Here is a 142,950-nt window from a genome sequence, read left to right on the forward strand (position 1 = left end):
GCTCCCGCAGCTCCCTCCATCCCTCTGGCGGGTGCCATGACCGCGGCTGCAGCGGCTCCCGGGGCCACCCTCATGGCCGGGCCGGGCATCGCGGCTCCATCCTGCCTGTGTGGGGCAGGAGCGGCTCCGGGGAGCCAGCTCTGTCCCCACGACGTGGAAAGGGAAAGAAGGGAGAAGGAAAGGGCAGGAAAAAGGAGAGGAAGTGGAGCTGGAAGAGGAAGTGGAGCTGGAAGAGGAGCGCCGCCTCAGCGCGGCCTCCCGCCCTCCCGGGGCCACCCTCAGGGCTGGGCCGGGCATCGCGGCTCCATCCTGCCCGTGTGGGGCGGGAGCGGCTCCGGGGAGCCAGCTCTGTCCCCACGACGTGGAAAGGGAAAGAAGAGGCAGGAAAAAGGAGAGGAAAAGAAGCGGGAAGAGGAAGCGCCACCTCAGCGCGCCCTCCCGCCCTCAGCGCGGCCCCTTCCGGCCGCCCCCGCGCGCCGCGATGACGCACTTCCTCCCGCCAGCCCCGCTCCCCCGCCCCCGGGCCGGAGGTGCCGCCGCCATTTTGCCGCTCTCTCGCTGCCGCTCTCCGGGCGCGGCGGCTGCGGCCGGACGAGCGATTTTTAAGGAGCTTTAACCCGCTCGGGGCCCTGCGCCCCAGCCCGCTTTGAACGCGCCATGTCCGGAGAGGGAGCCGCCGGCGACCAGGTGAGGCGGGGCCGGGTGAGCGCAGGCCGCGCCCTGAGGGAGCGGGGTGGTGTGGGCTCGGCCAGGGCGGCCGTGCGGCGGGGCCCAGCGGAGCGCGGCCCTGAGGCCGGCCGGGGCTCCCCTGCCCCGCTGTCGGTCGGAAGGAGCTCTGTGTGCCCCGTAGGCAGGCGGGGAGCGGAGCTGGCCCGGCCCGGGCGGTGACACGCCCGGAGCTCCGGTTATCGGGCCGAGCCGGACAATGGGCGGCCCGGTCACCGTCTCGCTCGGTTGTGGTCGCTGAACGCAGCGCACTTGGGGAGGAAATTGCAGCTCGGACAGGCTGTTTACAGAGGCAGCTTGCGGTGTTATGTAAAGCGAGCGTTGGCCGAACTCAGGCGTTTAATGGAGAAGGCCTCTAACGACACCTCCGGAATAAAGTATTGCTAAAGTCCTTAAACTAGAAACGATAAACACGCGTTTGTTTGATAAAGGGTCTTCTTCGTAGTACAGCGCTCGTTCCGTTTTGTAAGGAGCTAAACTAAACCCCCAGAAGTGCCACCTCAGCATGAGGAAGAACTTCTTTAGGTTCAGCGTTGCAGAGCACTGGATCGGCTGCCCAGGGAGGGCGCGGAGTCTCCCTCTCTGGACGCATCCAAAACCCACCTGGACGCATTCCTGTGTAACCTACTCCAGCAGGTGACCTTGCCTGGGCAGCAGAGTTGGATTAGGGGATCTCCAGATGTCCCTTCCAAACCTCATCTTTCTGGGATTCTGTGAAACAGCTGCAGTTTCAGTGGAGTTTGTTTGTTTTTTGTTGTTGTTTTTTGTTTTTGTTTTTGGTGTTTTTTTTTTTTGATAAGCTAAAGTCTGTATTTCTAATCTCTTAGTTTATAGAGAGCCACCAGAGTGTTGTATTGTTGTATGTCACCTTTTTAAATCTAGTGTTACTATGAACGATTTCTGACTTACTGGCAGAGTTTCTCCAAAATGGCTTTTTTTAGTAGTTGGGATTATGTTTAAAACCTGTATTAATTGGAGGGGTGGGGATGAAAATTCCTGATCGAGGGAAGAGTTATTGATAACAGCCACATGTCTTAGCCTTTAGAAATACTTAAAATTAAGTTGATGCCTTAGCGCTTCTTGAAGTGGCTTTTTCTTTGTAGAATGTTAGCTTCTTACAAAACTGGTGAATTTCTGTATGCCTGTGCCTGTACCCCTAAAGGGTGGAGTGTAACTTTTACAAGATCACTATTTTGGTGGATGGGGTGGGTATAGGAAATGTAATGCTCAGAGTGTAAAATACTCAGGTTCTCCCTCGTTAGGGTAATGTCCCAAAATTCCCCGTGTGTTCCAAGCTGCTCAGGCTGGTCAGTGTGCTTGGAATATGTTTGGGTATTCTTCAGAATGGTTGCCCTCATCATGAGATGCATGGCTGCAGAGAAGTAAGAATGTGCCACAGCAAAATTTTGTTAATGCTGGTGTGTGGCATGTTGCAGATTTCATCTCCCCACTCCAGAATGTTTTCAAGAATACATTGATGTTTCATGGCTTAATCAAGCTGTTTGTTAAAAGGGCATGTGTGTTTCTATAGCTTGTTAAATGTCACTGTTTAACTTCAACCCTGCTGACTTCAGGCTTTATATTCTTTTGCAAGGGAGAATTTGATAAGCAAGGGGTTGAGTTACCGTCTGTATACTGCATAAAAGTGGCAGCTGTAATACTGTTATGCCACATCTCGGAGGGGTTTAGCATTCCCAGACCTGTAAATTGTTATTTGCAGCCTGTGTAAAGCACATAGTCCAACCTGTGACTTGGCCTTTGGGCCTTAATAAGGTTCCTTTTTTTGCCCATTATTATTTCTGTGTTCGTGATGGGTGCACTTAGATTAAAAAACCTGCTCATATAAGTTGGGTTAATTTTTATTTTTTATTTATACTGCCCCATCCTCCTGATGAAGGCTTCTGGATTCTGATTTCCTTGAGGGAGGAGCAGCAGAGCCTGGTGGCTGGGGCACCCACACAGCAGCTGTTCTGGGCCAGCCTAGTGCTGCCTGCCAGGCCTGGAGCTTACCTGCACAGCGTTCTGAATGTGCCTGGCTGTGGGAACTGAGGCTGGGATTGCAGCTGCCTGCCCTGTTTCAGGTTTCTGCTGCTGCTCCCAGCTCTGAGGTTTGGCATCAGTGTGAAACGGGCACTGCACAGTTAATTTGCATCTGTGCTATGCATTAGATGTAAAAATGTGAGAGTGAGAAAACTTTGACAAGGCAGAGCCCACTCTCAGGCAGGGGGTTCTGCATCCTGATTCCCAGATCCCAGCTTTTGGAAGGCACTGCCAAAAAGCAGCCAGGTTAATAATAAATTGCCATGCTGTCTGCAGCAAGTACAGAGCTGTGGTGGTGTAGGAAGGAAGAACAGAGTGGAATTGTAGGAAGAGAGGGAGGGAAAGGGAATGTGAGGTTTAAGACACAGGTGGGCCTTAGGAGGCTTTGTTGTACCAGATGCAGTGCACTTGAAATGTGGCTTTACCACCTTTGGGCCAGGCTTAGGTCCAGGAGTTGTTGGGCAGCTTACTGTGTGGATCAGGAGCCTAACCTGTGTTATGTAGATTGTCTCCTCATTATGTCACTGTAGAGCAAACTGGAGCAGGAGGACAAAGAAATACAATGCAGCCACAACTCTTGGAGTATATTTAAATTCTGGCTCTGTGTTAACTGTGCTGGGCCCGAATTAGTCCTGAAGAACCAGTTGAATCATGTGAGGACTTAAAATCTGTCAGGCCCCTGCCAGATTTCTGCCAAGGCCTCCATGATGTTGAACAAACGAGAATTCCCAGGGTCAGTTCCTGGAATACCAACCACTCAGGCCTGTCTGTATCACAGCAATGCACTTTGGTAGACTGAAAGGCTGCTGCATCTGCCACTGTTTGCCAGAAAATTCCAGGGTCAGGGTTACAAAGAGCCCATGCTTGCACCCATGGATGGATGTCTTGACATGTTTGTGGTTCTCCATGTACATATCTAGTTTCATTTCAGTCATGGTGCTTGTTTCATGTGCTTGGTAACAAAACCTCAATGCCCCACTTCACAAATAGTTGCCAGGTATCACCTTCATCTGAAGACCACATAACATTTACTTTGCCCCTGCATTAGTTGCCTTCCAGTCTTTTAAGGTTAGAACATGCATTTCACACTCCCAGTTAGTGTTTCTAAGACACTACGCCAGTCTGAGATGGATTTTTTTATGTTGCATGAATATGGATCTGTGGGGAAAAAAAAGATGTCTGTATTGTCTCTGTGACTATACCAAGTACCTCAGAACCAGTTTGTTCTGGTTTCTTGAGGTACTTTTGTCCCTTTTGATTCCTTCCTTGCTTTGTCTTGTGTCTGTTTGATGTGGTACATCATGAAAGTTTCTGCATGCTAAAGACAGTAGTAAATGTTGTAAAGTTGTAGTTAACTTCAGTTTAATATTTTAAAAATAGATGTCACTGAATGCAGTGCTGAAAGAAGACTTTTCTTGCAGGATTGTGTGGGTTTAACATCACTGGGGGAGCCACTTTAGAGAAACCTCTTTAAGAGTAGACAAAATAAGTACAAGTATTGCTGAAGGAAAGCTTCTGAGTTTGTAATGCAGTGATTTAATGACAGTTTTTGCATAGTTGTAAATAAATTATCATTTAGGTGTATTTCCAGAGTCAGTAAGTTCCAGGTATGCAAATAAGAAGTTCAAGGGAAAAATGTGTCAGTCCAACATTTGGGAAATAGTTCTATGAGGAAAGAATGGTAATCATTACTAATCTAAAATTTTCAGTTTATCTGGAGTTTTGGGCCCAGATTATGTTGGGATGGGGCAGTACTTACAGAAGTACCTTTTTGTGGTCAAGATGAATATGCTGGGCTATGTCTGCTCCAGTCTTCAAGGACACACTTCTTCCAAGGCTGTTGACAGTTGAAGTGGCTTGGTGTAGAATAGAAGAAGTCAAGGCATTAAAAACATTTAAGAAAGTGCAAATTTTGCTAAGCTGAAACTACAGTTCCCCCAGTGAAGGGATGTGTTACTCAGGAAAGGGTTTTAAAACGTGTTCTTCTCTGTACATGCAGCTTTAAATAAACTTAAGGGGAAAAAAAGCCTTAGACTAAACCAACCTGTAAATGTAGCAAACTGAACAACTAACAATGCTTGTCAAGTTGCATGTTGATATATTTGAAATTCCATTCACTGGGTCTGTTACAGGCCAGGCTGTGCTAAAGTGTGCAATACCCAGGCACAACCAGCAAACTGGCTGCTGCCTTAATGGCCAGAAACCTCCTTTTGGATAGTAGAGCAATTTGACTACAGTAGCCATTACAATTCCTGCCTTTTTGTATACAACAGCTCCTCCTGTGATGTTAAACCCACACAATCCTGCAAGAAGAATCTTCTTTGGTTTGTAGAAATTCTTACTTCATAATTAGTGGTAGTTTTTAAAGCATCTTGAGCTGGCCACTTCCTGGATGTGACAGGTGTTGTAAACACATTTATTTACTTCCCACTGCAGAGGATCCTTTTGTGGAAACAGGAGGATGCCTTAAACAACTGGATGTATTTAGTCTTGCAAATAATTTGAAGGTATTTAGGTATTTTCTTAGACACTTTGGTTGGCATTATGAAGATTTATTTGAGAGGCCTGAGGAAACTGTTGATTTTAGGTATATGTATAAACCAAGAATATTCCCTTGGAGGTGATTGATAAATAAGCAAATACTAAAAGTGAACTTTATTTCCTCTGGTTTTTTTCCCTCAGACATTCTTTATGAATTCAAAATTGGATTTTGTGCAGTTGATGTATTTTGTGGGAAGGAGCTACAAGAACCCTTCCTAGAAAATGTGGGTTTAGGTCTCTTGAGATTTTGGAAAGATCTTTTTCTACTTCTAGTATCTATGAAACTTCAATTCTCTTGCTGTTTGTCAGTGTATAGATAATAAAAGCGTAGTTGTGAAGTGGACTAGGTGGTGGTAATCTGTAGAAAACCCTAAGTGCTAAAATAATTCCATGACCTTCAAAGAGCTGTTCATGGGATAGGATCCTGATGACGTAGAGATCTACTGCACATAGTTAACAAAAGCAGAGGAAAAAGTGTTTTTACAGTCTGTGTGCAGTATTTTTTTTTCAGGTAGTGAAGAAAAGTTAAAAGCCAGTATCTGATTAGTTTCAGTTGGATGGTATTTAAGCTGGTCTAAGTTGGGGCTGCTAGAGTCCTTTTTGCTGCATCTTATCCTGAAACCTGGAGGTTGAACCATTAGGAAGTTCATCCCTTTTCCAACAGGATTCTTTTTCTGCCAATTTAACTCCCTGAAGTGACTTGCTACAATATGAGCTTACCTGGAAATGCTTATCTAGGGGCAGGATAATGGCAGTGAACACCCAAGAATTACATGTTCCCAGTTTTGGATATTGGCTGTTGTGGAAGCACTACAATGAGAAATAGATAATCACAAGCTGTATGGCCTTGAACTGTGGTAGCAGCAGCTGTAAGCACAAACTGCAGTTAACATCAAGTCCTCAAAACTAGGATCACATTTTTCCTGCCTGTGGTTGAGTTAGGTTAAAAGTCAAGCTCATGGTTCCATTTTGCTGTGTGCTTGCTGTAGGTGTTAGCCCTCACAATAGGTGTTTGTTCACACACCCTGTTCTGGCAAAATGGTCCAGAAAATCCCAAGTATTGATTCCTGCAGGGTACTAGGAATGATTATTTGGGAAGATGCAATGAGGCCTTATTGGTGCTCAGGTAGAACCAGGCCGTGGATTTGCCTGCAGTGCAGTGTGTCCCTGAGATGTGGGTGGCTTTGATCAGTGCTGGAGGTGGACGGGGCAGGAGAGGGACTTCTCACTTATGTCACCTAAGGTAGTCCAGTTCCAAACTGATCATCATAGAGTTATTTTCCATTCTGGAGGGTGCCTATAGCTGGTCTTGTATAACTGAATGGAGAACTTTATCTGCTGCTGAACAATTATTTGCCAACTTAAAAAGTCAGTCCTTTTTATTTTCCAGTAAAATAATTGTGCTTCTTGCACAGTTTGATTCGTGTATCAAATAAAATTAATTTAGGATTGCTGTGGTTGTGCATCTTATCCCCATTTATTTTTTCCTGAGCTGTTTCTGCCTTTCTGAGTTTTAGTTTATGATCCTGTATCTGCATAGGTGAATGAAATTCCTGGAAGTCTTAACTCAGCTGCCACTGCAGTGAAATGCATATTTTTGTGTCACCTGGAAAGATTTGAGGAAATACAACTTAACTACTGATATAATAGTTGAAAGGTGCTTCAGTGGCCCATTCTATTTAATATTTTTAAAAGTCAGTACTTAGAGGGCAGGACCTTGTGCTTTTGTAGGGTGGGGTCCTTTTTGTTGTAGCAGATGTTAATGGGACATCTGCCAGACCCTTGTGTCTCATGAATCCAGAATAATTTATTTGAGACAAGTAAATTCCACTGGCTTGGTTGGTTATAGTCAGAAGCAGTGCTTCCCTCTGATGTTGATGTATTTGAATTAATGCTTTATTGAATAAGCAGCATTTCAGTTTTGGGTGATCTGTGGGGGTAGCTTACAGAAATAGTTTTAAAATTCAGAGATTTCAGCTTCAGTGCTGCTTCTGGAAGCTGAATAATGTTTATGCATGTCAGTTGGGAAGAAATAAAGCCACTAGATCATTTTATACTGTTTCATGTCGTAAGCCTGTATCAGTTGAACTACTACAGAATCAAAATTTTGATGGACTTAGGGATGTAAAGCTATTCATATGGTAGTTTATAAATTTACTACTTCAGAGTTGACAGCTTAGTACTACTTTGATTTTTTAAATCAAATTAATTTTATAATAGTTTAATGTGGGGTTTGATATTTGCCCTCCAAGCTCTGCTGCTTTGCATTAGTGTTAAGAATTGCTTGAATTGCTTGAGAAGTGAATCAAAAGGAGTAAAAGTCTTTAGACTCCTATAAAGCCCAGCCTACTGATTCTTTTTCCTTTATTGCATATCTGCAATATCAGATATGTCCATTTAATGGTTCTGCAATATTTTTGAACCTTTTCCCATTTTATAAGTAGTTTTATTAAGTAATATATTCAAAGGGATATGCTTTGAATTATATCCTGTTATATGACTGACACAAAAACTGGTAATGCTGATAAATATTCAGAACTAGTGTAGTTACCTTCTGCTTCTCATTCTAAAGAGTGATGAGACCATTGAAAGAGAGGAGTGTTGGTTCTCTCTGTGCTGTTTGTCTTTTTCAGCTTCAGGAGGATGCACTGACCTGCTGGCACAGGGAGCTTGAACCAGGTGACCCAGTGTGATCCCTTCCAGCCTGCCCCATGCTGGGATTCTGCGACCTAGACCCAATATTAAGAATTAAAACAAATTCCCTGAAATAGTCTTTTAGCAGATGACAGGATTTGGGAGTTTTTTTAGAATTTTCTGCAAGTTTTAGACTTTTTTTTTTTTTAATATAAATCAGTCACACTACATGGTACATGAGAGATGAATATTCTTAGTTATGTAATGAAATGATAAAATTTCACCAGCAAGGTCTTACAGTAATAATTTCAGCATTACTATTGTTACATCTCACAAAGGCAAGCATTTAGTTGGTGTGGTTTTTCTATTGCTGTTACCTGCCTAAAAATGAGCCAGGTTTTCAAAGTTAGTAGTTTGGAGTACAGGTCAGGACAATATTTCAGGCTTAACAAATAAACTTCATTTAGGGTTGTAACAAGCATGTATTTTAAGGGTGTCTGTATGTGATCTTCACGCTGTAATTTCTTATTCTACTTGTGTTAACAATGATAGATCTAGAAAAAAAAACCCTGAAAATCATAAAGCAAGTTATTTCCAAAAGTGTTTGAAAGTAACTGTGTTAAAAAGTTTGCAGTCAATTTGGTACAGCTTGTAGCCTGAAAAAAAAACTTTTAAACTTCAATAGGAATGTCTGAGTGTTTTTAAAAAAAGGTGATGTTAGTGCCAAAACTACAGGAAGGCATCTGTAGGCTTGAGAGATGAGAAAGTGAGCAAAGAAATTGTGCTTGGATAGTGTGTATCTGTTTCTGCTAAATACCATCTCCTGGTTTTTTGTTAAACCTGTGATACCAAATACCTTCTGTTCTCCAAGTCCAGAATGACTCCTGGATAAACTGGATTTGTTTGCCTGAGCTCTGTAATAGAAATACTGGGCTGAATTTACTTTTTACATCTTAAAGTTTCAGGTTGGTAAAAATGTTTAAAATTCATAGTGCAGTAAATATTCCAGCAAACTCAAATTTGTTTTCATGTTTTAGAGACTTTGAGTTGGTTTAGTGTAACATCTTGGTTGATGTCCATAACATGTAGAACTTGTGCTAAGTGTGCATTATCTTCTGGGGACAACTTGTTTTCCAGCTGAATTCCATTTTAGAAACTGCATTTTAAAAGCTGACCTGTGGATTGTTACACTGTTGAAATGTTATCTTTTGCTTGACTGTGTAGGTGGGACAGAACTTTTCAAACTCTGCTTGTGATCTCTTATGTCTTCTTTTTAATTTTTCTAGACTGCTGAATATGTCCCAGAAAAAGTGAAGAAAGCTGAAAAGAAACTAGAAGAAAATCCATATGACCTTGACGCTTGGAGCATTCTCATTCGAGAGGCACAGGTTTAGTGATATAGGATTACATTTCCTTATCTATGGTCCACTCACACTATTTCGTTCTGGAGTAAAATCAGCATATTCATTTACATAAATCATAATACTGTAAATGCTGTTTTGATTTTCGATTTTTAGAATCAGCCTATAGACAAAGCACGGAAGACCTATGAACGCCTTGTTGCCCAGTTCCCCAGTTCTGGCAGATTCTGGAAACTGTACATTGAAGCAGAGGTTAATATTTTTACATTTTTTCTTACATAACATTTCATAGGATTTTAAGTTTCTATTTTTATAAGCATGAATAAGATAGGCACATAATATCTAGGGGAAAGGGGATTTTAAATATGCCTTGCCTTTATTTTGTAAAATAGGTACAAAGGAAATTATTAAAATGAATTCTAAAGTATTGGGTCTTTCATGAGTTGATGATTGTTGCATTATGGAATTGCAACAACATTAAAACTGTTTCAATGGTATTGGAGTGCTTTAGCCTTTTATTTGCTTGTCGTGTCAATTTATTGCCTCCCGTGTCATTTACTTAGAGGATTTTTTTTTATTTACACATACAAACTTATTTAAGTGACTTTCTCTGAATATTTGGTTTGGTTTTTTTTGTTTTTTTTTTTTTTTGCTTTCATAGGGAATTGAATGTTTCTGTGAACAGTGTTTGCAGGGAGGGTGTGGGGATGGAAGCTAATTTCTGGAATGAAAATGCATTAGCCCAACTCATTAGCTTTTAAAAATCCCAACAAATTGTGATTGTTTCCATAACTGGGTAAGACTTATCACTAAATGGATTATTGGTCAGTGAACTGTCTCTAATGACATGCCATGAAATTCCCTGTATAATCATGGAGGAGGGTGGTGGTGTTCATTTTGGTTTGATTCCTTTCTGTAGCTGGTATTTAATACTAATACACATGGTTTCTGTGGGCATCTTCTGGCTGCACATTTTCCTTGAGACAGATTTTATATATGCTAAACTTCAGGGGTGGGGACCTGTATTCTGTAGATGAGAAATGAGCTCTCTTTTTCTTCCATTTGCTGTGAAATTTCATTTCAAGTTATCATATCTTATTTTACATTAATTTTCTTATCCAGAAATGTCTGGCAGTAAATTTTGAAGATAAGGAAAATTGGGATCATGGGAATTGAGCAGAAATTTTTATATTGTAGTTTATAGTAAGATGCTACAGTGCCATCTAAATTGAATGCTACCAAATTAAATATATAGAGTTTTCACTATCTTGTTTGTAGCAGTAGTTAGAATGTTTGTTTATTCATGTTTGGGAGATTGCAAATGGACTAACATACAAATACATCTTTTTCCTTTTTGGACCCTGCAGCCAAATCCATTAGCCTCTTGTACCCTGAACTTTTTGCTGCAGGTTCTAGATTTTAGAATCTAATCTTATTTCATAATTTCATTAAATTGCCTGATTTCTGTGCTTTTTTAAAACCTTTACCTTTCTCATGCCTCAAATTTAAGGGTTGAGTAAGGCCATTTCAGAAAGCCAGTACTACACTGTGCATCCTTCAGCAGAAAGTCCTGTTGTCAGTGTAAAGCTCCCTGTCTTAAACCACGTTCAGAGATGAACTGACAGACATCACCTCCCCTAATTTATCATCTAAGAGTATTTAGAAACCTTAACAGTGGCCAACTTGGAACAGTCTAGGGCAGAATTTTTTGCCTGTTCCTTCAAGGAGAGCAGATCAGCACCTCAGCAGTTACGGGTACTAGGGAACACGAGGTAAATCTGGGAGGGAAAGAATTGTCATAACCATCACTCGTTCTTGTGTGTCTGCTTATTAATACACTTCAAATATTAGAGAAATAGAATATATAGTTCTGTTGTTCAAAACGATGGAAAAATAGGAGCTGCAGATTTCCAGTAGAGGCTACACCTGAAGAGGGTTATATTTGAAAGGAATGTAAGAAGGTAATTTTCGGAAATTTATCTTTTATCATAACAGCCAAATTTTTAAAATCCCAGTTATGACTTAATTTTCAACTTTCCTGGTTACAGTGATATGTTACAACTGATAGTAATTTACAAACGAAGCAATATGCTTTTCTCTGGTTTTTTAAAGAATATGTAAGCATACATAGCTATAAGTTGAAATAACTTATTTCCAAATTCCTCTGTAAAAAAAGATATGCTCACACAATTGGACACCGTTGTCAGTGTTGTTTTCAGTTGCATATCATTTGTGCAGTCCATCTGGGTGAGTTCAAGTCAAAATGCTTTATCAAATGTTCTTTAAACCCTGTGGTTAAATTAAAGACTTCAGTTAATTTTTGAAGGCTGAGTAGAGGAATTCTGTTCAGGCTTCTTTTTACTGCAGCCTTTAGACGTGCAAGGAATATAAGGAAAGTATTTTCCAAAAGCTTTTTTTTCCTTGGCAATTTTAGTAGTCTCCTCCTGCTAGAAAATTTTTCTTGGACTGTTTAGAAGTATATAACTTTCTAGTCATGACTTAGTAAAATAAACCCGTGGTAGATCTCCAGCACAGCTTTCAATTCACTTTTGCTGCCTCATTATTGAAATCTGAAAATTGTAAAATCTTTAGTTGTCTGTTACCTGCATTTCCTCTGATGTCAAAAAAGTATTTTACTCTTTAACATGACAACGTTTTCTCTTTGCATCCCAGAAAGACAGAAACGGGGAGGGAAATGGGGGTTCTTTTCTGGCAGGTTGTCTTTCACTAGAGAATTTTGCCCTCTGCAAGACATAAATCAGAGCTGAAAAATGTTCCTTAGTTGTGGTGTATTGGAAGATGAGCCAGGGTGAGGGTTATGAAAAGGGCCTTATGGAAAAGAAATTAGCCCTTTAACAGCTGTACTCTCAAAGTTGTTAGAAGTCTTTAAATTCCCCTTTGTCTGACTTAACAAATATGTTCTCTTTAGTCACTTCCAGTCTTCAGTAGAAATTGTTGATAAACTATCTAAACAAAAACTGCATGTGCCAGTTCTTTCTGTAATGTATAACTTGTAAGTGCAGGCTTTGCTGCTGTGATTACCTCTTGGGTTTATGACTGTGTTTGTTCAGCTTGCTGACTGTTGTGCCTTTTGTGTATGACTGTGTTCCCCTAGTGGAATATAGTGGAGAGCAGTGCTCAGCACTCAGTGTATCATCCAGCTCACCACAACTGGTACACAGAGCATGCTGAAGTAACCAAATACTTCACATTTAGCAGTTTGTGTGCCAAGCACTGATTTATATGCTCTGCTCTCTGCATTGTGACTGGTTAAGTAGTCAGTAGAACATGAAGATTAGTTAGGAAGAGTATGCTTTGACAGTTTGTTAATGGGAATTACACGATTAAAGTTGAAATTGATGAAAAAAGTTTGGATTCTTGCACTGGTTCTTATTTCTTCTGACCTTCAAAGAAGAATTGCAGGACTTAGAAATGATATAAGTGGATGAAACAACTCCCAGCACACAGCTGGTTTTGGGTCATAATATTTGAACATCTAAGTAGAGTTTTGGATTTGATAAGTATTTAAGCAAGTAAAATAGGTAACTTGCTATTCTGCATCTCTTAAAATTTAGGAAGTGGAACAGTAGTGCTATTCTTCCCAAACTCTTACTTTCTCTAGTTACTTAAAGTACACTTTTCTTCTGATACCTTTCTCATAAAAACCTCCTGTCAGAAACTTGACTCTGTTGACCTGGCAGTTGTATAAAGGAGGGTCTAAGTCTCAGCCCCACTGTGCCATAATATTAAATCCATAGATCACACGGTCTGGACTCTAGCCTGCTCTGCTGATGTGCTGTGTCTCCCTGGGTAAGTTATTTAACCTGTTATTTAACAGATACCTACCTACCTACCTCACAGGGTTGTTGTGAGGCTGCTTTAGTGATTAAAGTGCTTTTGGCACCTGCCTAAAAGGTGCTACAGAAATGTGAAAATAAATCCAGTTTAATACCCTATGATCCCATAGGCCCAGCTGTCTGTTGCTATTTTCTTTGTCACTTTGACTGATTGAACCATCTTTTAGATTCAAAAAGACCTGATCATGCTTTTCATGCTCATGAAAGAACATTTACTTTACCAGTCTTGTAAATACTTCAGTAGTTCTGAAGCAAGCTTTTGAAGTTGCCTTTTTTTTTCTCTGCTAGTTTCCTTTGAGAAATCACCAGGTTGAAAACCCTCTTAGGCACATTTATTAAACTGTATTCACATACTTTCAACATTTTTTTTAACGATCTAAGGAAATTTTAGTTCCAGTTACTCTGAATGGAAACTTTCCTCTGTAATTGTCTTGAATGCTTCAGGCCAGTTCACACCACAGCTTTTACCTTTTTTATTGAGTGGTACAGCATTATATCCTGGTCACTTTGAACATTGTTAATAGGGGTTGAAAGGTTGCTATAATTAAAGACATAAAAATCATATCCAGAAAACAGTTGTGACAAGTAGCCCAAGTCTAGAAACAATAAATACAAAGCTGGTAACATACATGTAAAAGGTTTGGCTGTTAATATGTATTTTTTGTCTTGAGAATTTTGCAAGACTCCTGTGTTATTGCTTGTCCTAAAGAAATGCAACCAGATACATTTGTTTAGATAACTTTTATTTCATATGGACATTTTGAATTTTAAATGTCTTGGTAACAAACAGATGCTGTGTGAGGCATCTAACATGCAGGGGGTGGGACCACAGCTTAGGGTTGATTGTTTTGCATTTCATCATATGCAATACATCAGTATCTTTAATCCATGTAATTCACACTGGTGTGGATACTAGTCAGAATGTATCATTTAACGTACTTGTATATGAAAAATGTAAATAAAACCATTTAGAAAAATGATTGTTTTTGTTTAAAATGTCTGTGTTTCTTCAAAGCATTTTCTTCCCCTGTTTTACTTTAGTCTGGGTATGAATTCAGAAAGGAGAATGTTGTACCTATCACCAGAATTATTCTGCTTGGGGAAAAATGGGAACTGACTTCTGTCAGGATGAAGTTGGAGTGATCAGAAGTCAAAGTAGAATAGGTTTCTTGCCTGAGATTCTGTTTAGTGGTACTTTCAACTGGATATATTGTGTGTATCACCAGCTGATCTTAGTAAACTTCCTAATGGAAGGCATCCCCATGATAATCCATGCCCACCCCACTAGCCAGCCACATTTCTCATGGTAAGCTCCTGCTTTGAGAAACTGCTGTACAGGTGCTCTGTACAAATACCCATACTGCACAGTCTTGACTGCCTCAGTCTGAGATTTTCAATCTTTTTTACAACTGTATTATTTATGATCTTTTCTTATTCATGTGTGGACTTGTTCCATTCCTGTTAATAAATGTTGTTCTGTCTGTGTGATTATTGTAGACTTGCACTAGAAAGTGAATGCACCTTTTTCCTGTCTCTTCTGCTCCAAGTGTCAATACAGGTGTGTCTACATCTTGCATAGTTCCCCTGGTCCTACAAGCTGTGTAATATCAGAAAATTGCCCACATACTGACATTTGTAGTTTGGGAAGATGCATGCAGTACAACACTAGTGGGTTTCCTCATAATTCTATTTGCTGTATTTGATCATTAAAACATACTACGGGGAAGTTTTAGGACATTTTTGAAGTGGAAGTGCTCCCTAACGAAGAGATTACTCTGAACCCTCTTCTGTAGTGTGTTGTTATTTACACATGAATAAACACAAACTACTTCCTGTTCTGTTGTATTCTTTCCATGTGGGGCAACAGAAATATCTCCCTGTTAGTCACGTTAGCTATGTGCTCTTGTTCACAACACTTCTGAAGTCTCACTTGCAAATGTAATGGACAGTGAAAACTTTTTGTGTGCTTTCTTCTGTTGAAGTCGTTTGTTGATTCTTTGATATTTTGAGGGGGGAATCTGAGTGTCAGGTCAGGCACAAACTTGGGCTTCTAATGTCAGAACCTGAAAGAACCAGAAGTAAAAACAGGTTTCTTGTGTATGCTGTATTTGTTATGGATTAGTTCTCCATCTGCCTGGGAGAGGGAAACTGTAATTGTAATTTTTTGATTCTTTTCTATATCTCTTCCAGCTGCCAACTGGAAGAGTTTCCTGATCTCTATTCAGATTTTGAGAAACATGATGGTTGAGAGAACACTTGCTGTTAAACCTTCTCTGCTAGTGCTACTATGTAAAATAATGTGTGACTTCTGATTGCTGCAGAATGTCTTTACAGACTGTGGGAAGGCTTTGAGTCATAGCTGGGATGAAATCCAGTGACTTTTCTTAGCTGGAAGCTCTGTGGAAGCAAGTCCTTCCCCATGGCATTCCTGTGTCCTCTTGGTACCAGTGGTCTTCATTTACAAGAGTGCATTGGGTTTCCTCCTTGTTTTATTCTTGATTTTTCTCACCAGTGGCTTCAGAAAGATGGGTGCTCCATATCCAGTGACAGTTTTGGATTTCTCCAAAGACATGTGTACCTAACATCCTGTGACTTTGTTTGTTTGTTTCTTACATAAAGCAATTCAAAAGCGAGAAGAAATCCATTGGTCCCTAACTGTATAACGTTGCACAGGTAGCATTTGCTTTGTGCACATTATGTACGTGTAGTTAACTACACGTGAGGAAATCTTAATTTTTAATTAAATAATCTAATTTCTAATTAGAAATTATTCTATTATTTCTAATAAGTGATTTGAATCTCATATGTGGTGGGGTTTAGCTGGTTTGGTAATGACAAATATAATACAAAAGCATGGGAGCATTTCCAGGGTTCATTGGAACATCATAAATGTTACATTTTGAGAATAGGCAGATAAGTAGAAAGGTGTTCTTTTTTAATTGAGTTTGTGCACAGTTTTCAGTAATAACTTTTCTAGAGTGGGGTCCTGTTGCATGTTGAGACAAGACCTCACTGTTAATCTGAAGTGCAAACAGCTGGGCTGTCTCTGTTCCCTTAAAAGCAGATTGGACAAGCCGTGTGACAGGGGCTGTGCATTAATCTTAAATTGCACCAGTTCCAGTGAGCACTCAGTGCTGATCTGTTGGCAGGTGCTGTACCCAGTGCTCTTGTAGATTGCTGGGCTCAAGGCTTTCAGAGCTTTAACATCTCTGACATACTCCAAAAGGAGAAGAGTTAGTATGCTGAGGATGTGTGCTAATTTTACTCATCTTTCACCCTGGCTCTGAGTTTCAGCAAAGGGGCTTGTACATATGTTTAAATTACATCATTTTTATCCTTAATTCAAACTGTTCCTCTAAATCAGCTAATTTGGAAAGTTTAATATTGTGATGGAGGATCAAGTATCTTACCTCCTTCGATTCCTGTAATATATCTGGATGAAACTTTGAGGTTCTAATGAGGACAAGATACTCAGTCCAGCTCTTTATGGTTTGCATTAGTGCTTGAAATAGAGAGTCAGAAATAACCAGTGCGTGAAACTAGAACAAGAGATGACTGTACATTCTTGCTATAAACAATCTGATACTTCTGTATTGGTTTTTGTGAGAATGAATACATTGCTTAAAATACATTTCAGGTCTTGCATTTGGACTAAAATACTGCCTAGTTCAATTTATAGTATTTTCTATGTCCAGACTGCAACAAAGTCAATTTCCTTTAGCTGTTGTTCACCCTCAAAGTATGGGTTTTCAAACACAGTTTTTACTGTTTAAACAAAATGAAAATGAACTCTCAGTTTGAAATTTAGATTTGCAAAAATGGGGTGGCAGGTGTGTAGTTGTATATGTGCTGTCCTGCAGATAAAACAGATATGAAGTTAGCATGTTAGCTAACTTCATTGTGTTCAGTGGAGCTGCATTTAAACATCAAACTCTTAATTTAGGATTTTGATTATTTTAATTTTTATGGTTAAATGCAGACTTACTATAGGTTCTATGCCTGTGGATTCCTGAGGAATCTCTCAGACTATGCATAGCATCTGTGTTCATGTGTGTGTATATATGTTTAGATTATAAGGTCACACAGCATAATGTTCTTTTTAAATCATAGAGTAGGAATAGCAGTGGGTGAGCTTATCAGTGCAAATTGTCTACAGGTAATTTACTCAGGCTACCTAAAAGTGTATGGGTACTTAGAAAAATAATGTCTGTAAAATATATTTAGAATTTCAGTGAAATGGATTTTATTATCTGCAGCTTCAGTCTGAGTGCAAAAACATGCCTTGGTGCTGTGTGTAGAGGAGTGGGAAGATAGAGCTGGATTTCCTCTTCATTTTTGTTGTCTTGATCCCAGTACTGGCCTGCCTTTTCTCCATGCCTACCTACCCATCACAGTACTGTCTTTGTGTGTTTTTATGGGCAAATGCAGGAGTATATTCAGTGTAAGAATTGTGAATCTCAGGTATTGGTGGATGCTGTATCTTGCAATGTGTGCTTGCGGTTCATCTTTCAGATGATGAGGAGGTCCCAGGAGGCCTTGGCAAGAAGCTGTCACTGCACAGTTCAGAGGTGTTCTTTCAGTGCCATAGTTGTACTGACCTTTTTAGATGGGGTAGCAAGGGGACTGGGGGGGAGATTCCCTAGTAAGGAAATGTAACTGATTTGATCTAAAAAATAAATCTCAAATTAATCCCCTGACAGACTTTTTAATATTGTAGTTACTGCAGAAGAAATCTGGTATTCTTGCTATCTCTAAATTATGCTTATGCAGTTGAATAGCTACTGGTTTGTAATGGCATTGCATTTGTAAAGTGTGCAAGCACATTTAACAGCCTGTGGTGAGCACTATATTGTAGGAACAGTTCTGAATTAATTTCTTTTAAACTCCCTGAGACATGGTTTAGTTAGTCTCTGTAGGAACTCTTTCATATTGTATCACAGGTACTTAGAAAATTGCATTACAGCATGCAGGAGCTTGAGGTACAAGCAGCCTTGCTATTGATGTTAATGCAGCGGGGGCTAGAATGATGGGAATTTTACATATATATAGGCTTGCAGCTACTTAAAGGTGTTAAGTATTTCTAATATACAATTAATACAAGCTGAAGATGAGTGACAGTGAATAAGTTCACAGAAAATTGCTTTTGTAACACATTTGCTTTTGGAAGCTTAGCTTACGGTTTTCCTTCCACCAGCTTTGTCAATTGAGCTCTTCCCAAGATTTTTCCATGGTGCTGCAGTAATGAATAATTTTAGTTCCCAGCAGTGTGCTTTGGAAGTGTCCCTGCACAGCCTGACAGTGCAGCCAGGTTCCTCCATGAGGAAACATTTCCTTCATACCAGATCAGAGCAGCAGGCCCTACACTGAGAGCCTTAGTCTGGCAGTGTTCATTTCACTGGGGGAATTTTGTCATTCTGGTCCTGACTGACTGTGCCTTTGGGAATTTGAAGTTCTGCCTAGTTGAAGGATTGTGCTCAATATTCTTACTGCATGTGATAATGGCCAATAGTTGGATAAAAAGTGACTAGGAGAAAGTGCAGTTCATTTATAATAAAGAATGTAAAGTTCAAGTGGACTGGTTGTAGATAGACAGGGATAAATGTTTAAAAGCACACATAGATGCCCTGGAAAGCCCTACTAGCTACTTAAGGGTTTTGTTTTTTTTTTTTGTAAAAATGCACTCTTAAAATAGTCCCAAATGCATGACTTAATGGTCCAAGTCACCCAAAGAAGTGCAGTGGGTGCAAGCTAAATGCAGAGCAGGGTCTCCATCCCCACTCCACCCCCTAAGAAAGAAATTGCTGCCCTGGTACCTTACTTGCCCATGATTGTTGTCCACCAGTTACCATTCCCCAGGGTAATGTTATCAGTAATGGTAGCTCAACTGAAATTCTGCACAGAAGTCCTTGAGCACGATGGGCAGGCACCTCAGAATATTCCAGAGTATTTCCTCCTGATAAAATATCTGTACTTGTAAGCCTGAGCAGGAAACAGACTGTATGATTTATTGTTACAGGATAAAAATTTAAGTTTTCCCAGACAAGATGTGACTAAACTTAATTCAGGCCTCACTTCTTTTTGGCAGGGGAGAGGGGGAATTCAATTTCAGATTGATACACAAAAGCACGTGCTTTTTTGTATGTGTACAGGATGAGTATTGAAAGGGAAATACTGTAGAACCTTAAAAATAGCTGACAGGCTTGAATTCAGGAATATTTTTTCTGGCGCTAAGCAAATGGAGGTAAGTTTCATGCTAGTGGTCTTAGCTGTTAAAAAAAATTACTGTTGCATTATCAGCTATTTACAAAAGAAAAAAGGCATGAAGTTAGAGATGACATACTTATTTGTCATTTTACTGATGCTCCCAAAGTTTGGGTTTACCCCTAGAAAAGTTGTGAATAAGGTCAGCTGTGGGTTTTGTTTTTTTTTTAATTTGCCAGTGAGAAAAGCACTGGTGTTTTGAAATAATTAAGTTTGATAATTCTGGTTGATCTTCTGTCTGAGTCATATGAAGACCCTGCATTGTGGAGATGTCCTTAGACTTCTAGTAGTCTGTCATTTCTGCACAAGCTTCACAGTCAAACATTTTTCACTGCTCTTGGAGTGTGCCTTTGTGCCTCTAATGCACAGAAATGTTGAGCACCTGCTGAGTTGCTGCAGCTGCTTGAACCCTTGCTGGTGGCTGTGTTTGCCTCCCAGGCTGGCAGAGTTGCTGTAACTGTCTAGAAAGTGCTGGTTCTCACCTGTGAGCAGAGATTTCTGCTGCAGTCAGTACTGGAAGTCAGTTCTCAGGTGCTGCCTGACTCAGTCCATGACAGAGGTTTTGTGGTGATGCTTCACTGTGTTGCTGAGCCTTCAGAGTGGATTTTTAAGGCTGCTGCCTCACCATGATGACACGTGCCCAAACCAAGCACCATTGCCAAACCTGTTCTCTTCCAGAACTGGCCTCAAGTTTGGACCTGGGCAGATCCACATCTTTTTTTGGGAACCTTGGCTGCCTTGCTGGGAGCTGCACCTTCTCAATTTTGAGGGCTTACATTATGTTTTGTAGCAGGTCTCTGTTTTGTACTTAGCAAAATATTTTCTTCCAGTTTAGCTCTTGTGTTAGTTACGTGTCCCTTTTACAGAATGCTTTGCTATTGATGTGTGCTTGGTGGTTTTATATCCAACCTGCTCTTGGCATCCTAGCCTAAAGCAGCAAAATAGAAGAAAAAAGAGCTATCTTGGGATTCCTGAGATCCCTTATGTGCTTCTATGCAAATTAAATTAGCTAGGAGCCTACATACCCTTTTTAACACTATGCTTTAATTTTCTCTTTGCAGGCATTTTCAGCATTCTGTAATGCAAGTGCTGTCTGAATGTATTCTGTATTTACATAACAATGCACCTAATGTAGGAGTCAAAGTCAAGTCCTGAATCAAATAATTGCTTGGTGTTCATCTACTGAAGAGGCTCTTTTCTGTAGAAAGTTTAAGAACACTACCATGGGCTTCTGGATGATCAGTTATAGCAGAAAAGCCCCAAAATGCTTGGTTAGAGGGGTAGGATAGAGAAGTATCAAACTGAACAGATGTTCTGCTCTCTCAAAACAGCAGTTCCCTACTATGCATCTCATTCTGCATGGCCAGCACTTGGTGGTGGTGGGGTGCAGAAGAAAATACGCTTTATTCTGTGAAAAGCAACAAAAAAATGAGATTATTAGTACTAAACAGGGCCTCACTGCAAAGAAGCTGTAATTGTTCTGAGTGTTCTCTAGTGGGGGGGCAGAACTGCCAGCAGTATTTATTTGTTGTGCACAGGTGTCTGTAAAAGTAGCACATTTCTGGTCAGTAAGCAGGTGTTCTTTCTAGCATATGGGTCAAGGCTGACCTTTGGCAAGGCTAGGGGTTTACCTGTGCCAGTTTCTCTTCATGACCCCAAAATCAGAATCTTTAGCTTAAATACATGACCTGGTATTTCTTCTCAGTATACTGAGAGTGGGATAGGTGGGAGGAAACTGGGAGGTCAGTGATGTTCCATCTCTCTTGTTTAGGCTACAAGTGAGTTTCTGTACTGCTTTTATGATGGGTTTCTGCATTTCATCTTCCTCCTAAGAGGTGAAATAAGCTGCAAATGCACCTCCTTAGGCCGCATGGGAAATGAATGTTAGCACCACTGTGATACTGAAGTCTGTCATCTGAGCAGCTCTTCTCTCTGCTAACCCAACACCAGTGAATTTCAGATAGGAACAACATAATGAATTGTCTTTGCAAGTCTTTTGTCTTAGAATGCAGCTGACTTTAAATGGGTTTTAATCCTATCATTCTGATAGCACAGAGTGTATAGGAAAACGCCCACAAGCAAACAGGAACTCACATAAAGTGTCAGTCATTTGGAGTTGACCTGTAAGATTAAAGGACTGTAGAGCTATCCACTCTCACCTTTCAGTGGCAGTGTCACCTAAGCATGGGAACGTGTGATCTGTGGTTTTATTTTCCAACTTCAGTGCATCTCTGCATAGCCAGTTATTCAAGTGTGAAGTCATTTATTAAATTATCTTAAGCACTAACATCAACTCATAGATTTAAAAGTAGCTATACAAATATTTTTGTCTTGATCCTGGTTCTTTAATAAGTTCCCATGAAGGGAAGTTGAGCAGGCTTAGCTTTAACCTTTGAGGGCATGAAGCTGAAATTTAGGGAAGGGGAAGAGGAACCCACTTAAGAAACTCAACTTATACAGTGTTTAAGGGGAAAAGCAGTATAGCATTTAAATATTCTAGAAACTTGAGGGGTTTGTAATACAAGCAGTCTCATCAGCTAGGACAGTAATTACACTCAAATTCAACTATTCTGGAAAGGGGATCCAGAATAGTTATGCAGAGCCTATCCATGGAAAGTTTTTGGATCAAGTTTTTACCAAAAAGATTTGCATTGTTCATGTGGTTTTGGATGAGGTTGTTGGTGATCAGTCCAGATATGGTCGCTAGATATTGAGACCCTGCAGTAAAACTCCTGTCTTGAAGGAAACTGTTTTACCACTGAATGCTGTTTTTATAGTGAAGTCTGTTTTCTCTTCATGGCCAAAAGACAGAAAGCTGGGTGTTTAATTCTGTGACTGACTCTTCAGATATAGTCTTCTTTCCTTTTCCAATATAAACTTAATATTGTGGACGAGATTTCCCAGTAATTATGATTAAGAATGTGCATTTTCAAAAAAGACATGTGGGAATTTCCTTGATTTCTGAGAGACATGTGAAAGATTTTTGATGAGGGCAGCTGCCTATATTAGAAAAATAACTTCCCTGAACTTCAGCAGGAAGAAGTTCATGAATGGAGTACTTCATTCATGTAAAACAAAAGCAGCTCAGTCATCATCTGAGGCAGATTATTATCCTACTTTAATAAATGATTGACCTAATCCTGTTAATGATTTCATAGGAAATCCATGTCAAAGCCAGGAACCACATCCCTTCCTTTAAAGATTCATTTCATGGCACTGCAGTTGAAGTGTGCTTGGTTTGGGATTAGTGGGTTACCTTTGCTAGGGTTTATTTTGTAATGCAATGTACAGCATACAACATCTTGTCAGCTGCAAATCGATGCTGGGATGCAGTTGCAGAGAATTGCTTGTGCCTGAGCATTATTCTGCACTATTAACTCTACAATTTCTGATTTATGGTTTCCTGTGATGAGACAGTGGCTTCTGTGGTCAGACAGGAAAGCCCTCAGGCACTTTTAGAGGCTGAGGATCAGTCTAATGGTTTTGAGAACCATTCTCTGGGCCATTTCTGCTACAAATTACTGGAAAATTGTTCTTTATATTCTAAGAACAGAGGCAAAATATTTAGAACAATTTGTTCTCTGCTAACAGGCCAAGCTGGTCTTGCGCTAATATTACAAGAATAAGAAGATTATGCTGTATGACATAATTACATCATCTATTTTTAACTCCTTGAATAACCTGTATTCCTTTTCCTTAGGAGAATTGCTTGTTTGGCTGGATTTACTGGGGAGAGCCTTTCTGAGACCAGTTCCATGCTAGAAAATGTGAGCCATGAATGCATGGCCACTGAATGGATTTGACCACTCAAAAGGGCAGCAGTTCTTTCTGATCTTAAGATATCTTCATTTGGGTTATCAGCCCTTTTTGCTAAGTCCCTGTGGAGGCTGCCTTACAGATGTGTAGCTTTTAAAAAATTTTATATTCTAGGCTCTCTTAAAGAAGTAAGATCTCTTTAAAATTGTAAATTGCTCAGGTGTACTTTTAACATATGCTTGGTGAATGAACAGAGATTTCTTCCATAAAAATTATTATTATTTGACAGCCTTATTTTACTAAAAAAAAAATTGTCTGAAATACTATAATTGACAATTTGCTTATCAAACTTACTCTTTTCTGCCCTTTTATGCAAACCCTTTTCATCTGAAAAAAATGTATCAAAACTGTAGGCATGTGATGAGTATAGTGAGAAATTATAAAGCTATAAACCTAATGGGTAACTCTGTGCCCCTTAAAACACCTCATTTTCCTCAGCTATGACCTCAAATGACATAGTAAACTGCCACTTTCTTAAAGAATTTGAGGATAGCAAAATGAAAGCAGGAATGATTTTTTAAAATAGCTGTTCGTTACTGTAATGGACACTGATAGACATGAGAAAGCATGATGATTTCAAATTAAGAGTCTTAATAAATTACATCTTAGGTCACAGCCTTATAGGGTATGAGAGGAACAATTGGCTTTTTTTCCCTAGGTAGTGATGCCTCACATACCCTTTATTCCATGTAATCTGTTGCAGTGGTCTGATCCCTGCCTTGTTTCTAGGTCTGAGTGTAGCAAGGAATTTCCAGCTTGGATTATTATCCAGCTTGGATTATATTATTAATGAAAATTGACTTTTTGTTAAAATGAGATTGAGAATCTGGATATGAAGTAGAATCTGGCTAGAATGTAGTGGGTTGTTATTATTATTATTATTATTATTAGTCCAGCTCTGTTGGGCTAGAGCCTGTCTGGTGGCACTGGCAGACTGCAGTGGGTCTGTGCTCCTCAGACAATAGGCACTGGTGCCTATAATCTTATTAAATCAGCTGAGAAAAGCATTAGAGGAGTGCCTGTGTTCAATTGCAATGGGCCCTGCTGAGGGACTGTTCTCTTTTGAAAAGCAATTGAAGTAGACAAATGATGTAATTTTCTGATTTTACAAATTAGGGATCTCTAGCCCAATGAGATGGACCAAATACCTTGGCTTTAGGCTTCCCTCTTAATGAAACTTTTAAGCTTCAGTGATCTGGCCAACAGCTAAGACTGCAAATCTTTAATTTATCTCATTGCATTTTATCATGTTAGATAGAGATCATTGTGCAATCCATGGGTGCTAGATGTGCTTTTGAGTCCTATAATTTGAGAGTTAAATGATAAAAAGTAAATTCTAGGAGGAAAATCACTGCTGCTTTGCATACTTCCTAAGAACTGCAAAGGATCCAAGTAGATCTGGGGATGTCACCTATCCAAATATCCAAAACCACATCCTAGAACATCCCACTGCTTCTGTAAGGTACAAGAGACCTTGAGAAAGGGAAGAGCAGCAGAAGTGAACCAAAGCACACAGGAAAAACCAAAATGCCTAAGTTGGGAAGGAAGCAAGTTTGCAGGGCTGTGAATGTGGGGTGGTGTTTTTTGCTGTGCCTTAAAGGGAGTGTGAAATTGAAGAGGAAATTACAAGCCACGGGGCATGTTGAAGATTGACTTTTCATTAAAATGAGATTGCGAATCTGGGTATGAAGTAGAATCTGGCTAGAACATAGTGGGTGCTTAGCATTTGTAAATTACTTCATACAGCTAATATTACATTCCATTTCATAATGGAGAGATTGCCCAAATAAAAAAAAAGGTAATGGTTTTCCTGAGTTGGAGAATATATTAAAGAGTGGGTAGAAACAGAGCAAGGGAAAAAAGCTGGCAGTGCTGATGTGAGCTGTAGATCTGGGAGCTTCATCAAAGAACAGCCAGTGCAGTAGACTCACAGGAAAAGAAAACTTAGACATGGAGCAGTTCTCTTCTTCACCCCCAGTTTCTGGGCAGAAATGTCAGAGCTGTAGAGTGCTAAAGTAAAAGAGAAGTGACACTGTCTGTTTGTTTTGAAGAGCATAGAGTATGCTTTTCATCATGATTTAAAAGGGCTGGTTTTGCAGCTTCACATCACTCCTAATCTGTGAGAGATGTTTGCAGTTCTAGGGCTCAGTTAGTCAGGAAGAACAGCAGTGCAAGTAATAACAGATGGGTTTGGTGTTTAAACATAACTCCCAATTGAGGTGGGGGGGTGTGTTTGGGGTTTTTTTAATGAAAGTGTGTTCTGGAAAGAAAGTAAACCTCCAAAATGAGAAGAGATAACAGTAGGATGCTGTAGATAGGAAGAAAGAGAAAAGACACATGAGAAATTGCTTCTTTTTTAATATGAGATTAAAAACAAAAGAGATGTATTTGATGTCTGAAATAAATGAAGTAGGGAGTGAATCAGTGATAGCAATTCAGAGTCATTCTCCAACCAGAAAAATCACTGAAGAGTTCTGTCACTGCAGGGTTTTTTTTTTAAGGCAGCCTATAAATAAATATTTCTCTGTACACCTTCTGTCTGGTCTCTTGAGAGTGGTGCCTGAAAATTATGCATTCTTTTCAAAATACTAATATGAAGAAAGGCCCTCCCTGCAGGACCAAGAGCCAGCAGTTTTTGTAAGGGGATGGGGGCAGATGCTACTCCTGCAGATTTGTCTATTTCATAGAAGATAGAAGTAAGCAAATTTCTATTTCTAATGTTCTATTTAATATAAAATTAATCAAATTGCACTAAGGTGTAAACCAAAGCACAATTGCTAGTTTTAGTAGCTCTGTCTCTGAGCTCTTACTTATTAGCAAAGCATTTGCCCTTGACACTAGAGTAGGTATTTAGGAATTAGGATACGTAGGTAGTTCTTTTATATTCCAAAATATATTATCAGTGGCAAAACTTATTTACTGCAGTGCATTAATCCTTCATCACTTCTAGATCAATGTTTGCTGTAAGTAACAAATAGGCTGTCAATATCCTCAGGCCTTGTATTCCTGCACTTCTGGAATGCAGTTTGCTCATACCTAAGCACTTTCTATTCAAGTATTTGTATGGATTAATTCCTTTCCTGATGCATCTGAGAATTAAAGGTACCGGCTCTTTCAGTCTAATAGATTAAACAAAAAGACATCTTCCACTTGCAGTCTTTTTCAGTTGGTTATTATTTGTTTACATAGTTTTTCTAATTAAGAATGACAACACTTTAACCGGGGAATGTTACTCTATCTGCAGAGGGGCATTTCACAAGTTCTTCTTTTGCACCCTTTTCCAAAGCTTTCTATTCTGAGCTGCTCCCTCACCACCCTCAGGCTCCCTGGGTTCCTTTCCTTCCCAGACTTCCAGATAAATGTAGTTTTATGTTTGCAGTTTCAAAAATAGCCTTTTCAAGTCTTTAGTGTAATTTTTGCAGTTAGTCAGTGAGGGAGATGTTCAGGCAGAGATTCTCCAGGCTGCTGCCCCTCAGAGGAGAGATGTTGGTAGAGTGTGTTACCTTGATATGCTGTGGTTAATTGTTTCTCAAGGTTGTTGCAGGTTTTATTAAAGGCTTGGGGTGATGAAGTTGTAATGAGAATTTTCAAGAAGTTAAGAGAATGAGGAGCAGTTTTGCATATTGCTGCCCCATTCATGCAGTGGCTCTGTCTCTGCCACTGCCCTGTCCCCATTTCCTGCTGCCACTTAGCTCCCTATGAAAATTCCTGCCCTTCATTTTCTAATTATCATTTTTCCTGTAGACATGACCACTTTTTTCTGTTGAAAATGGTAATGTGGCTCAGCATTTTGCTATTAAAAGTCAGTTTTCTCACTATCTGTTCAGTGAGTGCCTGTTCAACTATTTTTATGTGCAGGATATGAACTGATAATTGGATTTATAGAACTGCAGCTTTGCTTCATTAACAGAGCCAATATTCTCCGTTACTGTACAGCTTTTTATACTGTGAGCAAATTGAAAGTGTACCTAACTTATAAATACAGTGTATGTGACACCTCAGGGATGATGGTGGAACACTGGAACAGGCTTCCCAGAGAGGTGGCCCAGAGCCTGCTGGGGCTTAAGTGTCATTTGGACATGTAAATTACATTTAAGTGTCATTTAGCCCTTAAGAACATCCTTGAGCCTCTTGTCAGCCCTGAAGTTGGACTGGGTAATCAGGGTAGGTTCCTTCCCACTGAAATATTCTGTTCTTAGGTTTCCTCAGAAGCAGATTGCAAAATAGTGGGGATTTTCCCCCCTCTGCATTACAGATGGGGTTTTCTGGCAGCTGTGAGTGAATCCTGTTTTTCATGTGATATATCTAGTGGAAACAACATGACTTTTAAATTTTGATGCCATGGTTCTGGAAACTCTAGAAATAGTCCTTCTAAATAGTAGTTGGAGGCATTTAATTTAGAATAATTTTAAGGAACTTTTATGGCAGACTTTGAAATTGAAACATATAACCAGGTGAATGTGAAAAATTACAGTTCTGAATGAAAATATGTAGAATCTCATCTTGCTGTCTTTTGAGAAAATGAGTTTTCCCATAGTCAGTGTACTCTATCTCTTCCTTGCAGGCTTTACTAATAGCAAGATAAAAGCTGTATTTTCACAGGGAATATTAAAACTCTGAATGAAGACAGCAGAAATACCTAGTAATTCAAGCCTTATCTGGTACAAATTGTAGCAAAACAATATATTACAGAAATTGAATCTGCAATCACATACTAATGCTTTTAAAGAAAGGATTTGGAATATCTGGCACAAATGAAGTACATGCTTTGTTCAGCATACATAAAAGAAGTTTTGCATCCAGTCCTTTACTGATAGTCCAGCCTCCTTGGATTAATGACCACAGGGAAGTGCAGTGCTAGCCCTGCCTTTTTTCTTCATTTCATGTGTCTGGGCAGAGCTTGAGTTGCTGTTTGCAAAGGCCATTGCTGTTCCCTGAGCTGGAGCAATAGGAGTTTGCCATGTTAAGTGCTCACACAATTAGTCACTGACTGGGAGCCTCAGCAAACAGCAAAAGCCTGCATGTGCTGAAGGTAGAACAGAGAATTGGCATCTCCATCCTTTCCAGTGCCACTCCTTTGAGGTGGTCTGAACAGTTTGAGCTGCTGTGGTCCCTAGCCTGTACTTTGGAAACAGAGAAATGTGAATGGATTTTGTTACCCACAGTTCTGTACTGCTGGAGACCCAAACTGCACCCCACTGTGCTTGACAGTGGGGAGTTGATTATTTCACCCTAACAATCAAGATGTTAAAAAAAAAAAAAAAGGCAAATGATCAATACAAATGGATTCGGTGGTCATAAATTTTGTGTAGTCTGATCTTATTTTAAAAATGTTAATTTTATTTATCTAATACCCAGTCGTGTAACTGTCAGTGAATATAGGTCCTTCACAATGAGTTCCCTTCAGTTAACAAACAAAAGCAATGTTTCCAAATACTTGTATTTAGACTCTGGTTGTAATTTTGTATACTGTGAAACAGATTTTGTGTATTTTTTTAAAAAAACCCAAACAATAAGGATGGTGCGTGCCTTTTAGTGTTTGTAACAAAACCAGATTTTAGGAAAATCCTCAAAAAGGTCACACCTGTGTAGCTGTGGTGTTTCTTCTCTCCCAGTTTGTCTCTCATCAGCTGCTGCAGTCTCAGGGCTGCAGAGTGTTTCTCTTCAGGTCCAAAAGAACTCTAAAAATCCTTGGAGAGTAGTGCAGGGGCAGTGGAAGCAGTAAGGAAAGCAAGAGGATGTACCTCACCAAGGGAAGAGCTTCAGGGAGTGAATAAGGGAGCATCAAATTTTCTGCTGGAGAAAATATTTTTTTCCCCTGGGAAATAACAATTGCTAGAAAGAAAATGGAGTTGGGATATAGAAATAAATGAAATCATGCTGGTCCTTAATTATCATATACTAACTGTGCTTCCTTAGGAGCTTGATGGAAAGCTGAAGAGCTTAAAATAAAACAGAGATGCTTTTTAGGCTTGTGATGCATGTTGCCAGACAACTAGAACTAGTATTAAGTCTCTAGATTAGTAAAATCACTTGCCTTGCATAATCATAAATGATTCATGTGGCTTGTAAAAGTGTGTTTAAAGGATGAAGTGCTGTGTAATTTATGGATTAAGTTTTGCCCTTCAATGCTTGTGAAGCTCATTATAGGGAATTACCTTGTGTATTCTGGGAAGAAATTTGATTTCTATTACAAACTCACCTTGTACAAAGGTGATACAGGAGTGACTTAAATTTCTTTTTGGAACATCAAATCTAAAGTTACTCTTTTAGCAAAGCAGGTGGAATTTCTCCTTGTCACAGGCAGAGGAGGGTAGGTTCAGGTGTGTTTTGCTACAGGAATGTCCAAGCATAGCTGGTCAGACTGGGTGGTGTTGTGTAGTCCTCAGGGATGAAGGGGAGATATTCATTACATGGATTTTACCTTGGAATGAAGATATCCCTCATCTCATTGAGTAGGAGATGGATTTGTGGTGGAGCCACTCCTTGGTGTCAGCTTGTGAGGGTTAGAGCTGCCCCTTGAATTAAAGCAGTCAGAATGGGAATCCTGGCAGCCTTAGAAACTGGAGGATAAGCTGCTGTAAATATCTTTACAGTTGACTTTATGTTTGTTTTTTAAGGACAAAATTACAGTATTAATGTCAGTTCTTTAATGCTTTCCCACATCTCATCAGTGCCTGTTGCAGTGTCTGTCATAGGAAAACCAAGAAATGTGTGATGGGTCCCTGCTGGGGGTGGTGCTGGGCTTTCCCTGAGCCAGGGCTGCAGGGCTGTTGGCATGGGAGTGGTGAGCCAAGAAATGCAGATTCCTGCAGGAGAGATGCTTTTCTGTCATAGTTGAGACAGTCACAATACAAAGCAACACATTCCATTTTCAGAAGGCTTCAAACCTGTTTTTATTCTGGCATGAATGGTCTTTACACATTCTTACAAAACTGAGTTTACACTTCACTCACAGGTCAGAAAGACAACGTGCTCATTGGAATGGGCAATTGCAAGTTTCTCTTATTTATCCTTCTTTCTTTCTTGGTTTCTATGTCAATGACCTTGGTAGGAAATTCTTTCAGGGGTAAACATGGATCCTCTTATCAAACTTCTCTCTGGCTCACAGAAGTCACTGTAAAACCTCTTCCACACTTTTCCATTGAGAGATCCAGTAAGCTTTGGCCAATATTGCTTTGCTTTTCTTCTTAAATCCTGTTTGCCAGCCTCCTAACTTCACTGGTACCATGGTTTCTGAATTTTTAGATACCAAACCACTTGTTGTGCATTTAACAAATATAGAATGCTGACTTGAAGTCCAGATGTGGTCAGCAGCTTTTCATATATATGATAATCACATAGCAAATATTTTGCTTTGAGTCATAACCCATGCAAATGAAGAATATACCTCCTTTTCTTAGCAAAGTAGTTTTCTTTTCAAGGTCTTTGGTCCTGGGAAGTGCAAGCAGTCTAATTGATACGTATTCCTTGCGCTCCATCCTTTGATGCTGCCTGGTGACAGTGCTGCCAGGAGCTACTAAACTTGCTGACAGTGCTTTCCTGGCTGCACCTGGCAGGCAGAATCATTTTTTGCCCTGTCTGCTTACAGCTTTTCCTTCTGAGCTCTTAAAAATTATTTTTCATCTTGTTACTGAATAACCAGACAGTGATGCCTTTTTCATCAGTGGCAGAGCCATGAATTAATTATTTAATTTTCACAAAAGAATTCATACTATCTCCTATCTCACTCTCTTTAAAAAAAAAGATAATTAATCCTGCATATCTTGTTGAAGGTTTCACTTAAATAAAAGGGAAAGAAGGTGCAGGCAGCTGTCCTGTGTGCTGAGGCATAGAAGCCAAGATTCTTAGATTCTTTTGTTCTTTTTCACTCAGCCAAGGATAGCAGGAGATTTTAGGGAGTGGGAGAAGAAGGATGAAGTAAAAATGTCTTTTTCTTTGCAAGACACAATTAGGTTTACCTTCCTGCCATCCTGGATTGTGCGGAATTCTTTCAGCCTGGGTGGGATACTGCTCCAGTTCAAGTATGGTACAGACACAAGGGTCCAGTCTGCCTTGTGTGCCAATAACGTTTTTTTTCAATATTTTTTCAGTTCTTTCATTTTTCACTGATCTTTTTTTGGGAGTGAGAGAGATGGGGATGGCTCTTTGAAGCCTCTCAGTCCTGGGGTGTTGCAGAATAGAGACACTCAGGGAAGAGGAGGCGTGGTGTTCTTATTTTAGATCTCCTGCAGTCCCTGGCTCCTGATGCATCCATTACAAATGCTGCTGTGCTCTGGAGTGGGAATGCTGTAAACTGAAATCATGAATCCCTGGTGCCAAGGGTGCTGTTTGCTACACTGTGCTCTTCAGGGAAATGGAGAGGTGCTTGTGTTTCACACCACAATAAAGCTGGGAATCCTCCAAGTGAACAAAGAGCAGTGAGATCTAAAAGGGGAGTTTAATGCTTTACAAAAATGCAACACAGCATAACAAATCCTTATTTTTTTTTATTTCAAGGCCTCTTTTAAGGGTATTGTTGATTTTCCTTGTGTCATCAGGGTGTGTCTGTAGAGATTGCCTAGCCTGCTACCCTAGCTGGAGCTAACAAATCCATGCAGCATGCCACAAAGTCTCGTGCTTTCCTTTGTCCTGGCTGAAAGGCAAACTGTGAGCTGGGGTCTGAATTTCACCCCCTGCCCTTGTGGTGTGTGTCTGAATAAATGGAAGTGCTGCTGGCATGTGAGAGTGCTTTGCTTCCTCCTCCCAGGGAGCACGGGGGCTGGGAAAAACAGGTTCTCCATGGGTATTATTCCCTTATTCAGCATCAGCAGATTGGAGCAAAGTGCACTTTGAGAAATGAATATTCAAGTATAATACATTTATTAGCCTAGTAGTTTTGTAAATAAGTATTTTACCCTTTACTAAATCTTGGTGTAGAAGCTCTACATCTATATCTGCTCTGAATGCATCAGGTTCCTTGAAATAAAAGGCTAAGTCTGGGGGTTCAAACCAGAAAGGAAATTTGCCTACTGGTACCTACATTTTGGAATTGAAGAATTAAAAATAAAAATTAAAAATCTGCTAATTTTGCAGCAAAGTACATGACTTCTATATGTTTAATTATGTTTTTGCAATGTTATGGGGTGTTTTGGTGTAATTAGTTTAGGCAGTACAAACTGGAATGCTATAGTACTGTATGAAGAATATATTCCTACTATTCTAAAATAGTTTCTTAAGTGATTTGTTTTTTTTCTGCTTCCCTGTAGATTAAAGCAAAAAATTATGACAAGGTGGAAAAGGTGAGTCATATTAATATATGTAATATATCTCTATAGCAAGAACAAGTACCTTGTGATTGGGCTAAATCAGATTGAAAAAACTCTGTAGCTGTCATTGAATGTGAAACACAGATTAAAAAGTAGCACTAAAGTTGACTTGTTGCTGCCAAGCTCTAATCAGTGAAATCTACAGGGGGATTTGTCTGCTTAATTCTCTCCAGTTCCCTTGCATAGCATGGAGATGCTTTAAACAAAAGAATGAGTAGTTTAACTTCTTCTTCCTTATAAATCTCAGTAGTAATTAGAAGGGCTATTTAAATTCATTTTGTATAGCTTTAAAAGTAGAAACCTAATTTCTGTGTCTGGAATCCTGATCACGTCTTCTTGATGTATTGCACAGTTATTTCAGCGCTGCCTTATGAAGGTTTTACACATTGATTTATGGAAATGTTACCTTTCCTATGTACGAGAAACCAAGGGGAAGCTACCTAGTTACAAGTAAGTTCCCAGAGTTGCTCTGAATTATTCTAGTTTTACGGTGGATCTCTTCTTGATTTTTGGCCAGGGGATGGGGAAGAGCCTGGGTGACAAATCTGTCTGGGGATTTTCTGTTGGGGAGGTTAATATATAATCTGCATTTAGAAAACATTCAAGTCTCTTTAATTGGAGCTTGCTGGGTAAAATTGGTTCCTTAGTCTGGATTCCTCTTACAGGATGGGATAAGAGCAGTGGAGGAGCTGGTGTAGCAATGCCAGTTCTCTGCAGATGGGATTGGTGCTTAAACCAAAAACCTGAAACACCTGAAACACATTTCTTCTTCTTTGTCCTTGCCCTCCATATCCTGTTTAGTCTCCACAAACTTAGCACTGGTTCCAGCTGAGACCAGTAGCAGTAGAGTTCAGGAATTGGAGGAAGTTTTGGAAGGCATAAAAAAAGTCATAAAATTCAGGGTGTCAGAATTTTGGGGTATGTTAATCTTTATCCCTTTTCAGTTATTACATTTTGCTTGTTTATATTCCTGTGGGTTGAGTTTCAAAAAATATCAGTGACTTCCAGCATCTATAAACTGTTTCTTCCCCAGCCCACCATAATTTCTTTGCACTATAATTGGCAAAATGAGTAATGCATTAACAAAGAAAATAAGCAAGAGGTTTTAATTTATTTTTACATGACTGTTTTGAAACAGTTTTAGAAGATTCAGCTTGCCTTTCCTCTGTTTCTCCTGTAAATGTAGTCAAGGAGGCAATAAGGTACTGAAGTGTGTTTGAGTAAAGGAAGCTAGAAGAAAAGTTGAGGAGAAAAAAAAAAAGCTTTCACTGAAACTTAACCAAGGAAATTCTGTAAACACTTTAAATTTGAAGGAAAATACTTGGAATTTGGGGAAAATAAATAGTGTGAAGTATTCTGGGCAGTTTCCACACAAGGGAGCTACTCCTAATTGTCCCAGCCTTCTGGGGCTCCTGGAGAATTACAAAAAGGTTTGGGGAACTCTGAGGGGAAAAACTAAGAAACCATGGGTGCTTCTGTCAGCTGCGAAGATGTGGAGAGCAGTTGGTTTCTTCTCAGCTTCATATCATATTTGTGGATTTCCACTGACTTGGGGTGGGCCAGGAGCTATTAAAATGCTGGATTGCCACCAATGAATTTGTAATTCTTGAATAAAACAAACAACCAAAACCCCAATGGAATCTGAATAAGGAATTTAAAGCCATTTGAATACCAATTTTTGCTGTCACCTGTTGAATATTTCTGATTCCTTGATGTTTGGTTAGAATTTGCTGCACAAAAGAATACTCTTAAATAAAGAATTTTTAAAATACTAAACACTTGCTTTATGGTCTTTGTGGTTCTTTCCCTCAGAGAAAAAATGGCTCAGGCCTATGATTTTGCTCTGGATAAGATTGGCATGGAAATCATGTCATACCAGGTATGTTTTCTTAATCAAAACACATTTTATTTCTAACTTTATGACAAGTACAGCTAACCATTGGTTTCACCATATGTAATATTTTTTCTCACCTAGATCTGGGTGGATTACATCAATTTTTTGAAAGGCGTGTAAGTACCTGAAAATTCACTTTTTTTTAAGCTCAGTTGATGCAATGCTGATGTTCTGCCAGTTGTGACCTGTCATAGCTGACGTTGCTCTCTCTCCCCACTGTTTAGAGAAGCAGTAGGATCTTATGCAGAAAACCAGAGGATCACAGCTGTCCGTAGGGTTTACCAGCGTGGTTGTGTCAACCCCATGATAAACATAGAGCAGCTCTGGAGAGATTATAACAAATATGAAGAGGTAACCAATAACTGATTCTTTGTGACATTCAGAAAGAAGTAATTATCCTGTAATCAAATATAGTGCCCAAGCCACATCCACTAAACACATATGTATAAAAGAGGTGACCAGCAGTATAAACACGTTTTTGTGTGCAGTGTGTACCAACTCCTGTGGCAAAAAATCACTCCTGAGTGATTTTTAAATTTCTTTCAAAGACCCTCCATGAGATTCATTTGGCTGTCCCATTTCCCAGCTGGCTCAGTGGAATTGCTGGTAAATGAGTGAGTGAGGCATCACTGGAGCAGCTCAGCTGGCAGTGAGGACTTGTGTCCCCAAGGAGGCACTCCCCTCCTTTCACTCAGAGTCAAATGGCATTCAGCTGGGATGGTTTGGACTTCCTCCACGGCATTAAGTTACATGCTCTCAGTGCTTAAAAATGCTCCTCACCATCCTCCACCTGAAGCCATTCCAGCACCCCTTCAGGTGAGTCTGCTCCCACACTGCTTTCAGCTCTCTGCCCTTTCAGGCCAGTTTGTAGCTGCACCTTTAGAGTGTGTTTTTAAATGCATCTGGTGGCCAAGCAGCCCCAGCCAGCAGCAGTGTGAGTGGTGAGTGCAGAGCTGATGTGGATGCCCTGGTGCTCAGCACTGCCCAGCAGGGATGCTCATACAGCGCTGCTCTTGCTGCTTGTGCACAGGTGTGGCTGCTGTGGCTCCCTGTGCCCTGAGCAGCAGAGAAGGGCCAGTTCCTCTTTCCTTGTTGCTAATTGTGCAAGTTGTGAGCTTGGTGCCCTCTCATGTTAATAAGGCCATGGTGCTTAGCTGCTGGGAGAGCCTCTGGGTGGGAGAGCCTCTGGGTGGGAGAACTCCAGGCATTCCCAGCCACGAGCGTGTACCATGGCAGCTCAATGTCCCATAGGTGTTTGGGGACGCCACTGCTGTCCCCAGGGAGGATGCCCAGGACACACCTTCTCCAGTGTAGGAAAACCCCCACCACAACTTCCCCATAAACCACCCCTTCCCCTCCCACACAGGCTCTCACTGCTGGTTCCTCCTGCTTTCATTGTACATGGGGAGGCTGCCAAAGCCATGGCTCAGAGCTGTCCCAGCTGAGGCAGCTCTGGCTAACACCTGGAGCTCCAGCAGCCCCTCAGGCTGTTTGAGCTGCTGGGAGCTGAGGGTCAGTGCTCTGCTGGGGCACAGGGATCTGTCTGTCCTGTTGTGGCTGCTCTGACCTCAGGGGCAGGGCTGCTGCTCACGGGTGTCCTGGCACAGGGAAAGGAATGCTCCTCACCAGAAGGGCTCTTTGAGGGGGAGGGATTGCCCATGTCAGCAGCCCAACAGCACAGAGGCTTCATGCAGGTCTCAGTATGGAAAGGTGATGGCCATTTGCTGTAATTTGAGCTTTCCTTCAGCTCAGCTGTAGCCACCAGGTGACAACACCAGCCTGTCAGTCACCAGTCTTTAATTAACTAAATGGTCAAAAGTGGTAGAATTTTTAGGGAGATGTGGCTCAGTGACAAAGTGACAATCTGGCTCACGAACCTGCACAGCTGCTGAGCTGGGAGTGTATCCTGGGAGAGTCCTGCTGTACCCTCAGCCTGGTCCTGGCTTAGCTGGAGCATTGTGGAGTTTGTGTGCCCCATGGCCCAGCTTGCCATCCCAGACAGTGCCTTGGCTTGCAGTGAGGGCAAAGCTCCCTTTGCTTCCCAGCTCAGGTGCCTCTTTGCACTTGGACTGAAAGCTGTGCACATCTTCTGCACAGTCCTGGCAACCAGCAAAATCCACCCAGACACAGGCATAGCCAAGGGGTGGCTGCTTTTCCTGCCCAAGAGCGGTTCTTCAAGCTTTTGTTCTTGCCAGGACCCTGTGCCCAGGGCCTGGCTGCCCCCAGCCCCTGTTGCTCTTGCAGAGCAGCACAGCAGAGCCCTCTGCACGTGTGTGACATGTGTGCAGTCCTGGAGGCTGTCGGGCAGTGCTGACACATCTCAGGCCCCTGCTGACAAAGGCAGGAGCCTTTGCATGGAACCATGTTCCATGTGTTGCATGGAACCTCTTCTAAGAGCTGTCAGTTCCTTCAGGAACAGAGGAGAAGGCAGAGCTCTGAGCCTGGAGGTCAATCCCTGGTACTCCTTGTACCAGAAAATCAAATTGCTCATGTGCTCTCAGTCAGGCAGCTGTCACTGACCATCATTTAAGAGAAAAATTGTAAATCACAAATTTTCCCACTTTCACCCACAACACTTCTTGTGAAGCTCATTGTATGTTCGAGAGTGATTAAACATAAGCTGAGGTGCTTCAGGTCACTTGGATTTTAGTAGTGAGTTCATCCTCTGTATAAGTTCTTACCCATATATTTATTAGGTGAAATAAATATTTTGAGATTGGTATCTTAAAATAACTTTGTCTTTGCTCACTTTTGCATCCCCTTTCGAGCTCTTTCTTGTATAAAATAAGATTCATTATGTCCAAAGGGAAGTTGCACATTGCCAATTCCTTTTTTCACCCTTCTCCAGGGCATCAATATTCACTTAGCCAAGAAGATGATTGAGGACAGGAGTAGAGATTACATGAATGCACGACGTGTGGCAAAGGTACAACCTTCCGTTGACTTTTCTTTGTCCTATTAAACTCCACAAACCAGCATTAAACTTAGTTCTTACATCAAATAAAAGTGTGCACAGACTAGTTAGGCTGGCATACTAAAATATTTCCATTTGTTTTAGGAAGCATAACCTGAAGGAAGTGTTCAATGTGTTTAAATTCAAAGCCTTGCTTCTGTTTCAGGAATATGAGACAGTGATGAAGGGCCTGGACCGCAACGCTCCCTCCGTGCCCCCACAAAACACCCCCCAGGAGGCTCAGCAGGTGGACATGTGGAAGAAGTACATCCAGTGGGAAAAGAGCAACCCTCTACGAACAGAAGATCAAACTCTGATAACAAAAAGAGGTAATGAGATGTCTCTAGGGCGTAGAGAATTGTATTTCTTGGCTCCAGTAGAAGCCACACGTGATTCGGTGTTCAGGGATCGTGCTGGAGTAGATGTTGATGGAGTTTCTTGAATTGTGTGGGTAGTTTTTTATAAAAAAACAATCTAGATTTTGCTAAAGCCAAGCTGGAAGTAAGAAATGGATTTTGGGAGACAGTGCTATAGTTGTGTACCACTGAACCTCTGGTGCAGGTCAGGGAACAGTAGATTGCAGCCTGATTTTATGGCTCATTTTGAGTCAGCTGTGCTTGTTCCTCTGTGGACAATGCAGGTTTTAGCTGCTGGTTGTGGTTCGTGAAGTTCCTGGCAGTATAAAAGAACTGCAGCAGTGACCATTGTATTCAAAGCCAATTAGTGTTGATGTTGTCTGATTTATTTGATGAATTTTGCATTCCACACTTGGGTTGTACAATGGTGGCGCCATTTCCAAGGAGTGTTCCTGTCGTGTTTTGCCCACAGTGATGTTTGCCTATGAGCAGTGTCTCCTGGTGCTGGGCCATCACCCAGACATCTGGTATGAAGCAGCTCAGTACCTTGAGCAGTCCAGCAAGCTGCTAGCTGAGAAAGGGGTAAGCAGCTTGCACTGGCTTTCTCTTCTTTCCTTGCTCTGACATGGTGTACTCTCAGTTTTTCCTCAGAATCAGGGAGGGGGGTATAAAAAAATACTTGTGACATGTTCAGAATTTTCAAACGGGGAAACTAAAAATTTTAAGAAATAAAAATGTATGCACTTTAGACAAAAATTGTGAAAAATTGTTTCAATCTTGGCCAGCTTTAGGCTTGGGGGATTTTTTGGGCCTGATTTTGTGATTCCTTAAGTACTGGGGAGATGATTATCCCTTTGTTGGAGCACTGAATGGAAATTCACTGGGGCTTGTCACAAACAAGAGATATTCCATAAATTGGCCTTCATTGTCACAGATGCTGAACAATTATATTATTATACTTATTTTATAACAGGACATGAACAATGCTAAACTTTTCAGTGATGAGGCTGCTAATATTTATGAAAGAGCGATCAGCACTTTATTAAAGAAGAATATGCTTCTTTATTTTGCATATGCAGATTATGAAGAGGTGAGCAAAAATAGTGATGTACTGACATTAAAATCCAAATACATCTCCCTTTAATACTGTCATTTATTTGAAACATACTGAGTACACAAAATTCTGTAGAATTAATTTACTGATTCTTCTAGCCTTATTCAGCGTTTCTGAGATGGAGCTGACAAAATGAAGAGGAAAAGCTATGAAAATCCACTCTCTTTCCGTTTCAATATTGACTATATTTCTGAAGTTATCATAAGGGTGAAATGCTTAAAAATTTCCATTTCCCAGAGCATCAGCTTCTTCACTTTTAAAGTGGGCATCAAGGGCACCTTTCCTGTCTGATTCTTGGGGAGGTGATGTTGTTGTTGGCACGGCTGTGACAGAAGATGGGGGCCACCTTTGCTGCAGCTCTCTGGAGAAATCTCTTTCCCCAGACCACAGTGAGCCTCCACAAGGAGCAGTGTCCCAGTGGTGTTTATTCCAGCAGGAATAAAGGCTGTTTCCCACTGGGCACATGAGGACTGTGGAGTCCTGTGTGGGGTATAGTTTGCCCACTTATTTTATCGTGAAAGAATCTTTCCAGGGAGAACTTCAAGACAACAGAGGGAGGGAAAGAAGCCTTTGCCTTTAAAAGAAAAATCCTTCCTTGGTTTTCAGTGCAGCCTCCTGTATGCTGTGTTCTGGTTTTTCAAGGCTGCACAATACAGCCTGCAGGGCTGCAGCTGGCAGGGAGCAGAAATGGACTATTGGAAATGTGTAGGTTGGAGAGTTAAGGAGATGGTGTTCCCACCTATCTGCACATTGCTTTTAGACAGATGTAAAGGATACAGTCTGTATGCCAAACACCTCCAATGGCAGTTCTGTGCAGCATTACTACATTAGAAAAAGACTTCAAGGACTTCTGAAAAGCATCTAGGTGGCCATTAGTGGGAAATTGGTGTGGGAAGTAAAAAATGTCTGCACAAGACAGAATATGCATCTGGGTAAAGGGACTGACATACACAGTGTTCAGGAAGGGAAAAATGGGAACAGGAGAATTCTAGTTTTGTCTTCAGCTTGAGTTTTGCATTCTGGGAGGTGATCTGAAGGGAGTGAGTGAGCAGTGTGTGTTTGCCTTCCCCCAGAGCCGGATGAAGTACGAGAAAGTGCACAGCATCTACAACCGGCTCCTGGCCATCGAGGACATCGACCCCACGCTGGTAAGATCATCCTAGTGCCTCCACATCCCCATGGATTGGCACCCAGTGCATGCACAGAGTGGGGAAGCTCTCACAGCATTCCTTGGGTCACAGGCATGGAGAACTGAGGTGGCAGAATTACAATCTTTAACCCATTGAAATACGCTAAGATGTGCACTTTCCTCCTCTGTCTCTTTTACAACAAGTAATGAAGATAAAAGATATAAAATAATTCACAAGCACCCTGTGGCCATGTAGTTTGCAAATTGCAATGCACCATGTAGGTAGCAGAGTGTTGCTGTGCCTCTGCTGCAGTGACACAGTGAACACTGTCCATGTGCCAGCTGTGGTGGTGCTGAGCACATGGTGTCAGCAGTAACCTGCCCTCAAAAGGTTGTTTAGTTTATTATAACACAACAACCTCAAAAGGTTATTTAGTTTATTATAAACAGACACAACAAAGCATGAGGGGGCAAAAGAAGGTGTGAAGCCTAACACTAAACAACAGGTCAGTGTCAGAGGAGAGGTATCCATTCACTGACACTTGCCATTCTTTAGAGACACATCTAATGCTTCCCAAAGGCACATCTTATGGGAAACCATGGGCCAGTTCCTCCTGCTAAGGAATGCTGCTATTCGTGATCTAACTCAGAGTGAAGGAGAGTTGAATCCCAAAGAAATGCAAATCACAAATTGGCTGCTGAATTAAGTAGCACGTTCATTATTTCCTTGATCACGTATAAATACTTGCAGGCAGGAGGATTTGAATCTTGGGTTGTTTCATGTACAGTAAAATGCTTCATCAGGCCTTTTGGCTGTTCCTTGGCTTTATGGATGTCTTAACTTTATTGGAAAGTTATCATTTTTACAATAAGCCTTGAGTTCTCTGAAGGCACCAGCTAATGTAAATGACATTCATCTCCTTACCTCCCCTTCCTTGAAAAATCTCTGTATTAACTACTGTCTTTTCATGGGATCAGTCTTAGGCATATTCCATTTTTTATTAAAAAAAAAAATCTATAAAATGTTTGCCTCAGTATTATAAAGCAAAACAACACAGAGGCACAAGACAGCTTGTTTCTGTTTGGATTCATCTGCTGTATTTTGTGAGTCATGATTACTTCAGACATAGTAAAAACCTTAATGATACCCTGGTGTTCTTTGTTAGCACTGATGCTATTTAAATATTAATGTGCACCTTAGGTTTATATCCAGTACATGAAATTTGCAAGGCGAGCAGAAGGCATTAAATCCGGAAGGACGATATTTAAGAAAGCGAGAGAGGATGCCCGGACCCGCCACCATGTCTATGTTACTGCAGCTTTAATGGAGTATTATTGTAGTAAGGTAACCACAGGTGCTCACCCTGATCCTAAACAAGTGCCAGGAGGCTGCACAGCTCACTGAAGCTAATGACTTTTTTTTTTTTCCCCCCAATGTTTGCAGGATAAGTCTGTGGCCTTTAAGATTTTTGAGCTAGGGCTGAAAAAATATGGGGACATTCCAGAATATGTACTGGCATATATCGACTACCTTTCCCACCTTAATGGTAAGCTTTGAGCTTTGAGAGGTCTAATGAAGCATTACTCAGGCCAGGTTCTTGGTGTTTAAATTCTTCATGAAGCTCAGCAGTTAATCTGAACACAAAACCTGCTGCTGGTTTGTCTGAACCGAAGCTCCAGAAGTCTGGTGACATTAAATCTTGATTCTGCTGAAGGGAGGAGAGTGAACTTTCCAAATTGTAACTCACTGGCAGTGCAGGAGTTTTACAGCATCTGCTGTGAACAGTGGGAAGTACACTGAGGAATTTAAATCCCGAGGAAAAAGATTTAAAGGAGTTTACAGTCAGCATGAGAGGAGTGAGGGATTAGCTGGTCCTGCCTAGGATGAATTTAAACTCATTCTCCCCAAGTAGATGAGATGAGCAAGATGTAAAATCAGTACTGGGCATGTCAGTCATGCTTGGAGGGTGCTGGGGAGCTGCAATGGAAAGAGCAGGGCACAGGAGCTGGGAAAACCCGGGCAGGAGGTGGAGGTGGTGGTGGAAGGGCTCTGGGTGGGATTCCCTGGGGCAGGGGCTGAATGGACTCCTTAAAAAGGAAACCCAAGCTGCTGTGTGGATTATGCAGCACCAGGCACCATTCATTCATCTGTCAGGCTGCAGTTCCTGGGGTTTTCAGGCACTGGGAGTTTAAAGATTTTTGAGGGCTTTTTCTCCTGTGAGCTGTAAAATGGGAGATTTTATCTAAGTTAAAGTATATTTAATTTTGCTCTAAGTTAAGCTAAGGGTTTACATAAATATTGACAATACCTTTCTGTAAGTTGCCATGAGAAAAAATTATCTTAGAACTCCCTAGTTTATTGGTCTCTTTTAATAACCCAGCAGAACTCCTGAAACCCAGGAGAGCTGATCTCTGAGCTGTAAGTGTAGGAGGTGGTGCAGTGCACAGGGCAGGAGTTGGCAGTTTTAGGAGCAAACCCACCAACCTCTCCATCCCCCCAGCTGGCAATGTGCAAAGACTGACTGCTTGCTGGGAGCCAGGTCTAATAATTCTGGGAGGATTCTGAGGACTATACAAACATATTAATATTGCCCTGATTTAAAAGGGAAATAATGAATCGAAAGGCCAAATTTAAATTTGCCAACATATGCTACTGAGATAATTCTAGAAAATTGATAAAACCCCCAGACATCCCGAAGAGATGCCAAGCAATAGCTGTGCTCTTATAAAAGAACCTGTAGTAAGATAAGTTTGTCACTATCAATAAAAACAGACTCCCAAAGAACAAATTCACATTGGAATTTAACATCAGTGAAGTTTTATGTGGGTACTCGGATCTCTTTATACTTACTGAAATTCAAATCCATGAAAGTCAGCCTTATGCTTAATTCAATGTGCACATCTCTTTGAATGGACATATTTTAATTTGTCTTTAATATATTTTACTCAGTGTGATTTTTTTTTTCTTTCTATTTTTAAAGAGGACAACAATACAAGAGTTTTGTTTGAACGTGTTTTAACTTCAGGGAGCCTTCCACCTGAGAAATCTGGGTATGTCTGCAAAAGCAGTTTCACTGCTCTGGAAAAGATACATAACCCCTTTCAACCATAAATATCCTGAAGAAATTAGAAACATGAACAGCAGGACAAAATTAGGTACAGATGTTCCTTCCCCTCTTCATGCTGTCCAAAATAGCAACAGCTGTGACAGATTTGGGAAAGTCCCTATCCCACCTCTAGTGAAATTCATTGATTTATTGACTTTAAAACCTCACTGATGCAGGATTGTTGAGGATAGAGTGCAAAATCCTCCTGTACAGTAAGGATTCAGTGGTCTGAGCTGAGAAGGTGAGTCAGGAATTTGTTGAGGAGGGTGCTGAGTATCTCCCAGCCATGAAAATAAAATAGGAAAAGAACCAGAAAGGACTTGGATTAACCACTCACTGCCATATTTGCATTACTACTTTTTAAGTTTCTTTCTCAAAAAAAATGCTCACCAAGGCCTTGCAGTCTGAGGGTTCACTTCACCATTATTACTCTGGTAGACAAAAGCATCAAAACTAAGGAATCAAATATGGCACTGCTGTGCATATTTGTTCTGCACTTCAGTTCTAATCTTTTGTGAAGAAATATTTTTATACCCAATTTAAAAGTGACAAAACACAAGAGCTTAAAAGCTGAACCTTCTTCAAAGGTGAACTCCAAAGCTAAAATGAAAGTTGAATCAAGTCCAGAAATATGGTCAGATGTTGCTTAAGTTATATATGAGATTTTCCATGGAGAAATCAGCAGTAACTATATCTATTTTGGGCTGTATAAAATTCTGAAGCGCTGCCTGTTGTGTTCTTGCCAGTTAGAATGTGCTGCTCTGTGCAGAGGAACTAGATCATAATGCATGGTAAAGAGTCCTTCCCATGTCAGCATCAGAGTGAAGCTGTGTGTACAGGTTGAGCAGAGTGTTTGATAAAAGCTCACCTCAAATGCTGGAGTCCTTGACACCAGAATTCCTTTCCTTTCTGTAACAAATTCCTTTGCAGCCCACCAGACTGAGAGCTCTTACAGAGATACAGAAGGCACTGGGAGGGCAATGCCTGTTTTAGATGCACCTAAAGCAAATAACAGAAATGGCCATGCACTCCCAGATGGGCTCCTCTGGCTCTGTCCTCTTGTGGGTTTTTAACTGGATTGTGCTCAGTAATCCTTCCTCCTTCAGTAACTCTCAGTGTCCTGTTCTGTTCCAGGGAGATCTGGGCTCGGTTTTTAGCCTTTGAAAGTAACATTGGGGATCTGGCCAGCATCCTGAAGGTGGAAAAACGGAGGTTTACAGCCTTCAAGGAAGAATATGAAGGCAAAGAAACAGCTCTGCTGGTGGACAGGTACAAGTTCATGGATCTGTACCCTTGCTCTGCCAGCGAGCTGAAGGCCCTTGGTTATAAGGTGAGTGGGTAAGAACACTTCAGTTCACTGTTGTTCTTCTCAGTCCTAAGAATCTTGGACAATTCCTTGTTTAGGACTTGTCTTATAGTCCTTCCCCTTGCTAGAAAAGCAGGTAAAATAGGCTTCCTCCTCCTCCTCCTCCTCCTGGTCTCATTGGGCAGTAAAGTGCCAGAGGCCAAGGGCAGAAAGGAGCCAGGACCATCAGTACCAGCTGCAATTTTGGGTATTCCTGGTAATGTCCCATCTTCCCATGGAAAGGTCAGTGTGTTAATGCCATCACCTTGCAGCTACAGGCCTCCACATCTGAGCTCCTTCAAAAACCAGAGTTCTGTGGGAATTTTGTAGGATCAGGTCACCTGTATGAAATATGGCTGGCTGTCCTTCTGCTCTGAGGTGGCAGAGCTCCCCTGACTTCACTGGGAACTGCATGAAAGCCCACATGCTGCAGTGCCAATGTTTGTTGGGAATGGCTGAGGAAAGCTCTTGGCAGGGAGCAGTGGTGCCTCTTTTTTCAGTTTTTGCTGCCATGTGGAGTTCAAAGTCTAGGCCAGACCCCTGTATCTGGTGGTCTCCTGTTTGGTTTCTAACCATATGTATTATTTCTGTCATTTAACACTTTGGGGAATCATAAGAACAGAACAGGATGTTGGTTTACAATTTTTCAAGGCTGCCAGAGAAGTAGAAACAGCTGATTGCCATTTGCATGGACAGGAAGAGAGCCCTCAATCCATGCTTCTAAAACAGCTTCCACTTTCTTCTTACACAGAAAAATAATATATGAAAAATACAGATGCCATCAAAGTTAACAAAGCAGCTGCATTGTTGACCATCACAGAGCTCTAAAATAATCTGATAGGTGGAAATCAGATTCACATTGAGCCACTGAATACTTTTCTTTGAATACAGTGGGGGCAAAGTTATTTTGAGGTTAGATGTGAGCTTACAAACAAGTACATTTTGCTAAGTGCATGCAGGGCAGTGTGTACCTAAGATGGTGCAGTCCTGCTGCTTGGAACATGCCAAAACATAATCCTGTTTGAACTGATGCTTTGCATGCCTGCTGACTGCCTTATGCTTTACTTCTTTTCCAGCTAAAGCAATCTAGGAATGAAATGAGGGAGAAATGATAGTTGTGAAGGCCTAGTGGTCTGCACCTGTTCACCTAAATCCTCTTAACCTAAAAAAGGAGCCACTCCAAAATGACAAACACACGTTCAGGAACAGAAACAAGTGTTTCCATTCCAATCCATTCCATTGGGTCACTGTAGGATTAAAATCTTTAATGGAATCATGCAAGTTTTGCCCAGATGGTCTTGTGAGAGGCCATCTGAGATGATAATGAAGACAAAGTGAGAAAAAGCAACTGGTGCAGAGCGAGGTTTTGTTCTGTAATTGAAGCTAGCAATGTGATGCTGCCAAGTTCACACTCTCTAATTGGCTTTCACAGGATGTCTCCCGTGCCAAGCTAGCAGCAATAATTCCAGACCCTGTGGTTGCACCTTCCATCGTGCCTGTCCTCAAGGATGAAGTAGACAGGAAACCTGAATATCCCAAACCAGACACCCAGCAGATGATTCCATTTCAGCCAAGACACTTAGCACGTAAGTCAGGCTTTGGGGAGTGGTTGTGTTTCACCTGTGGTGAGTTAGGAACCTGGCTCTTCAGCCTAATCAGAGGCTTTCCTACTCCTCAGCCATCTAAACCTGTACTTAACTCTCAGGCTGTCATTTCACTGGCTTGCCAAAGGCACATGTGTTTTAATTAATGCCAAGGTCACATGGAAATAAGTACAAGGAGTTTGGGGTCTGGTAAATGGTAATAAGCTGTTACACACATCACAGAGCAGATGGCTGAGTGAACAGTGTGGAATTAGTAGAGGCAAAAGGGACAAGGTACTAATTATTTGTATCAAATAGCAATGCAGTGCAAAAACAGCTCTGGCCCAGCTGTCCTGCTCTGGATTCACCCAGCTTTTCTCCCCACAGCTCCAGGTTTACATCCTGTCCCAGGAGGGGTATTTCCTGTTCCACCAGCAGCTGTAGTTCTCATGAAGCTCCTGCCACCTCCTATTTGTTTTCAGGTTTGTTTTAAAGAACTCTGAACATTTCAGAAAGCTGTGGAAGACATTCTGTCATGACAGAACCACAGTGTGTATCACTCTATTGAAAATAACCTTCTAAACTTTTTTTTTTCCCTTTGGTAACAAATCAGGGTCCCTTTGTTCAAGTGGATGAGCTCATGGAGATATTCAGAAGATGCAAACTGCCAGACAGTAAGTTACTTGTCCTCTCTGGAGGCTGTGCTAGTGCTGCATGAGACTTGGGTTTACATGTGGATATTTCTGTCTAAAACCCAGACCTCATTTACAGATTGTAATTAGTGTTTGAGAGCAGGGGAGATTGCACTGGAATCTGCATAGAGATGTTTGCACTTTTACCTGGAGGGAGGCAACAAAAAGTCAAAAAACTGCACATCACCAGCTGCTCTTTAATATGTTGGTGGTATCAACTGAAATAAATAAATTAAGATTTTGAGAATAGTCTTTAAAGGCAGCATTTCCAGCAACATTGCAGCTGCAACATGAAATTACAAATCTGCAGCATGGTGAGGGATAACTCTGAGTGCACGTTGCTGCAGTGCCTGGGCACAAGCTGCAGGCAGCTTTCTCAGCTCCTGCAAAGAAGGGAAGGAGGGTTCTGGAACGGAGAAACAGCACAGATCCTACAGCAGATGATAATATGCTACTCTTCACCCTCCTTGTTAGTTTAAGGAAAAAAATTATCATTGAGAAAGAAATGTAGGATTTAATTTCTTTAAGTGAAACTAAAATATCTATTTAAATTAGACAGGGTAATTTTGAGGCTTCCTCTGTTGAGAAGCAGAAACTGACTTGCTCTGCAGCCTCTCTGGTGAATCATGAACTAGTTACCCTGATTCCCAAAAGGCCTTCCTGTTTTATTGCAGCTCTCAAATGACCTCAATTCCTGTGTAAAGGGAGGGCTCGAGCTGGAGCAGCAGCATTTCCTTTGTAACTGGTGCTCACCACAGCTCAGAGTTTCAGACAGCCAAGGCTTAATATTTGTAAAACAGGGCAGGAAAAGTGTCTCATGCTGCAGAAGTGTCCCCAGGGTGTCTGTGGGTGTCCCTGCTGGGGTGCTGGGTGCTGGGCAGGGTCTGAGTTCCCCCCCTGAGTGGCTCTGTGTGTCTCTCCCTGAAGCTGTTGACGAAGCCGTACGGATAATCACGGGCGGCCTGCCTGAGATAGCTGTGGAAGGCAATGGACCTGTGGAAAACAACACCATTCTCAACAAGGCTGTGAAGAGATCACATGAGGATTCTGATGATGATGAGGAGAAAGGATCTGTAGTTCCCCCTGTACATGACATTTACAGAGCACGACAGCAAAAGAGAATCCGGTGAAACAAGTTTGGAGTTCTGCTGTGACAGACAAAGACTTGCATTGAATCAGTCTCTTAAAAGTCAAGCATTTAAAAGGGACAGCTGCAAACAAAAAATCCTTGAACATGGTTTTGTTACTGTGGTGCCTCTTCTCCCATATGGTTCTTGATCTGAAAACAGCCCGAACAACCTTAGAATGTGCTCTGAACAAAACTCGGTTTTCAAAACCAAAAGTGCAAAATGTCAAAACTGTATTTTGTTCTTCGAGGGTGTACACATCTACCACTTGAACTCTTGTGGGTTTTCAACAGTTTTATTTTAAAAACTGGATGGCTTATACTTGTGAAGCATTTTTAATTCACATTTTCTGGAAAACAGTTGTTCTCAGTTTGTTCATGTAGTGTCCTGCCTTATTGTTCGTTTTATTTATGGCAGAATGTAAGGAATCTGTTTTGTAGTTGAAAATTTAAAAATAAAATGACAACAAAAGACCATTCCTTTAAAATAAAAGGATATCCATAACATCATGCCTCATTCTGATTTTATTCAAACACAACAAGGTACTTCTTAAATATTACTCAGCCACTTCAAAAGCAATGCTAATTATACCATCACAGGAAATTGATCAGAGCATACATATTAGAATGGAGCTTGGTTTCCATTTTCTAGAGGATACAGCACACTTTGGCTTGTAATTCCAGGACTGTTTGAAGAAGACAGCATTGTAAGACTAACTCAGTTCAGTGGGGGTAGTCCAGGAGCACTGGCTCACACAGCCTGGTCCTGGATACCTGCGCTGCTCTTCCATGTAATGTACAAAGCTAAATGTTAATAATCAGCTACATTGTTGCACTTGTTATCTTCAAACAAGCTAAAGAAACACTATGTGAGCTTTCCAAGCAGTTTCTATGCCTACTTCAGCTTTTAATTTGGAATTGGCTGTGATAAGATTGATAAGATCCTAAGAACCCCTTGGACTAGAGGGCAGTCGGAGCCTGGGGCAGATGAGAGCCATTCCCAGCACAGCTGCCCCAGGGCCCCTCTCTGCCAGGGCAAGGGGGAAGCAGCACCTGCCCCTAGAGATGGGGCTGGCTTTGGCCATCCTGGAATGCCCTCCTTGCTTTGCCACTCAATTGCAATTCCCTGTTTCTTTTAGAGAGGATGTAGAGATCCTTAAATAGAACAACCTGGGAGAATCATTACCTTGCACTTGTGGGAAGTTATTGCAGTTCCTTTAGGTCTTTCCTGTTGGAAGGCCCCCAGCACCTGTGCCAGGGGCATTTGTTCCTTCTGTGTGGGCCCTGGAGGTGAGAGTGGAGCCAGGTGAGTACTGCACTGTTCCCTTATTCTAGGATCTTCCTGCTACACAAAGGCTTAGGATCAAAGCCATCCTGTGAGGACCCTGACCCCTGAATCCCAGCCCTGGGAGCAGCCACCTCCTCAGTGAGGGTTTTATCCACTGCTAGAGCAGTGTCCTGCACCCTGCCATCAGTCACACACCTCTCAAGGGCTTTTCTTTGTCCCACCAAGATGCTCCTCCCCACACCCTCGAGCTGGTCCTGTACCTCACCTAACCCTGTGCCTCTAAAGGCAGCTCCTAGGCAGGACTAATGATAAAACAACAGCAGCAATTTCTAACCTGTGCAGCTCTCATTTAGGAAAATGGAAACAGCTGTGCCTTGGTTCTCTATCCTGGTGCTAACTCCAGCAGTGATGGCTCTGGTAGCTCACTGAGGGAGTTGGTGCAGCTGCAGAGCTTTAGGCTGTGATGTGAGCAGAGCCTGCTCTAATAGCAAAGCCCATCAAGCTGAGGCAGCAGCCTTGAAGGCCTCTGTAGAATCCTTTGCTGATCCAAACAGTGAAATAGACCCTGCTCAGAACCCTTTTTTTTCTGGCTAACCAACCTCATTTTTGAGTTCTCAAAGAAGGATTCAAAGATAGACATTCATTTGGCCAAGAGAAAAATCCCTTGTCTGAGCTGATGAACTCTCACAGGGTTTTGCTGGGTTTTTCCCTTGGGGAAGGGGCTTTGTAATGAATGACAAAAGATTTGGTTTAGAGTTGCATAGGCTAATATAGAAAAAAAGGTCTTATTTCTTCCATCCCCCTCCAAACACAAAGTTGGTGCAGCTTTATCCACACTGGCATTCAAAGGAAACTGGAAAGGGAAGCATCAACAGTGGATCATAATCAAGTGCTTCTGCAAGCTCTGTTTGGCTGATTCCTACATAAACCTGCCTGTTGGCAATACAAGGGCCCTTCACTCATTTATTTCACCTACCTTGTTGTTTATTTTCAAGACAGCATGTTCTGCCTTGGACAACCTCATACTTGGGCCACTTACTGTGAGTAACTACAAACTTTGCTTTCACAAAACCATCAAATATTGATTACTGTAATACACAGTTGTGCTCAACCAGAGGAAAATTTCACTTACCTCCCAGCTGAGCCTGAGATTGCAATGTAAGATCACTGGGCTCTTCTCCTCTATACAACATGTAGCTTATTAAATTCGAGACCTACAAATATTCTAAGTTTCAAGAACACATCTAGAAAGTGAAAAAAATCTACTAAAATATTCCCTGTATATTCAAACTAACATCAAACCATTCACCTCTCACGGTACATTAAAATCACTTATACTGCCCACAGTGCTCTGCACATGATATTTTTGAAGACATGATTGAATATGCAACCATCCCCTGTTGTAGTTTTTAAAAAAGCCCCAAATTTTCAACCTAAAGTTTCACACACTTTAAATCTGCCTTCTGCAAATGAGAATATACTTTAAAATTAGTATTTCACCTAAAAAGGAGTAAATTACTAGCAAAAAAAAAAAAAAGGTAAGAAATGCCACTTTTATCAAAATGTTTTAGCTCTGCCCTTTCTGAAATCTTTACAAGATATAAATACAGCTGCAATCTATAAGATTGCCACCTCTGGGAGTACTGTACATAGCAGAGGACAGTTACCCAATAACCAGAAAATTTGCTACAAAAATATATTATGTTTTGTAACATCTGCAGGTAAACAGCAAAAAAATGCTATTAAAATGCAGTAAAATACAGAAAAAACTAGTAAGCCTACCATACTCACCATAATGTTACAGTAAAGTGCTGCTTGGCTTGGTATTTTGTCTGGTAAAGTTCATCTTTAGAATTTTAGCTTAATTAATTCTTTAAAGTAAGATTTTTTTAAAAAAACCAAATCACCCCTTCTGGGAAGAACCATTGCTAATCAGCTCTGGATAAATTAAACTAAGTTCACTGTAAATTAAGAGTTAAATGCCCTAAAATGAGCCACTTAAATAAAAAGTTTGGTTCTTAAACTCACCCTACCTATCACCAGCTCAAAAAAATCTAAAAATTGCAGCCAGAAAACTCCTATGATATCCCCTTCCCCAGGTTGCATAATTATATTAGAAATGCATCTCTCATCTTTTACCTCAGAACCCTTTTGGCATCTCCTCTGTTTCCCTCACCAGTCAGCACTCGTGGGTTAAAAGGAACCAGTATTTACACGGAAAGCTGTTTTCCTAGACAAATATTGGTACAAGTTTTATTTAATAGCTGACAATACTGTAGTGATAGCACACAGACTGGTTTTATGATTCTTCTGACTTCCCTACAATTTGGGATTCTTCCTTAGTCAGTATTTTGCCAAGGACTGCATCATAGTAAGGGCTGAAGACCATTCTGTTGTAGTTGACAAGACGAATGTACTTGGCAGCAATCTCCTCCAGCTCCCTCTGAATAGGGCCTAATCCTCCAGGAATGGCAGGCAATGATTTCTGGTGACTGGATGCAAGATAATTCTCCAGAAACTTTTGAATTCGAGAATCTGGAAAAAAAGGGGTTTGGTTTGTTTGCAGAAGAGATGGTGAATTAGAAACAGCATCATCTCATGCGAAATGCAACAAGCCTGAACGTGGTCAGCAAGTTGGAAAGACAACATGGAAACAACGTGGAAACAGCAGGGAAAGAGGAGCCCTGCACATCCCCAGCCCCAGCTCCACAGAGAGGCAGAGCAGAGCACTCTCCAGACCTACCTATGAGCTTGGAGATGGAGTTATCTGGGCTGGCCACTGCCTGGATCTGCCCCTTCAGCACAGCCTCTCTCTCAGCTGAGAACGGGGTAAAGCCATGCTGGGAAAGGCAGCTGTTCACCTCAGCACACACCTTCTCACCCACAGTGGCCAGGGATTCCTTCAGGTTAAAGGAGCTAGAAAACACGAGGTACAGCACAACTGTATTAGTTACGCACTGTTTTCCCACTTTTTAAAAATAAATCATTCAATTAGAGTTGCCTTACTTATCAAATGTAGCGGGAAAAGCACAATGCAGATAAAGCCAATTATAAAGATTAATCCAATTATATATATATGAAAAATAAAGCTGAGATCTAAAGCAAGGAAGTAGGAGAACATTCAAGACTTCGAGCCTGAACAATCCATACACATAAGAGCTGACTTTCTGCCTGAGGACAGCTCTGACTAAAGCAAAACCTGGAGGTGTAATCACTGACTCTGCAGGCAGCTCACTGTGCCACAGTCAAGTGCCTCTTCCAAGTGGGAAACAAATCCTGCTCTCCTGTAAAAAAGCTTCCATGGAATGAACTTCACTAGCTCCATAGATTTTTATCTCCCAGTTTTTTGGGGAGCCTGGCCCAAACTCTGAGCAGGGGCAGCTGCTGGCACTCTCCTGTGCCAGCCTGGCACCATGAAAAACACAAAGTTTGTACAAACCATGAAAGAGCAGATTAAGAAAAGAAAGCTCTGTGTGAGTTAGCTGAAGAAAAACTGGACTCATAGAAAAACTGCATTTCCTGCAGTCCCCAGCCAGAAAGTGGCTTAAGCTGACCATTTCCCAGGGTGCCAGGAGAGCTGCAGCTGCCCTGAGAGCAGGATGTGCTGTACTCACGGGAGATGCATTCCTGTCAGCAGCACCTTGACGATGGTTTTGATCCTCTCTGCAAACCCAGGCACGTCGATGAGCGCTGGGCCTGCTGCACTGAACGTGACCAGCAGCACAGTCCCCACCACCAGCAGCTGCTCCAGCTCCAGCTGCATCTCCAGGAAACGCGTCTGGTCCATCAGCAGCGTCTGCAGGGAGGGAGGGAGGGAGCCAGCAGAGCAGGGAGTCAGTCTGCAGGGCTGGAAAGGGTCAGCAAAGGGCCAGGGAACAGCAGGCCAGCAACAGGAGCACAGTGAGAGGCACTGGCTCCTCTCCCCCAGCTAAGCAGGTTTCAGCACTGGGGGACAAGTTAGAGCTGCCCCATGTCCCAGTCAGACATCAATGGTTTAGCACTGTATGTGTTGCCAGGCTACAAATCCCAACAGCTTCTGCTGTGTGCTGGGAACAGAGGAGTGGAACAAGCACAGAACCAATGTCTCTGTTAAATACCTACTTCTGGAAAAGGCCTGTTCACGTGATCCCACTTCAGAAGCTTCAGATAGGCCTGATTTTGTACAGCAGTGAAGCACAAGGCAGAAGCTCCACCAGTGGCACCATCATTACAGTGGGGAGGCAACATTTCATGTCCCAGCTTTGCAAGATCATCTGCTGCTTCTTGCAACCACTTTGTGACAAGGTCTAAAGAATCTGGAAGAGCAGGGGAAAAAAACATTTGTTGAGAAAATTCCTTTTCACAGTTAGGTTCTTCCACCAATAATTTCCAAACAATCCCATCAGTTACTATGACTAATGCCCATGATATCAGGTATGACATGCATTTCATTTATTGCATCAAGCAGAACATCTAAAACAAAACCACACAGCTACAGGAAATCAGAGGTGAGATGATGCTGGGTAATCATGCCCTACACTGTACTGAAATTAAACTGAATGTACCAAGGGCACAACTATTGTTCTGGCAGGCTTTTTCTAACCACAGTTTTGGGGCACAAGCCCAAAAATGTCATTTACCATACAAATTCTAGAACTTATAAAAATATCTGAGTTCTTTTCATGATCTACAAGCAAAGACACGCAGTTTACTGGGAGGTCAGGGGGGAAGAAAGAAAGGAACAAAGTCATACTTGGCTGTTTCTCAAGAAACTCCTGAAACTTCTTTCTTTCATATTCAGCAGACTGCTGCATTAATTTTGGCCTAATACTACTGACAGCGAAGTTTGCCATATCCATTTTCATTAGGTCTAATACAGAGAAAATTGCTCTAAACAAACAAACAGAAAAAGTTATTCAAGGCTGCAGATGTTTCAGAGGTGCTGTTTACAAGATTTATTACAGGTTGTCTAAAGAAAGAGCAAAAACATGCATGGGAAACAGTAACAGCTTAACAATTTCAGAGCATGAGACAGAGAAAGCTGGAGCAAGCATGTACATGCATGCAAGTGCCTCTTCCAAGTGGGAAACAAATCCTGCTCTCCTGTAAAAAAGCTTCCATGGAATGAACTTCACTAGCTCCACAGATTTTTATCTCCCAGGATATGCAGTATTGTATATGAAAAGATATCTGGGTTTCCAAAAGATATCTGGTTTTCCTTGCATGCCATGGCTGTTGGCAGCCTGGAAAGCCAACCTCAGTGGGAAGTGAATAATCAGATCCAAGGGGCAAAAAAAGAAAAAAACAAACAAACAAACACCAAAGAAAAACACCTTCATTTCAAAGCAACCTAGTTCCTGTTGGCAATATTTCTGCTAAGTCAATCCTGAACTCCTGGAAGCTTTTCAGATTAGAAAACAGCAAGGTTAATGAAGCTTCTCCCAACTGCTGAGACCTTGAGCTGTTCCACTGGGAACATGGTGGCAAAGCAGAAGTCTGGATGCTCCCAGATGTGGAACACACACTCCCTTTAGAACTGACAGGGAATTCCACAGGGACTGGGGTAAAGAGAGCTCCAACTGGGAGGAAAGGACAAACTGGAAACCAGTAATGCTTTTCCCCTAAGCCCCTGTGTGCTTTTTTCACCTTCTGCTGTTGACATTCAATTCTGATACAAAGTGATTATTCATCTGCTACCTTACAGCTTATTTGCATTTGACATTTAAGCAAATGTCCTTCAGTGACATGCAGGAGCCAGACAAATACTCCAACTCACCAGATCAGAGATGGCCCTTGTTTAAGACTTCTAGAGCATCTCTCCCCTTCACACCCACAGCTACATCCTTTTCCCTATTACTCTTTTCTTTCTAGGAGTTTAAGTTGCCCCCTCCACTTCTAAAATTATTGAAGGGACTCTGAACAGGACTAATAAATACATTTCAGTACCTGAAAAGAGGAACTATTTCATTAATATCTTTCAGTTTCTTAATGTCTTCATCTCGAGCTGGTGCACAGAGAGTCCCCATCATCCCAATAACAAATTTGACCAACTTAGAAATGTCAAGGGCCCCATTCTCTGCCTCCTGTTTTATCAAATCCAGGTCAAGAACTTCAGTAATCTGGCTTCTCAGTCTAGTATGACCAGGCAACAAGAAGGACAGAAGACTCTGAAATGGAAAGTTAACAGTGCATTAGTTCTACATCAAAGACTACAAGGATCCAAACAGTTACTGAACCACCTCTCACAGAATTATAGAATCATAAAATGGTTTGGGTCAGGAGAGACCTTAAAGACCACCTAGTTCCAAAAGCCTGCCAGGGGCAGGGTCACCCCCCACTAAACCAGTTTGCTTAATGCCCCATCCAGCCTGGCCTTGAACACTACCAGGATTCTTATCTAAACAATAAATAATTGATTTTTTTGTTTTTAAACCAACCACTCACCAACTCCAAGTGTTTCACCTCACACTGTGTGATACTGAAGTTAGTAAGTGGCAAACCCTCTGTGGCTCAGATCACACTTCAGACTGTTGTGCTTGGTTTTATCAGCCCAGTGTTGGAGCATCTCACTGACTCCATAACTAATTCCAGTGCCATAACATGAAGGAAGCTTGCAATTATGGAACTGGTATTGTTTACCTGTTAATCACCTTACATGGTTTTGCATTTGGTTTTATATTCAAATTTCTCCTCAGGGATTATGCAGCTTGTATATGTTCACAGTGATACAGTAATGAAAAAGAAGAAGAGGGTTTTTTATGAAAAGCTAGACTCCAACCACTTTTGCTCATTCCTATCAGTGCAGCTACTCAAATTCAATCATTTCCCTTCATACCACATCATCTTACCTCTTTAATTTCTCCCAATAACTTAATTGCATGATCATACGTTGGGGGATCTTCCTTCAGCTGAGCTTCCAGACAATCCCAGAAAGCTTTATGCACAATATCTCTGACTTTCTTCTCTAAGCTGTGAATAAACATGTTAAAAAGAATGATACTGGTCTCTGCACCACCTTACAAAGATAACCTGCAGCTCCTGAAGCACAGCATGTAATAAAATCAATATAATGTAGTAGTAATGATATGATGACTAACAGAGATCCATCATTTAAAGTTACTCAGAAAAGCAAGAAAAACTGGACACAGGATTTGGAATGGTTTATGTCTTAATACAAGGTTACACACCAGCAAAGGTGGCTACAAAGTAAAACCCTTCAAAGTATTTATCACATGTTACATCTAGAAAACTGGACCAAAACAAAAATAGCAAAAATTACATTTTGTCTTCAAAAGACCAGTATTCATGTTCCTTTTAAAGGCCCCACTAATTAAATCAATTCCACTACTCAAAATTCAGTAGTAAACCTAACAGAAATTAAGTAATTTCCCTGACACAAAATCTTGGGTTTCACTACAAAAGTATTGCACCTGCTCTGAGATAAGGGCTCAGATCAGTTTGTATACAAAAAATAAATGAATTCCACTGCTTCAGTACCAATTCCTAATTCAAAATAGTGACAGTTCCTGTTCACACCAGGTGTACCTTCAACACTGGCCCCAGTGGAGACCAAGTTCCCTCCATGAAATATGCACCCCCTGTCCCAAATCAAGCCAGGAGGCTGTCAGCCACACCTCACTGTGTGTGTGTGAGAGAAAAACAGAATATGAAGCTTCCTCTGCTCTCCCTCTCCCCTCTCAGCAGGGCACACAATTACTGCAGACTCACACAGGGAAGGAACGGCTTCCAACTTGAAAGGAGCAACCTAATAAAACACAGGAATCTCTTCCCAAAATATCCCTGAAGAAACAGACAGGAAAAGCTAAAATAACCAGTTTCCTCTTACTCCCACAAGCAATGAAAGCTTAAAACTTGCTAAAAGCACTACCTACATCTGCAGCCAGCCTGGGGTACTGGGAAGGCTGCAGCCTCTGAGTCCTGGGACAAGGGGACACAACAGAAACCACAGCACTCTGGGGTTTGCACCACACATCTCCAATTAATCCAAGAGGTTCTCCTTTCACACACACACATCTGGGGAAGCAGAACTGCATAGTTACCACCTTCTTCTTATATTCTTTCCTACTTCCTCCCAGGCAAGCCACCAGCCAGAGCCTTTACCTGAACCCCCAGAGCTGCTCTGCAGTTCTACAAACACAATTTTATTTAGTATTTGGTACCAACCTTACCTGTGTTCTGGCAATTCAGCTGGCTTTATCTGGAAGTCTCCATTCACCACAATTTCATGTGCCAGTGCCATGTTGGTGACTCCCTTTGCTGTCTCCATGAGCTCTTCTATGGACACAGGCCGAGAGGGACTGGCTGCAAATCAATTACACTGTCAGACAGCTCTCAACAAAAGCCTGCAGAAAGAGTCTTTTGGACCCTTTCCACCTTATTGACAGTACACAGGGTCAAATGACAGCATCAGCTGAAGATTTTTTTCCTTTTCTTCCCTTCCTTTCCCCTCTGGTGGATGACACAGGTTTGGAGTATTTCAGAAAACCAAGGAGAGGATCCAGGTTGATATTCTGGGCACAGTATGTCAATTGCTTCTATCAAGCTCTTTAAAAACCACCTCCAAACAAAACCCCCCACACAAACCAATATTTCTTTAGGATGGCTTAATAGCATCTTGGAATCTTTCTCCACGTTGTAGGAAGAAATAATTACAAACAGAAGCGTTTTCACCATACTACTTCCACAAGCATTGTGCAGATATTGCCATTTCAGTTTTACATTTTCCAAGGAAGTGATTTCATCATTAAAGCAGTCAACAAACAATCACCATCACTGTTAAGCAGCAGCACACCAGTAGCTAATTATTCTCACTACTTCCAATGCAAATGGCACTCCTCCAAACACTTTTTTTTCCCCCCAGAGGCCATTACTCAAACAACAGAGAACAGCAGCAGTGGCAGCACCAATGCTTAAGAGCTGTTCCCCTGGCAGGCATTTGGGAGTGAGCAGGATGGGCCAGCAGCCTCAGACTGGGCCCTGGGTTAGTGACAGGGTTGGTGCCCTGATGGATCCATTCCATTCTGTAGTTCATTCACTTCAGCTACAGTCCAGGCATAGGAGCAACATGCTAATCCCAAAAGGAAAAGAAACCAAGCAGGGATCTCCATTTCTCCCTGAGAAATGTTTCAGGCAAGCTATGATCATCTCATTTGATAGTCCATGTTGATTGGACTTAAGTAATTACATAGAAAAGATCTTTCAAAAGGAAGTGTCCATCACTTGTCTGCCATGCAGAGCATTTCTGAGTTCATACAGCTGGGTTCCAGTGTGCTTGTTTTTCATCAGTATCTTGCTCTTTTCATGCTGCCCTCCTAAATCCTTATTTTCTTCTGCTTGGAGCTCAACCTGGCATAGTGACTCTGGGAACACAGCAAGGATTGATATTCTGAGAAGAACCAGCAGACAGCAAAGTTCACAGTGCTCTTGTACAAGTGCCAAATGACTTCACTCCAGCACTGGGGGCTCTAAGAGCTAAGACAATTTCATTGGCCAAAGACTGCCCCTAAATCACATCACTTCATTGGCATACCTGCTCCCTTACAGGAGGGAAGGGTTTGAGATCAAACCACCTCTTTGTGCTACAGTGCAGTGCTAGACTGTGCCATGCTTTGTCCTTCCTCATGTTCAGAGCCTCTCTCCATACACACACCCCATTTCCCACCAGGCAACCAGCAAGGCATGGGAACAGAAACTCCCTCAGAACATCTCCTCTGAGTAACACCACACTGAACACAACCAAAAATTAAAAAGAATGCAACAAACAAAATGTTACTCCCTACAGAAATACAGAAGCCTGAGCACTTCTGTTTCTTTGAATTGAATCCCTGGAGCCAAAAAACTTCCCCTTGGTTTTATCTACAGATATGCCAGAAATATTGGCTCCCATATTGCATCCAGGCCTTCATGTTAAAAGCAGAATGGCAAAGAAAAATATGCCTTAGGAAAAATACGCAATCCTGCTTATATGGAAGTAGTATTAGGATTAAATATACAACTTTCCATCTATCTTGTGAGGGGGCTGACAGGACATCCCTTTGTTGATAACAGCCTTTTCTGCCCTGCAGTGGGAACAGGGGCTGCAGCAATGCAGAAGGTTCAGCTGATAAGGCAAACAGCAGAGTCAGTTTAGCTGGAACACACTGGGGTGGTGTTCATCCATTCCAAGAGCACAAACACACCAGGATATTTAGGATATATCACCAGGATATTTAGGATACATGTGGCTCAGAGCAACGTGGTCATTGTGTACAATTAAGAAAATGTACACGCTGTGTGTACAATTAGGGAAATAAAAAGAAAACCTGGATGAAAGTGTTACAGTTTCAAGGCATAACATCAAGAGTCCCACTGTATTTAATTGCAAGACAGCCCAACTTGCACAGAATGCTATAAAACACTAGGACTGCCCCCAACAACAATGACAGAATTCAGGGATTTTTGGGGTACTTCATAAAGCAGTTTTGCTTACACTTGGGTGTATCATCTCTGTGGGACCCTGGAGCACTCTGTCGTATTCTTTTCCGGACAGACTGATCCAAGTTGTCCAAGCTCTCCTCCTCATCCTCCTCCAAAGCATTCAACTTTTCTTCACTTGAATTTAGTTTGTCAGGATTCTGAGACATTTTCAGTTGGTTCTTTACAAAAAGAAAAAATATGAAAAAGGGAATGAATAAGCATTTTCTGACATGGCTGAGAGGGTAAACATAACCAAGAGTCCTCTTGATTAAGAAAAAGAATTAAGAATGAAAGAATTCTTATGAGGAGTTATATGATGTCATCCCCATAATGACAGGGGACCTGGACTCAGTGACTCACTTCCCATCTTCCACAAAATGGGATGCTTTCAACACAGCTACCATTTATTTAATCTGCAGTCCCAGTCAGTTCTCAAAAATCTCAAACTGTTCCCTTGCCATAATGATACAGATGAGAGAAAAATATACTGTTTTCTTTCCTAGCACTGCTTTTGAGAGAACAACAAAAAACACCTTCAGAACAACGCCACAAACGTGTTTTACAAAATATTATGAGGCAACATTTCCTTACTACACAGCAATAAATCTTCCTGAACATAACATATCCCTGAACTATGGTCTGCCTCAACTGCTCACAGCTTAAAAACTTCCCTCTGAGCCATCCAAAAGCATTAAGAAGCAGCAAAAGAACTAGAAAGAAATTAATATAAAATTCTATTCCCATATTTTCATTACATTTAAGAGTCCTGATTTATGCATAAAATATCACAGTTGTTTGGGTTTTTTAATTAAGACAGTAAAGAATAGCTTTTGTAATTAAAATCTTGGTTTATTAGACATTACATATTAAAGGATATTTATATCACATTGCAGACACCTGCAGGGTGCCCAAAGTTACACTGAAAAAATTACCATAGAAAACCAAGTCTCACCTGGTTCCTTATCTTCACTTATTTCATTCTCAGATTTCCCTAGAATGTCATTTCTACATTCACCATTGAAAACTATCACACAGGAAGCTGCTGCTCAGGCTTTAATTTAACAGAAATCTCTCAGAGAGCATATGATGTCTCTAAATTAAATAACTTAGATGTTCTGTGAAGTGGGAGTCTGGAAGAGCCTGCTTTCAAAATAAAAGAAAGCTCCTGGAAAAATAACAACTTCCTCTTTCTCCTAGTACATCACCATCCCCACTTTCACATTTTGAAATAAACCAAGTTCTCAGCAAGAGAAAGTCTCCAGAGGCACCTCACAGCCACTGAGACAAAATATAGCATCAAAAACTACCCTGAAGAGGATGCAGCAGAAGCAAGCAACAGTGTAGAAATATAAAATGCAGCACTGAGATTTATTTTCATACAACAGCTGTAATAACCAACCCCGCTCCACCAGTGCTTGAATTGATTGCACAATGTGATTCCTCAGGACAGCTGGAAAGCTCAGGGCATGTAAGGAACAGCTTTGCTCTACAGCAATGACTCAGGATCATCATCTTGCTCGATGCATGAGAGACAACAGCATGCAACACATTGCCCACAGCACTGTGTCATTTCTATTTTAGAAGAGAAAACAGCATGAGAAGCTTGGGATGAATAACACAGGAGAGCACCCTTGGCACACAGGCATCAGTACAGGTACTGTTAGACTCACTCCACCTCTAGATGGAGGATGAGGAGGTCTGTTAATACAAGGGCTGTTCACAGAAAAGAGCAGAGCAACCACTGCAATATCAAATATAAAATAGCACTGGTTAAAGAGAGAGAGAGAGAGAGAAACCTGTTGTTGAATTTGACTAGGATAAAAGCATTATCAAAAGGCTTCCACACTCATTCCAGACGAGATGGTTGTTCTTCCCATCCATTTCTTCCACAAAGCATCCTCCTGAAGTCAAATCTGAACCACAAAGATGACTCAACCGAGCCCCACTTAAGTCTTTAATGTACACAACTCCTAGTGCCTTGCAATCTCTCACTGCACTTTATCCTCACTACTCTGAGAAAAGCATAGAAAACCATAAATCTCATAGAGGGGAAGCTGAGGTTTGACTTCAGCTGCTTGAGGACTCACAGAAGATAAATGACAGGGACAAGATCATCAGTCTGATGATTCCTAGCCCCAGCTTTGCCCAGTAGGCCATCATTCCTACCATGCACACTACACCCTGAAGTGTTGCCTTCCAGAAAATGGCAGCTCAAGAGCCACAGTTTCCAACCTGGCCCAAATTTCATTTAATTACCATTTGTTTCAGAAAAATCCTATTTCAGCTATGGAGGGCAGGTATTAGAACTCCTGGGCCATTCTACCAAATGACTGCTCAGCAGCTGATGTAAACAGGCACACTTGTTGGTTTAGTTGTTTAGTTTGCAGTAGTCTGCTCTTTTCTGATGGATTACTGCTATTATTGCCAGAACACATCTAGAACATATCCTCTTTCCACTGGCTAAATAAGCTTGACAATACCTCTTCCAGAAGCATGACCATCATCCCTCCTTTCACAGAAACAATTCCAACTCTTAACAGAGCAAACTCTACTTCTTGCTACTTCCCTTGCATTTATTTTTAATGAGAACAGAAACACAAGAAGAAAAACACAACAAATTGAAATCTAAACAAAACATTTTCCACAGCTTCATTTCATTACAGCTCCTCAAACCATGTGATGGGCACCTGCATAAAATAAACCTCACTGTGCTGCGCTGGAGCACACACAGGGTTGGCATGAAATAAACCTCACTGTGCTGCCCTGGAGCACACACAGGGTGGGCATGAAATAAACCTCACTGTGCTGCTCTGGAGCACACATAAGATCGGCATGAAATAAACCTCACTGTGCTGCACTGGAGCACACATAGGGCTGGCATGAAATAAACCTCACTGCGCTGCTCTGGAGCACACATAAGATCGGCACTGAATAAACTTCACTGTGCTGCTCTGGAGCACACACAGGGTGGGCGTGAAATAAACCTCACTGTGCTGCTCTGGAGCACACACAGGGTTGGAGCAGCAGCTCCCGGCTCCCAGCGCTGTCCCCACCGTCTGAGGGGACCACCTGAGCCCCGGCCCAGCACTCCCGGCTCTTTCCCCAGGCGCTGAACTCTTCCCTTCCCTCGGTTCCCCTGCCACACCACAGCTGCTTTCCCTCATAACCCGCTGGCAGGCAAGCCGCAGCCTGTCCGCCGTCCCAGCTGAAGGGATGCTGCGGAATCCCGCTGTTTCCTCCGCCGCCGGTTCCGTGTGAGGCCCTGCCAGCCCATCCCTACCGGCAGCTCGCACGGCACCGTCCCCATCCCCACCGGCCCTGCAGCAGCGCCGCCGCTCCCGCCACGTTTTCCCTTCGCAAGGCCCGGGAGCCCCGCGGTTCATCAATGGGCGAAGGGGGAGAACGAGCCCGGGGGGCCGTGGGTTGCGGGCCGAACGGGGGAGATGCGGTGCTGGGGCCGAGCCCGCCCGGGGCCCCGGCACTGCGCTGCCCGGCCGGGCCCGGAGCCCCCGCGCCGCCCGCTCGGCGCTGCCGGGCCCGGGCCCTGCCCGCTGCCCCCGGCCCCGCCGCCGCCCTCGGCCCCGGGCCACCCTCCGCCCCGGGCCGCCCCGCCTTACCGCCCTCGGAGCAGCCGCCGCGGCCGCCGGCTCGGACGGGCCCGGCCCCTCCTGCGGCCGCGGAGCGGGGCTGGGCCGGCGCCGCAGCCCCAGCGCTGGGCGGGCCGCGGCGGCTCCGGGGCGGAGCGAGGGCCCCGCGGCGGAGCGGCTGAGGGGGCGCTGCCCGGCGCCGGGGCACGAACGGCGCTGAGGAGCGGGTCCCGAGCCCAGGCAGAGCCCCGCGCAGCCCGACATCGATGGGTGGATGGATAGATCGGGGTCTGCCCCACCACACAGGGGTGGTTCAGATCAAACCCACAGCAACCCGGGAACGCGGTCCTGCATTGTCCTTGCTGTCCTTATACAGGTCACAGAGTGACCGCCAGTTCCTCCACAGAGGAGGCTGAGGTACTCAGATTCCCTACATCACCCCGAAAAGAGCAAGGAGCGTGCTGACCCTGCCCTGTGCCCACCTTTGAGCGCCCGGGCTGCTTTTCCGTAGCCCGACCCAACCTGGCACCGGGGCCGGCCCGGTGAGTCCCAGGGCAGGGGATCCGTGACTCGGGGTTCCGTGACTCGGGGTTCCAGCAGGCGATGCCCACCGGCAGCAGCTCATTTCCCAGACAGGAATCTCATCCTCCTGACCGAGATGTTACAGCAGGCAGCAGGTGGAAAGGGAAAATAACTCTGCTGAAGAGCAAACCAATCCAACGTCACCACTAATTTAGGATTTCCACTCCCACATTTTAAAGACAATTTTTCTGAGGAAGTGCATTCATAATAAAAACGTTTCAGTCAAAACTAAGAACTATAACTACTATAAAGACTTGTGCTTCCCTGCTAGGTTTCAGGAACTGATTATTTTTAGAAGTCCTTTCTAATTAACCAGAAGAAGCTTTTGACATTTTTGTCTTCCATCCCCCATCAGGACACAGTAAAACATTGTCCTGTTGCACACCAAGTCCTTCAGCTCCATTTCAGAGAAACACTCTGGCCCCTGGCAGCAGACACCAGTAATCACTGAACCATTAGTTAGTGAGACATGAGAGTGACACAAGATGATGCTTTTTAAGAACAGCTCACCACCTGTGACCGTAATAGTTATTACTACTTTGTTATCATAATTAAATTAGTTTTTGCTCCTAAATAAAAGAACAGAGCTCAACACTTTAAACTGAACAAAACTTGGTTGGTATTTTTTTTTCCAACAGCAGCTGTAATGAAGTTTTGGTGATATCATTCTAAAGATAACTCCACAAGAGTCAAAATTAGATATCTGATCATGTTAGAGATATATATACACACATGTGATTGCAGTTGCCTGAGTTGCAAATCTTGGTATTTCCACTGTAGACTAGCCATGAAGAAGAAATGCCACAGGAAAAGCCAAAGGCCCTTCATTTGCTCCAGCACTTTTCTAATTACAGCTGGTGCCATCAGTAAGAGTTACAGACAGAGCAAAACCCTGCAGGGATGAAGATTATCAGCCACTGACAGTACATCCTGTGGCAACCAAAGCCAGACTGACTTAAAAATCCAGACTGCCTTTACCACCCCAGGAGAGCCAATTCCTCACTATGGTGCCATTTGAGCTTAAAGCAGCACAGTAATTCAGCACACACATGGGTTAGGGTGGCTGGCAAGCCTGAAGAAAAGCTGTGCTGTATTAAGCAGAACATATTTTTTAGCTCTCTCCAGCACACAGCAAGTCAAAGATCAATGTTATGTCATACACACATAATCTAAGGCAAATTAGGAAAAAAAAAAAAACATAAAATTCAGTGCTGGGGCAAAAGGTGGCAGAGAGATTTCATTCATGGTGTCTTCCATCTCAGTAATTTTGATACTTGAATAGAGGGAGTACTTGGCTTTTGGGGAGGAAAAGGAATTATTTTGGTCCTATAGCAATTAAAAATGAGAAAAGCTAAACTATAAATAAAGGTCAAACTCAGTTACTGTTGGCATTGGTAATAATTGCATAAATTCCATCAATTTCCACAAAATAACTTTATTAGGCAGATACATGAATATAAAAGATTTACAAATATATTAGTGTTTTCACTGCTGGGGTATACAAAGTAATCAATATTTACACATATTAGTAACTCTGTCTCCAAAATACTGCATAAAAATACTTGGATTACTACTATGAAACTGATCTAGCAGCCTCTTTCTCTCTTTGTCAGAGAGCTTTGAATCTTCATCAATAGCTTTCAATAGAGAGAACAGCTCATCTTTTGTAGTCTTCTCTGTGTTGGAGCGATACTCTCTCTCATCCAGCTTTTGGCAAAAGGTATAACCTGAAAGGAAAGGTGAGACACTCAGAGGATTATCACCACACTCCACCCACCCTCCTTTAGATCCCATCAGTCCTTGTTACAAACTTTTTTTTGCACCAGGTGTTTCTCATTTGGGGGCATGACAAGATTACAAAGCTCAGTGGGAAGGGTTACCTGATATCTTGCAGGGATCCTGGCCCTTCTGCAGGGCCAGCAGTTTATTGCTGACCATTTTGTGCAGTGCCCCTGGGATCTGGAACAGAAAGAGAGGACAAGGCAACAGCAGCTTTTCCATGGAAGTTCTCCATCAACTTTCAGACAAACAAAACCTGGTCAATTTTCTAGCTCCTACCTTCAACACATCTCTCTGGTTGTCCACAAGGAACAGGATCAGGAGGTCAGTTTTCCCTCTGGATAGGTTTTTATTGTTGATAATAGCTTTAGAGAACGTCCTTTTCACAACCATCCTGTTGTCACTCTACAGAACAAAGGGAAATAATGACCAGAAGAGGAGAGTTAGTGTCCACCTTTGTTCTTCTGAGACATTGCTTTTCCCGTAGTCACAAATTTAAACTACAAAGGTGTTTTCTGACCAGTCTGGATTTCAGAAAGAGAAAAACAACTATCAAGAATGCAGATTTACCTCCTTCTGTAGCTTGAGCTCAGAATTATGTGCTGCAACAGCCATGAAGTACAGCAGTCTCCTGAACTCCTCCCTGACTTGGCTGTCTAGGAGCTTCAAATAGAGCTGAACAGCTTCTAAAGACTGCTCCATCTTCCCATTCACTGGGGAGAGAGAAAGGGATCCATTGCCATATTCATTTAAATAAATGTTACCATAAAACACCTGAATTAGCCACTGAGGAGATGCCCATCTCTCTAAACAGAACCTGCCAAACACAGCAATCCATTCTCACAAAAACCTCTCCCAGGATGAGGAGGGCTGCTTGCAGAGCCTCTAACATCCTACACACAGACCTTCAGCCTGGCATTAAAGCTCCCTTGTAATTAAGTTCAATTACAGTTCAGCCATCCTAAAGGGGGTGAGAAATACTGAAAAAGGAAAATGGTTCTATTAAAAAAAAAAAAAGAACGACCTCTGCTTGTGGTAATAAAGACCTCACAAAAACTGAGGAATATGTCCTAGATACATGGGCTAGTTTGATGAGTTAATTGCAAATTACTTTGTAGAATTTTGCTAAGTTTTAATCTGCCTTACTATGCAGAATAGTAATTTTAGAGTTATGAATTGTTTAAATGAAGTAGGTTGTACTAATATCCTTTATCATGTAGAGAGGAAGAATGGGATATAAATGCAAAGTATTCCAATTAACATGAAAAAAGGTGAATAATCAAGGCAGAGAACTTATGAAAAATAAGATCTGGAATAAAATGTTGAGAACTAAAACATCAAAAGCTTTCTAAAATGCTGTCCAAACAAAATTTAAGAAACAAGTAAAGAAGAAAAAACTAAAAGTTGTCAATGGGGTACCAAGCATCTACAGCTTTTAGTTTAGCTCTTACAGCCTAAATATTTACTATTAGGCTACATTTATATTTCATTTCCCATGGACTTCCATGGATACCAGCTAGTAGCAAATAACAACACTGGTTTCACAGCCATTCTACTGAACAATGATTACAGAACTGCATGCATTAAGAACCAAAATGTCAAAGAACAGTCTTTATGACTAGAAATTAAAAAAAAAAAAACCCAACCACACATAAAACCCCAAACAAACAAAACCAAACCAAAAAACCACTTGTAGAAGTCAGCTTTTAATCTCAGCTCCTGAGGTAAACACTCAGTTTCTTAGTTCATATCTCACATAAGCATTGGAACACAGCTCTATTTTACTTACCTAATAGTTCTGCAATTCCTAAATGAATTTCAGATGCATGGCTTAAGAGTGGCTCCTTTTTTTGGCTGTAGTACCTCCCAATGTTTTCAAACAGCAGCAGCTTCCAGGAATCTGCTTTGTCTGGCTGATCAGGCAGGTTCCTGCTAATATCCACCACCATATGATCAGGAAGATATTCCAAGCAATCAATTGCTGCAGAGAGCCACTCGTCTGTCCTGGAAGACAGAGGGGTTTGGGGTTGTACCTTTATGTGTGGATACCCTTCAGAGCTGGCTGCAGAGCTTTCCAAAGAGAGCAGGCAGACTGGTTCCTTCATCACACTGAAAACTGTGTGTGTGGGCACTAAAACCCATTGGAAATTCACACACAAGACACTTCACCTGACACACCGGGGCAGATCACAGCCATAAGCCTCTTTGTTATGCATTTAATCAAGATGAGAAATTAGTAACCCACAAGTAAACAGGCCTAAGCAGTAAAACCCAAAGTCAATCATGTCCTCTACTGTTAGATAAGGACACAATTATCGCTGGATAAACAGAAACATGAACCTTGATCTGATTCAGACTGGTACAAGTTTTTCTGAGAATGTTTTCAACTCTATGCACAGTTTCAAGCTCAACATTCTTAGCTCTTTGAATACAGTAGGAGAAACTAAACTAGTTCCTCACAAGCAATGTCTCCAGGAAAAACTTCCATGATGATTACAAACCCTCTATTCTTCCCTCAACGCGACAAAGAATTTCCCCTCTGAATACCATCAACTACTGTCATTGCATTCAAAACACATCCCAGTGTTCAGCAGACATTCTCACTAAGCAATTGATATTTACCAGTTATTCCAGTCAAGTCCAACAGGGAAAAAAAGCACCTGCTCACATCCTTTCTGCAGGACTGAGACTGCTACATTTGCTACATCCCCCCAAAGACCAACTGTGCTTTACACTCCCCTGAAAGCAGGAGGTTTTTCAGAGCTGCAGAGGACAGCAATGATCACTTACTGAGAGTCACTGAAAGCCTTGAGGATCTCTCTGTCCAGGTAGTTGCTGGTGATGACATACCCAGGTGCCTTCCTGGGCTCTGGCAGCTGAGGTCTGATCTCCTGGTGCTCCAGCAGACACTCCAGGAGAGGGAGGTCCACCAGCTGCAGCAGGCGAGCAATTGTTTGTTCTTGCCACACTTCATTAATAACTGGGAAAGGTGCATACACAAAGCACAGGGACACTCAGCATGTGCAAAAACCGATCCCAAGGAAGATAACTCCTCTTCCTCCCATCGGGCCTAACCTAACAGATTGATTTTACCAAAGTAGAGACTTGCAGTAGCAAAGCACGTGGCTCTTATCAGCTTGAAGTGCCTTTTATCACCACAAAAAGGCAAGAATTATCCATTTGTTTAGTTAGCTACAAGTGTGGGAGAACTGCTTTTCGAATAAATCTGAAGTGCCTTACACTCTTTGTGCTCTAATTTGCAAACAATCTTTGTTCTAGATAAGGGATGAAAAAAAAAGTACTACAGTGACTCTCCTTATCACAGCTTCCTTGAATATTTCCCTATGATGAAACCACAGTTTCTAGGATGCATTAGCACTTTTAACCAAAGGAAAAAATACATTAGATCATAGTTTGGTCTGAAAGACAAGCCGTGAATTGTCAAGAAGAGTTTCACACAATACTGAAGGAGTGCTGGATGTGCAGATACACAATTCACTTCCAGCTAACAGCAGACTATTTGCCCTGACTAAAACCAGCACAATCAGTGCAGGTAACTGAGAATTATGAATATTTCTAACTCAAATCAAGCTCCACACATTGGGTATTCTTCTCCAAAAAGTCAACGCTGATTTATTTCAATCAAGACATAATGCCTCTTGTCTGATGAAATAAAAAGGCAAAAGGCAAGCCTGCAACAAATATAATTTGCCTTTTCATGACATGGTGTTCAAACCAAAATACTGTAAGTGTCAGTTTGCCTCCCTCTCCATCTTGAGGGGCACAAGTCTTCCCAGTCCTGCAGATGGATTTTCCTTCTCCCACAGACAAGGACTGGGACATTATTTGGCTTACCTCGACGGGACAAGCTGTCTGAGATGTTTACTTGAGGGCTGCTTGCAGGATTTAGACTCAGGTTTTCCCAAAGATCCTCCAAGCTTTCTGGTTTGAATGGGGTATTGTAGAGCAATGTGCTGTTCTCATATCTGAGATTAAAACCAGTTTATATATGTATAACTATATATATGGATAACCAAATATCTCATGCAACATACAGATATGGGTAACTGTACCAAGATCAAAAATTTTCTCCTGTATAGATAGTTACATAATTCCCCTCGTCTCCCCTGCCTGACACTTCCTCTGTCCAAGTCACCCAGGAGAATGTATCATACCTGCAAAAATCATTTGCATGTAACAAAACCACTCCAGCCACAAAATTACTGTCTCTCCAAGCACAGCTGTATGATTTCAATTCCCAGCTTTTCTTTGTTTTAGGGCACTGCAATATTTTTTTGATGTCCACTATCTTTGACATGGATATGCATGTATTGACAGAGTTGTTCCTTTGACTAAATGAAGAAATGTAACCCAATGGATCTGTGCCCTGCCCAGAAGAAAAACACCTTTATTCTACACTAATAAAACAGGAATAATCCTGTTTAATGACTGTTTCTTCAATGTATTCTAAGTGTCACTCTAACAGCTCTTGTGATGGAAATATTTTTAAATACCACATATAATTAAAGTGATTTTAATTTCTCATTAATTCTCTTTTTAAATAAAGACTTGGGACAGTATGCTTTAGGAAGGAACAAGAGCTAGTGGGAGAGAGGGGAGAAGCAGGAAAAAGGAAATATTTTTAATCTGTGTTCCTCTACTTTTTTCATCACAGTTGATGCACTCAAGTTCACATTTGCTACTCACAGGAATATGTCAGTCAAATAAGGAATTTTGGGTCAATACCATTTACAATTTCCACAAGTGCACATTGCTAAAACTACTGCATTAAATACATCCACAGAGTTTCTTGTAAGAATATGTCAGAGTAGGTGAAGAGATGAACACTTCACAAAAACTGTGGAAGGGAAGTTATGTGGCAAAGTGGCATCTACACGTTCTGCTTTGTGTGGGGTTCGTTAGCACCAGGGATTTCTTTGCCCACTCCTAAAGGGACAGGGAAACAAAAAAACCTCACCACTGCACTTGCCTCTGGTTCTAGGATGGAGTGCAATAGCAGAACAGCCTGCTACCCTGCCTGGGAACATACATGCATAAAGAAACAGCTAAAAAAGGAGCTAAGTTGGAAGCATAGCAAAGTGAAGATGGTGAAAGGAGAAAACATTTTTTTCTTAGAATATTTTTTTCTTTATGCCATTGCTAGATGTGCAGTGACTAAAGATTGCCCTGTTGCATTAGCCTGTTTGATGCATTCCAGCTGGTTATATTGATTTAGATCAGTATGTAAATGTACTTAATTTCTACCCTCTCACCTCCCTCCCCCAAGGCAAGGTGATAACAGACAGAGAAAACAAGCAGCCATGTAGGCTGTGTGGTTTGCTCTCTTCAAATTGCTCTTTCCTACCTGTCTTCCACCCACAACTTCACAAACATCTATGCAGTGCCTGTCTATTTTTACCCCTTAAATATACAAGTTTGCTTTTCTCTCCCCCAGAACACATCATATTTTCCTCTTGTAAATAATTTCTCTTCACCTCCACGTACTAACCTCTGCGGGGCACACTGCTGGTAATTTTTCTCAAGCTCTGGCTGGTTGGAGGCGTTTGTGAATCTGTAGAGGCTGCAGCTGCTGTCCTCAAACACGGAGCGTTTGTCTTTGCCAAAGACCCTCGTTGAGACGGCCTCGAACACTTTGCAGTCCATCAGCGCTTGGCACACCCGCACCACCTTAGCCCGGGAGATATCCACGTCCCCAAAATACTTGTTCTGCAGGAGATGGGCAAAGACAACATCCACTGCATCCGAGCCAATGAAGCAGTCGTGGTAACTCTTGAGGTTCTGGCGGCGCTTCTTCACTTCCACTTGAGTTTGGAGAGCGCTGATGATGCTGCCCCAGACGAAGGTGGCTCCGAAGGGCTTCTGCGCCAGGCTGAAGCCTGAGAACACACACAAAGCCTGAATTCATGCTGCAGCCACAGAGAACAGCCCCCTTTCTGCCTTCTAGCTTTCGTCAACCTCGTAAGGGTTTAAAAATCTTTCAGACTTCCACTTTGGCTCGGGTTGCTCAGGCATTAACACTGTGTTACTTCCTCAGCAAGTCTGCCTGCTCTGCGCCACTGTCTCCCTCCCTCTCTCTCTTTGGTGGTTTGCAAAAAGCTTTGCAACCAGGAGTTCCTGTTTTTTCAGCCTCTCACTTTGTCCTTTTGTGTCCCTTGGTCACCTGATGGTCACCCTTGCAGAACCACTGCTAAGTCCCACAACCACAAACCAGCTGCATGCACTCCTAACACCCCTGTTCCTCCACAACACAGCTGGGCAGGGAACAGGGAAGCAGGGATGAAGAGACTCCTCCCAGCCCTGCTTGCTCCAGGACTGTGCGCACACACAAACTACCTAACATAGTGCTTAGCACACCACTAACAAGTCGATGGATTCTCTGGAGATGGCACTGACACCACACTGATGCCACCAGAGAGCCCTTTGCCACCAGGGCTCCCTCTGCCACCCAAAGCCACTTCCGTGAGCCAGCCCGTCTTCCCTCCCCCAGTGAAACCACTGAACTATTACTCATTACCAGTCTGATTAGAACAAAATGCCAGCAGCCAACAGTTCGACCTGAGGCTACACTCAGCCTCCACAAGGACTCAAAAACACACCAAGTTTGTTTTTAAGCAGGTGGCACCCAACTGGGGAGAGCTGCAGCCACCAGGAAGGCTAGAATTAGAACATGTTTTTCAGTAAGTCAGATGAATAATTTACTAAGAGTGAAAGCAGAGGAAGAAGAGGGAAATCAAAAGCTGAAGGACAAAATATGGAAGGAGGAGTTGGCAGCAAGCCTACAGAAAGCCAGCTGGGATTGTGACAGACCTCAAACCAAATGAATTAACAGTGCGAGGCAGTGTTTGAAAAAAACAACAACATGCAACCCCTTCTGGAACATATTACCACGAACGTTTTCCACAGAGATGCAGGAGGTGTTTTTTTCTGCTCTGTTTAGTCTGAAGTGGGCTTTAGTTAGAGAGGTGTATTCCAGTTTGGGGCACCAAATCACCAATCAGTTTTCAGCTGATCCCCAGGTGCAGGAAAGCCCAAATTGGCAAAGTAGCAAAGGGAAAAGTAAAGGTAGAGGGGCAGTGAAGACTGGGAAGAGGGAGAGAAAGCAAGGAATACACCACCATTTGAACACACCAACACTTCAGAAAGACAGCATCTTTTGTTTCTGAAAAGAATCAAGCCAGGGGAAAAAAAAAAAAAAAAAGAGAGAAAAGAAAAGCAGCTTTCTAACACACAGCATTGAACCAGCCAAGGCAGAAATCTCCCAGAACCTCCAGTTTCCAAAGCTTTCAAAGTACAAGACGGACAAGGTGCACAACTGCTGACACTTTAACCCGATGACACCTTCAGGAAGGCAGAACAAACACAGCGAACACGGAATTCGCTTCCTGCCCTACATTCCAACAGCCAGCTATGCTCTTTGGGAGGGAAGAACCCCAAACCCGGCACCACCAAACACACAACCACGCTGGTTTCTGCCGCTCGAATAAACACGAGCACGTACAACCTGCAATGCTTTAACTACCACTCACAGCCTTACCAACGCTTCCTTGCACACACAGAGCCTTCGGATCTTTCCTGAGGGAAGCGGTATGAAGCGTGCCATTAAGACAACAGCTTTCCACAAAGTTAAGGTAGGGAAAGAAAAAGGGAAAAGGCAGGGAAAGAAAAAGGGCAAAGGCGCTTCCCAGCGAGCGCGCCCGATGTCACCGCTTACGCTGCGCTACCGAGGCACCTGCTCCTAAAGCGAGCTGGGGCCAAGCCTCCCGGGCAGCCACCCCGGCAGCAGCTCCGAGGGCAGAGCAGGGCAGAGCAAGGCAAGGCAGGGCAGGGTAAGAAAAGGCAGAGCAGGGAAGGGCAGGCAGGGTCCCGGCGCTGCCACCCGGCCCGGAGCCGCCGCTGCCGCCGGCACAGCCGGGACGGGATCCCCGCGGAAGCGGCTCCCGGAGCGCGGCCAAGTTTTGAAGCTCCCAGAGCCGGGAAAGGCGCCGAGCGCAGGAGCCATGTCCCACGGCGGGCAGAGCCGTCCCATCCGTCCGTCCCGCCGATCCCGCTCCTCCCGCTCCCATTCCCATTCCCATTCCCCGCTCCGCTCCCCGGTGCTGGGCCGTACCCGGGGGCCTGGCGGCGGGGCTGCAAACCGCGCTGAGGCTCAGAGCCGCCGCCTTCTCCCGCACCGTGGCCATGGCAAGCGCCGGCTCCGCGCATCTGCCGCGCCAGGGCGGCTCTCGGAGCTCTCGGGGCCCGCGGGGGCGGAGCTGCCGCGCCCCCGCCCCGGGGCGGTGCCCGGGACCGGGGCAGAAAGGGCAGCGACGGCCCCGGCGCTGCCCGAGGGTGGCTCCGCTGCCCTGAGAGCCACGGAACGATCGCCATGGGTAGAAGGGGTCGCTGGAGACGATCCAGTGTAATCTCCCCGGCGAGGTCACACAGGAACGCGCTCGGGTGTCTCTGGAATGGCTGCTCCAGTGTGCTGCCACCTTCAGTGGAAAGAAGCTCTTCCTCGTGCCGAGGTGGAACTTGTGGTGTTTTAGTGCTCCTCATCCGGTCCCTGGGCATGACCAAAAAGAGCCTGGCACCATCCTCTTGTCGCCTGTCTTTGAGACGTTTATGTGCATTGATGAGATCCCCTCTCAGTCTTCTCCACACTGAACAGGTCCAGCTCCTGCAGTTTCTCCTTTGAAGAGAGATGCTCCAGATCCCTGACCATCTTTGTGACCTTCCACTGGACCCTCTCCGATAGTTCTGTGTCTGTTTTGCAGGATGTTTGCAATCCACTGAAATGAAGCTGCTTTCCATTTCAAAACTGGGAAGAAAGTTCTGAATGATGGATAAATCCAAGGAAATGCAAGTCCCTGATTAGAAGCATCTTCAAATATCAATTCCATACATTCCCATATATATATATATATATATAGGCATATAGACACCTGAACCCTGTCCCTGGCTCTTCCTGTGGGACACACAGCTTGAACAGCACATGTGGTTGAAGTTTTCTTGTGATGTCTTCCATGAGCTGTTCATTATAGCAGCTGGCATTTCTCATTGCAATGAAATGAAAAAATAAATTCATTTTCAGAGTAATAAGTGGGTTTTTTTCTACTGCCTGCAGCAAACTGCTGAGAGATCCAACATAATTTTCTACTGTGTACAAAGTATAATTTTCTATTACAAATCAAGGATTTTGATATTCTTACTCAATGGAAGTGTATTAGAACAACATAAAATAATTCATGGTTTTTGGATTGATTTCCACAGGAACAGACAAAGCCAAACTGATCTCCATGGTACATAGACTCAGAAGAATGTAAAGCATATTAAAGACCAAATAATACAATGTTACAAGTGATTCAAAAATTCACTTTGAGTCATCAGATTATTGAACTTTAGCCTGTTCTGCGTCAAATTCTGTGCTAGCAGGTGGAAATGCAGGATGTTTGCTATCCACTGAGGCTCAGGGCAGCCTTCTTCTATCCTCATTTGTCACACTTACAGGTAGGGCACTGCAAGTTTGTTCATTGTATGCAAATAAATAGACAATGCACTGCACTTGAAGCTGTGAAAAATTACTGCAGGCATCTAAGGTACCACAGACTTGTGGCAGACCAACATTTCTTCATGTTTCATTGCCTGAGTACAGTATTTGATAAAGGGAGTTCTAAAAATGGAAGTTTTTGTGAAATTTTTCAGATAAGGAAGGCTTAAGTCTCTGGGCACAGAGAAAGGAACCTATTCAAGCTGTAGGAAAAAAAATAAAGTTCATCTTGTTTCCTGAACAATAGGAAGTGACTAACAGAGATTTATTTGTTGGGGAAAGAAGGGAAGATAAATCCCTTTTAAAAAAAAGTAGTCCTGATTCACGGGTGCCAATAAGAACCCAATAAAATAAGATATAATGCACTGTTTAATTATTCCCTGCTTTGCAGCAGTTTGATGGTAGAATTTTTGATGCATTGCCAAAATATAACTGCAAATCAATAAATACTGAATTAATTTTAATTTTTTTTTTGCACAGTTGTTGAAATAAAGTGATGCAGTCAATCATCCTGCTGTGGTTCACCTAATCTTGAGAGAATTCAAACCCACAAACATTTTGGAGTAGGAGGTGCAGCAATCAGAACATTGCACCTTACCTTGGAGAATGGTTTGTCAAACTCTGCTTGCAGGGAACAGAGCAAGGACAGCCAATGCACTGAGGACTGCTCATTGAGAAGTTTGTAAGGTTTTATTCCTGTATTTTATCATCAGGAGATCAACAGCCTACCCTGGATTTCTGCCTTTGCCTTCGTGTTTTGTGAGAGTGACCACAGCCCTGACACCCCAGTGTTGACAGGGGCAGGCAGCAGATACTGGCTGGTCAGGCAGGATCTGAGAAATACCATCTTTTGCTATTTCTTAAAATAATATTCTTATAAAATGCTTTCCTAAAGCACAGTTAAACTTGTATGCAATTATGAATTTATACATAATTATTGACGATATAATAATTTGTTCATAGTTTTATTTAGTCACTTGAAATAGTGCAGCCTGGATGGTCTTGGCTGGGGGAATTCCTCAGACCATGGTGGAAAGAGCTCAGGATAAAAGTACAACTCCCTGTATCTGGTTTCCCCTTTCCCAGCAGATTCCCCCAATTAACCTCCATAAAGCTGAACACAGGATGCACAAGAGAATGCCAATTACAAAGACACTAAATTATGTTAATTTATTCATAAAGTCATTTGAGACCAATGTATTTTAACAGAAGTCCTAGTCCTAACAAAAGTCCACAGTTGTGTAAGATTCTTTTCAACTGTTATAAAGGACTTTTATAGCAAGGAACAGCAAAATAAAAATCTATTTTCATTTATTTCCAGATCATCTAGAAATACTCCTACCAGCTACAAAAGGATCAAGAGAGTGGTTATGTTTTGAAGAACTTAAAAACTTCAGTTTTCAAGAATTTCTGAGTCTCATGTAAGACCTGTAGGCTTTAATTGGAAGCATAATGCAGAAACAGAGTATTTAAATTCAACAGCCACAATTTCAGGCATGTGTGTTGATTAACTTCCTCATGTCAATTAAGTGTTTGCTCAAGGATAAAGATGGTAAAGGATAACGACGCACGTTCAAGTCTTGTCTGATCATGGAAGGAGAGAAGGCAAAATGGAAACCTGTAGCTCACAAAGGGAGCAATGAAGCACACCTGCATGCAAAATGCAAAAAGCTTTTCCCATAATGAACCTGGAATCTGGGCTGCCAACCAGGATGGGGAAGTGACAGCACCTGTAATTTCCAGGTATTCTGAGCACTATTCTTCCAGGAGAATAGTGCTCAGGAGAAGTGAAGGAGATCTAATTGGATATAAGACCTTACACAAAGTAAAAACACGAGAGGCATATCAACAGAAAATATTCTATTTTATAGGAGTGCTGTTCTATTCTATTGGGGTGCTGCTGTTTTATCTGCAACAGATCAATGCTTGGTTAAGTGACTGGGAAATGTTATGTGTTCTTGAAAAAAATACAGGAAAAAGTTTTAATTTCGTAACTTCAAAAAAAAAAAAAACTGGAAGGACACTAAAGCTGGAACATAAGCTGTTCTAAAACCCAGAATTGTTCAGTGTCCCAATTATTATTCAATTTTTAAATGCCAAAATAGACAGTGATTTATCTCTGAAAATTGACTAGGAAATAAAAAGGGATTTTTGCAGAACAATACCATCCAATTTGTTATTTTCAAACGAATTTTGATCCCACTTTTTTGAATGGTTAACATAGAACTCTGCATTTCAAATGCCTCTCTAACATCTCAAGCATGTCAGAAGGCTGTCTCTTCTATACCAAACTTTATTCTTTAGATTTCAAATGTCTTCCCACAGCAATAAAGCTTTGAAGATTAAGTGTATATCAACACAGCTTAAATGTATATGTACATAAAATTTATTACCATTGTCATCAGGATCTGTTGAACCCAATCGTTTTCTGTTTCTGAAAATGCAAAGCAATTAATAATTACCATAAAAATTCAGAAAAAGATTCCAGTTATTTAGAACAGTTACACTTCTGTTTTTTCCCCACTTAAATATCAACAATGCCTGTATTCACTACAGTGGTGAAGTTGATGAAAGGAGTACATTATAAAGGGTAACCCTTAAATTGTTGCTCCATTCCACTGACAAATGTCGAGACAAATTAAAGTTCAGCATATGGTTCACTGTCGCACAGAGATCCTCATGGAAGGGAAAATCAACAGCTTCTGTTACAGAAATTGCTACAATTATGAAGGTATTATCAAATCTGCTCTATTTCAATGCCTGAGGATACAAAGTTTTCAGTAATGAAAGGGACCTATAAAAATGGGAAAACTCTTCTCTGGTGTGAAAAATGCCAATCACTTGTTTTTAAAATTTTAAAAGTTTAATAGTAATAAAATGATTATAAAAATAGTAATACAATTAGAGGAATAACAATTTGGACAATTTGGATTAGGACAATATGAGACAATAAATACAAAGAGTTACGGGTGTCAGGGTACCTTTTTCTGGGTAGCACGAGCCCGAAAAAGGACCCACATTAACAAAGGATTAATCATTAAAAGCAATAACCTGTTGCATATTCATACACTTCATCCATGATGCATAAATTCCATTCAAACACAGGATTCTGTCTGGTCATCTCTTCCTCCGAATCCTAACAGCGCCTTCGAGGCAGGAAGAAGTTCGTTCCTTCTGATAATGGAGCAATAAATTCTCTTTCTCTGAAAGATTTAGGTGTCCTGTGGCTGCTATCTTGCTGTGAGTCCTTTCTTTAAAAAAAGTATCCTACATAGCATCGTTTCTATTTTAACATATTTATAACCTAAAACTATATTTAACACAGTACTTAATACAGCATCACTTTCTATCACAACACATATAATATTCATTTTAATATTTGTGAAAAGCCAATCATAAAATACACATTTTTCACATCTGGTAATCTCAAATTTAAGAACAGGAACAGCTATTCACACAATACCAGAGTGCAAAGGGCTGCTTGACAAGTGGGACAGATCTGAGGGTGGATTACAGAGCTGGCACAGACAATCTCCCTTAGTACTGACTAACAGGTTCTGCCATTTGCAGCTCAGAGCACCAGCATTGCTTGGGGCTGAGCTCCACAGGCTGCAGAGGACAGACACTCTCCCTTAGGATGCAGAACCGGTTACTCACAAACTCACTCTGCTTAGTCCCGTTTCCCATCCTCACAGGAATTACAAAAGAGGACGGCACAGTGTGGCCACAGTTCTCTTCACAGAGAGCAGCAGGCACAAGTTCCCAAGGATTTCTCCTAGGGAAAGGCAGTGAGAAGCTCAGAGAAGAAGAGAAAACAATTCGTATCTCTACTTGCTGCTCCTGTTGTTCAGCACATGTGGAATGTGTTATGGAGATTGTTTACCAAAAGTGATTTGTTAATTGGATTCTGCTGAGGGTTGTTTGGATCGATTGGCCAATTGGATCCATGTGTGTTGTGACTGTCTGAAGACAGCCACAGGTTTTTCTTTAGTATCTCTTTAGTATGTAATTTAGTATAACTAATAGCTATATACTTATAGCTTATATACTTATAAGCTATATACTTCTAGCTCTATAGTATACAGCTCATAGTATAGCATTTATTTAGCTTTCTGAACCATGGAGTCAGAGCACATTATGCCTTACATTGGGGTCGCCCTGCATGGACGAGTGTTCCAGATTGCAAGGCAAGATGTATTCTATGACCATCTGTATGACAGATTATCTCTTGTCAAGTGGGCAGTTTGCCTTATCTCTCTCTTTGAGTGACCATAATCACTCCTCCCTTGGGAGGAGACATTGCTGATAACAGCTATTGAATGTCACTGCATGGCTGATAAGAACTACAGCATCCCATTGGGAGATGTGAGCCCAGAGGGAGGAGCCAAGCATTGCTACCCAGATATAGTCTGGAGATTCTGGAACACCAGCACAGCTTTCTCCACGGGATTCCCCAGAGGAACAGCAGCTGCCTCTTCTTCCACTGGATCTTCAGAGGAAGAACACATCCTTCTCTACAGGATCCCTGCTCCAGCAGAACCATCCCTGACACTGCAGGAGGGCTGCAGCCACAATTCCAATGGTTCTGCTGCCAACAGCCTGACCCACAGGGTGTCAGGCTGGGCTCTGACTCTGGCAGTGTTGTTCCAGTGTACTGCATTGTTTATTTTATCCTTTTATTTTTCTTCCCTATTAAAGAACTGTGATTTCCTGTTCCTGAGCCCCTTAATTTAAAATGTACAGCAATTTGGAGGGGTGGGGACGGTTTACATTCTCCATCTCAGGGGAGGCTCCTGCCTGTTTTGCAGAGATAAACAAAACTCTACAACTTTTGTGAAAGTCGTAAAGCCGGTATGTTTATTACAGCGCTGGACGCATGTGGGAATGGTTCTCCTAAAATGACATGTGTACTTCTGGGAACCTCAGGTCCCTTTTTATCCCCCTCTCAAATACATATGCATACAATTTCACAATAGGTTCATATATATTCATTTTTATGTATTTCATGTGACATTTGCCTCAACTTCTTTATCAGAAAGAACTCCTCAGGCTGACCTGCTCTCAGAGCAGTCTCTGTCTCTCTCTATCACCCTCTGTCTCCCCCATCCCTCATTTCTGTCTTTCACTGAAGCAGTTTCTCTGAGCCTAGACTTTGCAGCCAGGTTAAATAGCTATGTTTTCTAACCACAGACTCAACTCAGAAATGTACATTTCGCCTAAATCAAAATGGATTTCTACCCTGGAAAATTTCCACTCTGCCTCATGCCTTCCTTAGCAGACTCCTATCTTTCCAAACCAAGACAATAGGTGCAGGTTCTGAGGGATACAATGATTCCATCTAGTGACCACAGCTCCTGCCCCACCACGGAGAGGCTGCTCCAGAGCACACCTGGCCTGGGTGAAGGCACTCCTTACTCCTGAAGGGCCGCTCTGGAATGTTCCAGTGAAGTGAAATCTGTAAGGATTCCACCCTGGCCTTTCTGAAGAGCCTGGAACAATAAACAAGCTGCCAGGACAGAAGGTTCTGGCCACAAAGGGAGCATTGTCCCGGAGCTCCATGCTTCCACTGGCGGGCTGGAATAGCGATGTGTCTGCGGGAGCACGGCGGGCAGGGCAGGCTGAGCCTGCTGCTGCACACTGACCCCCGCTGGAACATGGGCGGCATTCGTACAGAGCTTCTAGAAAGCTTACACATTTGTATGTCAACTTAGAGATAAGAAATGCTGACCTTAGAAACGTTATGGAATTAGGATAGATGTTGTTGAGAGAGAAATGGAGTTCGAAAAGAGTTTCAAAAGATGGTTTTACAAATAAGACTAGATACTTTAGAGAAATAGAGCCATAAAAGATGTATTGTAGTAAAACTCACAAGGAGTAGTTTTAGATTAGTTTTCCTTCAAAACTTCCTTTTACTACTGGTGTAGTAAAAACTGATATAAACACTTGTAAGTGTATTGTAATTAGAAAATAGCTTCTGTCCCGTCACCCTAGGACAGCTTCTAATTGTGATAGCATGAACAACAACATCTGTATTGTCTCACTTTTCTCATAAGACTAAAAATAGAATAAAAGTTTTTAAAACACTCAGTTTTCTCAGTTGCCCCATCTCTAGGTTAAGAAAAGAGTATTGTCACATTTTTTGGACAATACTATTTTTTCGACCTAGAGCTCTCTACAAATCCATTTCCCACACTCCAGGAGGAGCCACAGCAGCTGGCACACACTGGTCCTCCAGGTGCCTCATGGCAAGGAAGTGGGAATGGAGCAACCTCACCACACTTGTGATGTCACAAGCCCCCATTTCTCAGTCTTAATAAAGATAAAAGGTTTTGTCTTAAGTGGATTTTCCCACTTTTCCCACTAGTGGAGGTTTCCTGGGACTTCAAGCACGATTAGATGCTGTTACCAGAGACTGACTCCACTGTCCCTAAATGAGTCTTGGCAGTGCTGTCTGGATTCCAGTTCTAAGAAAACATTACACTTCTGTCTCAGGTATGAGCTACTATGTATTAAAGAGATCCTGGAATGCATATTAATAAGTTTTCTCTTAATATTTCTACTTGTAATACATCTAGAATGACCTAGGAGATTCAAAGAATATAATCATCCTAACATTCTAGATCCAAAGGATACATAGAACACAAATTTACTAATATCATAAGCAAATTTCAGCTGCAAAGTCTTTTAACAGATTTTAAATTCTGAATTTAAGAATTTGCACCTGTCAGCATTTTAAAAACCTAAAAGTCCCCTACTCAAATCAATAACAAATTTCTAACTTCTAAGACAAGTATATTACTTACACTGATACCATATTGTCAAGCTATGACACATGTATGTATGTAAAGCTATAACACATATTAACTGGAAAATTTAAATACCTATATTTCTTTAATTATTCATAAGATGTTCATGTTAAAAAAACTTTTCTGCACTATACAGAAAACCTCTCCCAACCAATTTTATAGCCCTGATCAAGCCATGAACCTGGCTGGTATAGAAAAATAGTATGCAAAGACTCCTGTCAGAACAGTGAAGGCTCAGTGTCCTGTGCAGGACAGAAACCTGCTCAGCCAGAAGTGCAATCAGACACTGTGAATAATTGAGGCGCAGGAGTCACTCTGTGCCCAGCTGGGAGGGGCCATTTCCTTACTGACCGAGTGTTAACTCCGCTATTTTACATCACAAAACGCTGACCCCCCCTCCGTTACTGCTGGAAGGGGCTTGGGGTCAGCTCAGAATTAGGGCAGCAGCTCTCACCAATTCATAGCTGTGCAGAGCCACAAGGAGCACTGATGTCCACCTCAAGCAGTGAAATTACCACTTCACTGTGGGACAAGTTCCATATTCCTCCTCCCCACTGAGCACTTGTAAGAAATTGTAGAGAATTCCTTAAAGTTTGACAGAAGGTTTACATAGCATGTATTGTATGTAAAGTTTGAGATAAAAAATGTTGACTTAGAAACGTTATGGAATAGGATAGACATTGTTGAGAGAGAAATGGAACTAGAAACAAGTTTTAAAGAATGGTTTTATAAATAAGATTAGATATTTTAGAGAAATAGAACTATGAAAGATGTATTGGACTTACCAGGGATAATTTTAGATGATTGGTTTTAAGGTATTTATAGCATGGTGTAGTAAAAGTTGATAAGAAACACTTATGATGTATTTTAATTAGGAAATAGTTCATTTCTGATTGTGATGGTGTGAATTATAACATTTGTATTGTTTCACCCTTCACATGAGACTGAAAATGGAATAAAAGTTTTTAAAAAGCTCTCAAGTTGCCCCATCTCTGGGTCAGAAAAGGGCATAATTCCACAAGCACTCACTAGTGGCACCAGCTTAATGGGATAGCAGGAGCTAGTGGGTGAGGAGGGAGAAAAGTGAGAACTTGAAATGGATTTGCTGAGCAAAACTGAATTCCTGATTTTGACCCTTTGTTTTGATTTTCTTAGAAAACAGCTCCAGATCCTATATACTCTAGGGCAGAGAATCAGGCTTATTGTTTCTGTATGTTAGAAGCAGGAATCTGTAATTTACCTTTTATATTACTGTACAATATGCTGAGGCCACCTAACTCAATTCTGCCATATTTTGCCAGGCCCATGGTTTAGGATAGGAAAATGCCCTCAGAAGCATCCTGCAGAATTTTATTACCCCACTAAACTCAAAGGGAACTTGTACAGTTCATGTCAAAGAGAAAGTGACAGTCCCTGGCCGAGCATTTCTTGTTACCTGGTTTCTGGGGTTTATTTAAGGCAGCTGGTCCCAGAATTGCAACACTTGCATTCTCACAGAACATGTGAGCACTCTCTTCAACTCCTTCAGTGCAAAGTCCATTGACTGTGGTCAAACTACCTCTAAACAAAGCTGCTGGATGCTGCACTGAAACAAATAAGTGTTCCCTTACTGTTTGTTAGGAAAGCTGTAGGGACAGGAATTTCTGCATTCTGACCAACAACAAAAATCTGGAAGGTTTCAGAAGCCATCAAAGCTGCTTTACTTAGGGAAGAGCTCTAAATCCTCATTCTCCCAGAGCTTTGAACAAGCTGCCCATTTGACCTAAGCACATAATAAAACATTGATGCTCCAGCTTTTATTCAATTATCATATCACTTACCTTCTGTTGCCACAGCAAAAATATCTGATACATAAATAATGCACAGACAAATCACACTAGCAGCCAGCACAGTTAGAAAGGAAAGGATGATGCAAACCAACATAATTTTACTTAAAAGATCTTTCTATCACATGTTCTGGGAGTCTGAGAAGGCTGCAACATGTATTCCCAAGTATATAGTTTACAATTTCAAATAACACATGTAAATAAAGACTTCATTTATTCATAAAAACTAAAATGAAGGATCTTAGCTGCTCCTTCAGTCCTGCTCATGGGCTCTGCTGCTTCCCTCTACCCTTTGGGCATCAGCTAGCTAAAAAAACCCCAACAAAACCAACCAAAATTAAGCACACACAAAGGAAAGAAAATGCCCAGTGGAACTTTTAAAAGCACACACAAAGAAAATAAAATGCCCAGTGGAACTTTTAAAAGCAAGAACCCAAGACATACTCAGGACAAATGAGAGAGTACAGCCCTGAAATGTTTTTTGCTGTTTTCCCTGACTCACCATTAATTTTTCTCCTTTATAAAAAGCTTGTTCTCTGTATTTAGTGCTGTATTCTTGTAAGAAACCAAATGAAAAGAATTTTAATATGGTTTTCTCTTCTTTAGTTTCTAGAAATGAAACAAAGATTTGTTAGGTTATCTATGGAAAAGGCAAATAGATAATGCAAAGCAAGAATTTTGATTGCCTAAGATACTTACCCACAAACTGCTGATAGTAGGAGCTGCTTTCCTTTTTTAAAAAGCTATGTGCATTCAGCTTCTTTTTTTTTTTTTTTGGAAAAAGAAAAAAACAAAACTTCAGAAATTTAAAGCTGTATCTGAAACACAGCATTGAAATCTTCAGGATTGCAACCGGACATTCTCTGCCTACCTGCTTCCCAAAGTATTTTTTTGAGAAAACAACAATCAATTGCATGGGAAAATGGCTCATTTTATATTCATCTTGGTTTGGGAAGAAGCTTATACAGAGGGCCATGAAAAAAAAAAAAATATTCCAGCCTCCAGAACCTCCTTTTTCTGCAACCAAGGTGCTCAGAGAAGGGCTGCTGTGGGTCTTGTGGACAATATCCACAGCATGGGATGGGGTTCAGCCCTCTCTGTGAGGGAAAAACAGTGCTAATGATATCCAGGGTAATTCCTTGTGGCTGGGGGGCAAAAATCCCAAAACTCTGTGAGCACCTTTTCTTCTAAGGCACACAGAGATGACATTCTAGTCCATCAAGAAAGAGAACAAATGAAAGGACTGAAGTTCAGGTGAACCCCACCTGAATCACAGCAGCAGATTCTCTCTTGCCCCAACAGTCTGGCTCCTCACTCACCACAGCAGTGGATGATCTGGCAGCTGTATTGTACAAATTAATTCAGAACATTTAGAACCCAGAATTAAAAAATCCAGAACTAAAATTTCCCAGAAATAAAAATCCAGATCAACCAGACATGCTCAGTTCAGGCAACATAATGGAAAAAAACCCAAAAACCAACCGTAGAAATGTATTTCTTCATGCTGCAAGCAGAAAATACAGGAAAAATTCCAAAGTGCCAATTTGTTTCCAACAATCTTAACTTTTCAAGACTTATTGTTTTAATAACAAATGACTAAGCATTATAAGGTTTTTGTTTAAAAAGTGTTTTCACTTTAATGGGTTTAGTTAATAACATCATGAATGGTACAAAACTGTCCTTTTTCACATTTCCATACATTGTATTATGGACCACCTGAAAATCTGGACTAAGAATGCATAGTGTCTCTTAATTAGCCCTAGCTTCATTTTTGCCATATGTAGAACAGATATGCAGAAAAACATGCATTTATTACCAATGACATGTTAATATTAGCTTAAATAATAAAATATGGCAGAATGTGCACTGTGAAATGCACAGGTTCATAATAGGGTAAGAGAGACCAAATGTCAAGTGCTGGCAACAAAATAAGAAATGGTTGGTGACACACTGACATTTTGTGACCATAGTATTAGCTTTCCTGCTTTAACATTGTTTTAAATAGTAGTAAATATTTAAATAATATTTAAAATATATTTCCTATGGGAATCATTTACTTGGAAGACAGCCTGTAAGATCTGACTTTTTAAAAAGTAGTATTTCATTTTGACAATATATGAATACATTACATGCCACAGAACCTCCAAGACCCTAAAGTCCTTAGCTGTTCTCAGAAACAATTTCTCAATCCAATTTGTGTCTGATTTTTTCCTAGCAAAACTTTGGGAGTAGCATCTCAAAGCAAACCTGCCTTTAAGAGCAATGCTGTATTTGAATAAAATCAAACCCAGTGTAAATTGGGATGCCACACTAAAGGAAAGAATAGTGGAATTAAAAGCCAAATAACTGATTATGCAATTTGTTTCATTCCTGTTCTGCTAATTCATAGTCTAAGGAGGGCTTTGTTCCTTCCCAGTGCATCTTCTCTTGAAGTCAAATCAGTGCTCAATTTCCACTGTCATATTAAAGGATGAAGACCTCACTGTTACTCCAAGGGGAAAAAATCTGAGGTGTGGGTGCAGACTTCATTATCTAAAATGCAACAAAACAAAGGATTTGTGCAAAAAAAGGTAATTTGTACATTGACTTTTTCATTAAGTTTGCTTCAGTATAAAAAAAACTGTTCAATCCTACTAACAAAGCTTTGCTTTGATTTATGACCCTTCAACACACTCAAGAGTTTCATGTTTTTACTTATTCTGGTTTGGTAAATTAACAATCCAGCCACCATTTCTGCACCCCAAGACAAAGATGGAAGCTCCATTATATTAATCTTTAATAGTCTGGGGCAGTTAATTTTACTCAAGACAAGTTTTTCCTGTCTTCTACAGGCACAGTGCTTGTTTAACTGGCCTTGGGAACAAAACAGCCAAAAATAAGCCAGGTCACTTTCTATGGCAGTGCAGAGCATCCTGGCCCCCCACCCCCCTTTTTTTTTAATGGTTGTTGCTAAAATTACTTCCTTTTTAAACAGGGACAAGCTACTCCAAAAGCCTCCCATTTCTTTGTTTTGTTTTAGCTTCTAAGGACTGAAAGCAGCTTTCTAAAGCTACTTTGAGATTAGAAAATCCAGAGTAAATACACAGTAGTGGTAATCTTCTAGAAAGCACAGAGAACTCTCTCAACTCACTGCTTCATTAGGAAGGGGTGTGAGAGAGACAAAGTCTGACCAGCTCTTTACTACACCATCAAGGAGCTGATTCCAGTGTTCCCTCAGTCTGTATCCTCATGATTTTTAAAACCACAGACAAGGAATTTCCAAACTGTAATGTGACCACAGAACTCTGCCTGGCCAAGTAACTCCCTGTCATCAACCTGCAGGCACTGCCAGCCATCCCAGTAAGGGATGGAAATTTGGGAATGCCCACTCGTGATTGAGGAGTGTACCAGCACGTTTCTACTGCAGCGTGCACATTTACATTAAAATCATTTTATCTGATTGCTGCCAAGGCTGGTAACTCTGCTGTTTGGTTTCACCCTCTAAACTCACAGGACTGAAACCATAGAAATTCCTTAATCCCACAGCTAGCCCTCTGTTCACTGTGGGAATTAATTAGCTCCATGATTGCTCTAACAATCTGCACATTCTGCCTAACCCCAAACCCACCTCCTCTCCTATGATATTTGCAGACACAGCAGTAACACAATGTGTCATTAACACGACAGTGACCTCCCTTTTTAAAGCAAAACCACCAGGAAGAGGCTTTAAAAAAGGCAAGGGCACATACCCATTTCTGTTCATCGTAGTCTGCACACAAATTGTAAAGGAGAATTATTGCTTTTTAAGGATGAAAAGCTTTGGAAATATGGTAAACATCCTACAAGGTTCTAAATCTAATCAGCTAAAATTCTGTACATACTTTAATATTCAAACCTCTATTTGCTTACTCAAGATCAAATAATTTCATTTTCACATCTATTCATTAAACTCTTTATAGTTCTACGGTCTAATGAATATTTAACAACTAAATAGGATCAAAACATGGGGGAAAGGTCACATGGCAATGAACATTACTTCATTTGGCCAATGAATAGTGAACCCTGCTCTCTTGGCTGAAATTAAGGCACTAAGTGGCAGTAAAAGGATAAAGGAATGAAGGTTTTTCTGACATTTTCTGAAAAAAGACCAACATGACTTTTTTTTTTTAGGACGCCAGTAGAGTACATCTCCATTCTGAATGACTCAGTAAGGCATTCTATTGGCAAATTTAAAGAAAATGTTCTCCTGATCAGAGCCCATTACATTCATTGTCTGAGTGTGACTAGTGGCACTACTAAGTGTTAACAACCTGGAGGGGGGAGAAAAGCTACAAAGATGTCTGAAGACTTGAAAGGCACCAAAAAGAGAACAGCTCTGCAACTGCCAGTTCTACAAACAATTATGTAAGCTGTGTTTAACACTGCATATAGTCTATTTTCAATCAACAATCTTTGTTGACCAAGATAAAGTGTAGTAGCTCTTCATTTAAACTCTCAGTTAATCAAGTGCTAGTTTAGTAAGAAATTTATTTTCACATACCAGAAAATAATTGCAGTGTCTAACACAACTACACTTAAAGCAAAACTAGTCTAGTATGCATTATGCATTATTCTGGTTAACACTGAAGCAAACCTGTATAAACAAAAGGGTTACCTCGAGATACATAGTTTACAATATAAAATCAACATATAAATGAATAGGATTTACTGAAAACAATGGAAAGTGTATTACAAAGATACATGTAACAACTTTAACCACAATATTTCCTCTGTGAAAAATACAACTATTAGTGAGATAAAATGTACAATTGATTTTTTTTTCCAAAAGAAAAAAAAAACCACAGTATAAAGGAAAATATTTTTTTCTTCAAAACAGGGAAAATAGTTAAGGTCATTGTCTTTCATTACAATATAATTTGACACAAAAGCAGTCATAGGATTGCACCAACTCCATGTTCGGTCTCCCAAACATGACAATAGTAAAAGGAGTCCATAAAGCATAATGAAATTTCTGGATTTTTTGATGGCAACATACGTATGCAGAAACTGATGTCACTCCAGCTCTGTTCACAAAATGTACAAAAATTTAAATTTGGTGGCCAGACATGTAAAAATTAGTTCGCCCCAACGCTGACTTTTCTCTCACTTAGTCAGGGATGGAAAAATCTGTAGTATTTTAAGTGTTGTTATCTGTTGAGCAATAAAAAGAAAAAAAAGTATATGTAGTGCATGCTTCATCACTTGTCAAAAACATTTCTGAAAATAAAACTAAGTTATCCAATAGTTTACAAAATTGAAAATAACTCTTCAGGTTAAAAATGTGGTTAGGTTTATGTTTAGTTCCATCTCCAAAGGACTGATTTCCTTGGCAGCATCACTTTTCCTTAGCACGAGCCAAGGCACAGAGTTCCATAAAGAGAAATAAAAATGGCTATGAACAAGAATGCAGTCTGGCATTGTGAAAGAAATCGGAGCCTCTCTCTGAGCTTTCTGTTCCATCAGGTTAGTGCCGTAGAAAAATCTGGGATTTGGGACACATTTCTGTTAGGAGCATTTCTGCTGGACACGATTCAAGAGTTCACCAAACTTTTCAAAAAGATCCTCCACCCATTTTATGTTTTTCATGCACAGCTGCACGATCTCTTCCTGGCCTAGATCTGCACTCGTCTTCTGAACAGAAGAAATCTATTTAAAAAAGAGAAGGAGGGGGAGAGAGATGCACACACACATTAGGCTGCCAGAATTGGAGAATTTTCATTTTTATAAAAGTCTGCAGTTAAATATCAACCTTCTCTGCCAGAAAATCTTTGAATTTTAAAAACAAGGGTAATGCCCCCCAAAATGCATTTCTTAACAACTAAGCCAGAGCTCAACTCTTGTACTTCTGCTACCTGAAATATTTCCAGCAAGAATTTGCAGAAGAAATAAAGGCACGGCATTCTAAGACCAAAAAAATCCTTTTAGATCCAAGGAGTTAAATACACTGACAACATTTGTTTTGTTTATTTTGGATAGCAGTGAAGAACACTTCAGGGAATCCCACAAACCTTGCAAGCCTCACATCTGAATGTTCTAAGCAGCAGCTCCCATTAGGGGCAACCCATGTGGTCAGTGAAGCCTTTGCTTGCCATAAAGAATTAAATAAAATAGGAGGCCTCAATCCATACTCATTTACCAAGAATGAGAGAATAACCTCTCAAGCTGGACTCAATTCCCTCAATGAATGCAAGGAATGAGAGCAATACTTACCTCTTCTTTACATGTTAGATATATGTGATATTTGTAATGATGGAGTGAGTGATACAAAGAATACAACTGTATTTTTTCTGGATCTACTGTAAACTCCTGCAAAAAGAACAATTATTTTAGGAAAATTCATGTTATTTACCAGGAGACATGACAGACATTTTCTTCTGTAAACCATTTTTTTCAGCAATTCAGAAATTGAGTGCTTGATTCAAATCATGATTGTGACATACCTGGCAAACTGTGATTCCCTTATATCTTAATTATCTCCTATCTCCACTTCCCATGTTGTTTTATCAAAACCAGGTGTGAGAATGCTTTCAGTCATCCTGAATGCACTGCAAACCCAAAATGGGTAAGACACACCCTTCTCAAGAAGTACTCCAAGAACTACCAAAGTTTAACTATTATTCTACCAGATCGATGGCTACCATTGCAGAAGACATAGACTTTGTGCATGAAAAAGCTGATTTAGGTGCTTACCTAAAAATTAGGTTAATTTGGCCAGAAATATGAGTGTGAGCTATATGTACAGGTCATTTGTCAAGCCACTATTTACTCCAGGGAGCTGAAGCTAAGCAAACCAAATCTAGTTAGTGCTCCCCAGGAATTCTATGAAAATAAACAATATGTGCTTCTCAAATTTTTTCCATGTTGTTTTTTATTTTTTTTAATTTAAGATACACAGCTTAATTCCACCATGGAAAATGAGGACTGGAACAAGATAGAGCTCAATTTTTAAGAAGTGTTATCTGATCTCAGATATTACAAGGTTAACACTATTTTTATTAAATTTTTGATCTAGAAGTCATTGTATCATTTACTTTGCAGCAAATGTAAGAAACTGTTATATGATTATTATATATGTTGTTATTATTATTATAATATGACTTATTATGATGATCTACAGCAGCAATGGTGAAGGCAAACTGTTGCCCAGGAAGCTGACAAACCATGTTTCACATCTGAGTTATAATAATGACTTAATGTAGTCCTTTAAATGTTGGGTTTTAACATTCCCTTGTTACAGAAAAAGCACCTCTCTCAAAGATTTTAGATTTTGATCAACCAACCAAAGCAGCTAACATATGAAGCAGTGTTTTATATAAACATGGTTATCACAGCACAAGTCAGATGGTGGCAGCAACAAACCCTGTGAACACTCACCTGTGCTGATTTAGTGGTTGACTTAGAAGCCCTCAGTGTTTTCTTGTTGTAAGCTTTACCATTCATTTTGATCTTAGACACAGATGTCCCTCCACACTTTGTCTTGGAATCCCGAGTGACCACCGTCAGTTCAGGAAAGTTTTCCAAAGCGTTCTTCAACAGACCACATAAAGACAAAGGATTATGAAAAAATCAAGAATGGCCACATTGGTGATAAACTGGCCTTCTTTAAAAAGATTAGAGTGCAAGCTATTAGGAAAAAAATTATTCTTCCACAAAGACGTGATAAAGTGTCTTTATCAGATTATACAACCAAATCTGGTTGGAAAGCATGACCACCTGCTCCTGACTACTCGAATTTTTCAAGACCAGCAGATCCTTTCACTGTACATCAGATTAACATCTGTGATCCTCTCACTAGAAAGAGAGGGGGAAAAAAAATCTCCACAGGGCAATTTTTAACTTCTAAATTACTTTCCATTCCATTTCTACCCAAGAATTTCTAAGGCTAAGTTACTTGAAGATCTCTAAGTATTTCATGCATAGTCAGGCATGTGGGCACTGGATGCCTAAATATCTCCATAGGTTTTGTCCCAGATTTTGCAAATTACAAACTAATTGCATACCATCAGATCTGTAAGGCAGAAAAGCTTATGCACAGTGAAGTAGAAGGCAGGTTCAAAAAAGTACAAGTTGAAGACATTTTAACTCATGAGAGTGAACTGCATTTCTGTCAGCTTCAATTCTACATTATTTGCATGAGTAAATTTGAATCCAATTTTGTTGAACAAATACAGCATTATGTTAGCAGCTGCTTTGAAATAGTCCTGCTATGCTACATAATCTGGCCCTGAAAAATATGTTTCCCATTAAATAAACATCTTTGTATTACACTCCACTGTGAGGCAGAAAGACAGACATGTGGAAAACATGAATCAATGCAGCTTAAGGACCTTACTGGGACTATTGGGTTAAAATATGAAGTTGACTCCATTTTTATATTTTCTTTTAATAAACAGTACCTGACTACAACAACTTCCCCTGCCTATAATTTATTAGCTCTTTATCTATATCAGCCATTTTTTACTTTATTAAGCAAACCTCTCAGTAAACAGCTATTAAATCTCCTGCACAGTGGTAGCAGGAACCTTGACCATCCAATCTGTGCATATCCAGTCTTCTTTGCAATACTTCCAAAGTGGAACAACTTACACAGGTTTGAATTATTCAGTTTTGCTATCCACTAAAATTGCCTTCCTCAAGGTTGATTTGGAGTGTCAAGGGGCTCTGGCCACTTCTGGAGAATTCCTAAGAACCAGAACAGTTCCATGGCCACACCACTGACCTACACCAGACAAATGTGAACTGAAATGAAGAATTAAATACTAGTGATTACTGCATCTTTTGGATGATCATCCCCAAATGTTCTCCAAATGCCACATCATTATTTTCAAATGAAGTTTACAAATTTCAGCTGAGCTGCTTCACTTACTGATCTTCAACTAAAGCAACAATTATATTTCATAATTTTGTTTGTAACAACTATTACCCAAATGATGCAATGAACTGTCAGAACTACAAAAAATGTGACAGGCAAAACTACCAAACACTGACTGCTAACTTCAGTGTCTGCTTTGGTTTATAACACAGTGCTAACATATTCCATATTAACTGTATCCAGTGGAAAAACAGTATTAAATTCATCCATGCCTATCAATGCAAAACAGTAAAAACATTCAAACTGAATGGTATCAGTGAATGACAAATGAGGTGGAACAGAAACCCTCTGTATCTTAAAGAGCATCAGATACATTTTCCTAACCAACATAAGCACTTATGATGACAAGTAGGCATTTCATTTTTATCCAAGACATCGACCCAAGGATGGCACATGTTGGCACTGTCACATCAGAAGAAAAACAGAAAAGGTTTTCTGTCCTGCAGATGACATCACAAGCAGATCCTTTCCTTACATCCATTAACTCCATTAACATCTTGCAGATGATATGATGGAATAGTCTGAAGTTAACTTCAGAGATATGATACATAATCTGCTGCTAAGTGAACACACAGCAAAGCTATTGTATTCACTATGAACTCCAGCTTCATTACATGTTGGAATTCATGTTGGTATTACAGAGAATTATAGTAGCTTTTCCCCCTTAAACTGGGGAAAAAAATCAAGTGTGGCTACCTCTCACTTTTTGTGTACTGTGAATGTAACTGAAATTCTACAAATTTGTATCTTCCCTTAACTGGTCTATCTTCTCTGCACAGACAGGTCAAAAAGAGGTAACTATTAACACAAAATTCTTACCATGACAAAAAAAAACAAGAAACAGAGGGTTAACACATGCTACCTCTCTGAGGCTCTGTGCACTTGAAATTACACAGCCCTCCCCAGGCCTTTTTGCTGTAAGGAGGAAACCACAAGTAATTCTGTTCAAGGAGGTACAAATTGTTCAGCTGTTGGGAAAACATCAAAACTAACATAAAAAAAGTTCAAGAATCATGTGAATTGCAGCTGTTTCTCTGGTTGATGGTGGTCTCCTCCCTGAAACAAAGCCCCCTTATGTACCACAGAATTTACCAGACATGGAATGGGAGAAAAGGTTTCATGATGGAAAAGAGCAGAACTTTCAAGTCTGTTATTATCCCCCTCCTCACCTAGTTGTCAGATATGAACTCACAGCAGTAAAAAGAACAGCACTCATTCTCCAAGTGTCTCTGTGCTGTGGGACAGTGCAGAGGAAAGGGGGACAGGGAAAGTGAGGCAAAGCACAAGTTTGGTGATGGTGTTCATAGTCAGGCCTGCTTTCCTGTTGGCCTCAAAACTGTTACAAGAACAAATCATCAGTCTGATTACAGACACTGACAAAAGGATGTTTTATTCCCAAGCAGCAGGACAAGAGAAAATGGGATATTTAGAGTGGATACTATAAAAGATTTCCTCACCAGGAGAGTTATGAAGTACTAGAACAGGCTGCCCAGGGAAGTGGTGGAGTCACCATCCCTGGAGGTCTCTGAAACACGTGCAGCAGATGTGGTGGCACTTTGGGGCAGGGTTTAGTGGTGGACTTGGCAGTGCTGGGTTAACAGCTGGAATTGATCTTTTCTAACCTACATGAGTGAAAATCACCTTCCTGCACTTGCAAACTCTGCATTGCTGCTTGGAGGGTGGGTGGGAACAGTGGGAAGCACAGTGATTATCCTCCTGTTTACCTTCTCTCTACTGAGATGGTACGGCTTCTCTCTTCCCTGGCCACATCCAGACCTGTTTTTTTATTACCACGCCAAAGCTGCTGTAATATGGGCTTGTTATCCACACTTTTCTCAACCTTCCATGCTGAAGATACATGAAAGAGCACACAAATGAGTTGTTCTTGCATCCCTCTGTCCTGGTTTTAAACTCCTCTGATCATGTTCTCTACTTCAAAGAGGTTCAGACATCTGCTCCACAGCATAGCTATTTCATGTAAAAGTTTATTTTTAGGCAATACAATCACTTAACCAAAAGCTCTAGGACAGGAAACAGATTTTCTTTTGGCAAACTTGAAAAGCTTAAAGGAAAAAAATGCTTGAGAATGAACCAGAAAGTATGGGGAGTAAAACTAGAACGTCACCTTTGCAGTATGAAACTCCTCCATCCCAAAATGTTCTCCAAATGCCACATACAAGCACTAAATTTATAACTGCTGCTCCAAATGAGTTTTAAGCTGTGCCTGCATGGTATGAATTCAGTGATTTACCCAAAACACCACTTTTAAAAGCTTTTAAATTTGAAAGAGAGTACCTTGAAAGCATGATCCAAGCGCAATTTGGACAGCAGCCTTTTCCTGTTGTCATTCAGCATTCCATCAATCTTTCTCATGTGAGGCAAAAGCAGCTCATCTAAAAGACACATCAAAAACCCACAGCAGTTGATTATTAAGAGATGTACAATAATGAGATTCATATTCATTCTATACTTTGACCCATTAATATACAATGTGAGAAGTAAAAAATAAAGCAATTGGCACATAATCTAATTTCAAATGTGAGAGAAAAATCTTTTTTTTTTTAATCAGCCCACTAAGCTGGTAGATAGTATGAAGTTTAATTGCTGACTGCAATCCTGCTCCTTCTCTGAGTTTCCTTTGCTGCAAGGATAAATTCAGATACAGCAATACAGAGTATAAATATTAGAGACAATTTTACACCAATTCCTAGGTAATCCTCTTCTGTGCAATACAGCTGGCAGTTTTATGAAGACAAGTAGGTGGTTTTGACATTTGTTATTCCATTTTACAAGAAATGGTCCTGCTGGCATTTATAACAAAAAAAAAAGAGGAAAGTGCTTACTGAAAGTTATCTGATAAACCACTGTGAATTGAACAATATACAGCTGAACATAGGCATGTGGCCAGGAATAAAAATTTACAGCTCAGTATGGAGCATTTTATAAATAAAGTCAATTACTTTGATTTTAGTGGGACTACTGACATAATACATGGGTCTGAAATCTTGAGATAAGTGTGCACTGATGCACACTCAAATCAAGAGAGGCAGGAGAGGAGAGGCTAGAAAAGATTTTTTTAAACATAGGCAAACAGAATATAGTACAAAACAACAGCTTGCAACTAAATAATACATGAAAGGATTTATCTTTTGGAACTTTCATCTTTGAACATGAGTGTTTTACTAAATTTTGAGAAATAGGAGTTTTGACTTGTACCCTGGAGTCTACTAGGATAAACAAATCCAAATATTTTGTCTTCAAAGAAAAAGTGTGCATAATATCATTTTCTTTGATCGGGGTTTCAAGATTTCAGAGTTTAAAAAGCTGCATTTTTAATAGTAGGAGGAATCATATCTACTTATAGTTATATGCCTATTTCTTCATAAGAAAGCAAACAGACTTGAAACTCTGATTTTAAATAAATCTTTGCTAAGGTTTGAAGTACAGTAACTGTAGGAACAAATAGCTCAATTCTGACATTCACAGCAAAATTCTAATGCAGCAAAGAAGATAAAACAATATTTCTAAGTTACTTTGACTGTTCAAAGAGATAATGCAAAAATATATATATACACCCATAGCATGTGTAGATTCTTCAGCTGAGGTTGTGTAACTCGAATTTTGTTATGTTTGTGGGGTTTTTTTAAAGAACACTTGCTTTATTGATTAATAACCTTAAGATCTAGTAAGAACACACAAGTGTTAAACATACTGTACCATTGCTCTTTTCCAAGGCTTGCATTGTGTCTGGATCCAAGGCAATGCTCACAAGCAACTCCATGTAGCTCTTGAAAGTCTCTTTCATAGCTCTTGTATTCAAAAAACGAGTAACAAGTGGAGCTGGAGGTACAACCTCTGAAAAGTCAACAGCACAGAATGATTTTTTCCCCCTTCAATATCCTAAAAACACTTGTGTTTTTCAAAACTGAAGGTTTCTCTCTTAAAACAAAAGTGACCCCTACTGGTACCCCAAGAGATGAAAGTTCAGTGCAGTCTTCTGCAATAAACTACTTACACATCAAAAACAGGGGCAGACACCAAATATGGTAAAAATGGTTCCATTTTTAACTATCAGTATTTAGATTATATTTTAAGGAATTAAAACATTTTCCTATTAGTGTAGATGAAAGTTCAGAGAAACAGGATAATTTATAACTTCAGTCAAGTGAAGTACCCTAAGTGCCCTAATTTTCACATCAAGTACCTCCCAAAATTGCAAAATTTGAAATCATCCAAAGGAAAAAGAATTTTTGAGTACTAATGATGTCACCTAGGAGCCTTGCATACCATTGAAACAATCACACCTCATTTTTAAACTCACAAAAAAAAAAAGGTTAAAAAAATTTATCAGTGAAGAGATATAGGCATACCTATGCTTCCTCTGAGGAAGCTTTTAATTTTTCATAGACAGCAATTTTAACATGCACATCAGAAATAGGAAGCATTCTGCAGCTTTTTATAGGCTCCATGTCTGACACCAGGGCTTTGCAGTGATTCAGACAGCAAGGCTGTTAAACTCCCTCAGGGATGACCATAATCACACCAGGTTACTTGAGGTCTTAAATATGGAGAGTGTTACTTGGGCAAGTTTGCTTGAAAATTATTTCAAAGGTGCTGTCCTCACAGAGGCAGTGTGCCAGTACACCAGTGATGGTGTATCTGTATTTAAAAGTCACCAGGATGCTTTAGAAATGCAGCAATAATAAAGTATGAGCAATCCACAGCTCTGTTTCAAACACACAAGAAATAGAAGCCTGCAAAATGCACTGTAAATCTGCTAGCACAGGTAACCCCTATAAACACTGGAAACTTCAGAAATCCCTTTTTCTTCTGGAGAGCTCCTGCAAACATTGCATCTCAATGTTCTATCGATGTCTTAATAGCAAATCTGCTCAGCAGGCCACATTTGAACAGCTGGCATTCAGACAAGCAATGGAGCAGCCAAAAACTCAACTGCTGTTTCCCCTTGGTTCTGAAAAAACAGCAGCATCTGAATTCTGCCCACTTCTGAATGCAAGCAAACACTACAGGAATGTTATTTTAGACATGACGTTCAGTTGCAAAGGAAAACTAATGAAGAATCTCATTCTTAAGATTTATTCAAAAAACAAATTGGTTTCTCCTCCTCCAATTGTACCCATTACAGACAGCAAGTGGTAAAATATGTACTCATGTAGATAAACTACATTTGAGATAAATTCAGTTGTACACATTCGCTTAAACACCAACAGCAACTGAAGTTTTAAGAAACTCATTTTTCACGGCACTGTTGGATTTTATATTTTCTTTCTGAGGCTTGTACAGAAAAATGTGCAAGATCAAACAATGTAATTTTCTAATACTCTTCTCAGTTCAGTTCAAAAGGGCCTGGGTGCCAGCAATGGTATCTTACTCACCATCTTCTTCACTCTGGGCCTCAGGTGAAGAATCAGACTGGGAAGATGAAAATTCTTCTTTCCACTTTTTCCTTTTCTTTGGTGGTGGTTCAGCCTTTACCTTTGGCTGTTTAGCTTTGGGTTTCACAGAAGAGACTTTTGTTGCTGCTGGTTTTGGTGTTGGTGGATCAGGGGGTTTGATGTTGCTATTACTAGGTTTGCAGTGAATAGTTCTGCAATATTACGAGGAGAATGTTTATGAATATAATTACCACACAAGTTTTGGCAGTAATAAAATAGCTATAATCTTATTTAACCAGAATATACTCCCCAAGTGATGATATACACGTACTTCACTGTAACTGGGTATTAGGTTGTACCCATTTTATATACTACTATATTTTTGAAATAATACTTGACCAAACAACGCCTTTCTCCCATCCCTCAGAACAGGAAACAAACAGGAATGTTAATATCAGAAACACAAAGTTCTGTACTTTAGGACTGATAACACAATACAGTTATGAGAGCATGGCAGTCAATACAATCTTGGGAAGTGTTAAGAGTTTTGTCAGGATGGGAAAGCAGTGATATGTACAGCAGAAACATTGCCAGTAACTTCTGGAACACTGAGAATAATTCTAGACATCTGTCAGAAATGGAGATTTCAAACCAAAATGGATGGAGATAACAGACAGAAGAAGGATGAGAGCAATGGAAAGTCTGTCCCAAAGGAGGAAGCTGAAAGACCTCACTTAACGGAGCTCAGTGAAACACACACAGAGGTGGGACCTGACTGATTTCTCCAGAAATACAACAGTACAAATACAACAGAAATACAACAGAAGTACAAACAGAAAGAAAAGCCAAAAGCGGTGTTGAGAGAACAGCAGAACCATAACAAGCTCATCACGACCATGTTTTGTTAAAAGAGGGGGTTGCTTCAGAGCACTGCAAGAACAGGTACTGGAACAGCCTTCCACAGCCCAAGAAAAAAGGAGCATCAAAATGCCAGCTACTTCTAGTAGAACAGGATTATTTCACAAAATTGATTATCTGATGGCTCTGCTTTCTTTGAGAGCAAACTAGACTTAAAACTCCAGTGCTTTCCTGCATAAAGAGCAGTCATGAACATCTGACAGGATTGTGAAGAAAGCATGGCACTTCCAGTATACCAGGACAGAATGGTCATTAAGGCAACCCAGAAAAAAACTACCTAACTAGTAAAGCCCATAGGATATGAGAAAAACAACGCAAAGAAAACTAAAATCATTACACTTGCAGGCTTGTAGGGCAAAGGATGACATAGAAACAGCATGCAAAACCCTAACACCTCCAAAATAACTGATTATGGAACAGAATAGAGTAAGGAAGACAAGGCAGTAATTTATATTTAATTTCTTAAAGCAAACAGTTCTCACTTTCCATATTAAAGCACAATTAATACACTTGAAAGTTGTAACTCCTGTTTATTTATACAGGTGTGTTCTTAATATGAAAACAATATGGCAAAATGAAAAACAAATTGAAATAAAATACCTTGCTGATTGCACAGGCTTGATTCGTGGTTTTTTTGAGCATACTCTGACATATTCCTTTTTGTTAGCATTTTCAACAAACTTCACATACACTCGTTTGTATTTTGTCTTTGCATCCCCAAAGTACCCAAGATACTAAAAGGAAAAAAACCCAAACCACAAGTGTTTATGTTAAGCAAAATTTGTCAGTTTTAACAAGTAAAAATTTCAATACTAAAGAAAAAAAATCAGTTTAAACTCCCGCATGTTTAAATACAACAAGCCACTCTACAGCATTTATAATTTAAACAAAATTATCCATCAGATTTCCAGATAATAATTAAAACAAAGACAATAATGTAAGGGGAGGTATTCTAGGCTTCTTTTTTCCCCCATTATTTTATTCTCCACATGTGTTATCCCAAAAGCATTATCTGCCTGGCAAAAGGCTGCCTGTTAAAATTGTATCCTCCCTGTGTCACTCCTATTGCAGAAAGCAGTTGGTTCACAAGCTTTTTTCCACTTATTTTATTCTGGACAGGAAAACTTGTTCCTTTACAAAAGATATCAAAGTGATATCAAAATGATATCAAAGACGCCATACTAGAAAGCAGAAAATCAGTCCATGGATGTCTTTAGGGAGAGTTTGAGCTGGAGGGGGTTTTCCCCTCTAAGATGATTGCTAAGAATGTATGCCAAAATCATATTCAATTTAGTCTCCTAGCCTTGCATGAAGGAAAGCTGCTCCCATGAGGCTTCCCAAGGAATTCTGAGGACTCACACTGTTAGTAGCAGCAAACTCTCTGTGGCCGTCACGCACTTCAGGAACAAACTTCTGCAATAAAGCCTTCTGTACTTTCCAGATAGCTGGAGGCTCTTTTCCTGTCTGCAAAGCAACCTGGAAGAACATAAAATTGTTTGCTAAAAGCAGTGCTTATTTTTCTTCCAGAAATGTGTTTGTGCATCACATTTTTGAGGAAGTAACCCAAGGATAAAATGTAAATAAAGTCATTTAAAATTCCAACACCATTGTTATTAAGTCCTGTTTGCATCAAGGCAAGTGTGTAATTATCAGCTTGAATGAGAATTTTCTGTAGATCCTACCAACAAACTACTAACTCAAATAAACCCTTTGGAAAATGTGGTCAAAACACTCATTACTTTTTCATGACTCCTGAACTAACAAACTTAAAATTCAAAATATCTCCTAACATACCTTAATCCCTTTTATAAGTGACAAGGGAATATTTCAAACTGATAACACTTGTCTTGTGTGACAAGGCAGCATTACTTAATTTAAAACTGCACCTTAAGAGGACAAGCACAGAACAAGTAATCAAAAATATTAGAAATTTTCTAACAGTAAGAACATTGCTGGCTATGATAGCAACAAAAGGAAAGATCAACACACAGAAGAATTAAAATGGTGAAGCAACAAAACCAAACCAAACAATCAAAGACAACAAGGAAATTCACATAAACTCATGTGAAGTGTTGTACTGGTTGCTTATGGCAATAATTGCTTGTTGAAATACAAAGCAGATCCTCTTACAAAGAACCAGAAGCCAATTCCATTCAAGTTCTTTTGCAAAGTTTCACTTGAAAGTCTACTCCTATCTTAAAAAAAAAAAAAGTAGTCAAGAGCCTTTGAAAAATTTATGCTGTTTAATATTAAAATAGGTAATTCCAAGTTCTAACAGAGGTTTCCAGCACACAGATTTACTTTATTATGTATGTAGCATAAAATGGGTCATGTACATTCAAGACATGTTTGTAATCTGCACTAGAAAGACACCTTTAAGGCATTTTGGCAGCAATCAGGGAATATTAGAATAGAAAGAGAAAACTAATCTGCAGCCTTTCCTCTTCTGGTAGTTCCTTGAGGCTAAATTCATATGCAGGGGTTTTGTGCTGTGTTTCCCCCCCAGCAAATATTCAGATTACCTTTAGTGTCTCTATATCTTCAATCTTCACTACAAATTCATCACGTTCTCTGTACATCCCCTCTCCTTCACTGTCCATATTCTCCTCATCAGTACATCCTTCTATTGCAACAGTCTCCTGCATTTTTGCCAATTGTTCTGAAGTCACAGCATCCTGTTGAGCTACTTTTAAGGGGTCAGCTGGATTCATTTTCTCCTGCACATTGCCTACAGGAGCAGCTGTCTGTGGAGATTCCTGCTTTACTACAGCACTGGTGGTGGTGGCAGCAGCAGTAACAACTGTCACTTTTTCAGTTTCTGAAGAAAAAAATCCAAATTTCAGTTAAATTATCAAGGATTAGCAATGTAATATGGAGCTAGGTTTCTCTTCTTTTCTGTTACAATTTATATTAAAAGCAACTATTCTAGGAAAAATACCTGTTCTAGGAGTTAAAGTAGAAGCAGTATTTGACCACAACTAAATCTTAAACAAAACCAGAATACTGTAACTAATATACCTCTGTTTGTATTAAACTGCTACATCTGTTAGCATCTGGAATTAACAAAACTGAATGCTTTGGAAAACAATTTGATAGTTATAGACATGATCACCAGGTAATACTGCTGTACTTTGTGACAATAAGCAAACACAACAGTAAAGGTTACAACATCTTGTTATCTGCTGATAAATCTTTTGAAATTGGATTGCAGAAAGAGAAATACACATGAAATATGAAAACATTTTCTGTGTGACTTTTGGACATTTATAATTTATATCTTATGATAATGTAACTGGAAGTTCCAGATTAAAACTTTAGCAATAGCCTAATGATTTTTAATATTAACAGAGGTGACCAATGAGAACTGATGATACAAAACAAAGAAGGGAAAAGAACATTCCTTTCCTCCTCTATTCCAAAGAGCCAAAGAGAAGTCCCACCTTTCAAAATTATTCTTTCCCACCTGAAAAAAATTAGAATCCTTTTTAGATATTACTTTACAATCTTCTATGTGTGCTAGTTTTAACATTGACTTGCTGATCTAAAAGAAATCAAGTTATATTAACTATAATACCATTACTAATATCACTCAGAAAACTTAAACCACTTCACAGTTTTGTTACAATCACTGCTAATTGTTGACTTTTTCACTTGAAAAAATATACAAAAGATAATGTAACATATTTTAACAAAAGTGACTCCAAACAAATGAGTTAAAAGTCAAATTAATGTGTCAATACAAAAGCTATATACCTAATTAAGTGAAGATTCACTAAATCCATTCAATAAAATTGTTAATTTGGCATGTGAAATGTGTTCTTCCAGATACATCACCTCACATTATTGAAATATGTTCTATTTCTTCAGTGAGAGAGAGCTCTGACAGCTTTAATTAGCCACACCATTATTAGTTGCTCATGTATATTTACATATTTGTCAGAACAGCAGATAAAGGTACATGTAGTACTTAATACTATCAACAAAAGATTATGTTTTAATATTTGTCTGTCTGTACTTATTTGCAAAAACAGACAAAAAAGGCTATTACCAGAAAACCTGCAAAACACCAGCAAGAAAGGAAGAGAGATGTCATGGTTAAGCATCTTGTACAAACAATCTTGTGTGTCACAAAACAGGAAGGTGAATTCAAGAAATTGGTGACATAAATTTTACATCCTTATGGATAACAAAGAAGATACAATCATATCGTAAAAGAAATCACTGCAAAGAGAACACTAATGGAAATGCTCACTAATGGAAATGCTCACCCACCAAAAAAACCTATTTGAAAGATTTCTTTGGACATTGTACACAGAAATGGCTTAACTAAAATTAACAAACTTCAGCAAGAGGCTCATGCCTTGGCACTGCCCAGATTTCAGCTTTCTGGTAAGAAAAACAATCACTGCTTTCTTGTTTGAAATATATATTCAACTGAAAGACACAGAAGGAACGTCATCCTCTGTAAGAGCCTTTTTGAAATGCATGCACTTAAGGTAATTACATAGAAATAGCCACAGAAAAAAACAGAATAGTAATTAAGATAAAGCATTGTTCAGCATCTCAATGTATTCTGCAATGATTTCCCAGTATCTTAGGTGTGATTATTACAATTCAAGTTTAATTTTGCTATCTATTTTTCAGTAGATCATGTCACACCTAGAGAAAAAAAATTCTCCCTTTCTCCTTTAATCTAAAAAGGGAAACCATTACTTCATTCTCCCTTGTTAAGAATCAGCTTATGGGTCACAGGTTCTGAATCCTGAGAAGAGTTAAAGAAATGGTTCATTTTCTCCCTGTGATTATTTTGGAAGACAATGGTATTTCTCTGGAATTAGTACAATTATATGATTGCCTGGATTGTTTCTAATTGCTTACCAGAGGGGAAAAAAAATAAATCTTTACTGAAGAGACCTGTCCAGGCAAAAATATTCTGTATGCTGAAAATACTTCAAAACAAAGCATCATCAGTTAAAAGCTCTGAACATGGATGTACAGCATGGATGTAACACAACTGAAACTGAAAAAGTGTGGGAAAAACTAATTACTACTGTGATCAGTGGCTGCTGCCTGCCACTCCCTGCCCAAACCAATCCTTCCCAGGTTTTGCTCTTTTGTTAGTAACCTATCAACACACATGGAGCTACAACACCCCTGATCAATATGGCTCAAAATGACTCCTACCTTGGACCATGAGTAGCAGTTTACAACAAGTAAATGAGTGCAGTTTACAAGAGCAAAAGTTGTTTCACACACATATCCAGGGCAACTTGATTGTCACAGAAAATGAGTGTTTACCTAGCAAGAACTTATAACCTGCTGATGGCAATTATGAATATATTCCCTTGCTAGAATTTTTTTAAAATAGGTTTAGAACCTCTGACATGTTTTGTTGATGTTCCCAGATGAAAATCATATGTAGTGTTTCAAGCCAGAATCGAAGAGAACACACACATTATTCCAACTCCAGGCTAAAATAACTTTTTGGCATTAGTCCTATTTAAGTAGCATGAAAAAGTTTATTTACATATTTTCTAATTGTGGAAAACACTATTTTAGTCCATAGTCAATACACCTTTTGAAGAAAACTCTTAATTGTGGCCAAAATCAAATCAAATTAAAACCTTTACCTGAAGAGAGATAAAATTATTCTTTTTTTTGTCCCATCAGCTACAAAAATCTCCTTCAACATATGCACCTATAGTAACCCTTTTACCTGATTTGATCTTTTTGTCAGATGTTTCATCCAGGGCTGACAATGCAGTAGAGATGCTCTTTTGAAGATCATGGTTGCCACCCACAGAATCATCTTCATCAGAAGAAAATGAAGGCAGCGTTTCTAAATTTTTCTTAAGTTCCTCATCGGCTTTTTTGGTTGGACTTTCTCCACTGACCTCAGCAGCCACAGGTGCTGCTGCTGCTGGCTGAGGCTTTGCAGAGGGCTGTAGGCAAGGGGCACGAACTATTTGTGTGACTGGTCTCCTAGTCCTGTTTGGCATTCGTACAGCTGGAGTGGAAAACTGTTGCCTAGGCCCAGACTTTAGAAAGTCTAAAAAAGATGCAATAAATCCTGTTCTGACTTCAGGCTGTTTTTCTTCAACTTCTTTAATTTTTTGCCTCATTCTTTCCTGATGTTGGTAAGTATCATAACAACCTTCAGAAACAGGAGAAGAGTATGTGAAACACGCATCATTTCCTCTTGAATTTTGACGTTTACACTGTCCACTTCTTTTTACCTGTTTCTGGGTTGCACTGTCATCTTCTGCAGCATTTTTGTTTTGACTTTTTCCTTTGCTTTTTTTCTTCTGAAGGTTCCCTTGAGTTAAATCTTGGCATTCTTCTTCAGTTCTATTAATGGCTCCATCTGCACTTTGGGGCACAGACAGAGGCTGCAATGGAACCTTAGACTGGTTACCTGCCACTGTACCATCATCACCACCCACATTAAAATCATTCTCCGAAGCAGCACTTTCCTCACTTAGGCTCCTACCACTTGAAACAAACTCTGTCTCCCTTGCATTCAGTGCACCATCAACAGAAGCATCATTATCTTCTTCAGACTCATGACTGATGCTAGATTGTTTCTTCACTCGAACAGCCTCCTGCTCTTCCTGACCAGGACCAAGGGTGGGAGAGGTCATTCTTATTGGTACAGTCTGATCAGAAGTTTCAAGGTGCTGTTGATCCAGGTTCACAGCTTTTGTCTGTATTGTTGACACTGGGGTAAGATTTAGAGTAATTTGGCCTCCATTCAGAGAAATATTATTTCTACTTGCTGGCTTTCCAACTACAGTAGGTGAAGCACTGAAAACAGAAGACACGTGTCTGGAATCCAACGATCGGAACTGCGTTTTAGACTCCTCACTATTCTCAACAGTTTGGATTTCCTCTTCATTAGAGGCCGATTTGGCAAAGTCAGATGGTGTCACTCCACAGGCTGCTGCTGTTGCTGCTAAGATGTCATCCACGTTGGATAATATATTCCTCTCATCGCTGAGAAGCATAGATTCTGGGAAGCATATCGAACTAAGAGAAACAAACTGATTTTTTGCATCATGTTGATTTGTCTGATTAAAGTGATCTTTTGCTGTCAAATGCTGCTGTAGTGGTTTTGAAGACTCAGAAATGTCCATTTTCATTACTTCTGAATTCTGACTATGAAGCTGTTGCTGAGAATGACCCCCATTACTTTGAACAATGTGACCATCCATCTGAAGGAACGGATGTGCCACCTGCTGAGGACTCTGTATTCTTTGCACTTGTGGTGATGCCTTTGCTTGTCCTAAACCGGACTGCAGGATTGACTGGTGAAGGATTTGCAAGTCACAGGTTGACTCCAGCAGTACCTGTGCACTGGGCAAGCACAGCTGATGACCATGTCTTAAAGCATGAGGCTGCACCTGTGGTGGTGTGCTAATGACTTGGCCCTGCTGCTCTTGAGCTTTACTCTCATGTACCTTATGCATAAGGGAATGCTGCTGGTTTAGTTCCTTAGCACTCACAGCTCCCTGTGTTGTTCTCATTAAATTCGCTGTCTTTTTGATATCATGGCTTAGGCTGCTGATATGGCCAATGTGTTGGGAAAGCTGTTCCACAGAACTGACCATTCTTTCATCTTTTTTTGTTCCTTGAAGAGTAAGTCCAACAACCTGATCTTCAAGACGAGAGTTGCTTCTGATTACACTTTGAGAGTATCTGTCATTTGCTTTTGAGACCCTGTAGGATGCATCCTGAGCATTGATCTCCTCCTCTGTTAGGCTTTGAGTGGAAGATTCAAGAGCAGCTTGCTGTTGCAATGCCTGCATGTCCTGCATTGATAATTCCTCCTCCTGTTTTGACGAGGCGTACAAGTTAGAGTCAGACTTCCTTTTAACATAGGACTTTGTTTCTGAGGAAGGTCTGTTGTTCTGCAGCGTCTGGGAGTGAGCTGGGGATGCAAAAGGAGACTGGACAGATGGCAAAAACTTTTGAGACTGTGGAGAGGAGGATTCTTGTGACTGAGAGTTCTGAGAAGAATGTAAAGAAATATAGCTTTGATTAGGGCTTGAGGCTGGAAGAGTTTGTACCCGAGGAGAGGCATTAAAGGAAAGAGAAGGCGACGTTAATGTTAAGGACTGCCCTGAAGAATAGCTTTCTGAAGGACTAACAGCTGCTAAAACTTGTGACTGAGATGAAAAATTAACTTGGGACTGGGTAACTGGAGATAAACCCTGAGAGTGACTAGAAGAGTAGTTCTGAGCTTGGCTGACTGAAGAGAGTTCCCTCATTTGCCCAGAGTAGTTCTCATTTGGAACTGAGGTCAATACCTGTTCCTCTGAGGAATAATTTAGAGTCTGACTGTCAGAAGTAATAGCTTGTGATTGCCCAGAAAAAGTCAATGTTTTATACAGTGAGGGCAGCTTCTCAACCTTACTGGATGAGAAATCCTGTGAGTGGCTGACAGGTGGCACATTCTGAGCCTGGCATGAAACGTAGTTTTGGGACTGACTGACTGACAAGAGGCTGGGGAGCTGTGCTGTAGAATAGATCTGTGCTTGGCCTGTAATGACAGAACTCTGGTTTTGTGCAGTTTTGGCATAGCTTTGTGTCTGCACAGTGGGAGCTACACTCTGAGGTTTGGGGGTCTTTGTTGACCTCGGAGGCTGCTTCATGGAACAGTTTTTCACTTTTGCAGTGGAAGCAGAGGGAAAACCGGGCGATGGAATTGCAGATGTGTACGACTGAGCAAGTTCCACTGTGACTTGAGAAGTCTTCTGCTGTGGTCCTCCATTGCTCACCTGAGTAACATCTCCAACTGGACTGCAGGATAACGCTGAGTGCCTAGACGTATCCTGAAAGTTAACTCCACTTGTACTTGTTAAATAGCTGTGTAAGGAATGCTGTGAAACAGTCAGTTGAGGCTGGACAGACTGAGTACTGGAAGGCCGCTGGTGGTGTTTAATAACACTACATTCTCGCTGAAGTGCTCTGTCCATGGAAGCAGTGGAACCAGTGAAGACAGATGTGCTGTAGGCCTGAGACACCTGCTGGGCTCCTCCAAGGGTTGAAGGCAACAAACTGAACTGAGGCTGCAAAAGATGGGGTGCAGATTCTTGAGCAGAACGATATGTTGATGACTGGGGGGGTACACTGGTACTCAGAACGGAGCTGCCCAGGCGCTCAAATGTCAAAGCGGTTGGAACAGTGCCTTGGGATGTTTTAATCTGCAATAAAGGATCGTGGGCACTTAAGAGACCGTTGGATGTAGCACTGAAAGTGGCATCTTGAAGAGTAAGAGAAGGGGTAGTAGCAAAGTTTCTGCTGCTAAAGGTGTTGGGATGCTGATACGCTGACAAAGCAGAGGTTGGTGGAAATGTTCCAGAGGTTGGCAAAGCTCCAGTAACAAATAGTTCTGTGGCTGTCGAGGAATGCATACCTGGAAAAAACAAAAACAAAACAAGGAGGAAAAAGGAGCATAAGAGAGCTTTAAAAGTAACAACATTGCATTTCTTCTTGCAAGCTCTTACAGCACTTACAAATACAATGCTCTTTAGAATCACCACTCTTTTAAAAAAGCCCAGACATACATAGGGAGGCACTTATCATGGGTAATTTTCAAAATGGAAATGCAGGGTTTTTTAGAATGCCAAACTCTATAGCTGCAGTGAATTGCTGAGGGAAAACCTCATATCCTTAAGATGCAAATTGTTGATTAAAATGCTTGTACAAGATTAATTCTGCTTTGAAATGGAAGGTTCTTTATTAGTTTTTATTTCAGTTTAAAAAGGACGTCATAGTGAACTGATCAAAAGCCCTGGCCACCTTTAATAAACAGTAAAAAGGCAAAATTACACCTTAGCAGTTGTAATACATACACAGTTTAAGAAGCAATCCCATCTCCTGGAGTTACCCTCACCAATAATTTTATAACACTGTATGGGAAACATTTCAGAGCATACAGTGAAATAGCTAATGGTCTATACACTCTGCAATTCATTTTCTTAAAGGAGGAGTTTGACTTTCAGTACAAGCAGTAAATATAATTTGTATGCTTTCTGAAGTGAGAGTATGTCCCAGATATCCTCAGACAGCAATTATCTGCATGGTGCAGTAACAACTATCCAAATGAAAAGCATATTTCTTATTTGCATCCAGCCACTGGTATGATACCCTGGCTTAAACAAGATTTCTCAACAGAATACACTACTCCAGCTGAAACAGGAGAATGAAACTCCCTTGCAAGCTTTGAGACTTAGAGCAGTGATCCATATCATTCACCCTGTAACCCTGTAATCATTCACCTTGCTTTTCACCCTGTAACTTGCAGACACTGCTGAAGTTTGTGTACTGTTTCCAAAGTCTACCAAGAAGAGCGAAGAAAGACAAGTTTATTCCCAGAGAAGCTTAAAATTTTTGCAAAGGAATCAGTTTCCTCTGGGAAATTTACCAGGGTATGCAAATCGGTTTGCATTTTAACAAAAATTAAAATCAGTGAAATGATCTGACCTTTCTAGATTCTTCTTGCACACTTAAAACACTTTTTAGCTTAGCATCATTCAAGAACAAATAAACTCTCAGTAAATAAAGTTTGTTTTGAAACAAATACTTCAATTTAAAAAAAATTTCATTTTACAATACACTAAGTCTTCTTAAGCTGATTGCAACTTAATCGTACAATCGCTTTTGAAGTTTCAGGTGAAGCTGAGAAATAAATTCTTTGTTTCTCCCTTTCAGTCCAAGACAAACTGATATGAAGAGATGTGATAGTGAAGGAATGCCAAGGTATTTTTCCTTAGTCAACAATAAGGTCTTTCTGAGTGAGAAAGCACAATCAGTGTGATAATGCACTTTTCCCCCCTATTCTAAAAAACTGCAACATCATGTACAGCTGGGTTCTCTTTTACTGATCCCTACTGCTAACATAAAGGAAGGGCCATCTGGAAGCCTCAAAGAAAGGGAAGAATTTAAACCTGTTTTAACTGCAGATGTTCATTTCTCATCTAACCTGTATTTTATCTTTCTCTTCCATAAATCAAAACCCTTCCAAATACCCGTAACTTCTTAAACCAGACAAGAGCCTGTCACAGGAGCACTACTATGACAGAACTGCTGGCCTTTATATTCCAATATTTGTTCAGGAGCAGACAAAAGGCATGGCAAAGGTACTAAGTTGCATGCACAGACACACCCTCACTACCCTAAGAAATCAGAACCCTGATAACACAGATCAAAGAAACATTTGGAAGGACAAATATAACAATGTTCTTCTTTTTTTCCCCCCAAAATCAGCAGTGGGAGGTTTGGAGAAAACCCCAAAGTAAGAAACCCTTCTGAAAACAGGTCACTTTGCAGAGTGAAGAGCTCTTGCTTTCCCTCAAAGAAGTTTGTGAAGATAAAGCTCTCAATAGACACTTGGGAGGATCAAGGGTTACAGAAAAGCAGCAGAAAAGTATTAAAAGACAACAGAAAGCTCAGAGAACTGGTAATAATGAAAAATGGGCTTACTAATGAGCTCTTAGTAATGAGTACTGAGAAGTCTCCCAATCATTGGTACCAACATCAAACCTGACCCACAGCATGTCTCCCCCTTCTTCACAATTCACTGTTAGGCAGGCTGCAATGGAGAAATGCTAGGACAAAGAGAAAATTATTTCTTCCCAGCTGACATTCTGATGTGAGGATGGGTCATCATAACTCTAAACTCACAACTGATTTATATTAAGGTTGTTTGCCAGATTAGCAGTGTGCATCTTCATCTGTGCTCCTACATATCTGTTTTTGTCAATAGTCAGCTAAAAGCCACAGTCTCTAGTCTCAACTTTTTGAGCAGCTCTTCACAGAATGCAGCTGCACCTTACCCTTAACAGAATGAGTGCAAACTGTCAACAAAAGGACTGCTCCACTCTGGCTACCTTGCGTCTCCTCCCCAAATCAGAACAGCAATCATACAGCTGCACTGAGACACAGATCAGCCTGCTGATACAGAGGAAAACCATCCCACCAAAGGAAAAAAGCCACTCAAACATTTTCTGCTAGATCAGTGAATAGAACCAATTCACTGCACAGCTGCACAATCATTCCATAAGATTAACCAGAACTTGAAGCTACCCACAGATGCAGTAGCAACACTTATCTTGGTGTGACTGTCTACAGCAAGCTCAAAATCTGCAGTTTCCTGCTCTGCACAGAAGGCTTGACAGATGGGGGAGGTTTGTGGAAGGCAGTCAGTCTGCCAAGAGATGGCACATTTGTTCAGTTGTAAATTAGATCCCTTATTTCTATCTGACATGCACCTCAGACCTTCTTTTTGAGAACACCTTGGTCATTATTTCTGTGTATAAAGGGGCTAAGCTACCCATAGATTTTAGTACTAATACCACAGAAAAACTGTCATAGGGAACAGAGTTTGAGAGTGAAAGATTTGCTAGGAGGTACAGGTAGTGTGCCTGAAAATGCTTGAAGTGTTAGTGAGACTAATTCCAAACAAAGCTGGGGATATAAATTTGACTTGTTAGACAGAATAATTTCCTACGTATCTAAATTCCTACTAAACAACCAGAATTTCTGCTCATATAAATCCTTTGCTAACATAATTTCATTGATATTGAAATTTTTAAATATGGAGATGTAAAAGAGGTAGAAAACATGCAGCCTTTTCAGTTAGTCAGAATATTTTTGTTTCAAATTCTCCCAAACATTCAATATAACAATGACAAAATTTATTTAAAGAGAAAATGCTCACCTGTCTGCCAGGAAGGAGCCCTGAATTGTGGTAAAAGGGTAGATCCTGAAGAGACTGCCTGAGCAGTACGAGACTCAATAGCAGAGAGAAAATTCATAACTGAAGAAGTTTCCTTAGTGTTACCTCCAGCACTGTGCATACTGGTATCAAATATTCCTGAAAGACCTGGATGATAGCAGAGAGAAATTAAACAAAACAGATAACTCAGATGAACTTCAAAGAAGCAAAATCAAATAACAGATATATGTTCATAATTCACTAAAAAAACCCCACCTTATGAAACATTAGCAAAGTAAAGTACATTGATTTTTTCTGTGTTTAACTGTTATGCAGTGTTACAACTGTAAATTGAAACTTCAGTATACATTTTAAAACCTATTATTAAGTGTATGTCAAATATGATGCTTATAACAGTACTTAGGTTACACCAGTAAAATGCTTCCCTTATCTGAAGATTCACTGTTCTATTTTCACTTGGTTAAACATTCAGAATTCTTCCTGAAACATGTCCAACTTTTCTATATCCAGTTTCTCCCTTTTGGGCAGCTTATGGAAGTTTGGATACATCTATAAACTAAAGGGGTTTTGGTTGCATTCCCTGTTTCAACAAACACATCCATGTGTTTCCCATTGCTCAGACCTTTCCATAGCAGGGGGCTCAATGGGAAGCACTGGTGAGATCCAGTGCTGTGAGTAACTGAGATTGTGTTGAGACTGCAATTCCAACCCTCCATCACCCTGATGAAGGACCTGGCCAGGAGATACAGACTCAGCCAGCACATGAGCTCACACACCTTTCTTTGGAACCTGGGTTGCAAAGTGAGCATGAAGAGGTCAAGCCCCATCTTCTGGGGGATCCAGAGACAGGATATGATCAGGATCAAAGGCAGACCCCAGTGCAGCTGTAACACAGCCTGAGCCACTGCTACATTTTAAATGAATTTTAACTTTTCCCCAGCAGGGTCTCGGTGTGCACATGGCAGTACAGCAGCAGAGTGCTCCAGCTCACATCAGTTCTGCTGTTTGCTTTAGCCTGGAGGAGCTGGCAGCATTTCTGCCACTGGCCTGAAGGTACACAACTTTTGCCCTCATACATAGGCCAAATCCTGAAAAGCTGTATTTTAAAAAATAAGTGCAGCTTTTCCAAAAAACAAGATTCCAAGCATAACCTCCCTTTATATTTTCCTTTCTACTTACAACATTTTGATAAAAAGCTAACAACTGTTACCTTCCTGCTACACACTCAGCTATTCTAATACCAATTGCCACCACTTATATGACAAACTCCCTTTGATTATAACATTATAACTTTAATCTAAATCACATAACAGTTGGTTTGTTTTTTTCTTTTTCCTCTGTAGCTATTTAAGCAGTATTCTCATGATCAGGACAGTTACCAGCAGGATGTTGGGTAGTTGAGTATCCAGGAAGCTGATGAGAAGCTGTGTATGTCTGTCTGTGAAGATCTGTTTCTGAATGTGATGAATGTCCTCCTCCATAGCTTAAACTAAGGAAGAAATTAAACATTATTAACAAAATGTTCACCTATAGAAACAAAGAACAGTTATGAAGTATCAATCACAAGCCAAAAAGTTACAGAAAGACAGGGAAACAAAAGCCCAAGATCAGATAGATCTAGTTGTGCTAGAATATCACAAAAAATGTTAAGCAGATTAAAAATGTACTATTGAAACCTAAAAAGCCAAAGGGTTTAGGGTGGGGAAAAACCTTACAAAAATCAAAGCTGACCACATAAGAGTTTATAAAGGTCTAGGTCAGAAAGACAGAGTTCAACTGTGAGAAACACTCACTGGGCACTTCTTGTAATGATTTACTGATAGCAAGTCTGCAAAGCAGATGACTATGAATACATGCCCACTTTAACATTTCCATTTTTAATTCCATTGAAACTTACAGGACCTCATTTAATTAAAAGGCTGAAATGACTAGGAAGCTGTAGGAGCAATAGTTTTTAAAACGGTTTTGGTACTTTTGGTACAATTTAATAAAATTGACAGTGAAAGCACTACCAAGTGACAAATCCATCTTCAGACCTCCTAGCATTAAATGCAAGTTAATGATTCACAGCTTTTATTTAACATTTTTAAGTGAGTCACCTAAATTAACATGATGTTTCAATCAGGCTTAATGGAAGCATACATAAAATATAGATTGTCTGGGTCCATGCAAAACCAATAATGCAGAAAAGAAACAAATGCAATCTAAACACCAAGCAACCTTAGGAACTTGCCAAAAGTCCTAATGATTTCCAGTTTTAAAAGCAGAAAACAGAGTGAGAAGCAAAACAAAACCCCAAACTTTCAAGCTTCCCCAGACTCAGCTCTGCATACCACCTGTCAAATGGAAGAAAATGAAGGCCAGCACCACCAAGAAATCATTTACCTGTTTCTTTTCTTGCTTTTGGACACCAAGTTTATGGGTAGCTGCTACTTACTCCAGTGCACATGTGAGACTGCTTCAATTTCAAAATTCAAGTGTAAACAAATGCCAAAACAACCCAAACAAGAAAAGCCACAGCCCTCCCTGCTGCCTGCTCCAAGGGAGACTTCCCTTATCTTTCATCCCTGGGGATGAGGGGCAGGCACTCTGCACCAGGAAAAATTAAACTCTCCATGCCAGGAATCATGACATCATGGGAAACTTTTATAGAAGACACCAAATAATATAAAAACTGGCAACACTGCTGGCTTTGCTTCATTTTCATTAAGAGGCAGATGAGCCTCTTAGAGCATTGTGACCTGCAAACATCATGAAGCAGCAAGAGCCTGTCTGTGCAGGACTTTCCTGCCGGAGATGCACTATCAGGGGATGTATTTTCCACTTCAGCAATGCTCTATAGTGAGCATGCCAGGCTACAGCACAAGCCTAAAGAATGAACCAAAATCCTTTGAAAAAACAAAGAACCTCAGCTACTGCTTTTCTCAGTTGTGCTCATTGTCTAGCACTTTAACACCTTTCACAGCAGTAATTGCAATTTAGAGAATTGCCAAACCTAAATTCAGAGTCAGCAGATCCCTGTGCTTATGCTGTAGAGGACAGATCTTTGTGCAGTTCAACTCTATGCATCAGCAACTGATTTCTATTATATGCTGACTGAAATCTAACTATTTGCATCACTGCTATGGACAACTGGCAGACATGATTGCATGACACTCTAGATTATTTTTTTATTTACAGCATTAAACAATTTCTATTATTTCCAGACCAAAAAAAAAATTGCAACAGTGTTCTGCACATAAAACATTATGCAAGTAATAAAGCCAATTGAAGTGCAAGTATTTTCACCAAAAAAAACATTAAACTTAAGGTAGTTTGGGGTTTTTGAACAAACTTGCATAGCTGGGAAAAAAACCCCTAAACACAGAACTTCAGGGACATGAAGCTTTGTTCGGGTCTTTTTAAGAAATAATAAAGCACTACATGAGAAAATAAGTTTCTAAACTGAAGCATGGCAGATTGCTCATAAGAATTATCTTCACTAACAAAAATGTTGAGCTTGTGGAAACTTTCCTGCAACAGCAATAGGTTGTATTTAGATTTTCTTGCAAGTTTACCTAAAACTTTTACCTATATAAAAGTATGTGGTGCTGACTTCTCTTTCATACACAATTTAAAGGCAAACTCTAAAGTCCTGCAGCAGCACAGCTTCCTTTTCCCATTCTGTATTTTCAGGTGAGAGGCACTCTGGTGGTGTTCAGGCAACCAGGGCTACACTTGGCACCAAAAGCTCTTCCAGATGAGGCAAGACCCTAAACCCAGTACAGTATATCAAGCAATTTCACCTCATTCCTCCTCTTTAATTGTAAAAGCAAAAGGTCATCAGCAAAAAGTGTATGAACTTTAATTAATCACCTGAAAATTAAAAAAATTTGTTGTGAGGGTTTTTTTATTTGTTTGGGTTTTTTGTTTGTTTATTTTAAATTTCTATTTATTCTGGTTGTTCAGGACTGTGATTAATTTCTCCCCTCTTCATTCCTGTATAATAAACACCTTTTTTTGGTAAAGGGCAGGCACAGTACACACAAATACCACGAGACACCATAACACAAGCCTGCAGACCAGAGGCAGAATCCTCTGGAAGATAAAAGTAACTTGTAAACCAAACTTGGACAAAGACTTTGTAACAAGGAGTGTGACAGAATTAGCACTAGGATACAAAATAACCTCTAGACTTCAGCACTCAGAAACATTGTTAATTACTAGAACCTCAAAATTCTAGTAATGCTGGGCACCAAGTATATGATGGTGCCTTTTTTTTTTTTTAAATACAAACTCCCAGCTCATAGTTAATGCAACCGCAACCTCAAAAATGAATCTGTCTTTCAATAAAAAACATTGTATTTATTTGAACAGTTAATTGTTTATTGTATAATTACTGCTTGCTGGAATGTAGATTCTTATCTCAAAAAGCCTTGCATATATGCCTTCAGTTTACATAAGCTTATCCTAAACAAGCACGGCAGTCTGAGAGATTACTGCCTTAAGGTTTCTTTTTATAAAATTTAACTTTTCAACAGATGAATTTACACAGAATGTAATTCACATATCAAAAATACATCCAGCATGGCAAACACCCTTATGGCTACCAAGCTCTGCATGCTCTTGTTGGAAGTTTGTTACAGTTGTGCAAGTTGTTACTTGTCCTGAAATGTCAGATAAGTTACTGAAGAAACATTCCCATTACTCGGTACTTTGTTATGCACTGCTCCAAAAGCACTTGGCCCTTAGCACTGATTATCACAGTGATTTCCCACTCCCACTGTCATAGTGAACTGCACAATGGAGTGATTACTGCTAGGAAATAATATTAATTTGACACACTAATTTGGAGAAGAGTTCCCCCAAAGTATTTTTCATTGAAAAGATAACTATTACTCTAAATGAGATATCCTGTATAGAGTTATTATTTGTCATTGCTGTAATAATGCAATCAAAAAGTGTGTATGACAATGGAAGTTAAATGACTCAAGTACTAATCTGATTTTTTTCAGCTGCATCAGCTGGGCTAATAGAAGATTTTTACTTGTCCAGTAAAATTTCTGGAAGAAAACTGTTGAGTCGTTGCACTTCATTGTTACTAAAATACCTCAACCTTGATTTACAACTCCTTTTCGTTAGCTCAGATTAAATCTGTCAGGAATGGACCCTTCACACATCTGTTTGCATTGCTGATCATTTCTTTTCAAAGCATTCTTCAATCCAATAGTTTCATACGAATTCAGGTCTCCATCTGCAAAAGCTTATCCAGTCCCACTGCACTCACCACCCTCCTCAGGTGCCAAGGCAGTTATCAGGTTTATGCTTCACACAAGTGAGGGATGCATTTCCCAGCTTCACACTCAGATTGAAGCATCATTTTTACATGGAAGCAAAATTTAGCTGCAATAAACACTGGACATAGAAGTAAGTACTTTTATTTCTTTTACTTTCTTCAAATAACCATGCTCTCCTAGGCACCCATACAGAATAAAACACAGAAACAGAAAACAAGCACTTTACCTAAGTATTTTTTCCCCTTTCCATGTAATGATACCCCTTTACTAACTATTAAGTTTTTTTTTTTCATTTTTTACTTTATTTTCTGGGTAAATCTTCATTACAGCTCATCAGTTTTTAAGGTTGATTGATTATTTTGATTTGGTGCTTTCTGGGGGGGTTGTTTGGGTTATGTTTAGTTTAGTAACAGTAATCATTCAAGTACCAGGGAAACTCACAATGCTTACATGGAAAGCAGACCAGAGGGTGCAATCCCTTGTCCTTAGGCACTTGTACCTCCTGCCTCTCACAGAAAGGAAAAGTGCTACAGAAACCCCCAGATTAAATCCCAGAGCACTTCCAAAGTTGTGCTCCAAGTGAACCTGGACACCTACAAGACAAGTGGGTGCACAGGGAACTCCTGGCTCCAGGACACCCCAGAGGTGCTGCCGGCACCCTGAGAAGGGAACTCAGTGCCCCAGCACAAGTCTGAGACCAAAACAACCAAGCCCAAACAACAAAAGCCACCAAGCCAGCATGCACACAAGGCATCAGATGTGAGGCAGAGCAGAAATTTGATCTCAATTTTGCCTTACTGAAAACAAGAGCTCCTGTGAGAAGATGACTCGGCACAGCCCCCTTCTAATGAAATCACCACAAAGGAGATTAAAAAGAACAGTGATAGCCTCATACTGGCAAGAAAATACCTTTAAAATCACACCTTGCATTTTATCTTACTTGAGATATATGTGAAATAGGGGAAATATCAAACTTCCCTCACTATCCCAAAGCTCAGACACTTGGCAAAGGAGTCTCTCTCCAACCAGCTATTCAGCTGTGCTATAGCCAATTCCACTCAGAGACAGAAAGCAAAGCCATAAAACCGACAAATGCACTGCTGAATATTGAAAATGTCATCCAAAATATAAGATACAGAAACTGACACACAGCTTACATCTCTTTTTGTCCACTGGATTTGATTTTAGATGTGTAAAATGCAGTTCCAGTTTGTATTACCTGCTGGCAAGTACATCGTTAGGAATAATATTTAATAGCTTTAATATTAGATATTAGAATATACAGTATATATAGATATTAGAATATATAATTAGAATAATAGCTTTAATATTAGATACAATGTTTATTACTTTCCTTAAATACTTCTCTTTGTTATTTTGCCTTTACTCAAGATCTCCTGGAGAAAGAATGGAAGAGCATTACTTGAAAACTTCACTTGAATTTAACACAGATGAAACAGTGGGTAGATGGCCCTTCAACTACTCATTGTAACAGCAATAGTTCCCTGTTTGCTACAGTCATGCTAGAATGTAATTCAGCACCCAGGGGTTACCTGCAGCTCAGAATAAAATCAAAATTTAAAAGCAATGTTACAGCTAGATTACTTTAATCCAGAAATAGGTTTAATCTTGTATTTTAAAAAAGCCATGACCCTAAGAAGCAGAGGAGGGAGTTGCCCAGGAAGAAAGTTCAATACCATTAGTAACACCAAGTCACTCCTGTCCAACACACTGATGGAAGTTAAAAGCACAGAAAGCCCTTAAAAACAACAGAAAACAGAAATGGAGGATGTCCGAATAATTCATTCCAATGGAAAACAAATGCCTTCTCAGCCCAGAAACTCAATTCAGTGCAAAATATTTTTTAAATGTATACAATATGTGATTTTTCACTTCTATTTCCCAGCCACAGACATACTGGAGGGAGGGGGAAGACAGTGCAAACACAAATTTGGGTTGAAGCCTGAAAATGTTGGCAGGTTCAAGAAAAATAGGAAACCAGCCTACTCCCTGCATCTAATTCCCTTGATCCTCTCATTAGATTATACAAGACAAGACAAACCTTAACATCATATTTGCAAAAAGAGAAAGAATATTTAACAATCCAGACCAGCTGCAGTGTCCATGTGTCCTGGGGTGACTCTATGATGCTGAATTGTATCCCCATTCATCTGTTTAGCCCAGAAATCAGTTTTGTGCCTTTAAACCTAGATCTGAGAGTGAAGCAGGGGAAGGAAAAGGAGTGGAATTTTATTTTTAACTGTATTTAAAAACATAGAGATTGCCTGCACACAGATATGTTTGCTCTACACTACAAGAAACAAAAGAAAAAAAAATTGCTACTTGAAAAATAAAGCCCACTGCTGAAAAATCAAAAGAAAATAATCTCAAACTAATACCTCAAGGTACATAATGCATGCTTTTAAGAACAGGATACATCTCTAGCATTTGCTTAGCCTGTTCTTTTATTATAGCAAGAAAAAATAGATATTGATATTTTTAAGTATTATTAACATTATTCTTTAAGGTAGATACTTTTGGAAAGATGGAAAATACAGAATGAGACTGCAGTACTGAGGGAAGTCAGTAAAGCACAGAGGAGCAGCATTGACTGACAAGCTCCAGTGTCTGTTGGTTATGGCACATTCTCCCTGTTAATGCAATTACACACTACATACCCCGTATAGAATATATCCCATCCTAACACACCAAAGGCAATCACCCTCCTCTTTCATTAAAAATGAAACTATAATGTTAATTTTCCCCTTCAACTCAAAGGCAGAGCCAGCAAGAGCATGGCTGAGGCTGCCACAATGTGGGCCAAGGATTGCCTGGAGGTACTTGTGAGAGGAAACTCTCATTACTTCCTCGCTTTCTAGGAGCAGAGATAAGGAGCTTCTAAGAAATAGATTTTGAGGTAGAAAATTACATGCAGAGAGCTGCCTCAATAAGCAAAAGTTCACACTGTTCCTGTGATTCTTCACCTGAATATGTATCACTTCTTAAGGAAATAAAGATATTTTATGACACAAAAGGTCCATCTCCCTTTTATTCCCATGTTAATGTGTCTGAACTCCTTATGCTTGATCCTTTTAAAAATGAAAAACAGGAAAGCCAAAATAATCTTACTGGGACTTCAATACCTGAGTGCAAGTGCCGGCTTGTCTGATTAAGTAACCTGCAGAGTTCTTAACAACAAAGACAATATAATTCTGTTTAAAAAAAAAAAATCAGTTAAACTCTGTCCTGAAAATATGTATGTGAAAACTAATATTCAGATAAAAACAAGCTATTTATAAACTTCAATTACTACTAAGTGACTGGACAAACTACTTTATGTCATTTTTTAATGCATGCAACCTAAACGAGCTTTCTTTATGAGGTTATTTATGACTGAAATGCAGTACATATGACAAAATAATTTTTTTTTTAAATCAGAACTGATAAATTTGGAACCGCTTCTCTTGGCTTTGACAAAAAAAACTTTGCAACTTAACCAAAACAGAAACTTTGCAGCTTACAAAAAAGAAACTAAAATTCAACTACTCTACAATGTCAGTCTAAAGCTCCTGATGCATATTTGAAGATTTCAAGGTCTGGAAAGGAGCTTTCAGTGCTTTCCTGCTCTGAATATTCAAGACTAACTTTGATGTCCTTATTAAGACAGTATCATTTAAACAGACACTGTAACACATTCCTCCCAATTTGCATTATAATGCAGTGTCAGAAATAATTTTAAGACATTTGTTTGCCAAGCAGTGCTTTGGGGATTCATACATCTTCCCTGACAGCTTCTACTCAATCAGTGCCTGCAGAAACAGCAGTCCCATTATGGCCTGTGTAGCTTCCACCACTCTAAGGTCTGCAATCTTATTTTCTTGCCTTCTGAGACACTGGATTATTTTGTCACTACATTTAATTATCTTCTTCTCTTACCTTCCCTCTGTGAAAGAACTTTTGCTTTACCCAGCATAAAGAGAATAGCTGCGATTTTTATATAAATACTTCTCTCTTAGAGTTTTACTTACAATTTCAAAAGATTTTTGTAGCAGACAGTAATGGAAATCTAACACTTTCTCTCTGATATGTGATGCTATTCTGTTGCCAAAAGTGTACTTGGGGCATATTCAAAACTCTTCTCTAGATCATTCCAGTACTAATGGTTGAACACACAGCATAATCCTCTATTACAGCTGAGATACACACAAAAAGATTCCACTACTTTTAAGAACAAAATTTTATTTCAAAATATAAAAATCAGCAGAGCGTTATCTCAAGATGTGGGTTAGCCACATCAGAGCCTTAATAAAATCACAATTCATTTTACCTATTGAAATGCTTTTCAACCCTCATCCTCCCAGTTATTACAGCATTGTATTTTGTGGCAAGCTTGAGCATTACCTTTAGGGTACTAAAGGAATACTTGATATCCCATTTCTTACTAAGCCCTTTATTTTCCATTTCTATGGAAAGGATGATGCTGAAGCTGAGGTTTTCATCACAGAAAGAGGTAAGAAGTGCAGATACATGTGTGCTGTACACTGACACAGCCATCTTATGCTGTCAGTGGGTTCCCTTCATCACCAAATCTGGAAGCACTTTCCAGTTCCACAACCCATGGAATACCTTGTGCTTCAGCCAGGCACAGGGAATAATCACTCTGATTTAGAGCCCCCACCACTGAGTCTCCAGTACTGAAAAAAGGCATTTTCTCCAGGTTTTGTCAAGTTAAAGTGCACCCCTGTGAAGAGCAGTGGTCTCATGGCCCACAGCCACTGGCATAGAATGGGGAGCTGCTCAGTGACCACATCTGAGATCACACATCCTGCCACTCTACAGCCAAAAATCCAGGGCCATTAGATGGGCTCTAAGCCTCCCAACACATCCACATGTCCAGCACAGTGTTTTTTCCACATCCCACAACACACTACAAGGGCTAAGCAGCTCATATGAGCTCCTTCAGATTCATAACAAGAGGTATCCCTATGACTAACACCACTTCCATCCCAGTTTGGGAGGTGTGCCCAGGAAAGATCTAACATGTTAACAACACAGTTCATCATAAAACGCAGCAGCAAAGAGTCCTTTACGTTAAAGGAAGCATCACAGGGTGTTATTAACCAAGTTTATAAGGAAAACTAGCATAGCTCTTGAATTTAGCTCTTAAACCTCTTCACAAGTGCTCTCCTCATCCTAAAACAGGTTTAAATTTACATTTTTAACCTTACAAAGGGGACTCTGGCTATCATTTCATTTGCAACAAGTCACTATTTAGCTGAAAATACCAGATGAACCCAGTTGCTTGTGAATGCTTCAACCAGAAAACGTGCATTGTTCCAAACTGTAGAAATACAGTCACAGCTACAAGGCATTTACTTTGAGATAGGAAAAACCACACTATATTAAACAAATTCATTGAATATGCCCCTGATACTGATTTGAGCTTTCATGATCATCGTGTCTAAACAAAAACAAGTATTAACCCAGATCAAAACAGCATACACACATGAACTGAAAAAATATCCTTTAGTTGGTGAAAAAACCTGTATCCTCTTAAAAACAATAACAAAAGGGAGTTTTTTGAAGGGGAAAAGATGAAAATCCCATCTCTCTCCAGTGGTGCTGACTATCAGCAAACTCCAGCTCACCAGTGCCAGCAGCTGAAGGTAGTTAGCACATGGCTGTGTTCAGAGCAGGGAGGAGTTGGCTTTCTACAATCACTCTTTGCACAGCAAATGAACAAATGTTCAGATTCAAGAAAAACTTATTGGAAATCCTGTTCTTGGCAGACTCAGCAGAACATCATGAAATGGGCCGAGCATGGGGATTGAAGGATTATTCACTGTCTAGCACTGGAATTTTTGACACGAAGATGAGAGAAAGTAAACAGGATGTGGTGTGAAACACCAAGCTGCCATATTTCTGAGAGGGATTTCCTGGGCAGGAAAAAGGGCAGCATGGAAGGTGCAGCACAGGCTGGCACACCCAGCCTGGCCCAGGCTGTGACCCTTTGTCTGGCACGTTCTGGATGGCTAAAAGCTCCCAGAACAGCTTGCCAGACATCTGGAATGCTAAATGAAGGACTGGAGCCCTCCAACTCTTCTCCCATAACACTGCCAGCTGAAAAAAGAGGGATATCTCCAAGGAAATCTAGCTGTGTGACTGCCCCAAGTAGAACTCCTGCAGGATTATTAAGGAATAAATGCTCCTTAGTATCCTGCTGTGTAAACACTATTACTCTAAGATAAGGATGCCTAAGGGTGCCTTCTTCCTGCTGAGCATAATTGGTTGCATTTTTCCCAAGTCCTAAGCAAGCAACACAGGTAGGCATGTAGAAGGAAGATGAAAAACAAGAAAAGCAATATGGGAAAGTAAAAGCTTGTCTAAACAGATGTAGGTTCTTGCTGAATTGTTTTGGAATAAGGAACTTTCAAGTGTGCAGAAATCCAGGAATAAGAGCCCCCTGCCCCTTTTTGTAGCATCATCAGAGAGGTTCTGAAGAGGCTCTAAAGAATGTAAGAATCCACTTAGCCCCAGGTGTGTCCAGGGCAATGAAACAAAAGAAGTCATGTAACAATGGCAGAATAGCAAGCAGAAGTAAACCTAAAACCTATGAAATCTGCCCAGTGAGACAAATAAATCTAGTACTTAATAACCATGCATTCTGTTCTCTCAGAAAGTATTTCTCTTTGCTTAAAAATTCAAAGAATTTTCTTTTCTCTGCCACTTGCATGGTACAGCAAGAAATGCTGTGCTGGAAAGGCTGAACTCTGCATGCTGCTCAAAGTTATTTTTGTCACAGTTAAGGCTGCTAAGGAAAGTCTGAAGTGAGACTATTAATGTATTGCCTTTTGACTGGTTTTTGTTTCGGTTTGTCTTTTCTTTGTTTGTTTAATGTATGGAATAGGCACTCACCACGCAAAGCAGCTTCTTGACATGCAAATTTGTGAAAGCTTTGACAAAATACAACAAAGATATCCATGCAAAATACACCCACTTTATAAGAGCCCTAGTATTGTTTAAAATTACTACAGTTCAGGCATAGGTGCTTTTTTCCTGAGAGGAACAAGGATTTTTCTAAAAACAGCCTCCTTCCTACGACAGCTTTATGCCAGAATCAGCAGCAACTCCAGGAAAAAATAAAAGGTGGGCAAAAGTACAGAAGAAACAGGGTGAAAAGGTTGCTCTCTGTTGGTGTAAGGTAAACACACCTATGATTAAAGTTAAAAGGATGAAAGGCAAAATACACACATGGGACTGAAACACTTTTTGCATAGGTGGTGGAATACAAGCCCCCTTCTTGCAGAACAATGTATTCTGTACCCTGTGTGGAGGATGTTGGCTCCATGGGAAAGGGCTCCCATCTGAAATGTCATTGTAGGTGATCTGAAGACAGATCTGGCACCCAGGTAACAGACACTTACCAAGTGCTCCTTCCTGCCAGGGAAGCAGGCAGCACAATTTCTGTGGGATGTTCATCAAAGCCAGTGACATGGCAAGACTGAGCCCATCCAAACCCTGTCCAGAACAACTGGGAAGAATCCCTGCCAAAGCCACACAGCTCTGCTCCCTGCTTGTCCCCAGGTGCCACCTCTGGCTTCCAGCCCTCCAGCACAGATATCCAGCTCAAGCCATTCACTGTTTCAGCCAGGAGAGTTTTCTCATGGATTGACAAACAGGACCAGCTCCCCGTGCAGTTGCACAAACGCCAAACAAAGACAAGGGAAGAGGAAGGGAGCCCCTTTCAGCAGCAGTGAGCCTGAGCAGCCCAGTTCAGCCTTCTCAGGTAACTACACCCTCACACTAGGTCTCAGCTCACTCCTTCTGCAGATAGTTCTTTATCACCATTTCTCACTGCAGCAGAATGACACACACTGCTTGAAATCGTCCGTGTAAAGCTGGCATTAAATCTCACACAGGTAAGCAGCATCTAAATCCAAACAAGCCTGCCTGGCTCATTTTGAAACTTCAGCCAAGGTTTTGCAAGATGACCACACATCTGCACTGGGGAAAAGCTATGGGACACAGAGCAAGAATGCATTCAGCTTCTGTTCAGCCAATCTTTGACCTTCCCACAGCTGTGATTTCAGTGTGTGCTGAATGCAGGTGAAAAAAAAAAGAAAAAGAAAGGAAGCCAAACAAAAGCCAGCAAGTCCCTGTAAGGTATCTGCACTATACCATGGACTGCCTGTGTTTATTTGGCATGTATAAATGTTTCAGATATAAACTATGACAGAAAATTTGGTAAGATTTTAAAAGTGACCTACCTTTTAATATGTTTTTAAAACTTATTTAATTTTTCTGTGCCTTTTAATACAAAATTTCTATGTATATTCCCAGATTATGAGCTTTCCTTTCAACACTTGAAATACTACGCCATAGGGAACTTTCTGTAGAATGTGTTTAACAACAAACATTGGTTTCACCTCTTAGAACAATTTCATTTGATGAAAGAAAGTGTTCTCATCTTTTCTAAAATACTCTGCACTTAGAGCTCCTATAGCTATGCAAAAACCCATTAGAATTTAAAATTGAGCCTTAACTAAAACACAATTATAACACAGCTGTTACAATAAGCATTAGTTTGACAGCTATGCAAAAATGAGTTTAAAAACCCATCATAACCATTTATCATAAAAGTGTAAGTCTCTCATATATGTAAGTCTGCAAATGAACTATCACAGTAACTAACTCTTTATCTTAGATTAGCTGTTATAGGCCACACTAACAATGTCAGTGCTAGCTGTTGTAAAGAACCATATTGAATTAAATGACATAAAACCCCATATGCTTGGGTAGGACAGAGATGGATACAGACATAAAAGAACATCAGAGACCGTGGCAATCACCATAAAACTTAAATCAACAACAAAATAATTGTGACTGACTTTTAATCACATGTAGCAGATTTGAGTCTTAGAGCTGTGGTAAAAACAGAACAAGAACAGTAAGATCTTTCCACTAGTAAAAATCCTTTTCTAAATGAGTACCCCCACGTCAGAGAAACTGAACCAGAAGCCCCATCCATTATCAGGTGTCTCCATTCTCTTTCCATGTAATTTCGACAGTTTCTCACACTATTACACATCACCTGGTTTCTGAATACTCAATAATTCCTGAACAAGCAGCAAGTAAGCATGGCACACCTTATCTGCTATTCCAAAGCTTTTGGCCAAAAGAGGGTTTAAGCACAGAGGCAGGGTTTTCTGACAGCTACAGTAAAAGGCCAAAAGTGGCAGTGCACTCCTAGAACCACCAGAAATTCCTTCAAGATGCTGACAGGCTGTGCAAGGGACTGGGGGTCAGGAGCACCCCCTCAGCCCCTGCTACCAGGCTGCAGTGTCCCAATGTGTCCCTGCTTAGGTACCAGAGTGATCCCAGTGATTTCCATCAGCTTCCATCCCAATTCACCATCTCCTATTCCATGGGAAGAGTTATGTCACAGCAGGCCTGGTAGAAATGTCCTTGTAACACTTCACCACACATTTCCTTTGAGTTGATAAGAATGGAGGCATTGCACAGACCAAACAGTGCCTGCAAGAAATAAGAAGCAGGATAAAAACCAGATGGCTGAAGTGAAGCACAGGAAGACAGGAGCAATGCTTGTAGGGAGGAGAAATCATTTTGATGAGCTGAGACTGTGAACATGGCTCTCCACACAAAGGGAACATAACCTGCCACAACACAGCCTGCAAGAGCATAGCTATGAAATTTGAATGAAATATTGTCATCCAGATCACCTAAAGGCTGAATTCTTTTCAAGCAAGTACCAGATGAACATGACACACATTTTTTAATTTAACATCAGGCTAATGCAGCTTCAGCTGTTAAGATGACTACCTGTCAACCACAATCAGAAACACCACTTTGAAAAATGTGATGTGATCTGTAACACAAGTTGAGGGCAAGGACAGCATATTCCTTTACAGTACATCTATACCTTCACAATTTCTTTCCAGGCTGCTGCAAGCCTTGGCAGTGACAGGAATGACTCTTCCATCCCCATTCCTCAGCAACTCCATCCATACAAAGACAAGTGCTATCAGCAGTAGAGGAATCCACAAGCACCTAAAGCCCAGACTCTACTCATCACTGTGTCCAACATGTTCAAATCTTTAAATCTGGCCAAAGAACAGGGTATATTAACTCTTATTAAAATGACATGGACCCAAAGAAGCCAGTTCAGGAGAATTTCAAGCACAAAATATGATTCATTATTCAGTATTTTCCCTGTTCTTAGTACAGTTAAAGAAAAAAGTTTAAATGTTTCAGCCAACAAATTTTAAATGCATCATTTGTCACCACGTATAGAACCTGGAGATGAAATTTCAAAGAACTAAAAGTTTTCTCCACATTGTTTCCTGGAGCATAGTATAAATATTGCCATATCATATAGGGATGCAATAATACTAATTTGATTGGTATAGGCAGCAGGAAGTGATCTAATGAGCTTCTGCATGGTACTTGTCTTGGGATTTTTCTCCATGCCATTTCTTGTAAAGAATTCCCAAAATGTACATTAATACAGCAGCTATTAAAAAAATTGCAAGGTATGTTGTAAAACCAGGGGATTATTTCAAATATTAAAAAAAAAAACCATCAAGCAGTTGTATTTCCTGTAAAATCCAAGAAAGATCCACTTCTGCTTCTGCACTACCTATTCTTAAATGCCCTAGGAAATCCAAATCACCTCCAAAGAGCTGGCATGACCCTCAAGAGGTGATGAGAACTGGCAAAAGCAATACAGAAAGGACAGGTCACTGACTTCCACTGAAATCAACATTGCAACATGACCATAAGCATGATCAGTGATTAGGAAGAAAAATTGTAAAGAATTATATGGAGACCTTACTTTGCCACGCAAGCAGCTCCTCAGAGAAACTGGCTAAAGAGCTTCATGGGGCAAGGGTTTGGCCAAAAAGCTGCAATTCTCTGTGAAACAGGGAATGTACAGCCTCACATGCCAGGGAGCTCCTGAGATCTTCTCACTGCTCACTGCCTTAACTGCATCTCAAATGCGATGTGCACAATTCAGGAAGGGAAATTGACAACAACTTGGAGGAAATCTGGAAGAATAACTAAAGCAGCAAGAAAAAAAATCTCAGGCAATAAACTTCAAAAGATTATGTTCTTTCTATTAAGAAAAATAAGTAAAGCAAGAAATTAATTAGGATTCATAAGAATTCATACTCGACATATTTTCTACATTGATGAGGCTATAAACAAGACTCAGTGACCAGAAACTAAAGGCAGCCCTCTTCATATCAGAAATACAATATATATCAGTCACTTGTACACTTTACTAAGAACTGTGCTGAATTTTGCCTCATTGGAAATTTTTAACTACACCTTCTAAAATGTAAGCTCTATTTTCAAACACAGATTGGGGGGAAAAAAAAAACGTTCTGTAGCCTGCATTATGAAGAGGTCAGACTAGATGATTGCAACAGTCCTTCTGACCTGATAATCTATTAATCTTATCAGACATGTCTGACCACTTTCAGAACCAAGTGCAAAGTCATCTATTAGCGCACCTATTTCAACGGGATATTTTTAGCCCAAGATTCTCTTTTACCTTTAAACGCCGTCGAGATGGGAACTGCAGATAAATCAAGCGAGAGACATAAAAGGCAGGCGATAAGGAAAATCTCATCGCCTAGAGAATACTCCTTTTAGTTGGCAGAGTTACACAATCAAAAAGCAACGCAAAGCCAATAAGATATCCTGTATTTTCCCCGCACTTCCCGGAACTTTGCAGAACTCTCCGCGGGACCGAATCGCTCCAGACAAGTTTTGGCTGAGAGGAGGAGGCTCCGCACGCCCCGGAGCAGCGCTTTAGAGCAAAGAGGCTCGCCCGGCTCAGCGGAGCGCACACCGGCGGAGAAATGGACGGGCGCGGGGGATGCTGGCGCGGCGCGGCCGCCTCCGCCGGCCCGGTGCCCCGGCGGGCAGCATTGTTCGGCCGGGCAGCGCCGGTGCCCGCGGCCCCGCTTCCCTCCGGGAGCCGGCCAGGGACGCGTGAACTCTTGAACCCGCGCCGCAGCCCGACGCGAGCCTCCGGGGCGGAGAGACCGCCCGCCCCGCCGCCGCCAGCGCCGCGGGCCGCCGGGGACAGCGGGGAGCCCGCGCCGCCGCCGCCCCCCGCCCGCCGGGACGCGGCCTCCGCCGCCCCGCCCGGCCCGGCCTCCCCGGGGCCGCCGGGCCCCGCTCGTCCCCCGCCCTGCCCTGCCCCGCCGCCGGGGCCCCCCTCGGCCGCCCTCGGCCAGGCCCCGGCGCGGCCCCCGGCCTTTCCTGCCGCTGCCCCCTCGGCGGACCCTCCTCACCTGGGCTTGAGGCTGCCGGCGCCGCGTTCGTAGGCCCAGGAGGCGGCGGGCGGCGCGGTGCCCGGGGCCAGGGGCTCGGCGAAGCCGGGGGTCGCGGGGTAGTTCCTGTCCATCATCGGGGCCGCGGGGGCTCCGCGGGGGCCCTGCGCTTTTGAGGGCGGCGGGGACCGAGCGGGGCGGGGGGGGAGCGGCGCCTCATCCGGGGCGGGCAGCGCCGCGGCCCCGTGCGGCCCCCTGCGCTCCGCTCCCGCTCAGCGGCGGGCGGCGGGCGGAGCTGCGGGCGGCGGCGGGGGCTGCGCGGCCGCCGGGCCCATGTCGGGCTGCGCGTTCCCAGGATGCTCCTCCCCCGCCAGCGCACTGGGGCTCACGGGCTCCGTGGCCGGGGGCAGGGAGGCCGCGGCGGAGGGGCCGCCGGGGCCGCCGCCAGCAGCGCCGGCGGGGGGAGCGGGAGCAGGAGGAGGAAGAAGAGCAGGAGGAGGACGAGGAAGGAGGTCTGTGACTCGCGGACGGGCGGCCGCGGCCCGAGGGGGAAGCGCGGCGGCGGCGGCGGGAGCGGAGCGTGGCGGGGGGCGGTAGCCGCCACCGGGGCGGGGTGGGGGGGCTGAAGGCGGGGACGGGCGGGGTGGCGGTGTCGGGTACGGGGGAGGCCGGTTCCTCGGTGAAGCGAAGCGCTGGCGCTTTGTTGGAGGAACCGGGGCGGGGCCATGTTGTTCCCGCGGAGGGGAAGCGCCGCCAGCCGCGGGCTCCGGGGCGGCCGCCGCCGCCGCCAAGATGGAGCCCGGCAGCCGCCCCATTGTAGGGCGCTTTGTGGGGCGGCCCTCCCGCCCTGGCACCGGCACCGGGCGCTGACGCCGCTCCCCGCGCCCGGCCGCCTCCCCCCGCGGCGGGGAGCGCCGAGCCAGCGCCCGCCACCGCCTCTTTATGTGTCTGTATGTCAGAGCTTCCCAAAGACTCGGGCATTCCCCATTGAGAGGCCTGAATGGAATCGTACGATGGCATCGCAGAGTGCTTTGGATTGGAAGGGACCTTGAAGATCATCCAGCCCGATCGCCCCTGCCATGGGCACGGGCACCTTCCACTAGATCAGGTTGCTCAAGGCCCCATCCAACCTGGCCTTGAACACTTCCAGGGATGGAGCAGCCACAGTTTCTCTGGGTGTTCCAGTATCTCACTCTCCTCACAGTAAATAATCTCATCTTTATATCTCATCTAAACCTACTTCCAGTTTAAAACCGTTGCCCCTTGTCAATTACCCCTTGTATATTGCCCCTTGTCCGTTGCCCCTTGTATATTCCCCCTTGTCAATTATCCCTTGTCCATTACCACATGCCCTTGTGAAAAGTCTCTTTCCAGCTTTCTTGTGAATGCAAAAAGTCAGCTAGCAGGAGAAGAGAGAGAATATCTATTTATTCTTTCTTTATTTTTATTTAGTCTAAATTTAAATGGTAAAACTTCTAGAGGACTGCTTTAGCTAGGATTGGCTAAAGCAGTTTGTTTTTATTTAGAGCAGCCTAAGCCACCTGGTTTGTAGATGGTAAATTCCTGTATTTTTTGCTGAATGCTTGTTAAAACAAAGAATAAGGGAGACAGGCACCATCTGCACGGAGCAGGGTAGCAGCAAAGGAGACATCAGGATGATGAGTGAACTGTGGTGTCTTGCTTTCCCTGCAGATTGAAGATAGGCAGGCCGAGATGAGCAGGAGGAATGTGCCTCAGAGGTGAAGATGAGGAACATGCTCTTAAAAAGAGGGTGACTGCACCTGAAGGCACTGCTCAGAAGAGGAAGGTGTATGCTAATGAGCAAGTAAGTCTTTTGAAGATTCAGTTTGTAGCACTCCAGGCAATACTGAACCACAGACTGAAATGAATTCTGTAGTGAAATGCATTTAGAAACTTGGCTACAGCCAATCAGATTAGATGTTAAAAAAAAAAGCTGCAAAAAACCTCAACATTGGAATGAAAACATGGAGTGATCAGTATTAAACGAGAAAGAAGAAGAGTATGAGACTTCAGGAGGAAAAGCTGAGGTTCTGCTTTTCTCATGCCTGAGTTCAAGAAGCAGCAGGAAGAAATGCAGCCGTGGATGGGGAGAGAAAGAAAGGTAAGTGTGAAAGTCATCAGCGCTGAGGAGAGGAGCGAAGTCACCCAGAGGCCAAGGCAGAGGGTGGAGGGAGAAGCAGCAGCTCACCAAAGCCAGAAACCAGCAGAGTGAGTTTCCTCGTGTTTGCATAAGTTAGCACCTGTGTTGCTCGCAGCTGGAGGAGCCGTGTGGGGGGTGGGAGACTTTCTCTCCCCGGGAAACGGGAGGGTTGCTGTTTTACATATGAACGAGGCCTGATGACAGAAAATGACTCCAGTTGTACGCTAATAGTGCAGCGTTTGCCTGCTGATGCTGTTCAAAGTGCCATTTCCAGTGGGGAAGGACCCACAGTTTTTTATTTCCCTGCAGGATCTCCACTAATCGCCATTATATTATTACACTTAGAGCACATTGCTTCCCTCAAGTGAGGCTGAGAGGAGGGTGATACATGGAACTGATATGAAGTGCCTTTTCCATCTACTTGTAGTGTCTGGTTTTCTAGAGTGAACATGTTGCTCTGGAGTTTCTTGTCCTAAATTTGGAAGGATGTGTTAATAAATTGTAAAACTGCTAGTGTCTTGTTTGGTTTTTTTTTCTCAAGTAATGGCAACATGAAGAGAGTGCAAAGAGTGCCATTATGTTGTTTATTTCCATTACAGAACTGCTCTAAAGACAATGTGGGGGTGGGTACATGGCTGTAAAATCATGTTACATGAGAAATCACAAACAAGAACCCGTCAGATTTGCAGGCAGGGAAACATAGACAGTGCCTTCATACCACTAAATGAACCACAGACACAGTGCTTCCCTGAACATTGCTGGAGTAGATCCTTTTTTTCTGGCAATCAGATAGTGAAGTTGAGTGAAACAGAATTTGTCACAGCTGTTGTTAAGTTTAATTTCTTTTACATGGTTTTAATAGAGGTGAGTAGACTAAAAGCTTAATCACTGATGTCCACAACCATCAGATAAAGTCAGTTTATCCAGTGATTTGCTTTTCCTGTGTATGAGATAAATCTCGTCCTGAGATCAGGCAGTGAGACTTCCGCAGCTTTCTCATTAAACTGACCCCTGCTGCTCCTTGCTGTCCTCTGTCCAGGAAATCTTCCTCCAAGTTTGTGCATTTTATCTTTTTGTAACCAAATGGAATTTTGTAACACTTTTCTCTAAGACAACAAAAGAGTATGTTGAGAGCAAGTGCTTTTACAGTATCCTGGTACCCAGGAAACTTATAAGCAGCTTTTCTGAAGGATCTGTTCAGGGCTAGAAAACTTCCTTTGGTAGATCATGTTAATTAAACTTTTTTTTAATGTTTAGATTAAAGTGTACATATTAAAATTTGTACTTAGCAGTCATGTTAGGTGTGTTAATGGTTCTGAAACTTGGACTCTTGTCTTAATAAGGAATGGTTTTGTTTCTAATGCATGTTACTTGCTGTTTAGGAACTGAGCTTTAGTGGGCTAAAATGCCTTCTGAACTGTAGTGCATAACTTAGTGCCTGTAGCTAGTAGTGATATTGTATGTGCTTCTCTCTGAAGTCAAGGATTTAATATAATAAAAATATCTTGCTGAAACATAATACAATTTTTCTCTCTACTTAAGACCAAAATCTTAAGTTGAAGCACTGTAACACAATCTGTGCAGCGTACCAGCCTGAAGCACTACTGGGTTTTTTTGTTTCTCATTTCTTTACCTAAACCATGAGTCTCCACTTGGAAAAAATAAATCCTTTATAGAATCAAAAATATCATTTGATAGCTAGGAGACAGATATAAGTACTTAAGGTTACAGTTTAATGGGAATCATCTGCTTAAAGTCTGAGGAATGATCTCCAGTGCCGCAGCATGTGCTGCTGCCTCCAGATGTGGTGTGGCAGCAGGGCTGGGCTGCCTCAGCTGCTTGCAGACAACTCAAAGAGGAAAGCCTGACTGTCCCTCCTTCCCTTCTTCACCCTCTCACTTCTAGTGATGAGCTCTGGCCACAGGGTGAGTAATGAATTCACTCCACTGGCTTCCCTTTTTCACCATTACCTTTTTCTGCCAGAGGTGATTTTTCTGTAATTTTGCTGAGCTGAGTCAGCTTGCCTTCGTGAGAGCTGGCTCAGCTGTAGTGAGCAGCCAGGAGGAGATGACAGGGAAGTCTTCTGATGGTGACATGTTGTCTTGGCTGGTGGTATATTCCACATGGAAATGTCTAGAGTCCAGGAGAGCACTCTGCAGACAGTGCTGGGCTCCTCTGCCTGTGTGACACTGCAGCCAGAATCAAGCCAGCTCTGTTGCAGAACTGTGTGAGTTCACACACACTGCCCCTTAGGGAAAATTTCCTGCTTCTCTTTAAATCATTCATTGTTACACAAGGCTGAATGGCATTATTGCTTTTTGAGGTCTGGTTACATGTTTAGAGTGAACATATATCAAATGAAATGCAGGATCAAGCTAAAGAGTAGTTGGCAGTTTTCTGTGATTTTATCATAATTAAAGCAATATAGCAATCACAGATCCAGGGCCAAAATCATGCTCCAGTTCATGATTGCCATCAATGTATTTATTTGTAACTGTTATATTTATTTATTGGCTTGTTTGTTGCACAGTGTGCTAGAATTATTACATATGCTACCAGAAAAAAAATGTAGGCCAGTGTTTGAGTGGAGTGTGATTGTTTTTTTATATTGTATATCATAGAATCATAGAATGGCCTGGATTGGAAGGGATCTCAAAGATGATCCAGTTCCATCTCCCTTGCCATGGACAGGGACTCCTTCCACTATCCCAGGTTGCTCCATCCAGAGCAGACAGAGCTCCATCCAACCTGGCTTTAACACTTCCAGGGATGGGGCAGCCACAGCTTCTCTGTGCCAGGGCCTCCCCACTCACACAGCAAGGAATTTCCCCCTAAATCTAATATAAAGCTACTCTTTTTCATTGTAAAGCTTCACCCTTGTTCTGTCACTGCATGCCTTTGTAAAAGTCCCTCTCCACTGCTCTTTTCAGGCACTGGAAGGCCACAGTTGGGTGACCCCAAAGCCTTCTGCTCTCCAGGCTGAACAATCCCAATTCTCAGCCTGTCCTCGTTTGAGAGGTGCTCCATCCCTTTAATCTTGGTGCTCTGCTCTGGGATCACTGCAGCAGCTCCCTGTCCTTGCTGTGCTGGGAGCCCAGGGCTGGATGCAGAGCTCCAGGTGGGATCACCCAGAGCAGAGCAGAGCAGAGGGGCAGGATCCCCTCTGATCTTGGTGGGCTCACTGCAGCAGCTCCCTGTCCTTGCTGTGCTGGATGCAGAGCTCCAGGTGGATCTGAGCAGAGGGGCAGGATCCCCTCTGATCTTTGTGGGCTCACTGCAGCAGCTCCCTGTCCTTGCTGTGCTGGATGCAGAGCTCCAGGTGGGATCTGAGCAGGGAGAGGGGCAGGATCCCCTCTGATCTTGGTGGGATCACTGCAGCAGCTCCCTGTCCTTGCTGTGCTGGATGCAGAGCTCCAGGTGGATCAGAGCAGAGCAGAGGGGCAGGATCTCCTCTGATCTTGGTGGGATCACTGCAGCAGCTCCCTGTCCTTGCTGTGCTGGATGCAGAGCTCCAGGAGGATCTGAGCAGAGCAGAGGGGCAGGATCCCCTCTGATCTTGGTGGGATCACTGCAGCAGCTCCCTGTCCTTGCTGTGCTGGATGCAGAGCTCCAGGTGGGATCTGAGCAGGGAGAGGGGCAGGATCCCCTCTGATCTTGGTGGGATCACTGCAGCAGCTCCCTGTCCTTGCTGTGCTGGATGCAGAGCTCCAGGAGGATCTGAGCAGGGAGAGGGGCAGGATCCCCTCTAATCTTGGTGGGCTCACTGCAGCAGCTCCCTGTCCTTGCTGTGCTGGATGCAGAGCTCCAGGAGGATCTGAGCAGAGCAGAGGGGCAGGATCCCCTCCCCAGCTGCTCTCAGGCTGCTCTGGGTGCAGCCCAGGCTGGGATTGGCTTTCTGGGCTCCAGCTGCACACTGCTGGCCCATGTCCAGCCTCTCACCCACCTGCACCCCAAGTCCTTCTCCCCAGGGCTGCTCTGGATCTGCTCATCCCCAGCCTGGACTGGTACCAGGGGCTGCCCTGGCCCAGGTGCAGCACCAGCCTTGGCCTTTTAAACCACAGGAGATTTCCATGGGCCAGTTCTTGAGCTTGTCCAGTCCCTCTGGATGGCATCCTGTCCTTCAGAAGGGTCACCTGCACCACTGAAGGATGGGATGTACAAGACTGGTGTCACCATTAGGTCAGATGTGACATAGACACATGTGATCAGGGTCCAAGAAGAATAAGTTTTTATTTGTGTTCTCCAGCTTATATACTCTTAACAAAGCATGATCTTAAGTCATTAACTACATCACAATAACTTATTATATTCTTTGGTGCAAAGCAATTAGTGTCAATATATTTGGCAAAAGTTTTACAGAAATTTAATAAGACATGTATAAACATCTACTTATGCATGTAGTCTAGCTTACAAAAATTTCCATGTACCTTTTCTAATCTGTTTCCAGGCTGACAGCCTTGTCTTCTTCCTTGCTATGGATACACTGGAAAATCATCAATTGTTTTTTCTTCCATTAACTCAGCTTTGCTTGCAGGCCAGCTGTCAAGCCCCTCCATAACTGGCTCTGCAGAAGAATGAGGTGGTATGTTACAGCTTTAATGGTGTCATGGGTGTCAGAGCACCACTGGGGGTCCTTGTGCTTGGGTCAGCACATGTTGATTCTTCACAGGGCCAGCACTTGCTGCCTGTGCTTTTGGCTTTCTTTTCACTGCAGGTACAACAAACCTGGGTCTATGCTGTTTTTCCAATGTCTCTCTATCCCCAGTGCCTTCTTTCACAGAGAGCATTGCTCCTGTACTTTGCTTCTCCATAACAGGTGATGCCTGGTTTTGGTCTTGTTCTGGCTCTTCTGTTGCATTTCTGTGCCAAAATATTTTTTCTTCCTTTAAGAGGCTTTCAGCTAAACCTGTAAACTGGGCTTTGCAGCAAAATTCTTAGTGTGCTTTAGGGCAATTTTTGGTGGACTGAAAAGAATCATGGAAGAATAGTCAGATGCACATGCTGGATCAGCAGCTTCACCTGTTGTTGATGGAAGAAATTAGTTAATGGCAGAATGTGAAGTTAATGGTGCAAGTCTGAGATTACAACTTGGTTGTTGCAAATGGATAAAAAGGATTGTATTTCAGCACATCATAGTACTTTATTTTAGAGCTATCACAGTATCATAGTTTGCTATCATACACAAACACCCTAGTGCTTAGCTTTCAGTGGCTAACCATGTGTCAACAAAAGCTTTAGAAATAAATTTAATGAATAGCCTTGTGCTGAGAGAATGAATCTTCACAATTGTTTGGAAACAGTGTTTTGGAGACTTGAGGACATTCTTTTTTCAAAAACTAATGTTTCAAAGATAAAACAATCAAATAACTTGAATGTATCTAAGCAGATGAAGTTTGAAGAAGTTCAGGCCAAAGCTGAATTGGGTCTGATGTATCACACATTGTGAAAAGTGCACAAAATGAGATTTCTGCAGCACATGTTTCTGTTGAGCACTGTTGGACAGCTGCACATGCTGGATGCAGCACCTTTGTGCAGGCTGTGGCTGCTGCCAGCCTGTGGTATCCTGCAGGAGCAGGAATGAGTGAGTAGATCAGATAGGCAGTAATAACATGAGTTTTGGTTAGGCTTGTTATTAATCACTGACTGCATTGTTTGTTGTTGTAATTGGGATTCTGACCAAAGCAGAAAATTGCAGTTGCTTTAACAGATTAGAATTTGCATTTAATTTGGCATGTGGCCTCTTTAAACATGAAGCTAGGCATTAAGATATGTGTGAATAGGGAAGAGAGTGCTGCCTTTCAAAGAGCACACTCTGTCTTGGAACCTCACAGCAAATGCTCTCCTTTGAATTTCTTCACTTACATTGCTCTGTGCATTTATTTGAAAACTTGAGTATATGTACAAACAAATGAAGCAAAATCTTCAGAATTCATTGTATTGAGCTAAAGCTGATCTGTGAAAGCTTGACTTCCGACATGACAAAAGATGATGGAGCTGGTGGAAAGCTCATTGCAGCAATGAGGAGAAGATCTTGTTTCTTTCTTGTTCCCAATCCTCCTCCCGGTCATGTGCTTCCACTCCTTCCAAGGTGCCACCATTGCACTTGTGTTGCCTCAAATCACCCAGTCCTGAGAAAGCTGTCTATGTTTTCACTGGATGATTTATGAAAGGTAAGGACCAGAACTGGTATAAGGTAAGTGGGAGAAATGTGCAATGACATTGCACATAGGAAAAATAAAAAAAACTAAATAAAACCTTTGATCTTGAACAAACTCATATTTTTAATAGGGAGTGTTTTATTTTAACTCTTACTAGAAGATATTTTCCTTTGTATGATATCAATGCTGGGTGTTTAATGTGAAATGTTGGATGTTTATGTATTCAATACTTGCTGATCTTTAGAGAAATTAAACTGAAGCTTGAACTCTATTGAGCAATCAGAGGTGTTTCTTAAATGAAGTAGGCACTGCTTCAGAAATTACAACGAGGCCATTTCAAAACTTATGTTTAACCCCACCAGTTTCTAGATTGAAATATTTTTTCAGATGCTTTGAAGTTTACAGTGCTCCCTTTAGAGTGTGGGCCTCCCAGAATGTAGGCAGCAAAATGCCTGCATCTGATGGCCCCTACTGCTTCAGTGCTTCAGTAGTCTGGGTGCTGTGGAAAAGCACCTAGTGTTACCAACACTTCATGGAAGAAAGTGTTACCAACTTCATTTAAAAGAAATCAAAAGGGTTGTCAGAGGTTTTTTCATTTTTTAGTCATAGGCTAAATTAGCATTTTCTCTTTTGACATGATTAATTTATATAAATGGAGTGAAAGATGGAATTGTTGTCCCAAAACACTTAATGAGAATGAAACATCTATCCCATCAGCTGTATTTCAAATATCAGCTCAGTTGACTGGTTAAAAAGCTTCATTGGATGTTCAAATATAGGAGATTTAGGTAGTCTGTGGAGAGCTCAGCTCCTCTTGTATGGTTGGAAGAACAAACACAGCTCTGACTATTTTTTTCCAGAGGATAAATCAAAAGTGAATTTAGTGAAATTCACTGTGCTCCATATTTGCTCTGTCTAGCTGCCCTCCTGCCTCTCTAAGGAATTCCACACACACTGCATCATGTGTGGCTCCACCTCAGATTGAAATTGCCATTATCATGAGGAACTCCTGCTTCCTGCCTCGCTTTTGCATGCCTGTTCTGCTCCTCACTGGGGGATATTACTTACTTCACTACCCCTAGGAAAGGGGTATTTTTTGGTCATACCATCGTGTTAAATCTGCTCACCAAAGGCCTGACAAAAGTCAAGGAATTTGGAAGGGTTAACACCTGGTTAAGTCTTGAGGAGTTCATCTTCAGTGCCTGCAGTTCATGAACCTCAGATGCTCAGCTAAACTGGAGCAGTGGAGCAGGAAGATTTTGTCCAGAGTAGAAATTGCCAGTGTTAAAGAAAACAAACCATAGCCCTTTTTCTCTACCAATAAGTTCTATATGGCATGAAGAATCATCTAACAGTAAAATGGTTTGGGTTGGAAGGGAACTACAAAGGTCATCTAATTCCAACCCCCTGCCACGGGCAGGAACACCTTCATGGATGGAGCCCCATCCAGCCTGGCCTGGGCTCTTTCCAGGGATGGATCCTAAACTTCTCTGGGCAACCTGTGCCAGTGTTTCACCACCCTCATGGTAAAAAAACCCTTCCTTATATGTAGTCTAAATCTCTTTCAGTTTAAAACCATTACCACTTATCCTGTCACAACAGGCCCCGCTAATAAGTCTGTCTCCATTTTCCTCTAAGCACCCTTTAGGTGCTTTCAGAAGAGTTGTTACCAACTCAATTTAAAAGAAATCAAAAGGGTTGTCAGAGGTTTTTTTCATTTTTTAATCATAGGCTAAATTAGCATTTTCTCCTTTGCCGTGATTAAACATTTATTTGGAAATTATTTTACAAAATAATATAGAGACTAGCAGAGCTTAAAATATTGCTACCCATCACCCAAAATATGACAGCACTTGAAATCAAAGTTAGAATTAAATATAGCCAGTGACAAGTTCATTTAAAATGTTCTGACAGATGAGTAGAAGGAAATATGTTCATAAGATTAAGTAATTGTTTATACAGTTCAGAAATTATTGGAAACAGTCAAAAATAGCAAAATAAAGAGCAGGTTATTTGAGAAGATCTACTTAAGATTTTTGCGAGGAAAACACATGCAAGTTCTTTGTTGTGGAAATGATAGTGATAAATTTGTAGTGACAGGAATTAATTGAAAGATGTTTACAGTATGGAAAGACCATGCTTGAAGTGTTTGAAAATGGCTTTTAAACCCAGAATTTGCTTCCTGTTCTCTATGCCACATGGGACAAGCAAGGATAGCAGCAGTAAAACTTCTGTTGGCAGGAGAGACTGTGGATAGAAAATTTTGGTTTGTTGCTTGTTTTTGGGGTTTTTTATTACTTTGATGGTTCATTTAAAGCTAGAAATAGTGTTGCTAAACTGCAGGTAATAATCTTATTCACAGCTGATAATCTGAGGAATGATAAGGAAAAATGCTTTTCAGATTTCAAATATAACTTTTAAGGGCAGATCAGACTGAAACATTCCAGTTAATAGAAGTGGGCATCATTATAACAACAGAATACTGTGAACTGGGTTTGGCAACAACATTGTGGTAAAGAATTTGGCAGAGCATTATACTTTTTATTACCTGAAGTGATCAGTTATCTCATTTTTTGCTCCAATCTCAGTTCAGCTGCAGCCAATAAAAACCTTGACAGGACCAGAATCAAATGCTTCAGAGCTCACATTTTCATCAGCTGTGGTGAGGAAATGCACTTCCACGTGGTACTTTGGTTTTGCTGTTCTAATGAATTCACAAAAACCCCAACAACCCCCGGCCCTATAAATGCATAATTGATAGAACACATAGCAGGCTTTCTTATTGCAGCAGTAAGCAGGTTCAGTGATTTGTTTTTCAACTGACACAGCCAGAGATCACTTTTCTGACCCTTATTATTTGCCCTAATTAATAAAGTGTCTTGTTTTGTAAAAGGTTGCATGCTGTAATCTTCTGTGATGCTGAAAAGGCTGTTCTGGAAAATTGTTCAAGACAATGGCTAACAGCACTTATAGTGACACGTTTAAAACAGAATATTTGTGTTTACCAGTGTTTTGTTTGGACAGTTCTGTTTTCAACTGTCATGGTAGATAACTATTAAATCACTTAAAATCCACTGTCTTTCCTAAAGGTCCTGGAAAGAAACAGCAAAATCAAAACACTGATAGTTTACATCTCTATACCAGTCAAGTTAACTTGCTGCTGCTTTGCTCCTCAAAAATCTTCCTCCTCCTCTTCCTACTTAATAACAAAATGCTTTGGATTGGAAGGGGCCTTAAAGATCATCCAGTTCCAGACACCCTGCCATGTGACATCTTCCACAGGACCAGGTTGCTCCAAGCCCCATCCAACCTGGCCTAGAACATTTCCAGGGATCCAGGGGCAGCCACAGCTTCTTCACAGGGCAGCCTGTGCAGCACCACCCTCACAGTAAAGGATTTTTTCCCAATATCCAATCTAATCCTGGTCTCTGTCAGGATTATTTGCTGTTACAAGTACAAGTCATTTGCTGCTTTATGTATTCTAATAGCAACTCCATTTTTAAAAGAAGCTACATGTAAAATTTGCAAGGGTGGCAAAATAAATGAATCTGAATTTTAATCTAAATTCATAACTCCCCGTAGTCTCTCTCTTGTTGATTTTCTCTCTGTTAACCCTGTTGAATCATGATTTCTAAAAAGAGACAAGATACAAGGTCAGAGTGGGCCAGGAGTCAGTGCATGAAAGAAGGAAAACAAACTCAACCCAGACAAGTGCCATTCAAAGGAATTCTGTCCCTCTACAAGGAGAGGTAAGTTTACACTGTATTCAACTAAATTTCAAACTTTGCTCCTTCTTTGCAAAAGGCAGCATGTGTCTCCCAAATTATCATGCTATGTGCAACCAATGTTTGAATGTCAGTCCCTGCACATTCTCAGGGTCTAAGGTGCAGATTCCTTGAGTAAATTTGAGTGTTTTACTCTACTGAAAGGGCACTTTACTGCCCAGAGCACTACACCATTGATGTTTAACAGTTACACCCTCTAAAGTTTTTTTAATTAATTATGAAGGATGAGATTTTTTCTTGCATTGGATGGAATCAGCTGCAAATAATTTGTAGGAACCAGTAGAAAAAATCAAATTTCCAGTGATTGAATGGGATTCTGTACGATTTCTGTAGTGTATTTAAAATTTGGCTTTGCCAGATGTCTGTAGCAACATTAAAGAATCTCTGAATGGTCACAAGCCCTGTGAAATCCCTTTGCTTTGCAGTGCTGCTGTCAGTTCCATTAGTTAGTAATTTTTGAGTCCCAGGAAAAATTTAAGTAAAAGTGTGCCCTAGAGCTCAAAATGCACATTAAAAAAATTGGAAAATTGTTAGCTAAATGAAAGGGAAATATGGGAGAATGTTTTTGCAAGCTTATGATTGCACAGCTTGTCGTAACCTTGTATTTTGATTATCAACAGCGACCTCACACAATTCATTTATTTCAGTCTTACAGAACTTGAAGAACTTCAAAATGCTTTCACAAATAGGGCAAAAGTGAATTGAAACATCCCAACATGGGGATTCCCCCATCTCTCAACAAAAAAAAGAAGGTGGAGAGAGATTGGTGACTCGCCAAAAGCCAAATTGGATGGTGAAGTTTTGTGAACAGGAACACCAATGGCAATGCTACTAACTGCATTGTATTTGTTTTTCAAAGGGCAAGACTTCGTTGAGTAGCACTGTCAGTGTACCCCCTTTACATTCTAAGATTTGGAGTGTTTCCATCATTACAAAGACATTTACAGATTGAAAATCTCAGACCAATTCTCTGCATGTTGCTCAACAGCACTGTAGCTTCCAGTATGTTAAAAACAATAAAATTCAGTGAAATATTTCATATTCATTTCAACCCTTAACCCTTTAACTTATATTATAAAGTGGATTGTAGGCACCAAATTGAAATAGAATTTGCTGTTGTCAGCATTGACTCAATGAGGGGGGAAAAAAGGGGGGGTTTGTTTCATCTTAAAAAAATTCTTTAATTGTTTGTGCCTTAACTGTACAACCACTGTCTAACAAAAGAACAGCCTTTCCTGTGAGACTCTCTGCTCTGGCTTCCTGTGCTGAGGAGGGGACACAAGTGATGGGCAGCAATTTGCTCAGCAAGATCTATAGGCTGCATAATGCTGGGGGTTGATATTTTAATAAGATGTAAAATTCACAGTGGCTACAGCTGTAGATACAGAAACTGTCTTGACACAGAGAACCAATAACTCCCAGGAGTTCTTGGCTCTTGATTTTTGATCTAATATGATGTTTCTTTCTACTTAAAGGTATCATTTTGTCATCCCTGTAGTGCAAGGCACACTTATTAAGGTGCTTCTAGGAGGTAGGTTGGGCTTTGGTTTGAAAGTTAAATGTTTCTCTCTACATTTCAGCCTTTAAACTATGGAAGAAACATTAGCTGTGA

At 41.2% G+C, this 142,950-nt stretch overlaps 4 protein-coding genes and 2 long non-coding RNA genes across 9 annotated transcripts in view; 3 read left to right on the plus strand and 3 right to left on the minus strand.

Annotated features, from left to right (window-relative positions):
- Nucleotides 1-519: 519 nt before the first annotated feature.
- Nucleotides 520-48,348, plus strand: CSTF3 (cleavage stimulation factor subunit 3). Its single transcript, XM_066552867.1, has 21 exons — nt 520-687; nt 9,228-9,329; nt 9,459-9,554; nt 32,485-32,517; nt 32,897-32,994; nt 34,357-34,423; nt 34,520-34,554; nt 34,663-34,789; nt 37,287-37,364; nt 37,558-37,720; nt 38,220-38,329; nt 38,721-38,837; nt 39,935-40,009; nt 41,192-41,335; nt 41,435-41,537; nt 42,972-43,041; nt 44,232-44,427; nt 45,875-46,028; nt 46,413-46,507; nt 46,639-46,699; nt 47,645-48,348. Exons 1-21 carry the CDS (start codon nt 658-660, stop codon nt 47,845-47,847), a joined length of 2,157 nt encoding a protein of 718 aa, XP_066408964.1. The 5' UTR covers nt 520-657; the 3' UTR covers nt 47,848-48,348.
- Nucleotides 48,349-48,350: 2 nt separating this feature from the next.
- TCP11L1 (t-complex 11 like 1) lies at nt 48,351-63,292 on the minus strand. Of its 2 annotated transcripts, none has more exons than XM_066552868.1 (10): nt 63,204-63,292; nt 59,600-59,765; nt 57,300-57,432; nt 55,959-56,079; nt 55,057-55,277; nt 53,864-54,000; nt 53,233-53,426; nt 52,746-52,927; nt 51,875-52,047; nt 48,351-51,666 (listed from the first exon to the last, which is right to left on the minus strand). In XM_066552868.1, exons 2-10 carry the CDS (start codon nt 59,751-59,753, stop codon nt 51,431-51,433), a joined length of 1,551 nt encoding a protein of 516 aa, XP_066408965.1. In that variant the 5' UTR covers nt 59,754-59,765; nt 63,204-63,292; the 3' UTR covers nt 48,351-51,430. The 2 variants fall into 2 exon arrangements, with proteins under 2 accessions (XP_066408965.1, XP_066408966.1); XM_066552869.1 differs by lacking the exon at nt 63,204-63,292 and adding an exon at nt 60,986-61,498.
- A 1,882-nt stretch (nt 63,293-65,174) lies between these two features.
- Nucleotides 65,175-73,763, minus strand: DEPDC7 (DEP domain containing 7). The gene is made up of 9 exons (XM_066552042.1): nt 73,663-73,763; nt 71,044-71,431; nt 69,390-69,520; nt 68,325-68,514; nt 67,324-67,538; nt 66,105-66,247; nt 65,814-65,939; nt 65,636-65,714; nt 65,175-65,482 (listed from the first exon to the last, which is right to left on the minus strand). Exons 1-9 carry the CDS (start codon nt 73,733-73,735, stop codon nt 65,265-65,267), a joined length of 1,563 nt encoding a protein of 520 aa, XP_066408139.1. The 5' UTR covers nt 73,736-73,763; the 3' UTR covers nt 65,175-65,264.
- Nucleotides 73,764-85,324: 11,561 nt separating this feature from the next.
- Nucleotides 85,325-129,361, minus strand: QSER1 (glutamine and serine rich 1). The gene is made up of 13 exons (XM_066552386.1): nt 129,256-129,361; nt 113,036-113,145; nt 111,639-111,803; nt 104,634-108,332; nt 101,440-101,735; nt 100,277-100,393; nt 99,518-99,651; nt 98,000-98,211; nt 96,321-96,458; nt 94,899-94,996; nt 91,106-91,258; nt 89,942-90,037; nt 85,325-89,377 (listed from the first exon to the last, which is right to left on the minus strand). The coding sequence occupies exons 3-13, from the start codon at nt 111,775-111,777 to the stop codon at nt 89,237-89,239; spliced, it is 5,223 nt and encodes a 1,740-aa protein (XP_066408483.1). The 5' UTR covers nt 111,778-111,803; nt 113,036-113,145; nt 129,256-129,361; the 3' UTR covers nt 85,325-89,236.
- Nucleotides 129,362-129,613: 252 nt separating this feature from the next.
- Nucleotides 129,614-131,908, plus strand: LOC136557911 (uncharacterized). 3 transcript variants are annotated; one of them, XR_010783804.1, is made up of 3 exons: nt 129,614-129,746; nt 130,194-130,437; nt 130,927-131,908. It is a non-coding gene; the product is annotated as an uncharacterized lncRNA (long non-coding RNA). The 3 variants fall into 3 exon arrangements; XR_010783803.1 differs by having other exon boundaries at nt 130,194-131,908; XR_010783805.1 differs by lacking the exon at nt 130,194-130,437.
- Nucleotides 131,909-142,610: 10,702 nt separating this feature from the next.
- The window catches only part of LOC136558022 (uncharacterized), a 5,112-nt gene continuing 4,772 nt past the window's right edge, over nt 142,611-142,950 (plus strand). Inside the window, exon 1 of the long non-coding RNA XR_010783827.1 lies at nt 142,611-142,869. This is a non-coding gene — a long non-coding RNA (uncharacterized lncRNA). The remainder of the gene's footprint in view (nt 142,870-142,950) is intronic.

Source organism: Molothrus aeneus, chromosome 6, assembly GCF_037042795.1.
Source record: "Molothrus aeneus isolate 106 chromosome 6, BPBGC_Maene_1.0, whole genome shotgun sequence".
NCBI classification, from domain to species: Eukaryota; Metazoa; Chordata; class Aves; order Passeriformes; family Icteridae; genus Molothrus; species Molothrus aeneus.

What these genes read in the sequence shown, in the direction of transcription:
- CSTF3 (XM_066552867.1), top strand. Translation starts at nt 658, where the DNA reads ATGTCCGGAGAGGGAGCCGCCGGCGACCAG. An exon ending in ATGCACGACGTGTGGCAAAG is followed by an intron (nt 37,365 to 37,557) that starts GTACAACCTTCC and finishes CTTCTGTTTCAG; the next exon opens with GAATATGAGACAGTGATGAA. An exon ending in TGGAGTATTATTGTAGTAAG is followed by an intron (nt 41,336 to 41,434) that starts GTAACCACAGGT and finishes CAATGTTTGCAG; the next exon opens with GATAAGTCTGTGGCCTTTAA.
- TCP11L1 (XM_066552868.1), bottom strand. Translation starts at nt 59,753, where the DNA reads ATGTCTCAGAATCCTGACAAACTAAATTCAAGTGAAGAAAAGTTGAAT. An exon ending in CAGAGATGATACACCCAAGT is followed by an intron (nt 57,433 to 59,599) that starts GTAAGCAAAACT and finishes ATTGATTTGCAG; the next exon opens with CCAGTCCCTCTCGGCCTGTG. An exon ending in GTTTCTTGAGAAACAGCCAA is followed by an intron (nt 53,427 to 53,863) that starts GTATGACTTTGT and finishes CTGCTCTTCCAG; the next exon opens with ATTCTTTAGACCTTGTCACA.
- DEPDC7 (XM_066552042.1), bottom strand. Translation starts at nt 73,735, where the DNA reads ATGGCCACGGTGCGGGAGAAGGCGGCGGCTCTGAGCCTCAGCGCGGTT. An exon ending in AGACAGCTTGTCCCGTCGAG is followed by an intron (nt 68,515 to 69,389) that starts GTAAGCCAAATA and finishes CACCTTTCCCAG; the next exon opens with TTATTAATGAAGTGTGGCAA. An exon ending in AGGAATTGCAGAACTATTAG is followed by an intron (nt 66,248 to 67,323) that starts GTAAGTAAAATA and finishes CTCTCTCCCCAG; the next exon opens with TGAATGGGAAGATGGAGCAG.
- QSER1 (XM_066552386.1), bottom strand. Translation starts at nt 111,777, where the DNA reads ATGCACAGTGCTGGAGGTAACACTAAGGAAACTTCTTCAGTTATGAAT. An exon ending in TGACAAAAAGATCAAATCAG is followed by an intron (nt 101,736 to 104,633) that starts GTAAAAGGGTTA and finishes TTTTTTCTTCAG; the next exon opens with AAACTGAAAAAGTGACAGTT. An exon ending in AAGCCTGTGCAATCAGCAAG is followed by an intron (nt 98,212 to 99,517) that starts GTATTTTATTTC and finishes GTAATATTGCAG; the next exon opens with AACTATTCACTGCAAACCTA.